General features: G+C 42.5%; 1 protein-coding gene across 1 annotated transcript; it reads left to right on the forward strand.

Moving 5' to 3' along the window:
- Window positions 1-52,745: 52,745 nt before the first annotated feature.
- Window positions 52,746-117,511, forward strand: LOC124553506. The gene is made up of 5 exons (XM_047127359.1): window positions 52,746-53,158; window positions 54,627-54,802; window positions 67,259-67,452; window positions 90,613-90,887; window positions 117,365-117,511. The coding sequence occupies exons 1-5, from the start codon at window positions 53,156-53,158 to the stop codon at window positions 117,509-117,511; spliced, it is 795 nt and encodes a 264-aa protein (XP_046983315.1). The 5' UTR covers window positions 52,746-53,155.
- The last annotated feature ends 26,668 nt before the right edge of the window (window positions 117,512-144,179 follow it).

Below are 144,179 nucleotides of genomic sequence, written 5' to 3' on the forward strand. Positions count from 1 at the left end.
GGTAAGAGTACAGCTTGCAGACACATGGTTGACAACAAACAGGTGTTTGCGGCTGGCCGCGGGTCCCGCTCGGATAGCCTAATGGCAAGGCGGCCACTCGCGACGAGTGGGACGTCCGGGTTCGAGTCCCGGTCCGGCGCAAACTTTCCCTGTCGTCATTCCACTCCACAGCTTATGGTTGTCCATGTTCGCAATTTCGAATATATTTAATACTCAAAGAGCGTTCAAAAAGTTTTGCTCAGTCGTCTCTAATTTTTTTATTTTTTGAAGGAGGAGAGTGAAATTTTTTGTGAACATACTTGGAACATTTAGCTCTACATTGAGCCTACACTATGTAGCTTCCATCAGCTGTGACGCATCTGGCCCAACGTTCTTTCCATGACGTAAATGCACTTTGGTAAAATTCTGGGGATTGACTTTTAACCATCGCGTGACACAGGAAATAAGTCCCACTATCAAATGTTTTACCGCGCAGGCGGGCCTTCTGACGATCAAAGAGGTAAAAATCCGCACTGTAGGGAGGATGAGGAACGATTTTCCAACCCATCGTCCTGATTTTTTTCTGAGGCATAAGAACTGTATGGGGTTTGCCATTGTCACGGTGTAGTCTGAAGAACTGACGCTGAAGCCGTGGTCTGTGGGTCTTGATGGCACGTCGCAGCTTGTCCATTGACAAACAGTAATGGTCCCGATTAACTGTGGAGCTAGGTTCCAAAAAGTCGATGAAAACGACACCACACTGATCCCAGAAGAACGAGGCCATCACCTTTCACCCTGCTGTTGGTGAAAGTCTTTTTTTTCTTCTCCCGAGGGGAACCTGGACGGTGCCGCTCCATGGATTGGACTTTGCTCTCAGGTTCGGACGAAAACAACCATGTTTCATCCTGTGTAATGACGCCGTCAAGACACTGTTTCCACTCTTCAGTGAAGGTCTTCATGAGACCCTAGCATACATTCTTCCTCATCGTTTTCATTTCGCTTGTCAGTAATCTGGGCACCCAACGTGCAGAGACTTTTCTGTACCCTAGTGACTGTACCAGTGATACCACACTACCCAATGACAAACGAGTCATTTCAGCAATCTGTCGTGTCGTCACACATCTGTCATTTTGGATGATTTGGTCAATGGTCTCCTTATTCACGTCACTCACTGCCGTCGATGGTCTACCGCATCGTGGATTGTCCAGTAGAGAGAAATCAACTTCTTTAAACCTCTGCAACCATCGCTGGATACTGCTGCGATTCACACTGTCCTCCCCATTAACAGGGAGCAACTTCCTGTGAATGAATGTGGCAGAGTCATCGCCTCTTTTGAAAGGGGAACTCCATCATCGACCGTAGTCGCCACCTGACATCTACTTCACGGTCCATTAAGGCTCACCTGTAAATGAAAGGAAATACTATTATACACCAACTTATAGCTGAATGTTCCAAGTATGTTCACAAAAAATTTAACTCACCTCCTGCAAAAAATAAAAAAATTAGCGACCACTGTGCAAAACTTTTTGAACGCCCTTTTCCGATCTACAATGAAGCGCGAAAGAAACTGGTATTGGCATGCATATTGAAATACAGAGATATGTAAATAAGCAGAACGCGGCGCTGCGGTCGGCAGCTCCTATGTAAGACAACAAGTGTCTGGCGCAATCATTATATTGGTTATTGCAGCTACAGTGGCAGGTTATCAACATTTAAGTGAGTTTGTACGTGGTGCTATAGTCGGCGCACGAGCGATGGGACACAGCATCTCCGAGGTAGATTATGAAGTGGGGAGTTTTCCCCGTACGATCATATCGCGAGTGTGACGTGAATATCAGGAATCGGGTAAAAGATCAAATCTCTGACATTGCTGCGGCCGGAAAAACATCCTGCAAGAACGGTACCAACGACGGCTGAAGAGAATAGTTTAACGTGACAGAAGTACAGCACTTATGCAAATTGCTGAAGATTTCAATGCTGCACCATCAAAAAGTATCGGCGTGCGAACCATTCAACAAAACATAATCGATATGGTCTTTTGGAACCAAAGGCCTACTCGTCTACCCTTGATGACGGCACAACACAAAGCTTTACGCCTCGTCAGGGTCCGTCAACACCGACGTTGGACTGTTGATGTCTGGAAACATGTTACCTGGTCGGACGAGTGTCGTTTCAAGTTCTAGCGACGGATGGATGTGTACAGGTATGGAGACAACATCATAAATCCCTGCATGTCAGTAGCGAGGGGTCAAGCTGGTGGAGGCTCTGTAAGGATGTGGTGCATGTGTACTTGGAGTGATATGGGACCTCTGATACGTCTATATACGACTCTGACGGGTGACACGTAGGTAAGCACCTTGCCTGATGACCTGCATCCATTCATGTCCACTTTGCATTCGGACGGACTCGGGCAATTCCAGCAGGACAATGCGACGTCCCAAACGTCGAGAATTACTACAGAGTGGCTTCGGAAACACATTTATGGGTTTAAACACCTCCGCTGGCCACCAAACTCCCCAGACATGAACATCACTGAGCACATCTGGTATGTGTTGCAACGTGTTATCCAGAAGATATCTCCACTCCCTCTTGCGGATTTATGGTCTTCATTCCTTCCAGCACTGCTTCAGACATTAGTCGAGTGCATGCCACGTCGTGTTGCGGCGCTTCTGCGTGTTCGCTGGTGCCTTACATGATGTTAGGCAGGTGTACCAGTTTCTTTGGCACTTGAATGTGCATCAATTCTCAATTCATTATTAAAGACTGGCACGTCATGAGATTTTTGTGTCGAAATAGTAAACCAGTACGCCTAGACATCTGCTACAAGTCTCTTAGTGTAACTCGATGTCGTTCTAAGTCCACGTTGCAGGCGTATTTGTGAAACAAATGCTCTTTTGTGACGAATGCGTGTCCGCAGTTGATGACTGGTAAAGTAAAGGGAAAAATGAGCGAGTCACGGGTGGGAGACGTCACGCTCCCTGCGGTTTAATCTTCCTGCGGAAACACTTCCGCTGCACGTAGCGCACACTCAGTCAGTGCTCCCTGCGGTACGCACCGCGTGTGTTCGTTCCCACCTCTGCGTGAGTAGCTGACAATGGACGCAGCGGGCGTAGCTACGTCGCTGCTGGTTTTGCTGGCAGCAAACAACACCTCGATACTCGACTGTGTCTGCAACCACGTCGCCAGCGTCACCGACGAAATAAGCTACGGCGATGGACTGATGTGGGAGACGTACTGCCAAGACCTCGGTGAGTACATCTTCGTACAGCGTCGATTCACTCGACGTTACGCAGTACACAGTTATTATCTGCAAACAGGTTGTTTGACTTACACGTAGTGCTGTCAAACGTTCGCAGCCCACCAGCGAAGGAGTACATCATACGTCTACATCTGTATGATCACTCTGCAATTCACATTGAAGCAGTTCATCGAACTGCATTGTACCTTCAAGTTACGTGGCTAGTGTTCCACTCTCGAACAGCTTCCGGGAGAAATGAACATTTAAATCTTTCCATGAGAACCCTGATTTCAATTCGTCTTCTCTGTGTAGGTGGGCGCCAAAAAAGATATTCCTACACTCTGAGGAGAAAGCTGGTGACTGCAGTTTCGTGAGAAGAACCTGCCTTAACGTGAAACGTCTTTTTTTTTCATGACAACCACCCCAATTCCTGTATTATATCAGTTCAAATGGTTCAAATGGCTCTGAGCACTATGGGACTTAACTTCTGAGGTCATCAGTCCCCTAGAACTTAGAACTACTTAAACCTAACTAACCTAAGGACATCACACACATCCATGCCCGAGGCAGGATTCGAACCTGCGACCGTAGCGGTCGCGCGGTTCCGGACTGTAGCGCCTAGAACCGCTCGGCCACCCCGGCCGGCTATTATATCCGTGGCACACTCTCCCCTATTTCATGGTAATACAGAACGAGTGCCCTTCTTTGGACATTTACGATGTCCGTCAATCCTACCTGGTAAGAATCCCACTCAATACAGCAATATTCCGGAACAGGGCGGACAAGTGTAGTGTAGGCAGTCTCTCTAGTGGACCTGCTCCAGTTTTATAATCTTCTGCCACTAAATCGACGCCTTTGGTTAGCCTTCCCACACACATAACCTATGTGACATTTCCAGTTTAATTTACTCGTAATACTAATCTCTAATTGTTTAACTCAATTAGATTTCTTTAATTTATCGTGTTACTGAAATTTCGCGGATATATTTTACTACTCATGTTAATGACTTCACACTTTCCATTATTTAGAGTCAGTTGCCACTTTTGAAATCATACAAATATCTTGTCTAAATCACTTTGAAATTGTTTTTGATCGCCTGATGACTTTACGACAATAGTAAATTACAGCATCAGCAGCAAGTGGCTTGTAGTGAAATAGCGTGCTGACGGAATATCGTTTCAATTATGCGACTGGATTCGTGATTTCCTGTCAGAGAGGTCGCAATTCGTAGTAACTGACGGAAAGTCATCGAGTAAAATGAAGTGATTTCTAGCGTTCCCCAAGGTAGTGTTATCGGACCTTTGTTGTTCCTCATATACGTAAACTATTTGGGAGACAGTCTGAGCGCCGGCCGGTGTGGCCGTGCGGTTCTAGGCGCTTCAGTCTGGAACTGCGTGACCGCTACGGTCGCAGGTTCGAATCCTGCCTCGTGCATGGATGTGTGTGATGTCCTTAGGTTAGTTAGGTTTAAGTAGTTCTAAGTTCTAGGGGACTGATGACCATAGATGTTAAATCCCGTAGTGCTCAGAGCCACAGTCTGAGCAGCCGCCTTGCAGATGATGTTTATCGACTAATGAGGTTATCAGAGGATCCAAACGAATTGTAAAACGATTTAGAAAAAATATCTGTATAGTAGGAAAATTGGTAATTGTCGCTAAATAATGAAAAGTGTGAGATCATCCACATGAGTGCTAAAAGGAATTCGTTAAACTTCGGTTACACGATAAATCAGTCAAATCTAAGCACCGTTAAGTTTAACATTTTAAATTGGAAGGAACACAGAAAATGTTGTGAGGAAGGCTAACCGAAGACTGCGTTTCATTGGCAAAACCCTTAGAACATGTAACAGGTCTACTCAAAAGACTGCCTACACTACGTTTGTCCGTCGTCTTTTAGGATACTGTTGCACGGTGTGGGATCCTAAGGACCAGGTAGGATTGACAGAGTACATCAAAAAAGTTCAAAGAAGGGCAGCACGTTTTGTATAATTGCGAAATATGGGAGAGAGTGTCACTGAAGTGATACAGGATTTGGGCTGGAAATCATTAAAACAAAGGCGTTTTTCGTTGCTACGGAACCATCTCACGAGATTTCAATCAGCAACTTTCTCCTCCGAATGTGAAAATATTTTGCTTATGCTGATCTACGAAAACCATAATAAAATAACGGTAATCAGAGTTCGCATTGAAAGATATGGGTGTTCGTTTCCTCCGCGCTGTACGAGATTGGAATAATAGAGAATTATTGTGAAAGTGGTTCGATGAACCTTCTGCCAAGCACTTAAATGTGATTTGCAGTACCCGTGTAGATGTGGATTTAGATGAAAAAATCTTTGTGGACTGATCAGATTGTCTCCTAAATGATTCATGTAGATCAGGAACAGCAGAAGTCCCATAAATATTCCTTGGGAATTACTCGATGAGTTTCCGTCGATTACTACGAACTATGACCTTTCCGACATGAAATCACGAATCCACTCGCACAACTGAGACACACGTAATTTGATAACATTCCGCCTGTGAGGAACAGTGTCAAAAGTCTTCTGAAAACATAAAAATATTAAATCATTTTGACATCGCCTTTCGATACCAATTAGTACTTCGTGAGAATAAAGAGCGTGTTGTTTTCTCACGAGAACGATATTTACTGAATACGTGCTGGTGTAAGTAGGCTGTTTATGTTTTCTTTATGTAAGTAGGCTGTTTAGCTTTTTTATTGGTAACGCCACCTCTGTATGAAAATCACTGGCTGTGCTGTGTGGAGTCTGTGTCTGCTTTGCATTGTTGTAATACTCGCCATTGTAGTGTTAGGCAGCTGGCTGTGAACAGCGCGTAACGTTGCGCAGTTGGAGGTGAGCCGCCAGCAGTGGTGGATGTGGGGAGAGAGATGGCGGAGTTTTGTAATTTGTCATGAACTGCTATATTTATATATGATGATATCAAGGTAAATACATTGTTTGTTCTCTATTAATATCTTTCATTTGCTAACTATCCCTATCAGTAGTTAGTGCCTTCCATAGTTTGAATCTTTTATTTAGCTGGCAGTAGTGGCGCTCGCTGTATTGCAGTAGCTTGGGCAGCGAAGATTTTTGTGAGGTAAGTGATTTGTGAAAGGTATAGTTTAATGTTAGTCAGGGCCATTCTTTTGTAGGGAATTTTGAAAGTCAGATTGCGTTGCGCTAAAAATATTGTGTGTCAGTTTAAGCACAGTCATATATAAATTGTTCAAAGGGGACGTTTCACTGGTTATCTCTCGATAGATCCTCTTCTTCCAGGTGATTCATAATGTTCGAACACAGTGCATCTTCAACATCATTCTGCAAATCGTCGTTACTAATGTGGATCTGTAATGCACAGGGTTACTCCTGTTTCCGTTCTTAGTACTGGTGTGACTCGTGCAACTTTCCAGTCTTCGAGTACGGATCTTCGGTGGAGGGAGCGGTTGTATGCGACTTCTAGGTACGGAGCTGTTGCATCAGCGTAGCCTGGAAGGAACCTGACTGGTATACAGCCGGGACTGGAAGAGTTCTCTTTATTAATAGATTTGAGCTGCTTCGCTACAGCGAGGACAACTACTTCTAAGTTACTCATGTTGACAGTTGTTCTTTATTCGAATTCTGGTATATTTACCTCGACTTCTTCGGTGAACGAATGTCGGAAAACGATGTTTAGTAACTCTTATTTACTGGCACTGTCATCAGTAACATCACCATTGTTAACGCGCAGTGAAGGTACTGATTGCGTCTTGCTGCTGCTGTACTTTACATATGATCGGAATCTCTTAGTTTTCTTTCAGATTTTGAGAAAACTATTCAAGACATGTCCCATCGAAGTTCCCCTCTGTAAAACTTTGACGATCTAGTTGTTCTTTCCTTCTTTTAAAAATTTGCGTGATTTTTTTCTGTTGCTTCTGCTACACCGTTCTGATATGTTTCGTGTATCGTGGGGAATCTGTTTGATAAGCATCCCTCAACTGCGGTCGATGCCATTTCCTAGCATTCAAACCCCGTCTTGTCTGTATTTAGATATTGGGATCGAAAAGAGTGGAGACTGCGTGAAGCGGACTTTTATCTGCTTGTTAAAGTAGATGTATTTTGCATGTACACTATGTGCTCAAAAGTATCCGGACATCCCTAAAAACGTACGTGTTTCATATTTGATGCATTGTGCTGCCACCTACTGCCAGGTTCTCCACAACAGCGACCTCAGTAGTCATCAGACATCGAGAGAGAGCAGAATGGGGCGCTCTGCGGAACTCACGGACTTCAAACGCGGTCAGGTGATTGGGTGTCATTTCTGTAATACGTCTGTACGCGACATTTCCACACTCCTAAACGTCCCTAGGTCCACTGTTTCCGATGCGATAGTAAAGTGGAAACGTGAAGGGGCACGCACAGCACACAAGCGTACAGGCCGACCTCCTCTGTTGACTGACAGACACCGCTGACAGTTGAAGAGGGTCGTAACGTGTAATGGGCAGACATCTATCCAACCATCACACAGGAATTCCAAACTGCATCAGGATCCACTGCAGGTACTGTGGCGTTTCGGCGGGAGGTGCGAAAACTTGGAGTTCGTGCTCGAGCGGCAGCTCATAAGACACACATCACGCCGGTAAATACCAAACGACGCGTCGCTTGGTGTAAGGTGCGTAAATATTGGACGATTGAACAGTGGGAAAACGTTGTGTGGAGTAGCGAATCACGGTACACAATGTGGCGATCCTATGGCAGGGTGTGGGTATGGCGAACGCCCGGTGAACGTCATCTGCCAGCGTGTGTAGTGCCAACAGTAAAATTCGGAGGCGTTGGTGTTATGGTCTGGTCGTGTTATTCATGAAGGGGGCTTGAACTCCTTGTTGTTTTGCGTGGCACTGTCGCAGCACAGGCCAACACTGATGTTTTAAGCATCTTCAAAAATGGTTCAAATGGCTCTGAGCACTATGGGACTTAACTACTGAGGTCATCAGTCCCCTAGAACTTAGAACTACTTAAACCTAACTAACCTGAGGACCCGAGGCAGGATTCAAACCTGCGACTGTAGCCGTCGCGCGGTTTCAGACTGTAGCTCCTAGAACCGCTCGGCCACTCCGGCCGGCTCTAAGCATCTTTGTACTTCCCACTGTTGAAGAGAAATTCGGGGATGGCGATTTACGCTTAAAACACGATCGAGCACCTATTCATAATGCACGGCCTGTGGCGGAGTGGCTACACGACAATAACATCCTTGCAATGGACTGGGCTGCACAGAGTCGTGTCCTGAATCCTACAGAATACCTTTGGGATGTTTTGGAACACCGACTTCTTGCCCAGCCTCACCGACTGACATCGATACCTTTTCTTAATGCAGCACCCCGTGAAGAATAGGCTGCCGCTCCCCAAGAAACGTTTCAGCACCTGACTCAACGTACGCTTGCGAGAGTGGAAGCTGTCATGAAGGCTAAGGGTGAATTCCAGCATTACCACGAACTTGTAAGTTATTTTCAGCCAAATGTCCAGATACTTCTGATAACATGGCATACGTTTGGTGGGTTTAGGTGTTACGGTATTCAGTCTCGCTACAACAACCTTGTAGCCACTAATCTGTGTATCAGCCACTGTGCTCTCTATTTGCTCACCATTATTTGTTGCTAAGAGTTAAAATATAGTTTCGCAACCATTAACACTTCGAGTGCGCTCCTGAACTAACAGTTCGAAATAGTTTTCTAAGAAAGCATTCAGTGGTATTTCGAAATAAGTTTCTTGCATGCCACCGACTATAAACATATATTTTTTTCCAACGTATCGAGGGTAGATCGAAGTCACCAAGTCACCATAACCTATAATTGAACGTATGGGGTGCCTGTTTGAAATGAGACTCAAGTTTCCTTTGAAGGACTACGTTTATTAGGACTGAGTTTTTTAGACGAAACCGACACCTCAGTTTCAAGTCTACAGATCTATGGACTTTGCCTAATATGTTTTTCAGGCGAGACGATATCTTGAAGTATAATTGGGAAAGTCTGCAAATTACCCGTGTAGATCAATCAGAACGAAAGAAATTGGAGAAGGTAGTTGAAGATTGCGATCTTTTTGCAGGGGCAAGGCTTCGGAATTCGGTGCATGCGCAGTGATAGCCAAATGTAAATTTCCGTGTCATAAGCGAAAATGGCGAACGGCATTCTGCGTGTTACAATTGATCTGTCTGTCATGACAGTACTGAGCAGGTATCATCAGCGACTCAGTTAAGCGCCTCCTAATGCCGACAGTACGAGCGTTCTCAGGCGGCATCGGCAGACTGAAGGGACAGAACGTTCGTACAAAGAAAGAACAACCGGCCGGCGCGAAGCAGATTATCGCTAATGTGTTCTCCATGAAACCCCCACAGAACACCTGTTGAGCATGAACACCTTTTTGATGTCTTTTACACTGAAAAGCCAAAGAAATGGTACGCCTGCCAAATATCGTGTAGGGCCCCAGCAAGCAAGCACAAATGCCGCAACACGGCGTGGCGTCGACTCGACTAGTATCTGAAGCAGTGCTGCAGGGAACTGACACCGTGAACCCTGCAGGGCTGTCCGTAAATCCGTAAGTGTACTACGGGACGGAGGTCTCTTCCGAACAGCACGTTGCAAGCCATCCCAGATATGCTCAGTAATGTTCATGTCTGAAGAGTTTGGTGGCCAGCGGAAGATTTTAAACTCATAAGAGTGTTCCTGGAGCCGCTCTGTAACAATACTGGACGCGAGGGTGTCACATTGCCCTGCTGGAATTTTCAAGTCCGTCGGAACGCACAATGGACGTGAATGGATGTGGGTGATCACACAGGATCCTTACGTGCGTGTCACTTGTCAGAGTCGTGTCTAGACGCACCAGTGGTCCCATACCATTCCAACTGCACATGGTCCACGTCGTTAGAGGGCCTCCACCAGCTTGAACAGTCCACTGCTGACATACAGGATCCATGGATCCGTGACGTTGTCTCCATACTCGTACACGTCCATCCACTCGATAGAATTTGAAACGGGAGTCGCCCGACCAGAAAACACGTTTCCAGGCATCAACGGCCCAATGTCGGTGTTGTCCACACCACTTTCTTTGGCGCTCAAGTGTATATTCTTTGCAGTTCCTGTCGGTATGTACTGCAGTGCATTGAACAGCTACATCCGTTTCCAGTCGCTATATTAGTTTTCCAGTGCCCTCTGTTATTTCGAGCAGTGGTTTGTAGAGCTACCAGTGTTTTGCAATGGCTGGTGAACGTGCTTAGCTGACATGGTGAGTCAGACTGCGTGGTGCTTACAGCACGCCGTAGTTGTGAGGGGTGGAACGGTACTTGAGAAGACTTCCTGCCTGCATACAGTCATGTAGATCGCGGATCACCCACAGAAGGGACGCCAAACATCTTCATAGTTATAATAATCTACACACACACACATACACACATACACACACACACACACACACACACATATATATATATATATATATATATATATATATATATATATATATATATATATATATATACTCCTGGAAATTGAAATAAGAACACCGTGAATTCATTGTCCCAGGAAGGGGAAACTTTATTGACACATTCCTGGGGTCAGATACATCACATGATCACACTGACAGAACCACAGGCACATAGACACAGGCAACAGAGCATGCACAATGTCGGCACTAGTACAGTGTATATCCACCTTTCGCAGCAATGCAGGCTGCTATTCTCCCATGGAGACGATCGTAGAGATGCTGGATGTAGTCCTGTGGAACGGCTTGCCATGCCATTTCCACCTGGCGCCTCAGTTGGACCGGCGTTCGTGCTGGACGTGCAGACCGCGTGAGACGACGCTTCATCCAGTCCCAAACATGCTCAATGGGGGACAGATCCGGAGATCTTGCTGGCCAGGGTAGTTGACTTACACCTTCTAGAGCACGTTGGGTGGCACGGGATTCATGCGGACGTGCATTGTCCTGTTGGAACAGCAAGTTCCCTTGCCGGTCTAGGAATGGTAGAACGATGGGTTCGATGACGGTTTGGATGTACCGTGCACTATTCAGTGTCCCCTCGACGATCACCAGTGGTGTACGGCCAGTGTAGGAGATCGCTCCCCACACCATGATGGCGGGTGTTGGCCCTGTGTGCCTCGGTCGTATGCAGTCCTGATTGTGGCGCTCACCTGCACGGCGCCAAACACGCATACGACCATCATTGGCACCAAGGCAGAAGCGACTCTCATCGCTGAAGACGACACGTCTCCATTCGTCCCTCCATTCACGCCTGTCGCGACACCACTGGAGGCGGGCTGCACGATGTTGGGGCGTGAGCGGAAGACGGCCTAACGGTGTGCGGGACCGTAGCCCAGCTTCATGGAGACGGTTGCGAATGGTCCTCGCCGATACCCCAGGAGCAACAGTGTCCCTAATTTGCTGGGAAGTGGCGGTGCGGTCCCCTACGGCACTGCGTAGGATCCTACGGTCTTGGCGTGCATCCGTGCGTCGCTGCGGTCCGGTCCCAGGTCGACGGGCACGTGCACCTTCCGCCGACCACTGGCGACAACATCGATGTACTGTGGAGACCTCACGCCCCACGTGTTGAGCAATTCGGCGGTACGTCCACCCGGCCTCCCGCATGCCCACTATACGCCCTCGCTCAAAGTCCGTCAACTGCACATACGGGTCACGTCCACGCTGTCGCGGCATGCTACCAGTGTTAAAGACTGCGATGGAGCTCCGTATGCCACGGCAAACTGGCTGACACTGACGGCGGCGGTGCACAAATGCTGCGCAGCTAGCGCCATTCGACGGCCAACACCGCGGTTCCTGGTGTGTCCGCTGTGCCTTGCGTGTGATCATTGCTTGTACAGCCCTCTCGCAGTGTCCGGAGCAAGTATGGTGGGTCTGACACACCGGTGTCGATGTGTTCTTTTTTCCATTTCCAGGAGTATATATATATATATATATATATATATATATATAGCGTGGATCATAATTAATGGCGTAAACGCATGTAGTTCAAAGTACACGATACTAGAAGCAAAAAAGTCTCAGCAAACATAGCGTCGTAAATGCATACCTTAAGAGCTACGAGCAATTCTTCATCTTCGGTACTGTGAAGCAGATCTCACCTACTGCAGGCTCTTTGCTTTCCACATTTTGGGAAGTATGTCCAGTAACATTTGCTATAAAATGCAAACCTGTAAAGTTATAAGCAATTGTTCATTAGAAGAGTTGTGTTTCCAAGTAGCGAAGATGAGCACGTGCTCATAGCTCTTAAGGTGTGCATTTTAGAGCAAATGTTTACTGGACACTTTTTCTTGTTTTGGTCCATACTACTACTTCCCAAAATGTGGAAAGCAAAGAGCTTGCAGTAGAAGAAGTTTGCTTCATAGTATCGAAGATGAAAAACTGCTCGTAGTTCTTAAGATATCCATTATCGACCCCATGTTTCCTGAGACTTTTTTGCTTCTAGTATCGTGTACTTTCAACTGTATGCGTTTATACAATTAATTATGATACACGGTGTATAGTGTTCGTTTCATTGTAATTCATACAAATCTACTGTATTATTCCGATCTTCATGAAATTTTGCACACTTTACCTTCAAGGGAAGAGGAAGGTCACTGTCTGCATAATATTTCGTAATCTGGATTTAAATACATGTGTATGTGGTATATATAGAGGAAAGGTTTTTGCGAAATAACTCTAAAAGTTCTTCGCCGATTTACTTCAAATTTCTACATGATCCCATAGTGAACCTTTGGGAGGACGTATGCTGCATATACTTTTAGCAAGAGCTGGTATTGTCATTTGGAGAGCGAAACCTGTAGATACATAATACTAACTGCGACCTGTGGCTCTTTTCAGAAACTTGTACACATACCTACACACGAGCAGTGGCGGATACAGAAAAACCTCAAGGAGGGGCGCTAAAGCTATCTTGAGCTACCTTTACTTTTAGCTTAATATTAAATAATCGCCGGCCGGAGTTGCCGAGCGGTTCTAGGCGCTACAGTCTGGAACCGCGCGACCGCTACGGTCGCAGGTTCGAATCCTACCTCGGGCATGGATGTGTGTGATGTGCTTAGGTTGGTTAGGTTTAAGCAGTTGCAAGTTCTAGGGGACTGATGACCTCAGAAGTTAAGTCCCATAGTGTTCTGAGCCATTTGAACAATTAAATAATCAAGTCACACGGAAAGTTTGAGAAAGTATCATTTGAACTGATTTATACGCATATACAACAGCATGCCATCTTACGATATAAAAAAGTTACAAACCTGGTTCTCTTCCTCAAATGAAGAATTGTATGCGCAAATTGATTAATTCGCATAACATACATTACTGGGCAACTGAAAATCCATGTTGGCTGCGGCAAGTTGCACACCAAAAACCGTGGTCGGTGACTGTACGGTGTGGGATTCTGGACAGAATTACAGGCCCCTATTTCATCGAATGAAATCCTAATGTTAGGAAGTACACCATGTTACTGGAAGAAACATTAGGTCTGTTATTGGAAGAAATACCTTTAGGAACAGAATGTAGTATCGACACTTTGCCTGTCCGACACATTTTTCGCTGATGGCCAGAAACGAGTTGCAGAGACAATTCCCAGATGGTTGGATTGGACGCGGAGGAGACGAGTCGTGGGCGGCTCGTTCGCCAGACTCGACACCCTGGAGTTTTTCTTGTGGGGATTCATAAAGGACTACAGCTGAAGATATGCGAGAGAGAATTGTCAGAGCATGTGGTTCGACAAGTGCCGAAGTGAGAAGGAATACCACTCAATCCATGATAAGAAGATTGCAGCACTGACTTGATACCAATGGTCATCAGTTCGAACACCTTCTGTACATGGACGTTCGTGCCGCGTTTTTGACCTTCGTTGATCTTCAAAGACCTTACTGTTACACGTCATTCGATTCGTCTCGATAGCAGCTGTGAGCTAATAAGTGCCAAACTATAGCATCCCATTTAAGAAAACGAAGTTGTCCTTCATATCTCTGACGCGACACCACCTAGCAACAAAACACCAACGTCGTATTATGGCCGCCGTTGTCCCATGCAACATCTGTCTCACAAACTTTTCAGCTACTATCATACTTTCGGAGTTATTCTTGGTGGCAATAGTTGGTGACTCACCCTGTATATTCGTATGCGACTCTCATTTTCGATTCATCTGTATCTGTAATTTAATTAATTACTAAATCAACTTCCTGTATTTTGACTTACATAGCTGTCGATCTGTCTTTTATTGCAACTGCTTTTGTAATACTTTTCTAAAATTTTTCCTCTCATGTGACTGAAGCCCGGCAAATAGTGTCCCCTGACGATCCAACCAAAGCCCATACGTTGGCGGGGGGTGGGGGAGGGGGGGAGGAGGGGGAAGCAACAGTAAGGAAGAAAAAAAGTTGATTGCTGTTTCCCAAGCGGGTTGATTTCGCTGTGGGTATCAACAAGTCACAGGGCCAATCAATTTCTTGACAGATATTAAACATTTTGGGCAACGTCGGGAATTAGTTACTTACAAGTATTAATGATTAATTATGTTGTAAAAAATGTCAGGCAATGTCTTTCAGCCACTGCGACGCTACTCCGATCCAGTAAACTTCCAGCCTTCTCCAAACAGATGACGAGGACACTGATGAGACGAGAGGCCACGCAGTCGTACCAAACTACGCAGTGGGCTGTGCTGCGTGCGAAGTGGATTCGCTGGCTCTTGGACACAATGCAGCCAAGATCTGTCTGTTGATTAGGACCTCGAAGCTTTCTGCATTTACAAGTTTACTAATATCTCATGAACATTACTGTAAAGCTCGCACTGATTATCTGCAAAGTACACACTATGATGGCATCCCGATGTTTCGGCTGTTGATGATAGCTGCCTATCAGAGGCCTCGCTTCATGAGTTTACTTCACGGCAGTGCTACCGACTGCGAGGATCACCACAACGAACAGTAACACGGAGCAGGTACGACACAGCTTAAATGTTCTCTCGCGAGATTATCTCTCAACCGAGATAAGCTTTATCGGATGGCTCCGAGGTCACTTCTCTCGGGCTCAGCGTTGTTTGCTTCCAGAGACACTGAATTTTCTCCTGTATTTCTTAGTCTAGGGCTCTTATTGCTCTTTCTCGGTGCTTTTCCTAAAGGGGACTTGAGTCGCCCTTTTAAAATATTCTCGTATCCTTCGTAACGGAACTAGCGGGGAGAATGTCTTTCGCGTGCTAGATTAATCTGACCATAAATTTTTAGGCAGATGAATATAATTTTTTTAATTTTTTTATTTACTGTGGGTCCCCTTGCTGCCATTCAATCCTCTGCTGCTTCATTTTCGGCGTGTCTCATGTGTCAGCCACACTACTACAAATAAAGGCAGATCTTGTTGGATTATTGTTTTAACCGATCCAAAGAGCTTACTGTCAACCGTGTAAGTGTACGTGGAAAAAATACTGTAACACTCTGACTCTCTTACACGAGCAAAGAAAGAGGAATGGCAGTGCGTCAGGTAAATATACCTGACGAGATATTCAACGTATGCAGCTCAGCGGCGCATCACTGAAATTAAAACCACTACACTAGGGGCGTTCAATAAGTAATGCAACACACTTTTTGTCGGAAAATTTCGATTGAAAAAATACGTAATTTTGTATGGTACATATTGGAATATTCCCGCCTATTGCCTCATGGAGCTCCGATAGTTGGTGGGGGACAATACGTAGCCTTTAAAATGGCGTCTGTAACAGAGGTGCGTTCCAAGCAGTGAGAATTTCTAATTTCTATTGGCGGAACACCAGAGCGTCGCAGACACTGCCAGGCGCGTGCAGAATGTCTACGGTGACGTGGCAGTGTGTAACCTCCCCACAGTAGAATAATATGAATAAGATTCACATTTAGTGTAACCTCTCAACAGTAAAAGTTCCGAAACCTCCCAACAGTAAAAAAACATAACCATAACATTGACATTTAGCGTAACCTACCAACACATAAATTCCGTAACCTACCAATAACAAAAATGTGACTAATCTCTCAATAAAATTGTCGCTCACTTATAACCTTTCAGTAATGACTGTGAATTTAAACTGGTAAATTTTGGACGTCAGCAGTGCTGCGTCATGGCCCTGAAAATTCATTCTGAATAAATTGAAAAGTCTTACCTTAATTATGTCGCCGGATAACGCGTATATATCTGCTTCTATAAGAATTTTTTCTGGCGCAGTCAAGTGCAATGCTGGCCGATACATTTGTCACGTATAAAAAGAAACAAATGATTTTTCTTTTCAATAATCGGGATGACCAAGGATTGGAGAAATTAGTAAATTCTTTAAATTGAAATGAATGATTGTCAAAGTCACTTTTTACGAGAAAGATTATTATTAAGAGATTTCTTTTTAAAACATTTACATGGGACTTGATATAACAATACTACAAATGCGCGAGGCTGCTTTTACCTTATACTACAACGCTCAGGCTCCGCCATCGCTCCACCACGACCGGCCCAGCCAACACGATACACCAGACCAGACTGCTCGCTAGCAACTACTTACTCCTACTGCTACACAGTTCCTACGGCATACAACACTGCTCTTTGGTCTCAGATTCTCTTATAGCTTACATATCGCAGGCAGCGCGAGAAATCCATCGAAATTACATCTGCTCGAGTGCGCCAGCAACAAGTTCCTTAATCATGGACCTCTTACAAGTGAACGAAAGCACGTTGAGTCGTTGGGCGAGGCATCTGACGTCATCGCAACAAGGTCGCGCAAGACCTTCCGATCTGCCGCGTGCCGGCCGTCCACACACAGCTGTGACTCCTGCAGTGTTGAAACGTGCGGACACTCTCATTCCAGATGATGGACGGATCACACTCAATCTCGCTGCAGAACTGGACGTCCGTGTTGTTAGGGCTGACACACTCGTCCACCAGGTGAACTACTCAAAGGTGTCCGCCCGCTGGGTTCCTCGTCGCCTAACAGAAAGAGTGTTCTAGCAGCAGTGGACACCGGAAGATCCTGAAGAAGACCCCAGTAGAGAGGTCGAAACGTCGATTATTTTACAGGAAATATGAAGCGGCCTAATAGCCCAGAAGATTTTAACTTCATGGAAGGACCGTCTGTGCGGAAATGCTTGCACGTTACGTGACTGATAGTTTCAGTTTTTTGTTGGACATCGTCACATGCTATGAAACTTGGATTCATCACTTCGAAACGAAGTAAAAACGGCAATCCATGGAGTCGCGCCACACAACCCCACTTCTGAAGAAAAAACTGAAAACTGTACCGTCAGTTGGTAAAGTAATGGCGTCGGTCTTGTCGGAGTCTGAAGGGGTGAAGGGGTTATTCTGTTCGATCTTCTCCCTCATGGTGCGAAGGTCAAATCTGAAGCGTACTGCACTACATTCAGTGAACTGAAGAAACGACTTCTGCATATTTGCCGTCACAATAATGTAAACTGAATTTTACATCTACACCTACGTTGATACTCTGTAGATCACATTTAAGTGCCTGGCAGAGGATTCATCGAAGCACCTACACAATTCCAATCTCGTGTAGCGCGCCAAAAGAACCAACACCTATATCTTTCCGTATGCGCTCTGATTTCCCTTATTTTGTCGTGGTGACCTTTTCTCCTTATGTAGGTCGGTCTCAATAAAATATTTTCGCATTCGGAAGAGAAAGTTGGTGACTGGAATTTCGTGAGAAGACTCCGTCGGAACGGAAAACGACTTTCTTTTAATGATGTCCAGCCCAAATCCTGTACCATTTCAGTGACACTTTCCCATATTTCGCGATGATAAAAAACGTGCTGTCCTTTTTTCAACTTCTTCGATGTACTCCGCCAATTCTATCTGATAAGGATTCCAGACAGCGCAGCAGTATTCTAAAAGAGGACGGACAAGCGTACTGTAGGCAGTCTCCTTAGTAGATCTGTGTCCTGCCAATGAATCGCTGTCTTTGGTTAGGCTTCCCCCACGACATTTTCTATGTGTTTCTTACAATTCAAGTTCTTCGTAATCGTAATTCCTAGGTATTTAGTTGAATTTACGGCCTGTAGATTTGACTGATTTATCGTGTAACCGAAGTTTAACGGATTCCTTTCAGTACTCATGTGGGTGTCCTCACACTTTTTGTTATTTAGGGTCAACTACTAATTTTCGCACCATTCAGATATCTTTTCTAAATCGTTTTGCAATTTGTTTTGATCTTCTGATGACTTTATTAGTCGATAAACGACAGCGACATCTGCAAATAACCTAAGACGGCTGGTCATATTGTCTCCCAAATCGTTTATGTAGATATAACACTACGTTGCGGAACGCCAGAAATCACTTCTGTTTTACTCGATGACTTTCCGTCAATTACTACGAACTGCGACCTCTCTGACAGGAAATCACAAATCCAGTCACATAACAGAGACTATATTCCACAAGCACCCAATTTCACTTCAATGCGCTTGTGTGGTACAGTGTCAAAAGCCTTCTGGAAATCCGAAAACAAGGAATCAATCTGAAATCCCTTGCCAATGGCACTCAAGACATCGTGCGAGTAAAGAGCTAGTTGTGTTTCAGAAAAACGATTTCTAAATCCATGTTGACTCTGTGTCAATATACCGTTTTCTTCGACGTAATTCATAAATTTCGAACACAATATATGTTCCAAAATCCTGCTGCATATCGACGTCAATGATATGGGCCTGAATTGTAGTGGGTTACTCCTACTACCTTTCTTTAATATTGGTGTGACCTGTGCGACTTTCCAATCTTTGGGTACGGATCTTTCGTCGAGCAAACGGTTGTATGTGATTGTTAAGTTGGCAGCTAATGTGTCAGCATACTCCGAAAGGAACCTAACTGGTATACAGCCTGGACCAGAAGACTTGCTTTTATTAAGTGATTTAAGTTGCTTCACTACTCCGAAATATTTACTTCTACGTTGCCCATGTTGGCAGCTGTTATTGATTCGAATTCCGCGACATTTACTTCGTCTTCTTTTGTGAAGATATTTCGGAAGACTATGTTTAGTAACTCTGCTTTGGGAGCACTGTGTTCGATAGTATCTCCGTTGCTATCACGCAGAGCACACATTGATGGTTTATTGCCATTAACATACTTCACATACGACCAGAATCTCTTTGGATTTTCTGCCAGGTTTCGAGACAAGGTTTCGTTGTGGAAATTATTGCAAGCATCTCGCATTGAAGTCCGCGCTTAATTTGGGGCTTCTGTAAAAGATCGCCAATCTTGGTGATTTTGCGTCTGTTTAAATTTTGCATGTTTGTTTCGTTGTTTCTGCAACAGTGTTCTCACCTGTTTTGTGTACCAAGGAGGATCAGCTCCGTCGTTTGTTAATTTACTTGGTATAAATCTCTCAGTTGCTGCCGATACTATTTCTTTGAATTCAAGCCACATCTGGTGTACACTGATATTATTAATTTGGAATGAGTGGATATTGCCTGTGAGGAAGGCGTCAAATGAATTTTTATCTGCTTTTTTGAATAGGTATATTTTTCCTTTATATTTGGAAGATTTGGACGTTAAAATATTCAGTCTCGCTACGACAACCCTGTGTTCACTAATCCGTGTGTCCATTTTGATGCTCGTTATTAACTCAGGATTATTTGCTACTAAGAGATCAAGTGTGTTTTCACAACCGTTTAGTATTCGTGTGGGCTCACGAACTAACCGCTCGAAATAGTTTTCAGGGAATGCGTTTAGCACAATTGCCGATGATGTTTTATGCGTACCTCCGGAATTAAACATGTATTTTCGCCAACATATCGAGGCTAAATTAAAGTCACCACCAATTATAATCGTATGAGTCGCGTTGGTGTTTGAAATCAAACACAAGTTTTCTTTGACCCTTTCAACAACTGAATCATATGAAAATCATCTGAATTGGGAGGTCGGTTAAAGGATCCAATTATGATTGTATACCGGTTGCCAACAATGACCTCTAGCTCACAGGTAGCATCTACTTCAGTTTGGCGGCAAGTTGAACTACTTGTGACAGCAACAAACACGCCGCCGTCATCCATGATTGTGGAAGGCCTTAGACAAGTCTACACACCCGAGACGAGCTGACAGACCTTCATGGGACTGTTCTTCCTCGTGCATACTACATCACTGAATTCACACATTCCGATTGCCATCTGTTTGGTCCAATGAAGGATAACCACTGCAGGAAGCAGTGCGTGGATGATGGGGAAATTATTGATGCTCCGTCATCACCCAGTAGAGTGGTGCCATGAGGCCCTCCCAATGAGGCGGCGTAAGGGTGTCGCACTGAACCGACGTTGTGTTCAGAAATAGAGTTTAGGAGCCAGAGAACTGGGGAATAGTACGGTGTCTTGGTACCCTGAATAAAACATAACTGTTGGCATAGAAACAGTGTTGCGTTACTTACTGAACACCCGTCGTATGTCCATTATAATGATGAGGATTTTTGGTTTCCTGTGTAAATGTGGGCAGACAGGACATGGTGGGGGATGTAAAGAGGGTGTGATTCCGGGAGGTGAGAGCACGTTGGGAGGCAGGCGGGAAGTCGACGGCAAAGGCTGCAGGTCTGCAGAGCAGGCCGGACTGAAGCTCTGGAGTCGGCAGCACCCACCCCCACTGGCAGCCAGCGTGCAGACGAGCCAAGTCTTGGGGCTCCTGCGAGCGGCAGTTCAGGTGCCACAGGTGCAGTCCAGCGTCTCTCATGAAGCCTTGAACAGACCTCTCGCTCACTGACGTACCGGTATCTCATCTCTATCGTTCTGAAAAGTTTCCCATTGGTAGAGGTCTGCGCGGATGCGGATATTCGCGGATATATCCGCGGATATCCGCGGTATTTGTTACTTGGCGGATAAAATCGCGACCGGCGCGGATATCCGCGGGTCATCTGCGGATAATGAGCAAGGCATCTGCCCAGTACGTATGTTGCAATGTTAGTTGAAAACTTCAAGTCTGTTGACATTCTTGGAATCTTGCTGGGCCCGAGTAGAGCGGATGTCTGTTGTCAGGCCCCGGCTACGACCAATGTAGCTGTACCCAAGAGACGTGCGCCTAATCCGTTTCCTCGACCGTGTCTTTTGTGTGGCCTGTGAAGCGCTCTCTGGGGGGCAAACCTGCCCACTGTCTACCAGACAGGTGCCCGTTGCAATTCTCCGCTGCCTTCAGTTAGCGCTTTGCAGTGACCGAGTGACAACGTGCATCGTAGCAAATATCAGTGAGAGTTCTTTCGTCAAATGAACACCACATCGATGGATACAATTTCGTGTAAGGTGAAAAAAGGTGAATTTACAAATTGAAATCGCCAATTTGGAAAAAATTCGCATACTTATTTGATGGCAACGAAAAGATAAAACATATAGTGGCTTGTTTTGCATGTATAAAAAAGTATATTCCTACACTGGACACAAAAGTGGAACTTGAAATTTGCTAAAAAATTCGTGTGAGGCTCGACAAAGTAGCATAATTACTTATTTAAATACCAAGAGAGGCGTGAAAGTTCCTGAAGTTCCGCCAAATTTGAAGACAGCCGCGACAGAAAAACTTATCAATCTTGTCAGCAAAGACATTTTACCATTCGAAATTGTGCGTGGATCTGGGTTTCTCGAGACGGCACTGTTTCTTATTGATGTGGGGGCCAAGTATGGTGCAGTGAGTGCTAAGGAACTGCTACCTCATCCAACCACTTCTAATTTCTGTAACGACGGATTTTGTTGTCACTCTTCGGAAGACGAGTTATTTCTTCCAGACAACGTCAATTATTGCTGGCAGTTTAACTTTTTCACAGGTGCACCAGAGTTTTGCAGTGTAGGCCTCATGCTGTAAAAATTTTCACCTGGAAATGACGAGGACTGAACGCGTAAGCTATAATATAATCATCAGCTGACATGAATGGCTTAAAAAATTGACACGTCCAAGCAGTGAGTACCAAAAAACTGTCGGTAAACGATGCAATGTGCTAGTAACAGTTTAAAACCATCGTCATTTTCAGCTGCCTTGGCACAAGAGCAGCGAAATATAATTGTTTCTATACACGTATTTTCATCATTGAATACTATTACATTGAATTTTATTTTTTTAAATAGCGTTTCCAATCTCACAAGATCCGAGCCGCTACTGTGTGTGCTCCGGAGCGCCAATGCTTTACTGTTTGGAATGGTCTGCTTTAGAGTAGGTATAGAGCACTTCCTGTGATTCAAGAAGTCGAAACTAGTTAAGTTGTCGCAGAAATGGCACCCTAACAGTAACTATGTCATTACATGCCATAATTCTAAGTACTACTGTCTATTACTATTAATTACTCATTCAAAACTTAAATATCTGCGGATGCGGATAAGGAACTTGCGGATGCGGTGCGGATGCGGATTGCAGTTTTCTTATCCGCGCAGACCTCTACCCATGCGGGCGTGCATACATCTGCCTAGCCACCTCAAATTCTCCACGTTGCCAATCAAATCACTGAGCAACAGCTACGTTTTCGACTTGGAAAACACTCTCTGTGCTCGCGTTACGCATTGCGCTAGTACGAGTTACTTCGGATAAAGCTGCAATTCAAACTGTGTGTAGACTGCCAGTCGAAATATCCCTGTTCCGTGCGATCTGAATCCACTACGTGAGTGGGTATTAAAATTATCTGTTTAACACTGTCCTGTATTTAGTACATACTGTGTCGAAACATCTATCAACATTTAAAGCGTGTTGTCAGCCTGCCTTCATACTCCTGCAGATATTTTTCCAGTAGCACTTCGTCATATACTGATCGGCCAACACATTGTGACCACCGATCTGCTATCGATGTAACCCCGTCCAGGCGACAACAGCGCCACCTGGTGGTCTGACACATGCACAGTGCATGAAGTATCGGTGAGCCTGCTGTCCACGTGTAGAATGGGGAAGGCGTGCGATCTATCTGGGTTTGACTGATGGCAGACTGTGCTGGCCCAGAGGTACAGCACCAGTATTTCGGAAACGGCACGTGTTGTCGGGTGTTAGAGGAGTCCTGTGGTGAGTGTCTTCAGAACGCGGCGAAACCAGAGTGGAACCACGTGCAGACGTTGGGCAGCCACCCCTCATTACGGGTGTCGGACATCGTAGGCTGGGCAGCGAACTGTGGCGGAACTAGCGTCAAACTTCCATGTTGGGTAGAAAACATATAGATACAGCAACAAGGAATATCTCAGTGGGCAGTACAGTTGAAGAGGGATGGACATCCCTAAAAAGGGCGATAACAAAGGTTAGGAAGGAAAGCACAGGTACAAATAAGGTAACTGCGAAGAAACCAAGGGTAACAGAAAAAAATATATCAATTGATCTATGAAAGAAGGAAACAGAAAAATGTTCTGGGAAACTCAGGAATACAGAAATACAAGTCGCTGAGGATCGAAATAAATAAGAAGTGCAGGGAAGCTAAGACGAAATGGCTGCATGAAAAATGTGGAAGGATCAAAGAAGAAATGATTGTTGGCAGGACTGACTCAGCATACAAGAAAGTCAAAACAATCTTCGGTGACGTTAAAAGCAAGGGTGATAACATTAAGAGTGCAACGGGAATTCCACTGTTAAAGGCAGAGGAGAGAGCGGATAGGCGGAAAGAATACAATGAAAGTCTCTGTGAGGAGGAATTGTCTGATATGATAGAAGGAGAAACTGGAGTCGATTTAGAAGAGTTAGCGGACCCTGTATTAGAGTCGGAATTTAAAAGAGCTTTGCAGGACTTAAGATCAAATAAGGCAGAAGGGCTAGATAATATCTCATCAGAATTTTTAAAATCGATGGGGGAAGTAGCAACAAAACGACTATTTACGTTCGTGTGTAGAATGTATCAGTTTGGCGACATACCATCTGACTTTCGGAAAAACATCACCCACACAGTTCCGAAGACGGCAAGAGCTGACAGGAGCGAGATTTATCGCACAATCAGCTTAACAGCTCATGGATCCAACTTGCTCACAAGGATAATATACAGATGAGTGGAAAAGAAAATTGAGAATGCGCTAGATGGCGATCAGTTTGGCTTTAGCAAAGGTGTAGACACGAGAGAGGCAATTCTGAAGTTACGGCTAATAGTGGAAGCAATACTGAAGATAAATCAAGACACGTTCACAGGATTTGTCGACCTGGAGAAAGCGTTCGACAGTGGAAAAGGGTGCAAGATGTTCGAAATTCTGAGAAAAGTAGGGGTAAGCTATAGGGAGACACCGGTCATATACAATATGTACAAAAGCTAAAAAGGAATAAAAGAGTGGACGACCAAAAACGAAGTGCTCGTATTAAAAAGGGTGTAAGACAAGGATGTAGTCTTGCACCCCTACTGTTCAATCTGTACATCGAGGAACCAATGATGGAAATAAGGTTCAGGAGTGGAATTAAAATTCAAGGTGAAAGGATATCAATGATGCGATTCGCTGATGACATTGCTATACTGTGTGAATGTGAAGAAGAATTACACGATCTGCTGAATGGAATGGTGTGATGAGTACAGAGTATGGATTGAGAGTAAATCGAAGAAAGACGGAGGTAATGAGAAGTAGTAGAAATGAGAACAGTGAGAAACTTAACATCAGGATTGATGGTCACGAAGTAGACGCAGTTAAGGAATTCCTCTACCTAGGCAGGAAAATAACGAGTGGCGGATGGAGCAAGGAGAACATCAAAAGCAGACTAGTAATGGCAAAAAGGTTATCCCTGGCCAATAGAAGTCTCCCAATATCAAATATCGGCCTTAATTTGAGGAAGAAATTTCTGAGAATGTAAGACTGGAGTATAGCGCTGTATGGTAGTGAAACATGGACTTTGGGAAAACAGGAACATAAGAGAATTGAAGCATTTGAGATGTGGTGCTACAGACGAATGTTGAAAATTAGGTGGACAGATAAGGTGAGGAATGAGGAACTTCTGTGCTGAATCGGAAAGGAATATGTGGGAAAAAAGTGGTAAGGAGAAGGGACAGGATGGTAGGACATCTGTTAAGGCATGAGCGAGTGACTTCCATTGTACTAGAAGAGCTGTAGAAGGCAAAAACTGTATAGGAAGACAGCAAATAATAGACGACATATGTTGCAAGTGCTACTCTGAGATCAAGAAGTTAGCACAGCACAGGAATTCGTGGCGGGCTGTATCAAACCAGTCAGAAGACTATTAATATTTTCTAATGGGTAATCGACATATAGTTTGTACAGTAAGGCTAAAGATCAATCTGTTTATGAACATAGTGAATTTCTTTACGTCAACCAGCAAAGAATCTGAAATATATGGGACATGCATGAACAGACTAAATCTTTATATATGTGTCAACTCAAAGGCTACGACTCAGGATATCAGGTAGGGTATTTACTTATCTTAAAATAAATTTGAGTAGTCATCAAACCAAAAATTACTAAAAAGAGTACCGTGATGGGGTTCCATTCAGGCTGCAATAACGCAGCTAGGGCTGAGACTAATTCGACAGATGCAGAGGTAATCATAGTGAACTACACTACAAAATAAATACGACGCACCACGAATTATGCGAATGGGACGGAAATTGGTAGATGTGATGTACATCGACCGACAAACATGTAATTGTAGTTTAAGAAAAATTGGATGATTTATTGAAAAAAAAACATAACTTCACAAGTTGAGCAAGTCTGTAACACGTTGATCAACCTCTGGCCTTATGCAAGCAGTTGTTTGGCTTACCTTACCACTGTCTGGGGCGCCTCCAGACACCTCTCCACTGGCCATCGGGGCTCAGTTCGAAGCAGAATTCATCAGTGAATACGATTCTACTCCAGTCACTGAGCTTTCAGACCAAAGACGTGTCTACAGTCGTCCCGCACAATGGCGGGACACCAACCAGAATGTCGCCCGCCGCGTGGAGCGACACCCAGGAGTGGTCTGGGGCGACGTTTCTTTTCTCTTCGTAGCAGGAACTCTTTGGCAGCCATGTGCACCGCCTTTACTGCACAGTAGTACGTCGACGATTTCCTACGCCCACTTTTCTTGCCTTTCATGGCAGACCATCCTGGGCTTATATTTCAGCACGATAATGCTCTCCCGCAGACGGCGAGGATTTCTACTGCTCGTATTCCTGCTTGCCAAACTCTACCTTGGGCAGCAATGTCGCCGGATCTCTCCCCAATAAAGAACGTAAGGAGCATTGTGGAAAGAGCCCTCCCACCGTCTCGCGGCTTTGGCGATCTAATTTGCCAGCTGAGCAGAATTTCACACGATGTCCCTCAGCAGGTCATCCAACAACTCTGTCAGTCAATGCTAAGCCGAATAACTGCCAGCATGAGGACCAGGGGTGTACAGCACGTTACTGACTTGCTCAGTTAGTGAAGCTCTTTCTCTTGAAAAAACTATCTATTTTTTTTTTCTTCGCTTGTCATCACTTGTTTGTTTATATCTGTCCACCACATCTACCGATTCCGATAATTTCTTCGTGGTGCGTCGTTTCTTCTTTGTGTTAGATTGTACTTTGAGAAATTTATGTTCGTATTGAATATTGATTACGCAGTGGAAAATATTGATAATAACCTCACATGACGCAGTTATCTATAATGAAGTGCTACCCGAAAGAACCGGCACAAACATCTAACCATATGTTGAAAATCGATATGATTTCAAACTGGCACAAAGAATGGCAACTTACATTAAATGTTCAGAAGTATAAAATCGCGCACTTCACACATAGGAATCACTCATCTCGTAGAAATGCCTGGGTGTCACAACTTGTAAACATATCGGAATGATCACATGTGCTCAGTCGTACGCCAACGCGGTGGTGGACAACTCAGCTCGCCCTATTTGCCCAAGAAATTCACAGTGCCGTAGACACTGTGCGAGCAGATTGATGCCGTATTCCTGGACTTCAGGAAGGCATTTGATACGGTTCCGCACTTACGTTTAGGGAAAAAAATACGAGCTTACGGAATATCGGACCAGGTTTGTGATTGGATTCAGGATTTCCTAGAAGAAAGAACACAACATGTCATTCTTAACGGTTCAAAATCTGCAGATGTAGAGGTAATTTCGGGAGTACCGCAGGGAAGCGTGATAGGACCTTTATTGTTTACAATATACATAAATGACTTAGTTGACAACATCGGTAGCTCCGTGAGGCTATTTGCAGATGACACGGTTGTCTACAAGAAAGTAGCAACATCAGAAGACTCGTACGTACTCCAGGAGGACCTGCAGAGGATTAATGCATGGTGCGACAGCTGGCAGCTTTCCCTAAACGTAGATAAATGTAATATAATGCGCATACATAGGGGCAGAAATCCATTCCAGTACGATTATGCCATAGGTGGTAAATCATTGGAAGCGGTAACGACCGTAAAATACTTAGGAGTTACTATCCGGAGCGATCTGAAGTGGAATGATCACATAAAACAAATAGTGGGAAAAGCAGGCGCCAGGTTGAGATTCATAGGAAGAATTCTAAGAAAATGTGACTCATCGACGAAAGAAGTAGCTTACAAAACGCTTGTTCGTCCGATTCTTGAGTATTGCTCATCAGTATGGGACCCTTACCAGGTTGGATTAATAGAAGAGATAGACATGATCCAGCGAAAAGCAGCGCGATTCGTCATGGGGACATTTAGTCAGCGCGAGAGCGTTACGGAGATGCTGAACAAGCTCCAGTGGCGGACACTTCAAGAAAGGCGTTACGCAATACGGAGAGGCTTATTATCGAAATTACGAGAGAGCACATTCCGGGAAGAGATGGGCAACATATTACTACCGCCCACATATATCTCGCGTAATGATCACAACGAAAAGATCCGAGAAATTAGAGCAAATACGGAGACTTACAAGCAGTCGTTCTTCCCACGCACAATTCGTGAATGGAACAGGGAAGGGGGGATCAGATAGTGGTACAATAAGTACCCTCCGCCACACACCGTAAGGTGGCTCGCGGATTATAGATGTAGATGTAGATGTAGATGTAACTGGTACAGTACAGGGAACGTACAACCCATAAAAATATTACAAATGTGAAAGTAACTCTGTGTGTTACATTGTCATGAATAAATCGCTGAACTAATTTGGATAAAATCTGGTATGGAGATAGCTTGGACGTCGAAGGAGAACGTGGTCAACTCAGGGAAGAAGAAGAAGGAAAAAATCCTATTAAATTGTGTAGCTGTTCAGCACTTAATGTTTCTTGTTTCCTTGTCTCTCTAACACTATCTTTTTTTCGGCTTCTTTGTAAAACATCTTTTCGATCTTTTTCTTAAGGTGGGTAGTTGTATTATCTTTAGCAGTATTATGCACATTTTTAAACATGGTATACGTGAGTATCACGCAGACGACACCCCAGCAGATGTCGACGACTACAAGTGTTTACAGATTAAACCGTTACAGTGCGAAACCGAGGTCTACTCGTATGTGTGGTTTCTGCAGTTTTAAAAATAACTGCTACACCACCTGGTTAAGCCGTACGATTTTTACGGCGTAATATTGTGGAGACGCAATGATAAAATGCTAAGGTAGGCCCGAGAACCGTGTTTAAAACTATTACTCAGGCTCATATGGTTCAAATGGCTCTGAGCGCTATAGAACTTAACATCTGAGGTCATCAGTCCCCTAGACGTAGAACTACTTAAACCTAACTAACCTAAGGACATCACACACATCCATGCCCGAGGCAGGATTCGAACCCGCGACCGTAGCGGTCGCGAGGTTCCAGACTGAAGCGCCTAGAACCGCTCAGCCACACCGGCCGGCTATTACGCTGGGAAAGCTATAAGAAATATACCACTAGCAGTGGAAAAATCGCTACTATCGGAGCACAAAATATGCTTTCCTTAATACACTCTCACTCAAAAGTGGGTTAGCAGCTACTTTCCTCTGCACCTGTAAAATTTTACTCAAAAATATAGGCATGAGAACATATTCGCTCTTTTTGTTTGACATTCAGACTTCCAAAAGTTCCACTACCTGCAACTCGCTCACATCCAGTAGTCCACCCCTGCAAACGGCTAATACTCATCCACTTCCAGATGCCCTTCGTCACCCACCCATTCAGCCCATCATCGATATTATAACTTTGTGTATCTCTGTCATTCTCTCCTCCCTCACAGCCACACTCCCCTTCATTCTGTCCTACTACTACACCCTTCTCTCACTGCTCCCTCTTGCTCTTTCTTATTGCTAATATACTATTTCTTCCTCCCCACTGCTTGTGTCTCTTCTTCGTTGTCATTGTCATACACTTCATTCACTCTGTCTCTGGCTCTCCACCACTCCCCCCCTCCCCCCCGGCCTCGCCCCACCACCCTGGGACTGTCTCCTTCACTCGTTTCAAAGAACTGTTCTGTCACTCTCAACTATGCTCCACTGGCTCTGAGCTCCTCTGTTCCCCCCACACTGCCACTGTCTCGTTTGAATTTTCTATAGCACAACCACTTTCTACCATCTTTCAGTATTTATTACTTTTCTGTCTCTTCGCCACTGCCACTCTCTTCTTCTCTCGCAGCTTAAAAGAGCGTGAGTATGTATGCATGCCAAAATCTTTAGAGGTGCTGAGGAACGTAGAGTGGGGCAGATAGCATTAAGTTTTCAGTCAAGAGTCTTTTAATTAAACAGGGGCATATTCGCATTTTTTTCTGTCCGATACAAACATTTCTCAGTTGTTTTCTTTCCTTTCCCTGCTGCAGCAGGGCATATAACTTATATGAAAAGGAAGTTATTGGCCAATAAAATATAGATAGTTTACTTACACTAGGTGATCAAAACTATCCAGACAACCCAAAACCATATGTATTTCATATTAGGTGCATTGTGCTGCCATCTACTGGCAGGTACTACATATCAGCGACCTCATTAGTGATTAGACATCGTGAGAGAGAAGAATGGGGCGCTTCGCGGAACTCACGGACTTCGAACGTGATCAGGTGATTGGGTGTTTCTTATGTCATAGATCTGTACGCGAGATTTCCACACTCCTAACATCCCTAGGTCCACTGTTTCCGATGCGACAGTAAAGTGGTAACGTGAAGGGGCACGCACAGCACAAAAGCGTACATGCCGACCTCGTCTGTTGACTGACAGAGACCGCTGATAGTTGAAGAGAGTCGTAATGTGTAATAGGCATACATCTATCCAGACCCTTACATAGGGATTACAAACTGCACCAGGATCCACTGTAAGAACTATGACAGTTAGGCGGGAGGTGAGAAAACTTAGATTTCATGATCGAGCGGCCGCTCATAAGCCACACATCCCGCCAGTAAATGCCAAAGGAGTGTAACATTGGACGATTGAACAGTGGAAAAATGTTGTGTTGAGTGATGCACCACAGTACACAATGTGGCGATCCGATGGCAGGGTGTGGGTGTGGCGAACGTCCGGTGAACGTCATCTGCCAGCGTGTGTAGTGCCAACAGTAAAATTCGGAGGTGGTGGTGCTATGGTGTAGTGTTTTGCATGGAGGGGGCTTGCACCCCTTGTTGTTTTGCGTGGCACTATCACAGCACAGGCCTACACTGATGTAGGCTCGGGGATGGCGATTGCATCTTTCAACACGATCGAGCTTTGTTCATAATTCACGGCCTGTGGCAGAGTGGTTACACGACAATACCATCCCTGTAATGGACTGGTCTGCAGAGAGTCCTGACCTGAATCCCATAGAATACCTTTGGGATGTTTTGGGACGCCGACTTCGTGCCAGACCTCACCGACCGACATTAATACATCTCCTCAGAGCAGCACTCCGTGAAGAATGGGCTGCCATTCCCCAATGCCCCTGATTAAACATATGTGTGCGAGAGTGGGATCTGTCATCAAGGCTAAGGGTGGGCCGATACCATATTGAATTCCAGCATTACCGATTGAGGGCGCGACGAACTTGTAAGTCTTTTTCAACCACGTGTCTGGATACTTTTGATCACATAGTGTATGTGAAACTGAAATAACGCAAAACTGAGTATCGCCTTCAGACCTGATTTTTAGGAGGAAATGGATTTTCATGTGCTTTGGTCTTACAACATGAGGTTCCCAGATGTTAACGGAGACACTTTCAGCATATTACTGCTTGTTCGTCACTTTAAGAATTATGTTTTCGTCGCAAACCGGATTGGAGGTGCGTATTTTGCGTCTACTAGTAGGATGTCTTTTAATCTCTAAGTTTTGGAATATATTAGGTTCGTGTGTTGCCATATGCACACCGATTATCGTTTATTTCATGCTATGCTTCGTAAACGTAAGTCTGATTTAGAGTATTTTTCTAAGATAGCTCTGTCTGCGAAAGTTTCTCGAACTCAACAAGCCTCGGAGCAGTCTCAGAGCCGCCGTACCTTACACGCAGAACGTCACGCGGCAGCAACAGCTGCAGAGACAGACCAGTCACTGACACGCTGCATTTTAGACACTGAGTGTCGCAGGTGTCTTGCAGCTTCCGAGACGCCTGAACACTCTGAGCGATGGCGTCATCTATATGCTGTGCAAGAAACAGAGCATACCCTTACATGCAGAATGTTGGAAGCTTTTAGTGAGGCTGCATTTAATTATGAATCATTTAACTGACTACGTTAATCGTCGATTAGTCATCTCAGGGAGGATAGATCAAAAATGTAAACATCGTAACGAGTTGAAATCGTAGGAAGAAATGGTTGGTCTGTTTTGCTCTGGTGACGAAACCTCACTTACATTCCTAGGAAAGCCAGAGGAACCTCTAAAAACTGCATTTTTGACGGAATGTAATGAATCGTTGTGTTGTTAAAATATAATTGGGAAATACAATGCAGCTTTGAGATGACTTCATTTGCTATGGGTACTGAGGTAAAAATGCCGGGATTTCATCTACTCTTACGATTCAAGGTCAAATTTACCGTAATTGCCTCTTTGCGTGCTCCACATAACCATCAGCATGAGTCCCTACAGAGAGACATAACGGGGAATGGAATCAATGAAGCAGCCTGTAGGGATAAATATATCCAAGGCGTGGAAAAAAGTGAATGTTGCTAATTATAAATTTAAAAACTGCATTGGAGAAAATACTAGGACGAGATTACAAAGAAGTGATTCATCCTGTTCATGCACCGAGGGCCGAACTATTAAGTCCGTATGCTGCTCCGTTACATAACCACTGGTATGGGACTACAGCTGTGTCTAACGAATAATTAGTCTGTTCAAGAGCTTCCTTACAAAATTGTCGTACAGCCCATCCCAGCTTACTGGTCAAATGTATGAGATACATACCGATAAGCTCTAAGTTGCGATACCGAAGGCATGCGAAGAGAGCAAAGGAGGATATTAGACGAACATCAACAAAAGCAAAATGAGCGTAATGGAATGCAGTCGAATTCAATCAGGTGACGCTGAGGAAATTAGATTAGGAAATGAGACACTTAAAGTAGTAGATGAGTTTCGCTAATTGCGAGCAAAATAACTGATGATGGTCGAAGTAGGGAGGATATGAAATGCAGACTGTCAATGGCAAGACAAGCGTTTCTGAAGAAGAGAAATTTGTTAACGTCGAGTATAGATTTAAGTGTCAGGAAGTCCTTTCTGAAAGCATTTGTGTGCAAGAGAAAAATGGCTGGCAAATAGTTTAGACAAGAAAGGAATAGAAGCTTTTGAAAGTGGTGCTACAGAAGAATGCTCAAGATTAGATGGATGGATCATGTAATGTGTGGTGTAAAAACTGTAGAGGGAGACCAACGGATGAATACAGTAAGCAGATGCAGAGGGATGTAGGTTGCAGTAGTTACTCGGAGATGAAGAGGTTTGCACAGGATAGAGTAGCATGGAGAGCTGCATCGAACCAGTCTTTGGACTGAAGAAAACAACAACAACGAAGAGAGCAGTTCCAATGGCCACAGTCTTCTCTGGGTAGCGTAAGAGCATCAGGGGAACGCTGTAAAGGCCAAACTAGTCTCAGCTATTACTCGAAAGCCTATATAGGGTGACGATCCAGTGAAAAAGTTGGGAATCAGAAATTAAATTAGAGCCACATACGTATTTCATTCTTCCCGTGTAGAATACGCAAAGCAGGGAGGAACTCCTCGTGTGTAGTTCAAGGGAAAGTAGCCTGTAACAAGAATTTCATCTACATCTACATAGATACTGGTCAGGCCACCGCATGGCGAATGCAGGAGGGTTCAGGCCGCCACTACTAGCCATTTCCGATCCACTCGTAAATTTTATCAGCAGGTTTTCGCGAACAGAACATCGTCTTCCCTCTAAGAGTTCCTATTTGAGGTCACCAAGCATCTTAGTAGCACTCGCGTGTTTATCGAACCTACCGGTAACAAGTCCAGGAGCGCTCCTCTGATTTGCCTCGACATCTTCCTACAGTTCCACTTGGCGGCCGTACCACACACACGACCAGTACTCAAGAATGGACCGCACAATTCTTCCATACGCGGCCTCCTTTGCAGATGAGCTACACTTCCCTGTAACCGAAGTCGACCATTCGCCTTACTACCTGTTACCGTCCTTGCGAACTCGCTCCATTGCACATCGCTTTGCAGCGCTACTTCTAGGTATTTCACTGATCAGTTCTTTCGTTACTGTTTCAACATGGATACAGGTTCTCTCTCCCAAAATGTTAGCTAACCACACATAAAACAATGTAGATTACAAAAAGACGTTGCGAAAATGAACCTAGAAAACAGTTCCCTATCCACAACAATGCCAACCACAACATCTCATTTCTTTTACACTTAAGAACCAAAGAAACTGGTACACCTGCCTAATATCGTGTAAGGCCCACGCGAGCACAAAGAACTGCCGCAACATGACGTCGTATGGACTCAACTGATGTCTGAAGGTGTGCTGAAGGGAACTGACACCATGAATCCTGCAGGGCTGTCCATAAATCCGAAAGAGTACTACAGCATGAAGATCTCTTCTCAACAGCAGTCGTATCTAGTATCTAGACGTATGAGGGGCCACATATCACTCCAACTGCACACGCCCCACGTTACAGACATTCTCCAACAGCTTGAACAGTCCCCTACTGACAAGCAAAGGTCCGTGGATTCATGAGGTTGTCTCCACACCCTCACACGTCCATCCGCTCGATACAATTTGAGACGAGACTCTTCGGACCAGCCAACATGTTTCCAGTCATCAACAGTCCAGTGTAGGTGTTGACAGGACCAGGCGAGGCGTCAAGTTTTGTATCGTGCAGTCACAAGCGTACACGAATGGGTGCTCTGCTTCGAATGCCCATACCGATGACGTTTCGTTGAATGATTCGCACGCTGTCGATGGCGCAGAATTGAAATCTGCAGCAATTTGCAGAACGGTGGAGCTTCTGTCACGTTGAACTATTCTCTTCAGTCGTCGTTGGTCCCGTTCTTCCAGGATCTTTTTCCGTTCGCAGCGGTGTCGGAGATTTGACTTTTACCAGATTCCAGATATTCACGGTACACTCGTGAAATGGTCGTACGGAAAAATCCCCACTTCATCGCTATCTCGGAGATGCTGTGTCCCATCGCTCGCGCGCCGACAGGAACGCCACATTCAAACTCGTCTTGATTAACTGACATTGTAGCGGCAGTAACCGACCTAACAACTGCGCGAGACACTTTTTGTTTATATAGGCCTTGCCGACAACAGCGCCGTATTCTGCCTGTTTACATATCTCTGCATTTGAATACACATACCTATACCAGTTTCTTTGGCGCTTAAGTGTACAATGCTCCACTAAGCTGAAGCGTTATGTGTCGGAGATAAAAGGTATGGTACTGAAAGTATCATTAGAATCGACGCTGAAGTGTTTTAACGAATGATGACATTTGAGACTGTTCTTGAAAATGCTGCAGTATTGAACAAGATTTTTGTTTAAAAAAGACGAGTAATTCATGTCACACCTCAAAAACTGCAGAAAATTTGCAAAATCAGAAAAACTGGATGAAGCAGGAGTGCTAAGCCCGTAAATTTAGCAGCAAAACTTCTATGAAGTACTGGCGGAGGTAAAGCTGTGAGGAGGGGTCGCGAGTCATGCTTGGGTGGCTCAGCCCGGAGAGCAAAAAGTAAAGTTCCCGAGTTCGAGTCCCGGTCCGGGTCGCAGTATCATTCCTTCAGGAAGTTCCAAGTAGCTGGTTTGCTGTACATCAAAGTCGTCGCTAAATTATGGATGTAGAAGCCCACATTTGGTTACTAGAATCGTAACAGCAGAAGGTACAGAAAATAACTAAATTGTACTTTCTGTGTGTATTCTGAATACGGGCAGATTATATGATTACGTTGTTAGCTGACTGATGACTATACAAGCTGTAGCACACAGAGCCTCCAGTTGTGCCATCAACAGTGGCTGTGATCTGACTGAACACTGAGTCGAACTAAAGCTTAGATGACAGGTATAGTTACATTCTACCCCTCTTCAACTCTGTACCAGAGCTCAATGGCTGGTGAGTTTTGACATGCCTGTTTCTTAGCAACACGAGACAAGGTGCTTTCAACGGGTGAGAGGTCTGCAAGGACGTGCTGGACATAACAGCCCAACACTCTCTGTATTGATGTACGTTGGGACAGCATGGGAACCATAGAATGAGATTTTCACTCTGCAAGTCGAGCGTACTCTGATATGAAACTTCCTGGCAGATTAAAACTGTGTGCCTGACGGAGACTCGAACTCTGGACCTGAAACTTCCTTGCAGATAAAATCGGTGTGCCCGACTGGGACTCGAACTCGGGACCTTTGGCTTTCGTGGGCAACTGCTCTACCAATCGAGGACTTGCCCGCGAATTCAAAGGTCCCGAGTTCGAGTCTCCGTCCGGCACACGATTTTCATCTGCCAGGAACTTAATATTTTGTTGAAGACAGAATGATGGAGATCTCGAAGATAGAGAACACTGACCGGTCTTAACATGTCAGAAATTTAACGATTGTTGTCAAACTTGCCAGCCATTTACTGTGTAGCAAATGGCTCCGCGTACGATGACGCCAGGTGCCAGGCATATATGAGAGCGACCAGTTCAACCTGGCAACCTTCGGTCTCGGTGGAGTCGAATTTTTGTGTTGCAATTTCAATGGCTGCTAGTGACCGTCTACACAGTAGTAGTCAACAAGAACCTGTCTGATCAGTCAGTGTGCCAGCCTAATGGGTACTGAAAATCGTTTCGCAGGAAATTATTATCTGTTCGAAACGTGCGAGAACCTGGAGGGTCCGTCCGCCGCGGTGCCGGCCGCCACACGGCTGATGCCGCGCAGAGGCCACGAGCCGCCGCCCGCGGAGGACGAGGAGTGCGGCCGCGCCCTCGCGGAGGTCCGCCACCTCACGGAGGACAGCTCCAGGGAGCTCACCAGGGGCCTCATCCGCGGCGTCGCTGCCGACTGCATTCGCTCTTGCTCCGTACAAGGGTACGTACGCCACTGAAAGAACCAACCCATAGTCGCACGTGTAATCCTCTTCTCCAGTTCTCATATTTGTTTTCTAAGCTACCTTTACTACCTCTATTTTCCGACACTAATATTAGTCAGTAGACGAGACGAAACTTTGGTCATCTAGGAGACATCAAGGTAACCACCTTGTGACACCGCCTGAGAAATTGATAATGACCTCTGGAGTTCATAAGACTCTTCAGGTTTGTCATATGGAGCTGAACTTCCCTTAAATTTACCAGTTGAGCAGGTGGGAAAGGGGAATGGCAAAGGGAGATGAGAGGAAAAAGAGTAGTGAAGGCATTGATGAAATAGAAGGCTGTGTAGAGCTGGAGTGGGAGCAGGAAGGGGGTGCGAGTGTGGAGCAAAAGGAATAGCAAAGGCTCGGCCAGGGGGCTTATGGGAAGGTAAGATAAACAGCAGGAGAGTTCCCTCCTGCTCAGTTAGGGAAAAGCTGGTGCTGTTAGTAAGGATCCGGATGGCCCAGGCTGTCAAGCAGTCACTGAATTGAGGTCCAATGTATTGGGCAGCGTAATCAGCAACTGGGTGTCCAGCTGCCTCTTGGTCACAGTTTGTCATGCAGACTGACAGCTTGTTTTTTGTCATGTCCCCATCATATTTCTGCGTGTTCCCACAAGCAACACTGCACCCTTCCCCACCGCTTCCTTGCTATACTTCCTCCTTCTCCACCCTCCTCCTTACCACCAGCACTCACGGATTGCTTCTCCCATCACATACAGTGGTAGTCATATGTGTGTAGATTTATTTACAGTTCTATCTTGCAACAATACTTCTGTACTGAGTGGTCCACCGAATGGGACTTAAGTCCACAAAGTCCACATGATTTTGGATCTGCTGGCAGGTAATAACATGACACAAACTGATTTAAGCCTGTCATCATGACCAAGAGGCCACGCACGATGATATAGTCACAACATTCAACCTGTCGACAACTTGGCACCCTAGATCGTCCCACTTACCATTTCGAGTTGGGGTGGTGGTGTATTGCACTGCGTTAGCTTTGCTCATTATGTCTCATCTTTTAAGTCTGTGTAGATTGTCACAAAACAAAATATACTTCACCAATATCAAACAGACTCACTTCCTATGAAACTGTGTTTCATGGCGGTTTGTTAACTGGGAATGAGCAAGAAAAGTTTGTTATGCCATAGAGGTGAAGCACCAATTATTCGCCTGTCCAGTTTCTTCCAACACCAGCCGCGTTCTCACTGAAGAGCTGGTTGCCATCCTCTCTGCTCACATTTTTTGGCAGCAGCGACGTCAGACAGTCCACCGTAGGACAAATAACGCTTTTCATACTATAATGGCCTAATTCGATGGCCCCACTGAAACACTCTCCTGACCATCCATTACATAATTTTTTATACCCCCCAACGCTGACAACGTGGGAGGGACTATTTTTCCTTTCAGTTCTACACTGCCTGTGACTCTTTCACCTGTTAGCACCTCAGGGGGTATCTGTCTCTGCAAACTACACAGTATTTTTTCTCCTGACACGACAAGCCAAACTACTGCCACGATGACTTGGGATTTTTGTGGGCACTGTCTTCCTCCTGCGCTTCAATGATTTCTTGTAGCTGTCATATTCTGAAAATCAGGCAGTTAGAAACAAAATTCTAATCCCTTTTGATTCCAGGTTTGGATCATGATGTAGTTTTCGCTAACCTCTCTTTAATAAAGGTTTACATCCATCTACATACAGTATGTGATCAAATGTATCTGGACACCCCCAAAAACAAACGTTTTTCATGTTAGGTGCATTATGTTGCCACCTACTGCCAGGTACTCCATATCAGCAAACTCAGTAGTAATTAGACAGCGTGAGAGAGCAGAATGGAGCGCTCTGTGGAACTCACGGATTTGGAACTTGGTCAGGTCGTTGGGTATCACTTGTGTCATATGTCTGTACGCGAGATTTCCACACTCCTTTACATCTCTAGGACCACTGTTTACAATTTGATAGTGAAGTGGGAATGTGAAGGGGCACGTACAGCACGAAAGCGTACAGGCCGACCTCTTCTTCTGACTGACAGAGACTGCCGACAGTTGAAGAGGATCGTAGTGTGTAATAGGCAGACATCTATCCAGACCATCACACAGGAATTCCAAACTGCATCAGGATCCACTGCAAGTACTATGACAGTTTGGCAGGAGGTGAGAAAACTTGGATTTCATTGTCGAGAGACTGCTCATAAGCCACACATCACTCCAGTAAATGCCAAACGACGCCTCGCTTCGTGTCAAGAGCGTAAACATTGGACAGTTAAACAGTGGAAGTGACAAACCACGGTACACAATATGGCGATCCGATGGCAGTGTATGGTATGGCGAATGCCCAGTGAACGTCATCTGCCAGCGTGTGTAGTGCGAACAGTAAAATTCGGAGGCGTTGGTGTTTTGCTTGGCACAATCACAACACAGGCGTACACTGATGTTTTAAGCACCTTCCTGCTTCCCACTGTTGAAGAGCAATTCGGTGATGGCTACTGCATCTTTCAACACGATCGAGCATCTGTTCATAGTGCACGGCCTGTGGCGGAGTGGTTAAACGACAATAACATCCCTGTAATGGACTGGTCTGCACAGAATCCTGATCTGAATCCTACAGAACACTTTTCGGATGTTTTGGAACGCCGACTTCGTCCCAGGCCTCACCGACCGACATCGATACCTCTCTGAGAGCAGCACTCCGTGAAGAATGGGCTGCCATTCCCAAAGAAACCTTCCAGCACCTGATTGATCGTATACCTGCGAGAGTGGAAGCTGTCATCAGGGCTAAGGTTGGGGTAACACCATATTGAATTCCAGCATTACTGGTGGAGGGCGCCACGAACTTGTATGTCATTTTCAGCCAGGTGTCCGAATGCTTTTGATCATATAGTATAGGTTTCCTCTGCTACCTACTCTTAACCAATATTTTAATTTGCAAACTTAATCACAGTGAATAGAACGTGTGTAGTGAGATGACATATCACACGTCTCACATTCACTGACAGCAGCAGTTGGTGTAAGGTGTGAGACGACTCATCATTCACTCAGAGTGACAGTCGTTCTCAGTCCTGGCGGTTAGAGTCTGTTTAAGAACAGTACTGTTACGCTGACTTTTGTCGCTATGACTGGCACATCGTTCCCTCCAGACACATGCACAGTGAGCGTTGACAAACCAGTACCTTGGGTAACTTCATTCATGGTCTGTTCATGTGCTTGTCCAAAAGTGATAGATCACTTTTGCCATTCCGTAAGATCTACACGTCGACCCGCCTTAATTTACAGATCTGTCACAAGCGACCTGCACGAGCACACCGCGATTACCACCCCAGCGTTGTGGCGGAAGTCAGTGGCGGGGGGTCACGTGACTGCATGGTACCAGTCCTGCAACATCTGTAGCACTCCAAAGCAACACGTGTGCTCAGTTAAGCTGGTAAACAACATTTTGTCTGGTGGGTTTATGTCATATTTTGCAAATTGTACGAGACTTGCAAACTTTTTAGTACACCTATTTTGGCTAATAGTGAGCATCGTGTTAGAAATCACGTTGTGATTGCCCATGTTGTTTTTAGTTTCACTAAGAAAAGTTATCAACAGGTTAATTTCTTTCTACAAAGACCAAAGTTTATTGTCCACCCAGCAGATCAATGCTCAGTTTGTAGACCTGGTATAGAAGGGGTCTGTGTTCGGTTCCAAGTACTGCGAAGTATTTTACCTCGGAGGACTGGAATGGGGTGCCCCCAGCCTCGTGATGTCATTTCACGAGCTGATTGCGTCCGAAAGACCGGCTCCAGGTCCTGGATGTCGACAGTGTGCTAGAGAGCGGTGTGGCGGCCAGCACACCTGAACCTGGTGGAACACATCTGGGATGTGCTTCAACGTGGCGTCGCAGCTCATGGCCCTCCTCCCCGGAATTTACGGGAATTGGGGATTCCTGTGTGCAGATGTAGTTTCAACTCCGTTCAGCGGCCTCCAACGGCCTCACTGCTTCCATACCATGATAAGAATCCACTATTATCCATGCCAAACGTGAACGTACAGGCTATAAGGTCATAATGTTCCGGCTGATAAATGAATTTCCAGTACTGAGACACATGGGTGGCTTTGTCATTTGCCATCACAAAGTATGCCACTGTGATCGTTTTGCCTGTTTTTGGACATATCGTTAAGTCTTGTGTTGTAGCACATTCACGGGAGTTGTTCTTCTTACATCTCCATTTTCTCAGATTGGTATTGCAGTGTGTGATGGTAGTTCTTAAGTGGTGAAGCACCTGCCATGTCGGAAACAACAGATGATTCGCAGCAGCCAGTGGTTCTTCAGGCTTTATTAGCATCTGATCAGTACAGTTTTGCAATAATTTTTTTCTCCGATTTCAGGAGGCTCGTTTACAGTCTTAGTCCTTCGCATTAAACTCCACTGGAATATCAGCAGCCTGTGCTGTATTTGGTAACCGTATAAATGGTGCCGGTGATTATCGGACTGCAACTTACCTTCTGTTTATGGGTCGAGCTATGTCGAATGTTGGGTAAATTTGCCGAACTAGCGTTGATTTTAGGAGCCAGACACTACGCGCTCTTTCTCATTGTTTGCCACGTCGGCATATGTGGCAACTGCAGAGTGGTACCAGGCATTTGTCGCATTCTCAGCTGCAGAGAAACATAGGACGAGAGCTGATGTTCTCAGAATTTGAGGATTAACTCCCCATTTCGTGCCGCTGAATTTTTGAATCACTTTATTACTCGCACACACTTTTCCCTTAACGTCCAAAATGTCACATTGTTGTCAAGTCGGATATCCAAATATTTCAGCGGTTCATCTTGGTTTAGTTCCTGACCCAGCCTCGCCACTTTAAATTGTGTATGTGCATCTTTATTTCTAAAGTGAAAGACACTCATCAGAGTTCTACTGGGATTTGATGTGCGGAAGTGTTATCCATAGTATGTCTTTGAGAATTCACACCACAAACTATTTTCCTTGTGAGCCCTTGGCGCTACAGTTTGGAACCGGGAGATTGCTACGGTCACAGGTTCGAATCCTGCCTCGGGCATGGATGTGTGTGATGTCCTCAGGTTAGTTAGATTTAAGTTGTTGTAAGTTCTAGGGGACTGATGACCTCAGAAGCTAAGTCCCATAATGCTCAGAGCCATTTGAGCCAATTTTGTGTTTGTGTCATTTTTTCGCCTTCTCCTGTGCCTATTTCTTGTTTGTAGCGTCACATAAAAAGTCTATTTTGAAATAGACGTTCCCCTAATTTTGTCATTCGGAAGTCCTTGTTATAAAACTTAATGAGCAGCCGTTGGTGACTGACAGTATCATAGCCAGCCGACAGATCTGTAAAAGCAAGTCCCATTATCTGTTTCTGTTGGAGGCCGTCCTCTATATGTTGAATGAGACTATTTTACCACAAACACCAGGCATAAATCCTACTGGTTCTGGTATGAATTTGGTCTCTAATGCTACAAAAAGTCTTTCAAAAAGTATTCTTTCAATGGCCCCATAGAGATGACACGAATGTGAGAAAGGCGAGAAGTTTGAGTATCTGTAGGGTTTTTAGCAGGGCTACCACTCTGGCTTTCCTCTAGAGTTTCGGAATGTGCATGCTAGTGATACAGCTATTCATTAACCGTACATTACATTTTAATGTTGTAGTACCAAAATGCTTTATTCCTATATTGCAGATATCATCCAGGCCATCAGGCCTGTGTTCCTCCATTTCTTGGTGTGGCAAAGACGTCTGTTTCATTATTCATATCTCGTTCGATTTTCAGTCTTTTTAATTTTGTGCTTTCCCGTTTAATTGAGGGCGGTAAGATGATCTGTAGGGAGTTGCTCTGGTTTGATCAGGTGCTTGAGTTGTAGGATGTCAGGATGTGGTTCCGCCTTAGCGTCGCCTCGCATTGAAGACACTCCCGCAGCACTCCCGGAACATCCGTCGAGTCGTGCAGTTTCTGAAATGCTCGTGCCGAGCCTCTGGGCCATCACAATCCGCCCTTGGAGGAACTCAGATGGGCTGCGTGCCTTCCCATTCTACACACAGACAGCTCGCCCACTGATACCACATGGTGTGTGTGTGTGTGTGACTAGCACACGTCCCTTGCCAGGTAAAGCTGCTACAGTCTGGACGGTTACGTATCGATAGTAATTTGGTGGTCACAGTGCTTTGGTTGACCAGTGCGCTGACCCTGTCCAAACCCAAATAAAATAAAGATCATAGCGTTACATCTGCACAATAAAGAGGTTCGCAGCAAGTTCCAGATGCTACTAGATTAAATAAAAGTCTCCTTTAACTGCTTCCCGCAACACCTACTGTAGGTGTCTTCTTTTATCTATCTGTGCCATTTGTGCTGCACTCAATGAACCTGACAAAGTTTGGGTCAACAGTAAACCAATTTTCTGGAAACGACTGGGGATTAAATGCAAATATGCTACGCAATGCCACAGCATGAAAATGTAGTGACGACTATGCACAGTGAGGCCTTGAGAACCGTTAATGGCACTGCCAGATCAAGTGCCACTCAATGGTTGCCTGTCCTATCCCACATTGCTCCTGCTTACCTGATATGTAAAGCGACCGAGGTGCAAATTTTTGAAGCCCTGTATGAACTCAGTTCTAAATACCGTATTCCATAAATCCACTGACTGCACACCTGAAGAAAGTCACACACGCCACTTTGTGTTTATTTGCGTATTTATCTTCGATGTCACCGAGATGTAGAAAGAATGTGCGAATGAACATCCACCCAAAAGGCGCATCTTATTCAGAAACCAATGGTGAAGCATGCAGAGTCTGATCTTCGTTGTGGTGAATGGTCATGACTCAGCTGCACCCGAGCGGTGCAAGGGAGATATGGCCACCTCCTGATGAAGTGGTGGCTTTATAGTGAAAGTGTTGCATGTGGCTGTGCTGTGCAGGAACAGACACTTGTAGAGAACTGTCAACAGCATGTTTCGAATCTTAGCCTGAAAGACTTGCGTCAAGTGCTATGATCTGATTATGAAATTTGAACATTCACCAATCAACATAATGTATATGTTTGTATGTTCTATAAGGAGTACGTTAGTAATGATCTATCTGTACTAGAGTTTGTACTTGTTCTATTATAGTATTGGATGAATTTGTGCACAAGTATTCTTGTATTTCAACAAAGACCGCTCACTTTACCATAACGTGTCAACAGACTCGCATACCATTCACAATTCACGCTGGAATAAGTCAGTCTAATATCTTGATTCATACCTAATGGCCTGGATGTCAGTGTCGAAGGGCGACATAAAAACTTGAGAAGTGGCTGCCTGAGTTTGGTTTCATTGCTCTGTTCAAGAAAAGACGGTCTAGTACCAAAATGTCACTTGTTACATCAGGTGACCGCATTTCATTGTTTAAGGTTGGATAACATGGAATGGAACCTGGAGACACTGCAAACGGATCGGCTGAGGGGTGCGACCCTCACCAAGTTACTGCACGCTGTACAGCAGATCACAAGAGCCATAAAGCACAGGAATCGCCTTGTCTTGGATTATAATTGGGAATTTCTTCATAATGACCACAACATCAGCGGAACTGGTGAGTATCTCCTTTGACAGTTTGTTATCTTCTCTATATATTAAGGGCAATGTCCTGGGTGACTCACTCGTCACGACCCAGCCTTAACCACCAAGGATACAAATTCGAAATTTGGAGAGGGCTAAAGAAACAGTGTTTCAGCACTTTTGGGAATTGAACTCCTGTGGGGGGGGGGGGGGGGGGAGAGAAACAGTGTGTGACTGTCTTTTTAAAAAAACAAATCGTTAATAAAGAACTATTGAAGTAATTATTGAAGCTACATCTATGTTAGTTGAATTTTTGCTTAGAAATAAAAAGAAATACGGTTTTCAACGTATTTGGAAATTCAACGCCTAAGGGGGTGAAACAGACGATGTAAATTTTTATGAAAGTATTTCATTAAGTAATCCTTTTTGAAGCTAAGTTTAAGAAAATTTGTATTTGCGTTCTTGGTTGGAAATTAAAAAAAAAATGTGTTTCGGTGTTTCTGGAAATTCAGCCGATAAGGAGGCGAAATTGGGAATAAAAATGGTTCTGGAAATATTTGATTACGAAGGAATTTTTCAAATAAAATGTCTCAAAATTTGTATTTGGCTTCTTGGTTAGACGTAAAGAAATTCATGTTTAAACGTTTTCTGGAAATGCAACCTCTAAGGGGGTGAAATAAGGGACGAAAGTTTTATAAAAAAATTCTTTATATTAAAACATATTTCAAGTTTAATCTATAAAATTGGTATTTGACTTGTAAGGCAATATGCGTTAGGCAATGAAAGTTTTGATGAAAGTAAATGTCACCACAAGAACTCACAATGGTGGATTAACGAGGATCTCTGACTCCAGCTACCAGAATTGATTTCTGGTCGGAAGTGCATTCGGAAAAGACCATACTTCTACGGCCTTAATTAGCGTGAAAACTTTAGAAGATGTAGCGATTTCTGAACGACGTAAGAATTCGATAAAGAAATAATCTGTTTAGACCATACACTCCACACAAGAGAAGCAGTGGGTGCTAAGATAATTGTTAAATGAAGCGGAATGTACCCTTTAAGTTATGTTAGGAAGTAAATCTTGTCTAAGACAGAGAACACATAGATTATGGGGCTGTGTTTACCGCACACTCCTCGAAGAGACACAAATGGCACACTAGTCCCTTGCCTACATGTGGGTGCTTCTATACCCGCGTCAGAGTCATGCTACACTGCAGATATCCTGTAGCAAGAGCTTTCAGATGGAAACTTTTTGATCGTCCCTTATATAACTGAGACATTACTTCTGGTTGTACTTGCCCTTTATTTGTCTCTACCACTTCTTGCCGCACTGCAGTTATCTGCGTTTTCCTGAGTCATTTCCGAGAAAACTTCTCCCTACTGCCCCAAACCTCTTTTTCTCCTCAATATACACGACGTTTTATACTCTTTTTATCCAGTATATCTCCATACTTCATCATTATACTGACCCCTTTCAACGTATAGGGGCGTCTACTTCATGCCACATCTTCAGTTCTTTTAAGTAATACCTAATAACTACACTTAGTGGCATCTTCAGGCTTTTACTAGCGTCATCTTCAATGCAACGAACATAGATCTGATTTAATATAGGTCTCTGCCTCCATACACGTCATATTCTCTACTATCTACATAAGATATAAATGTATATCTGAGGTGCGACAATAAAGTAATGAGACTGATTTTCTTTGCAAGATGTGGCAACCCTGCAGTACCTTTGACTTTGATCTATGTTTCTAGTCCAAGTGGCACATCGATGCAGCTGCTCAGTCGTGAGTTGTGCTGTAATAAGTTAACACGTGTTTGCGTCTCTCGTCACGGAAATGGAACCAGATAATATTGCGCAACGGTATGTCATTTCTTTTTGCATGAAATTGGGTGGGAACGCGTCGACAACTTACGGTAAGCTTCAGAAGGCTTTTAGAGAGGAGGTTATGTCAAGCGCTCAAGTTTTTCGTTGGCAAAAAATGTTGAGTGAAGGCAGAACCAATGTTGAAGATGAAGACTGCAATGGACGACCATCAACCTCAAGGACGTGTGTCAACTTGGCCAAGGTGCGTGAACTCGTACGATCTGATCAAAGATTATCTGTGAAAATGATTGCAGAAGAACTGAACATCAATCGAGAAACGGTTCGTCTAGTAATAACTGAAGATCTTGGTATGAGAAAAATTCCTGCAAAATTGGTCCCCAAAAATCTCACACCACAACACCGAGAAACATGGAAAAATGTGGCAGCCGATCTGTTAGAGCAAACAAAAATGAATCCAGAATTGTTGGGCCGTGTTATCACTGGTGACGAAAGTTGGTTTTTTCAGTACGATCCAGAGACAAAAGGCCAAAGTTCGCAATGGTGCTCAAAGGGATCACTCAGACCAAAAAAGCTCGCATGTCAAAGTCAAAAGTGAAATGCACGCTTGTGTGCTTCTTTGATTCCAAGGGAACTGTTCATAAAGAGTGAGTGCTTCCTGGACAAACAGTTAACCGATATTACTACAAAGAGATTTTAGAAAGACTTTGCAAAAGAGTTGTTCGAGTCCGTGCCAACATTGCTGATAATTGGGTTCTGCATCACGATAATGCGCCATCGCATACTGCTCTGTCGGTGCAGCAGTTTTTTACCTCAAAACAAATTTCAGTACTACCACAGACACCTTATTCACCAGATATCGCTCCGTGCGACTTTTTTCTATTTCCAAGAGTCAAAACGGCGGTCGAGGTACACCATTTTCAAACAAAACAAGACGTCAAAAAGCTGTGACGAGGGTCTTGGAGAATATTACAGAAGATGAGTTCCAGAAATGTTACCATCAATGGCAGAAGCGCTGGAAAAAGTGTGTGCAATCAGATAGGAACTACTTTGAAGGAGACAACACTAAACTTGACTAAAACGGTAAGCAACATTTTTTTCACACCAGTAACATTACTTTATTGTTGCAACATGTATATTTGTTTACGTAGTTCTTAGATGCAAACTCTCTTTTCAGATTTCTGTCTTGATTCAGAGTGGTCAGTATCAGGTAACTGTTTCAGCTGCGCCATTCTAATCAATATAGTCAAAAATGAAGACAAATAACACGTAATTATCAAGAACGAAAGATGAATGGAAGTATGAAACTTGAATTTGAAAATAAGGTTCCATCTATATCAGATCTCACTGGTCGCCAAACTGGTAACTACCATGCAGAAACACCTTCCCAAAAAACTCTTAGTTACAGTTACTTATAATTTTTTCAGGGCTATAATGTTCCTGAGTTTCAATGCCTTCCAAATTTTCTGATATTCGAGAGACATTCATGTGGGGTTTCGTACAGTTCTGAATGGTTGCTGATATACCTGCATATCCATTTTAGTTTGTGCCATTCTGCGTTTTTCATTACTAGTACCAGTTATCCCACTTTGAAACTAGAGGTAGGTGATAGATTTTACATCATATCACCATTTCGCATCTAACACTCTTTCCCCTATATTTACTCTTTCTTGTGCTTGATTGTTGCCTAATGAGATATCGAATAAAACAAGAAAAGTCAGTCAGCTCTGGTTCATGGTTACATATTAATTTGCATTCACATCTACATCTACATCCATACTCCGCAAGCCACCTGACGGTGTGTGGCGGAGGCTACCTTGAGTACCTCTATCGGTTCTCCCTTCTGTTCCAGTCTCGTATTGCTCGTGGAAAGAAGGATTGTCGGTATGCCTCTGTGCGGGCTCTAATCTCTCTGATTTTATCCTCATGGTCTCTTCGCGAGACATACGTAGGAGGGAGCAATATACTGCTTGACTCCTCGGTGAAGGTATGTCCTCGAAACTTCCAAAAAAGCCCGTACCGAGCTACTGAGCGTCTCTCCTGCAGAGTCTTCCACTGGAGTCTATCTATCATCTCCGTAACGCTTTCGCGGTTACTAAATGATCCTGTAACGAAGCGCGCTGCTCTCCGTTGGATCTTCTCTATCTCTTCTATCAACCCTATCTGGTACGGATCCCACACTGCTGAGCAGTGTTCAAGCAGTGGGCGAACAAGCGTACTGTAACCTACTTCCTTTGTTTTCGGATTGCATTTCCTTAGGACTCTTCCAATGAATCTCAGTCTGGCATCTGCTTTACCGACGATCAACTTTATATGATCATTCCTTTTTAAATCACTCGTAATGAGTACTCCCAGATAATTTATGGAATTAACTGCTATATTGTAGCTAAATGATATGGGATCTTTCTTTCTATGTATACGCAGCACATTACACTTATCTAGATTGAGATTCAATTGCCGCCATTCCCTGCACCATGCGTCAATTCGCGTGGTGTAAATACTGTTGCATCATGCTTGTGGTTGTTAAGGATGCCTTCTAAATACCTAATATTATTACGCCATGTGGAATGTTTCCTCTACATCTCCTGCAAAGTCCCCTGTAACCCTACCGCTCATATTTATCCAAAGGAAACCCCTAAGATAATTATGTATCGTGTCCCGACAACATTTCATAAATATTTTAGCATGAAACTGTTTACCATTATTCAACACAATACTCTCAGGCATGCCTAAAACAACAAAATTGTTGTTACCCAGCTTTTCTGTAGGTGTTGTGGCATTAGCTCTTCTGTCTGGAAATAGCTTAATGTATTTACTGAATCCCCTGACGTAGACCAAAACACGCTCCTCTAGAACTACGTGTAGGTCGAAAATGATCTAATGCTAATAATTCCACTGTGTTAAAGGGATTGCATATTCCTTTGCACAATGCTACTTACTAGTCTCTAACTCAAAACGCATATTTTCAAAAGTTACTGTGTCACTGAAGTTTGCAATACACTTCTTAGTCCCTTAATGCTCTTACTGTAAATACACATAGTCTATTAAAAGCGCAGATTTTTGGAGGGGCAGCATAGTAGCCGTTCTGGCAAATCCATGTTCGTTCTCCTGAACCAAATTCCTTGATGGATGTAATATTGTATTACCACGAGATAATTAGGGTCTCGCAAATGACATTTTTTAATCTCCGATGATCACCCTATTCTGTTCTCTTTCAGAGTACTGACATATTTTCTTCAAAGCATTTTCCACCTTGATTTAATTTATAGCTAAAGTGAGTACCGAATCGTTTTCAGTTAATGTAATTTCAGACGCCTTATATAGCTCAACATTTCTAGGCAACCTGTTGGACGCCAAAGTACACTTCCTTCATATGTTTTTAATTTCATGATCGAACTGTTGCAGGAACATTGCTCACCTTGCATGTTTCAACTTACAAGTTTACAAAAATGTTAATGCTTTAAGACCACTGCATATTATTACTTGGTGACTCAACAAAGAATGCTCAAATTTCTGCATTCCAAATACGATGGCCACTGCGTCTAGATCTGATACCCGTTATTATGCTCCACTGATTGTCCTGATTAAGTCGTAAAAACAATCATCTTATGCACTTCAATATCCCCTTCTTTTTTATTTTAAACACCTACACTCTTATACCATATGCATCAGAGCTCACTAAAATAAAAGAAGTCTTCTCAAAATCTGAGTGATTCAGCAGCGGGTTATTTAAGAAACAATTTATGAGCTTTCGAAATGTGGGCTGATATTCTTCAGTCTGAACCCAGGAGCTATCCTCTTTTAACAACTGATGTGTGTAAGGAGCGTAGAATGACTCCTTCCAGAAAACGCCGATCAGACATAAACAGGCCAAACATGGCTTTACGTTGTTGCTTTTTCTTTGACGTTTCAAACAGCTCAGTCACTGAGAACCTGGATGGTTTCGCTAAAATGCGTTCTCTGCTAAACACATGGAGCAAGAAATTCAATTGATTATTAGTGCATGCCATACTTTCTTAATTCAGTTTTGTGCCACCTTTTCCTACTTCATCTCATACGTTGTCCAGAAAACTAAAATACTCTTCCCAAGTAGGACATGCAACTTCATGTTGTCTACGTAAAGTGTCACTTGCCCTAATGCTTCCTGCCCCTGTAACAGCGCCATATCTCTTAAAATGGCAAAGACCGATATATTAAAGACAGACGGAAATACTCCATACCCACGAGAAAATCCATTATATATACGGAACACGTATTTTCTTCAGTCTTTTGCCAATGGAAAATTCGAGTAACCACAAATTATATCGAACCATTCATGTGAAACAAGTAGCTTCTCTGAATTATTGCAATAACTTTGTATATTTTGTTCGCTGACCCTCATTAAATTTTGTTTAAAGTATGAGCATCTAGTACGAGCCTTACAATTCTATAACAATTCAGTGCTACCGCCAGCGGATTTTTAAAAATATGTATTGCGTGTTACAATATCCCCCAATCTAACGTTCGTTGAATCGTTTCTTAATAGGTTCTTGGCAACTGGTCATCATTGGATATGGTTTCTTGAAAAATATTTCCAAAGTCTTACATTTAAAATGCGTTAGTAATATGTTTCCATACATTTGAAAACGCAGTGTTATGCTTGAGTAACACTTGCCTAAGCTTTTCTCTCTGTTTACATGAAACTAGATGTACAGATTGAGTTTTTATGTTCAGTACACAAGGGCTCCTAATATTTTTAATTCTATTATAGGGTGGCTCAACTTATTATGAACTACACTGAAGCGCCAAAGAAACTGGTATAGGCACACGTATTCAAAAATGGTTCAAATGGCTCTGAGCACTATGGGACTTAACTGCTGAGGTCATCAGTCCCCTAGAACTTAGAACTACTTAAACCTAACAAACCTAAGGACATCACACACATCCATGCCCGAGGCAGGATTCGAACCTGCGACCGTACCGGTCGCTCGGCTCCAGACTGTAGCGCCCAGAACCGCACGGCTACTCCGGCCGGCTAGCGCCTAGAACCGCTCGGCCACCCCGGCCGGCACACGTATTCAAATGCAGAGATATGTACACAAGCATATGTAAACAGCAGGTCTGTACTTGAAACTATGAAGTACATTGTGTTTTGTAACGGGTTATTTTCACTTTCTTAAGCTGGTTTTAATAATGAAACTAATACAATATTTAAAAATGTGGTCTCCGCCTCTTTTTGTTATACTCAAGCGACTGAGACGAAATCTTGGATGGACGAATCTTTTATTTGCTTTGAAAAATTTTGAAGTTCGAAATGGTTTCCATGTTTGTTTAGGACGTAATACACTTTAATCATGCACATACCCTCGATAGTGCATATGTTAATATCATATATGTTTTTGTACTAGGTAATAACAAAACAAGTTTTAATCTGGGCTTGAATTCGAAAGCTGTAGAAGTTTAAAAAGCTAATGAATAAGAGTGACGGAAAAAATTGCAACACAAAAACCTATTTAATGTAGAATAACTAATCCAAATGTAAAATGCTGGTACATTAATAAACGTGTAACTGCCGGAATTTAGAATGCAGGCATGCAAAACGAGCATCCATTGTGTTGTAGAGGTGCCAGATTTCAGTTTGGCGGATGGAGTTTCGTGCCTGTTGCACGTGCTCACTGAATGCAGGGATGGTTAAAGCTTGGTAAGGATGACGCTGGAATCGTGGTGTGATGATGTCTCATACGTGCTCGATCGGAAATCTGATGGTCGAACAGCCCAAGGCAACATGTCGACACTATGTAGAGCATGTTGGGGCCACTACAGCGAGCGTTATCCTGTTGGAAAACACTCCTTAGGACGCTGTTCGTGAATGGCAGCTCAATAGGTCGAGTCATCAGACTGACGTACAAATTTGCGTCAGAGGCATGTGATAACCACGAGGGTGTTCCTGCTACTATAGGAAATCGCACCTCCTACCATAACTCCAGATGTAGGCTGAATGTGTGTAGCACACAGACAAGCTGGCTGCAGGCCTCTGGGCTCCTCCTGACTGACACATGGCCGTCACTGGCACCGCGGCAGAACCAACTCTCATCAGAAAACACGACAGATCTCCACCCTGCCCCCAGCGAGCTCTCTCTTGACAGCACTGAAGTCGCAAATGGCGCTGGTTTGGGGTGAGGAGAATGCACACAGTACAGGGAGTTTTGCTCGGAGCTGTCCTTGAAGTAACCAGTTTGTAACAGGTCATTGAGTTTCCGTTGTTCCAACTGCTGCTCACATTCCTTCAGCCATCTGCTGAACACGATGGTTTTCCCTCTCCATAGAGCCATGTGGTCGTCTGGAGCCCAGTCTTCTTGCGACCGTGCATTCTCGTGCCCACCGTGGCCAGCAGTCATGTACAGTGGCTACCTACCTACCTGTCAAGTCTTTCTGCAATATCACAACGGAACATCCAGGTTCCCATAGCCCTATTACAAACGCTGTGAGGTGTTGATAATAGCGTGTCTGTCGCCTTAAAGATATTCTTGACTAACGTCAATGTGCCACATCCAGTATCAAAGGTAACTGACCATCATAACAGTTACAGTGTGTATTTAAATAAATGTAATTTGTATCGTCATACGCGACTGGCGCGAAATTGGAATAGGCGTCATCATTAAGATATAGAAACACTCCTACTTTCGTTTATGTCACACAATTCTTTCTTGGCATTGCGTTTTCTTTCCCCGTCAGTTTATGTGGTCTGAGACCTTACCAATCCTCCAAAAAATGATTTTAGCTTCCAATTTTTTTTTACTTTCTTCAAGGAGATCTCCCATTTAGAGTCTTTTATGATGTAAGCCTACCTATTTGGTCCCCCTCCCCCCCCCCCCCCCCCCCTGGAATTTAGTGCTGGTGACGCCAGTGTTCAAAATGCTAAAAGTAAGCTTACATAGAGATGACATTTCCATCAACATATGGTACAGGCACAGATATGCTACTCGAGTATCGCTTCGGTTCGAAAAAGGTGTCCATACTGTAGTGTGACTGTAGTCTGACAGTGTATACATATTTAGTAAATTCTACCTTCATACCCTCTTTATCCTTGTGAATGCAGAAAGTGAATGTTGTGCTCGCATAGAAATCTGATTCACTGACCTCTTCACCACTTTGTCGTCTGTCGTCTGTCTTCTTGTCCAGAATTCCAGGCCGAGATACCGGTCTTCCTGGAGCACCTCTCTGACTACTGGCGGGACTCGGCGCAGCTGCTCTCACTGGGTGTCAAACATTTCTCTCAGCTGCTCGTCCCCCTCGCTTTCGAGCAAATGGTAAGTGGAGATTCTTTTCGTGTTTTATGTTATATGTACGCGGGATGAGAAAGTGATACACCCAGCCACGAGTACGTGGTCAGACCTCTCAGTCTGTTTACTGGCTTACGTGGCTCACACTGTCGCTGTTTCCGCCGCTCTGACTGCAATGTTAACTCACTGCAAGAGATCTGACCCCCTCTACCTTGTGCGGTTATTAGGCAAAGCAAGCACAGTCAGAACGGTTAAGGATAGGAAAGAAAATCATCCGTACCTTTCTTGTTCGTAGTTTCTCGTAACTTCCTAAACCAGCAGGAAAACTTCCTGTCAGATCCTACAGTACAAGCCTAAGCCTGATGGCCACATATTTCTTAAGTAATGTTCCAGATGTTACTAAACCGTCCTTTATCTCACTATCTGAGAATCTGCTTATTTGGAGTCAATTACTCTGTAGGTAATACGCGGGAGAGAGGGGTCAGGGATTACGGTCTGCTATAAAGATCACCTTGCGTAATAGAATTTGACAGCCTATGTTGATTTTTTAAAGGCTTCATCGTTCAGAAATAACTTGGAGAATGTCTATCCACACATGAAGAATTTAATGGGCGTAAACTTAAGCTTATGCACCGTGGACATCATGACCAACCACTACCTACCTCACACTCCAGTATTCCTGCTCCTTCTGCGAAATTACACTGAGGTGACAACGCACGGGGTAACGATGTGCTCACTCACTGACGGTGGTAATGTCGCGTGCACAAGGCGTGGAAGGGCAGAGCATTGGCGCAGCTGCCAACTGTACTCGGGTGATTCGTGTCTGACGTGGTGATGATCGCACCACGGCAATTAACAGGCTTTGTGCGCGGAATAGTTGTTAGAGCTAGATTCATGGGCAATTCCATTTCGGAAATCGCCAGAGAATTCAGTATCCTGCTGCCTACAGTATAAAGACTGTGCCGAGAATAGCAAATTTCAGGGATTTCCTCTCACCACGGACAATGCAGTGGCTGACACCCTTCACTTGACGATCGAGAGCAGCGGCGTTTTACTACAGCTGTCACTGCTGACAGACAACCAGCACTGCGTGAAATAACGGCAGAAATCAGTGCGCGGCGTATGACGAACGTATCCATTAGATCCATTTATAATCTGTTTAGGGAGAGTTTATCTATAACTACCCATACACATCCATAGCTAGTATGTGTTAACGTCGAATGTAGGTGGTGGTCACATTAATTCGACTCCATTGTGTACAAATAAATGCAACTCTCTGAACTGACTTTGTAGCTTGAGAATCGTGTGTTTGATAAGACATCAATACAACCCACTTTGCATTAATGTTATAATATGTTGCACAAAACTGAATATTTAGTCATAAGCTGGCATTAACTTAAGCATTATGCAATAGTCGCACCTACACGTGTAACTTAAAGTTGGCTGCTAATTGTGAATATTGTAAGTAATTTGAACCACCTTCTGTGTGTCTCAGGGTATCCACTCAAATGATCTGCAACGCCATGAATGGATTAACAGCATGAAACATCTGAGAGACATGCTGCACACGAAATTAAGCGGCTGGGTTCATGATGTGCAATCCGTCAGCGAGCAGATGGCGCACTACAAAGTGGAAGAACACAAGAACAGGCCTGGGACTTATATACTTAGGTAAAAGCGAGTATACTTTGTAACTTTTGTCGAACTCATTACGATTCATGAATTTTTATTCCATTCCTTCCCCTCGTACGTATTTTTTACAGTTACGTAAACAGCTGCGATAATTTAATTCAGGACTGAGCAGAAAATGTGACTAGTGGACAACAGTCAAATACCGTTGCTGCCAGATACTACATAAGTTTACATAATTTATGGAAACAGTGAGAACCTCTGAAAATTTGTAGTACTTGACACATAAACCTAGTATAGAGGTCAAACAGGGCTAAAACAATTTGTCTAATCGAGGAAAGTCATGCTAATAACGTGTATTTCCACGTGTAGCCTAGATGATGGCACCAATTAGGGAAGGAAGAGCGTACAAAAGTTATATTAATCTAAGGGCTAACCAGCGATAACGATTAAACAAATGATGAAGAGGTGTCGATAGGAGGGTGTGGGGTGGTAATTGGTCATAGTTTTCATGTCTTACACTGTGACGTGCGGTTTTAAATCCGCTCATAGCACAGTGCATAAATACTGGAAGATAGAAGTGAGAGGTACAACGTGTATGCCTCTCCACCACTGGGCATGTGGGCCAGCTTGGGATTGTCGAGGATGGTGAGTGTGTCTTGGAGGTGGAGGGCGAAAAGCTTTACTATACTTACGACGACCCCTTTGAGTGCGGGGTGGCAAAAGGCCAATGATGTTTGTGGCATTCGACTGCTCACATATTGTATATCAAGCAACCACAATATTGACTGCCAATGGCAACAGGGGTGGGACTGGAGGTCTCCAGCTGCGAGCACAACATGAGGCTATGGAACATAAGTGAACTGCTTAGTCAACGAGTAACTCGCAATAGTGTTACAATGCTAGTGGTGCTGATATGAATCAGAGCAATGGCAACAATAAAGAAACAAACATTGCAATATATCTACAACAACACTTCACGAAGTTGATGATTCGTCAGAAAGAAACACAGGGATTTTTGCAGAGTGAGAAAGAAGTGGCAGATGAAATATTAAGACTTCTGCAAGATGATTCAGTGGGATGTGTGGCATCGTATATGTTTGACTGTACAGATGGTATAAATAACGAGTGCAATGATGATAATATGTGCTTAACAAGTGAAACTGATACTGAAACGAGTCCCAGCTATGTAGTTCATCACACTTGTAGGGCAGGGAGCCAGAAATCTCGGCTCCATTGAAACGTAGTAAAGGCCAATCGTTGTCCAAGCAGCTGGTATTAAACATAATAACATACATGGAAGATCATCCGCAGGATAGGAATAACGCAACTGTGAATAGATTTCGAATAATTCCACAGCAGTATGACCGTGTTCTGCATAAGAAAAAGGACAAATATTCAGGGTAGAACAAGAAGCACTTTTTACAAAAACTGATCTCCGCGCGTTTCAAGGTTTCTTGATAAGATTTATGGGATGTCCATGATAGTTACCTACTACATAATGCACATCAAATTGTGTGTGACGTAGATTACAGTGATTTCAAGGGAAGTAGTAGACGGTAGCATAACTTGAAACAGTGCTATAGAATTGGAAGACATAAGATAACGACATTTCAAACGAAGTGTCCACTTGATATGCACAGCAAAATACGGAATCGACCCGAAAATTTGTAGATGATTATTCTATCCTTCAGTGAGGAATTTGTTTGAAGAAGAAATGCATTTAAAAGGAATCCAGGAAATTAGAGGTACTAAGAGAGTTGTGTCAAAGTCGAGTAAAATCAATGCCTCAATACATTAGTATACAATTATACCGATTGTTTAACTTGATGGTAAATCGGCTATAAAGTTATTTATTGTGCTGCGACAAGCTGAAGGTGCTCTGCTCCCTACGACTCTTTCTCGTGTGTGTGATCTTGCAAGGGCAGTAGGATATATTTATGTCACAGAAAGCAAGAATGGAATAGCGGCGTAAGAAAACAACAGCTATGGTAAGAGCAGTGGTTTGGGCCAATCGCTGGTCCATTTAACTTGCTTTTGCTTGATTCCTCGTCTCCAGATAAAAATCATGCTCCTTTAGAGCAAACTATTCCTCCCAAAAAATGTGTGACATTGCATTTCACACCACCTGGAACCACTGTGTAAATTCGACCTCTGGATGTCTGCTTTTTGCACGTCTATAAACCATATTATAGCACTTTCTGGAGCTATGTCTTCAAGGATATCAGTTTCACAATAAGCTCTTCGGCGTGTTGTTCTGCATTAGGCTGGATGAATCACATTCCATCTGTTTTCACCACCCTATTACACCAATATGATTCTGTATGCTTTCTTTAAGAGTGAATATGCAGTTGGACGTCCTTTTCGGTTTGTAACCCCAAAGAAGTTCGCCTTGGGTCTTGATGGTTGGCACCTCTTTGACGACTATGACGCACTATTTTTCATTTGGTGTTCATAGTGCAATTTCATGGTTTGCTTTTAACATGTCTTGAATATCGACAGTGTCTGTCTGTGAAGCATAATACATACGTGCCATAGAAGTATGACCTGTGCACCTCCTGGACACTTATTTTCTGTCACCCTCCTGATGCACATGGTGAGTCATTTGCAGCTAATGTTCTTCCTGTCAGAATTGTTAACACAACGCTTTGAAATTAGCTTTACTAAAGACTGAAGTTGTGATCTTGGACTCAAGAGGGTCCTTGTTAGACTGTCAGTCAGGGGTTGATTATTGAGAAAGAGAGGGTAATGTTGAGTGGATCATGGCTGGTAAGTCAATAGAAAGCTTGCCAGTACTTGAGTTTATAGTTGGTATACTCAGAGCTTGTCTGTCGTCAGTTCAGGCGTCTTTTTGTATGAAGTATATTGCTGTGGCATCTCTCTAATTCCTAGTGGCGAGTTAGTGTGTTCAAGACATTGGTGAGAAAGAAGGAACAGTAGTACCAATGAGATTCTTTGAATATTTCAAGAGGTCAAGGAGTAGGGAGAATTTAAATGGGACTGATAGCTGGGATGAGTGTGTGTGTATGTGTGTGTGTGTGTCTGTGTGTGTGTGTGTGTGTGATAGTGACTTTTGTTGAGATTTGCTGCAGGAAGGAATTTGTATCGGATATACCTTCAGGATATGGAGAGTGACAAGGTATTTTCTGATTTGAGTCTGTACAAGCTTCCAGTAAACGTCCTAGATTTTATGGTACTGTTCTAGAATTATTTTACGTGGGTTATTGTGGGGTGGATATGAGATGGAGTGAGAATAAGGGTTGACTTTTGCATGAACTCGTGATCACTTTCAATCAGATGAAGGATATGTGCAGTTATGCGTCTGAGGAGGTAGACAGACGAATCATTTCAGTGATAGGGGAGTTGAGACATGAAAGGAAGTAGATCATTTGTCCTCTGCTACGTTCAACATGGTAACTGCTGTGGATATACAGGTCCACAACGATAATGTAGGTGTAGAAGGGTTAATCAAAGTGAGCAAGGAAATAGTGTACGACAACTCAGAAAGATATGGGTGGTGACTGTTAGGTAAGGTAGATCACATAACTAAAGAGGAGGTACTGAACAGAAGTGGGGAGAAGAGGAGTCTGTGGCACGACTAGAAGAAGGGATCGATTGGCAGGACATGTTCTGAGGCATAAAGGGATCACCAATTTAGTACTGGAAGGAAGCGTGATGGATAAAAATCATAGAGGGAGACTAAGGGATGAATTCAGCAAGCAGATTCAGAGCGGTGTAGGTTGCAGTCGTTACTCGGGCATGAAGAGGCTTGCAAAGGATAGAATAACATGGAGAGATGCATCAAACCAGTCTTCAGACTGAAGACCACAGCAACACCAACATGGGGAATGAGTCCTCCTACCCAATATCCTCTTACTAACTTGGGAGGTGGCGAGGCTTACCTGAACACCTACAAAATGAATTCGTTTTAAACAAGTGCCAGTTGTTTATATTATTGGATATTCTCTCACTTCCTTCCCCTTCACATATCTTATTAATCTGTAGTCCACTGCAAGGTGTTAACGCTATTCAGTGTTCTGTTACTTTCGACTCCTTTATACACTTTAATGATCGGAACTGCCTGCTCCAGCTGGTTTCCTCCCAAGTCCTACTTTTTTGACTTATTAACGCAAATATCTACTATCCTTATAGTGTTATTCACTTATCTGTTCTTTGCCTTTTACCTTCTAATCCTTATTCTTTCACGTTTATTTCTGTATACTCATCAAACTTTAGTGTCAATTACGTCTCCATAGGGGAGTAGTGATTTTTTAGGTGCTGTGTCGTTGATACTACAGGATATATTTTGCGTGTTTCTGAGTACATCTTATCCACCCATGTGACTTTATATTTTCACATATATGCACCTGTCAAAGACTATCGTGTCACTTGATCTATTTTATGTTCATGATTTCTATGACTTCCATTTGTTTAGCATTTTTGTTATTAGGTATAGTTAAAAGAATTTAGGTTTATGCTTTAAAGATTGACACGATATTTGAAGAATGCATTGCCATACAAAAAACCTAAATGGAGAGATTACCAAACATGAACTTGAGCCCTTATGCTCCTTATCCGCATGTTCTGTATAGCTGCACAGCGCAGAGATTTTGTTTAATGCTGAGACTCAATCTATTACTCCATAATTGAGTGTCACACTTACTTCTACTTCAGTCCCCTTAGATCCACGATTAAAGAGTACTCTTGACAGGAGAGTTGGCAGTAGTGCAGAATTGTGATATAAACTAGATAGCACCACCGTAGCTAAGGGCCCTATAATGGCGAATTTCATAGCTGCAGAACAGTTGTGCATCCCCTGAGGTTACTTAGTATAGACTACTGCGATCAGTTTAAATTTTGTACTCTTCACTAGTTTCTAATAAATACTTTTTTTCGTCAAATGTATCCATTTTCTCTTCATCAGGTATCAGATCGATGTAGCTTCGACTTTACTTTTGTTTCTCGTTTGTCATTTCTTTATAATCTGATTTATACTTCTCCCTTCTCTCATAAATATCATTTTCTGAATTGCAAATGTTTAGCGACTTATCTTTCAGTGGATTCATTCTTGGCTTGTTGAAATATACCTCTTTTGCAACACAGTCACATGAGACAATACTAGTGTCCTCCCTGTCTTTAGCAGACTCCTTTATTCAATCCCCATACACGTATTTACGATGTCTATGTTCTCTTCACATGGGTGATTGGTTTCGTTTCCATATGCGTTAAACCATACTATTTTCTTGGGCCGTTTCTGTTTTACTCTCCTTGGTACCTTCAAGAATTTTACTTTGTGCAGTCCCTTTGTCGTTAATGTACATGTTCGGACTTCATAAGAACCTGATACGTTACCCATCACCCTCCTGTCTCCATTTGTATTTCCATGTGGTGTGACGTGTGTAATTTTTGACTGAGTCAGGTAAATTTAATTTCCGGTAATTGTACGTTATTCCATAAGTGCACAATGCTTCGCTTTTCAGGGTGCCTTAGATAGCTACCTAACGATGGCTGGCGAAAATAGCTATCAAATCCATATCTCTATTTCACCGCAATCTTAGATCAAAAGACAGTTCACCTGCAACCTCATTACATTTGATTTTAAATAGATCGCTTATACTAGAAAGAGATTTGCATACACTTTATCCAGTGAATCACTGCTGCTTATGTTAAATGTGACAATTCTCGTTTTTCATTTGTTTTTTAATTAACTGAACGTCATTAACTTCTAAAGCCACCAGTTTTTGGTCATTTCCTATGAAATGCTGATGCAGTGTCTACAAGACAAACTGAAATTTCTAAGTGAACTTCATTCGGTAACGACACCACATTAGATTTAAACAAGCTATTGTAGGCTTGTATGCCTCAAACACACTCTAATCTTACATAATATTTCTGGCATGTCGCACTGTCCTACTGGATTTGTCCAAGTCTGTCAGAATGCACAATGGACATGAATGGACACAGGTGAACAGACAAGCTACTTATGTATGTGTCACCTGTCAGAGTCGTATCTAGACTCATCAGGGATCCCACATCACTCCAACTGCACATGCCCCACACCATTACAGAGCCCCCACCAGCTTGAACAGCCCTTGCTGTCATACAGGGTCCATGGATTCATTAGGTTGTCTCAGTAGTTCCTTTCACGTTACATACATTTTTTTTTAAACGAAATTTTCTGCCTACGTTCAATAGAGTATTCCCTCTTTAATCTACATTCACTTTAATCCATATTTACTAGCAAGAAGAACAACGAGTACTCCAGCAGCGACTCCCACGCCGCCTTGGTGCATGCTAACAGCTACTGCCATGCACCACCGCCACTCCTTCAGTAATGGTTATTCTTCCTACCTTACTGGCCCTGCTAATTCATACCGATAAAACGTATGTCTCAACAGGTGCCCTAATGGGCGCATAAAACCCCTATTCTAAAATTGTTTTGAATGTAAAGGAAAATAAACAGACCTTTGGTGAAGTCACTGGGCATCTCATGATTGACATGACGATCAGCTACTTCGCTCCTCTCCTAAATGGATACTGTTACTGCCGCCTTACCCCAAAATATTCCATGCATTATGGGTATAATTTGAAGGGTGTGTTGATAAGGGTAAATGTTTGCATTGGAATTTGTACTCTGAAGAGACTAAAGTCATGGGATACCTAGTAATATCGTATCAGGTCTCCATTTGCCTGGAGTAGTGCAGCAGCTACATGCGGCATTGATTCATTGGAAATCCCCTGCAGAAATATTGAATCATGCTGCCTCTGTAACCATCCATAATAGCAAAAGTGTTTCCAGTGCACGATTTTGTGCAAAAACTGACCTCACAATTATGTTAAATTAGTGTTCCATGGCACTCATGTCCTTGATTGTCCAGAATGTCCTTTGAACCAGTTGCAAATAATTATTACCTCATGACATGAGTAGTGGGAGAATGGGGGTGTGGGGCCATTTTGTTACTGCAGGTTGCTTCCATCAGGGGCAGGTATGCACTCAGAGGCAATCCTATTGTTCTCCTTTGATTGACACATACTTAACCTATTGTCCCATTAAGTGGTTTTCCAAGTCACTCCAGATAACTTATTGTCCTCCCCCCCCTCCCACTCCAACTCCCCTGCCCCTTTCACTGCTACAGGTACACTTTGAAGTCTGAATTACTGGAATAGAAACTGTCACTACTATTTCACATGATGACACAAGTACAATTAGAGCTATGATGTCACAGACACACGGATTGACCTCCCATCGCAAATCCAAGATGGCTGCCGTGATGGCGCAAGTATCGTTACCCAAAATGGTCGTGGTGGGAAATTCAAAAAGTGCCATACCCCCTCACAGATGGCAAATTCAAATTTTGTCAGTTTTTCGTGAGGGTCATGCTCACCTAGATTTGGAATGAGTTTTTGTGAGTGCCATACCCACCTAGACTTTGAAGGAATTAGTTAAAGCCTCCACCACGATCTTCAACTGACCACCACATCCTTGGTGGTCTAACGTGTTCTAACGTGCACTAACGTGTACTAACGTGCACAGTGCATAGCGTCATCTAAGATGGCGGCTGTGACATCAGTTGATGATGCAAGTGCCACACCCTACTGGCGGGATGTTGAAATTTCGGTGGGAAGATAGGTCAACTGGGCTACCTCCCCTAACATAACCCCCCTCCCCTCACTCCAGGCCGGCCGCGGTGGCCGTGCGATTGTGGCGCTGCAGTCCGGAACTGCGGGACTGCTACGGTCGCAGGTTCGAATCCTGCCTTGGGCATGGATGTGTGTGCTGTCCTTAGGTTAGTTAGGTTTAAGTAGTTCTTAGTCTAGAGGACTGATGACCTTAGATGTTAAGTCGATCTGTCACTAACTCTGTAAACAGCACTCCTGTCGGGCAAATATGTACACTGGGAATGCAGTATCACTAACTTAGTTATGACGCTGAAGTCTATATTTTACACCCAATATGCGGCAGGAGGATGGAGTACATCACATAAATCAAAGTTCGTTTACTGGGATGTGTCACGTCTCATCACACATAAGATGGAAGTCCTCTGATGACAGACAGGTTTACTGTTAACGATCGGAAATGTTATGCTGCTGCTTGAATGTGAAGGTACCATGGCTTATGTTCTGACATACGTTTGTGGGACGTAATCAAACTACTATTCATGTATAAAGAAAAAAGATTGTGTATGTCTAGTCATAACAGAATGATGGATTGAACATGGTGAATTGTGATTTCAATTCATCGGGAAGTATATCTGTACATAGGTGGTGATAGATTCATTTCCTAAGCAGCTGCACAATATAGCAATGCAAGTGTTCATCTGGACCTGCTATAGTGTACAAACAGGACAGTCAATACAGCTGTTACAATACGTCCCCTCATCGGCACCCCGTAAGCGTACCCTAGTATTTTCCTTGTTGTCTGTCAGAAGTGATATTGATTCAGTACGCCAACCCGTGTCTGTGACGCCTTTCTTAGCATTACATCCGCGGATGGTGTATTCATTACCACACAGTGCCAGGCGCCTGCCCTTCATAACACTTGTTTGAAGAATCTCGGCAGGGTGCAGCACCTTCCAGAAGTGATGATTCGACGACTTTGTCGGGTAATTTCCTAGGACTGAGGAGAATCGAGACATATAGCCAGTGGGAGTGTGGGCCTTTTTTTGGATGCTGTGCAGATACAAACGATAACTGCACTGTTTGTGCAAAATGTGTATATACTGCATTGTAAAGTTACTGTGGTTTATGGTGTGGCATGACTAGAGAAGATGACTGTGTGTCCTATCGTGTGGGACGTAAATATTAGGGACATCGATAACCACAAGCGATTTTTTACATGGGAAATTATGTGCACTGTAGATAATGAGATTCGTTCCAGAGGAAACATTAGCTGCACATCTATCGGTGTCAGACTGCAGTTGCAATCCTAATATTTAATTGTAGTTAGACTGTCAAATATTCTTGTGAGTCTTGTATGTATTTGACGATCTGTAGACAATTTTTGCAGGGTTTAACTGTCAGTGCAATGTAGCGATCTGTGCAAAATAATTTTGCCTCTGAAAGTCTTGTCTGCAGGAAACAATGGCAGATGGTGCTCCCAGACGAGCAGTTTGACAGGTAAGTTCACTGGTGGACAGGATCTCTTGCTAGGAATGTGACCTGGGAAGCATTGCAACATCTCTAGGTGGTGGACCGAACTGCAGCTATGTGTCATCACACCAGCATTGGTGCCTAGGTGAACACGTATATCGATAGGAATTTCTCAAGTGTAAAGTATGAAAGAGATGACAGCGTCTCATACTCACAGAGCCCAAACTATTGCGTCATAGCTTCGCTGGGAGTGCCAGTGCAGCGTCAGGTGTCAGGTGGTGGGATGTGTTTTTTATTATTAGCAATCTTTTATTTAAACTATAGTCCATCTAAATATATACTCTGCTAGCCACCAAGCGGTGCGTGGTCGAGGGCACTATTCACACCAAAGTTATATTTCCCTCCTTCTGTTTCACTCTCAGTTTGTGTGTGGGAAAAACGTCTGTCTGATCACCTCAGTATGAGCTCCAATTTCCCTTATCTTTGAATGGTGATCATTGTTCGACATGAAAGTTGGTGGTAATAATATATGCTCTGCATCCTCGGCAAAGATAGGATTTTGAATTTAGTGAGCAGCCCTTCCATTTAGTGCGTAGTCTATCTGCAAGTGTGTTCCACTTCAAATTTTGAATGAGATTTTTAACACTCTCGTGATGGTCAAAGGTACCAGTCACGAATCTTGCTGTTCTTCTCTGAACCTTCTCAATCTCTTGAATCAGAACCAACTGGTAAGAACCCCCATACATACAAACAATACTCAAAGACCAATAGGATGCCACAAATTACAAACAACTACACCATACATGTGAAGAATATCGATTTAATTAATTTGCATAAATTTTTTATGTCAATGTGGTATTAGCGGTACAGTAGTTAAGGGGAGGCAGTGTATGCATGGGTGACATGGAGCAGAGCAGCAGGTTAATTGCAGCACACTAAGTTAATTTGAATACTTTTTATGTGAAACGCAGTTCAATAGTTTAAGGGGATGGGGATGACAATGAAAACCATTTAACAGAACAACAGGTTAAGTGCCGACAAAGGGCCAAACATTAGGTTAAACAACCAGAGTACAGTGCTGAACATTATGTTACACAACATGTTTTCCCCATGTCATTGATTATTACAAGACCTAGATGTTTCTAAACAGCAGAGAATGATGAGCCAGAGAAATCCAACCCCCACAAACTGAATTTTTTATAAATAAACAATATACCTTTTCCATATATTCCATAAATTTTCTTAATTGTTTAAACAATATTCCATACAGAGCAATCAAATACCCTCCAAATGATCGATCAACTGAGTCTTTTTCCTACCAATTCCTAGAAAGAGGTGTTGGTTGGGTGAATTAGGTTAGTGCAGGTGCTCTTTTTTCCTGCCATTTTCTTAGGTATGTTGCATTATCCTGTTGCAATTTGAACTTCCCACCATTTTTTTTGTGGGAAGAGGAGGGGTGTTAGGTTAGCAGAGGTAGCCCAATTGACCTATCTTCCCGTCGAAATTCCAACTTCCCACCAGGTGGTGTGTGGCACATCCGTCATCAACTAGTATCACAGACGCCATCTTAGATGACATCATGCACTGTGTACGTTAGTACATGTTAGTGCACGTTAGTACCTGTTAGCCTGCTAACATGGGTTGGTAAGGGGATGTGGCAGCTGGTTGAGGTTCGTGGTGGAGACTTTAACTATTTCCTTGCAAGTCCAAGTGAGCGTGGCCCTCGCGAAAAAATGACAAAATTTGAGTTTCCCACCTGCAAGGGGGGGATGGCACTTTTTGAATTTCCGCCGCCGCCATCTTCGGTAACGGTACGTGCGCCATCATGGCCCCCATCGTGAATTTGCGATGGGAGCCCCATCAGTATGTCTATGACGTCACAGGTCTAATGGTACTTGTGTCATCATGTGAAATAGTAGTGACAGGGGCTATTCCAATAACTCAGACCTCAAAGTGTACCTGTAGCAGTGAGGGGGCGGGGGAGTTAGTGTGGGTAGGGAGGGGGACAATAGGTTAACTGCAGTGACATGGAAAACCACTTAACAGGACAATAGGTTAAGTACCTGCCAATCAAAGGAGAACAATAGGATTGCCTCTGAATGCATACTGCCCACGATGTAGGTAACCTGCACTAACAAAATGCGTCAGCATCCCCTTCCTGAGGGGGAGGGGAGTGGGAGGGGCTGGAAGGGACAATAAGTTAAGTGCCGCAACATGGTAAAGCATTTAGCAGAATAATACGTTAAGTACCTGTCAAACAAAGGAGAACAATAGGTTTCCCCCTGAGTACATACCTGCCTCTGATGTAGACAACCTGACTACCCCTCTGTCCCGCTACTGACATGGTGCATGGTGCTCTATAAAATTTCCAACTTTGTTTGGGAACATTACTGCATGAACGACTGCAAATGGTCTCCAAGTAGCCGAACGAGACCGTTTCCAGTCATTTATCAGTCCAGATGGACCAGAGGACCCTGTTCATTCCATTACGGAGCCACCATCAGCTTGCACACTGCCTTGTTGGGAACTTGGGTTCACGGCTTTATGGTGTGTGGTCTACACTCAGACCCTACCATCAGCTCCTACACAATGAAATCGGGAAACATCTGAAAAGGCCACAGTTTCCCTTACTCTAGGGCGCAACCAATACGGTCACTAGCACAGGAGCAGTAGCAGCATCTTCTACTATCATTCCCCATTGACAACAAATTGCATTGCACTTTCCTAACGGATACGTTCGTCTTACGTCCAACACTGATTTCTGTAATTGTTTCACACAGAATTGCTTGCCTGTTAGCACTGACAACTCTACGCAAACAGTGCTGCTCTCGGTGGTTGAGACCATCGGCCACTGTGTTGTCCGTAATGAGAAGTAATGCCGGATATTTGGTATTTTTGGCACACTCTCTTGGAACTGTCAATCTCGGAATATTGAATTCTCTAACGATTTCCAAAATGCCTATGCGTCCAGATCCAACTAGCATTCCGTGTTCAGAGTCTGGTGATACCTGTCATGCGATCGTAATCGCGTAGAAACCCTTCTCACGTGAACTGCCTGATTACAAATGACAGCTCCACCAAAGCCCTCCCCTTTTAAACTTCGTGTACGTGATACTGTTGCCGTTTGTGCATGTGCATATCGCTACCCCCAGACTTTTGTCACCTCCATGTATAACACTGTAATTCATCGTAATTCATCACAATAAACGACTTTTATTTGAGGAAAATGTTCTAATGACAGACCGACACACAATTTTAATTTGGCGTGAAGTTTCATACCAGTGCACCCTCCAGTCCTGAAAGTAAATACTTTGCGGATACCTCTACATCACACGTGAGCTGCACATGATCTGGCACGCTGAATTAACTTGTTTTTAACTTTTAACGTCGCAACTTTTTTTGTTACAGACGACCTCTGTTGAATCATGACCTACTGTCCTACCACGAGCGGTTCCTCTCCTTCAGGGACGACTTTACTGCGCTGTGCGTCGCTCGACATCGACGGGCGTCACAAATGTTTGGTCTCGCCGACGCACTGTATTCCTTCTATTATTACAACTGGTTCTTCGACCTACAGTTTGTAGGTGACATCGAGAGTTTAGGTAAGAATAATTTTCTCAGTCAGCCACTTCATTTTTGTGCACTGGTGACTCCCTACTGTATTCCAGGTCCAGGACTGAGCCTCGTAAACAGCTAATGATGTGTGGTTTCACATTTTCCGTAATTTCCCATGTGACCTACGTTAACTACTGGCGTGCTTTTCATTGCTGGTTCCTCGACTGGTTGGCAACTCTCCCCCTAGTTCTATTGCAAGCTGATTACTCCAGTTCGACGTATCTATAGACTCCTGCCCAATAGGATGTAAAAACCTACATATAGCAAATATTACAGTGTTTGGAAGACATAAAAAGAATTACTTTAAATGTAACAGAAACGTCACTGGAGCGTCGGTTCCCCACTAGGCATCCGTGAATTTCGCGACGCTGGTGATATTCACAGACGTTGTTAACACTGCTGCGTGACTAGTATGGTTTTAGAGACGTTGCTGAAAACGTCGCGCTATTACATTTACCCATTGCTGCCATCGCCATAGCAATGCCCAATTCCGTCAAAACAACCAACTGACTCGTGTTCACTAATGCGCCAAAGGAACTGGCATAGGTATGTGTATTCAAATGCAGAGATATGTAAACAGGCAGAATACGGCGCTGCGGTCGGCAACGCCTATATAAGACTACAAGTGTCTGGTGAAGTTGTTAGATCGGTTACTTGTGCTACAATGACAGATTATCAAGATTTAAGTGAGTTTTAAAGTAGTGTTACAGTCGGAGCAATGGACACAGCATCTCCAAGGTAGGGCTCAAGAGAGGATTTTCCGATACGAGCATTTCAGTGTACCGTGAATATTAGGAATCTTGTAAAACATCAAATCTCCGACATAGCTGCGGCCCAAAAAGATCCTGCAAGAACGTACCAACATCGACTGAAGACATTCGTTCAACGTGACGGAAGTGCAACCCTTCCGCAATTTGCTACATATTTCAATGCTGGGCCATCACCAAGTGCCAGCGTGCGTACCATTCAATGAAACCTCATCGATACCGGCTTTCAGAGCTGAGGCCCCAATCATGTACCCTTGATGAATGCACGACACAAAGCTTTATGCCTTGCCTGGGCCTGGCTATACCGACATTTGAGTCTTGATGACTGCAAATATGTCGCCTGGTCAGACGAGCGGGTGGACGTGTACGGGTATGGTGAGAACCTCATGAATCGGTGGACACTGCATGGTCGCAGCGGTCTGTTGAAGCTGGTGTAGGCTCTGTAATTGTGTGGAGCGTGTGCAGTTGGAGTGATGTGGGACCCCTGATACGTCTAGATTCTTTAACCAAATGAAAAATCAACTCTTCTGGAGTGTCTATCGTTGCCCCATACACCGAAGGCTTCATGTCCCTCAGTACGAGATCAGCAGCATCCTGAAAACAATATTCATCACACAGCCATCTCAACATGGTCTCTGAACATAGATTATGTCAAAATTTGATGGACAGCTAGCGGGATAACGGTACATCTGTGAGAGTTCTGTCACATGAGAGAAACTTTTCTTATCATCTTCGCTGAACAGTGTAAAGCTTTGCATACACAGTTCTTTTGAGACCGAACAAAAGGCCGGTTTTAAATATGTTTGTTTTCTGTAGCTCAACAGCTACAGATATAAATTTTTTGCTAAGCACTGAACTGCTGTGGACGAGCTAAATCGTCGTGTTCCGCTGCACCACAGTTACTGAGTGTGGAGTCTTGTACCGCAAGGAAGCAAGGGAGCAGACGTTGTTATGGATGGTTGGTATCCTCTTTCTACACTACAAATGCACACGTGGACTAATATGGTTCTTTATTTACATGAACAGACTTTTACTTAATTTCAATAGAGTTCATGTGTTTTGGTACAAGTTCATCAGTAATAGTCCTCTTGCACGCAATGTCGGTAACCTTGATATTACAAACTTTAGTGTCATTGCTAGTCCCACTATAGTTAACAATCTGGTCACAATGTACTGTCATAGGCTGTGATGTGCTCTGCAAACGTACTGACAGATGCCAAACAGGAGTTTGAGTTTGTGAGTGAGGCCTAGAGGGCGTTGGCGACATCTTGCTTGCGGGTGTGTCTCTGGCCTCTCTCGTGACAGGCGCGCTTGATTCAGCGTGCGGGCGTTCTCAATAAAAATGTGATAATGTGAATGGATGGCCCTCAACTATGTACCCTACGACAGAGTTGCAATACGAAAAGTTTTGGCTGGTTTCGTTGTCTAGGAGCTGGGATGCGTAGTTGTCGCATTACAGGCCAAATACAGCTGAGTCTACAGTATACAATATGGATGTACACATGAATCGAATGGTCGAAGCTTCCTATGACTCAACAACTGCGAATTTAGGACGTAAAAAAAACGTTTATAAATGAAGCATTGCAATTAAATAAATCTGCAGATTATCTTAACGACTTTAAATGATGAGTACGACAGTAGAAGTACTTTTGACAGTGTGGTATATATTTCTGGAGAACACTTATTGGTGTCGATGGTCCAATAATTAAATAAAATATAAGTTGAATAACAGGAAAACAATAGATTCCTACTGCACGTAATTAGTTATGAACGACAACATAGCTCGCGAGATATTCACTTCTACAGGCACACTACGTCTTCACTGTAGAAGCCACGGAAATCTCACAAGTGCAAACGTCGGCATTCCGAAGTATTTCTATCTGTGGCGACCAGGCGCAAACCGCTGCCCACTCTCCAAGTCTCTGCCTCGACTGCCGCGTCAAGCACCTCCCCCGTGTCCTCTGCCGTACCCCTCTCCCACTTCCATCGAGTCTCCCCATTCACGAGCGCTGTGATTGGCTAGAGCGCTCCCGCCATGTCTTCAAGCCAAAGTACGCTCACAAACATCAAACACTCTCGAAATACTGGATTTACATCTAAATAACTTGAAATTAAATAAATATTCCTACGGCTGGACTATAAACAAGCTCTAACATCCATTATTAAATACATCAACAAATTATACAAACATATATCAAAGGAATAGCGAGCCAAAGTAACCCAGTAGCCTAATGTCTCCGTGCTTTCTAAAACACGGTAAATAATTGACCATTTTCTTCACGAATAGCATATATCGGATTTAAACAAAGACATAGATGAATAAATATATTTATAAGCATGCTGTGGAGTACTTATGGCCTGACGCTATCTATAGTAATCGGCTATTTTCACCTCCAATAACTCCTGTACTATTGACGTTAGATGCCTGTAATTCATACCACTTTAGGTTTAATCTAATAGCTTTCCAAAGACACGTCGATCGACGAAATCGAATGAAGTGTTTAAATTTTGGAAATTCCCTGCTGGGTGTTACTTGTACAATTTACCCGCAGATACTAAACTTTAAACTAATAAAGATATTGAAAATCTGATTACAGCATCAGAATCGTCGTGCAAATGATAGTAATTTACATGTTTCTTTTTGAGGTATCATGATTCTTCTGGCTAGTATTAACATCTATACAAACTGCGAAATGTCTGCCACGATGGTTTCACAAAGTCCGCCACCTTTGGCACTCTCGGCGTGCAAGCCTCTTTCACTGACGCAGCCTCGCCGTGGAACTGCCAGCCTCGTGCCCGGGCTGCAGCCCTCTTGCTTCGGCCAACGTCCGGCACCACGTGGTCGGCCTGCCGAGCGGTCCACGCGACCATGACAACTCCGAACTTGGAATACTTTCAGGGCGCCACAATCCGCCTTTCAGAGGCGTCTACTATTGAACTTTGCATATCATCTTTGCCAACTGCTGTGCTGGCGACAGCTTACACCAGCACACTGAGGGCACGTGCAAGTGCGCTCCCAGGGATTTCCTAAAGCACTGTTGACGTATTTATGTGTCCCACTCTGCCGACCTCTCCCTGCTGCATAGCAGCTACTTCATCTCGATTAACAGAAAAGTTTCGATTATTCATCATACAAACAATGTACATCTTTGAGTGCTGTCATTTGCGTAAACCTTGTTTCACTATCTCGAACGGTTTATGAAATATTATGTTGATTACGATCACATTACTATGATGCACAGGGACGGAAATGAACGCATTTCACGGAAGTGTCCAACAGATATAAAAATCAATAACTGGAGGACGGAATGAGATAACGATCTGAACTAAGTTTGAAATAAAATTTCCATATTTTATCTACATTTCCTATAATGCAACGAATGAAGTAAAATTAAACATACACACGGTTAATGCAATGTGTTATTAGTTATGGAAACTCTTCCATATTTCGTGCAATGTTTTACTTAATTTGACATAGTGAAATATGACAAGAAGGAAATGAAATTCTGTACCTTATGGAGATAAGATGTCAGACAGTAGTACGTGCAAAGACGAAACTTCTTCACGCAATACTTTTCCAAAGATCAGATGATAAGTATTTCATGACAGCACAGGTATAATAATTTGGCCAGCAGTATCCACATTACACCCAGCACGTCTGAGACAGTGAAAGTGTTAATATTGTAAATGCTGCAGTTATTTTAACGTTTCGTATATGATCTAAGTATAATATTTCTTATAATTTTCTATTTTTCATTAATGATTAATATTTTTATTTAAAATTGAATAGTTAATTATGTAATAAAAATTGTTAATAATTTTCATATAAATGTTGATTCTGTGAATCCTAATAATACTGAGAAAACTTTGTATGAATGATGTGTATAAACAGTAGTGTTGGTTGAAAAAATCATTTTAAAAGGTCAGTGTTACTGCATTCTGCGCAAGGAAAGTACTGGATTGTACAGTATGATATGTTCATGATGAAAGAGGTGTTATGGTCGTTCTGACCGTTAGAAACTTAGTACCAGACAAGGGTTGCATGTATAACTAACTGATCCCTGGCCTAAGGAGGAAGTGCCGTCGGATGTAGGTATGCCAATTCATACATGACTAGCTGCAAACTTTGCTGTGACATTCTGCTAATGCAGCACCTGCATAGTACCTCTAGGACAGTGATAAACATGAGTAATCATCAATATTAATATTGATATAATATACCTACAAAATATGTATAAGCCAATATTACCACCTAACTAGTGTATACGAAATCATATCAAAAGTTCTATCCTGACAGGGACACAAAATAAGACATAACTATTACTTTCACTTTACTGGAAATGAGATTTCTTGACAGGATCCAACTGTCTATCAAAAGATTCTGGCAGTGTCAATTAAATAAAATGTAAGGACTTACTGGAGACAGACCTGAGTGCCTGCCAAAACGTTGTACCAAGGTTTATCAAATAAAACGTAACCATTGAACTGAATGACTCGGTTTATGAACTATGACAATAAGAGATTTTCGAGTATCATCAGTTATATCCAACAGGCTAGTTGTGGTGGTTCAAATGCAAGTTCACTAGCATTGTAATGGGACACCATTAATGAGATTAATGCTCAATGGATTTAAAAGTGGCAATGGGAAACAATTTACCCACTGACTTCTTGTAGACAAGGGTAATCAACTTGAGTCTCTTTGGTCTCCACTGGCCAATACCAGCTGAAGTAATATTCTTTTCAAACAACGCACAGCAATTAGGATCAGTATTTAAAGTAAAATCTTGATACTGATAGCTGTAGGAGTAGATCTCTAAGGAATTTCACACAAGATTTATTAAACCATAGATGAGTGGGTAACGTTAAACAAAAAAGCATAGATAATTATGTAATTCAGGTTCGTCCTCACATGGAATGAATTAATTAACTGTTCATTAGTACTCAGTGCCTCCACCTATTAGTTATGCTAAATTATTCAGAGCACCACACAGCATCATGGATTTTAGGATAGGCATGTGGTAACCTATGATATTGACGGACAGCAGAACAAGACTCACATGTGTGTACAATCTACAAACACAGCTACAAATGAGTTTCCCTTCCGAAAATCAGCGTTAGAATAACACTACAGTGTTCTTGGCATAGTAGGTGGATTGCATTAGCAGACAGGTGCCAAGCCATGAGAGGTTTCATTAACTGGATAATCAAGGACTTGAACTGAACTGAGTAGTGATTTATTATTTATTATTTACTATTATTTGGTTATTATTTATCTTCACAGATCATGCACTCCCACAATGTGTGTTCTGGTGTGCCTGCACTGTCCTAGGAACAGCTATCATGTATCTATCTTCTAATTTTGTATAGATACTTAGCATAAGGGCCATAACAGTCAGCTAATGAATCAGTCCACTCGACGGGTTAAGAAATCTCGTTTTTACTCCCTCCCACTCGTTTTGCCACAGTTGTAATACGTGATCTTTTATTTATTACTTTTTCGGATTGGCCTCAGTTCCAGGCACCCTTCATACTTTCATTTGATTGCCTTTCTGTAGCCAGTAAAAGACCAGTTTTTTTTATTTTCCAACTATAGTGAGCATATTCCTAGAATTACTGACAAAGCATCATATGGGGCAGTTCAATAGACACCCATTAATTTTGGCAGCACTCCTGACTGAACTCTCCTCACTAATGCAGCTGCCTTAACGAGCTCCAACCTCTGAGCCCGAAGTCTCACACGATATCCTGTAATTGATGCTAATATAGATTGATGGTAAACTCTGATTGTTGTTGCCTGTTAGCTACGGTTATAACTTTATTCATCACATTTATACCTTTTCTGCCAGTTTTCTCTATTTGTAGTTCAAAGTTACGATGTTCGTCCAGAAGCATACTCAGCTATAGGGATAGATTTATTTAGAATAAGGAGTGATTTATTTAACGCTATCATGGGCGCCTCCAATGGACACTTGAATCGATATGGCCAAACTGTGAAAACAATGCTAATTCCATCTACCATATTTAGGAGGACAACGGTTCTATCCCGTGTCCGCCCATCCTGATTTAGGTTTTCCTTGATTTCCCTGAATCGCTTCAGGCAAATGCCGGGATGGTTCCTTTGAAAGGGCACGGCCGACTTCCTTCCTCATCCTTCCCTAATCTGATGACACCGATGACCTTGCGGTTTGGTCTCTTCCCCCAAAATCAACCCAATCCTGTTCGTTCCCCTCAGTCCCTGATCTGACCCCCATATACCATAACTGATTAAAAATTGGCCAAGTTTACAGAGTAGATTCAGGAGGTTGAAACCTATTTCTTTAGCAAGACATTTGCAGCCTACGTTAACTTTGGTGCACATGTGGGAGGGTATGACACTAACAGCCTACACATGTGGTATCTATTTACCAAATTTGGTTTACTATGCACTGTGCCACAATTGAACAAACTGTCCTGTCATGGGAAAAGTCATGTGTAACACTATACTGCACCATTTAGTATATAGATATAATATTTATAGCCAATTTTGGTATGTAGATGCAGTATAATGTGAGAATTTTTGCAAAATTTAACCATGAAATGCGTAGAGCATTTTGCTTATTGGAGCCGGCTACGGTGGTCTAGCGGTTCTAGGCGCTCAGTCCGGAACCGCGGGACTGCTACGGTCGCAGGTTCGAATCCTGCCTCGGGCATGGATGTGTGTGATGTCCTTAGGTTAGTTAAGTTTCAGTAGTTCTAAGTTCTAGGGGACTGATGACCACAGCAGTTAAGTCCCATAGTGCTCAGAGCCATTTGAACCATTTTTTGAATCATTTGAACCATTTTTTGAATCATTTGAACCATTTTTTGCTTATTGGACTTGAAATGAAAGATACATAAAAACACAGAAAGTGTCAGATCCAATTTAGATAAAGTTTTAATTACTCAAACGTACTCAAATGAAATAGAATACGGTCGCCAGACTAATTAGGCATAGAAATGCGAAACATTTCTTTTAAAGAAAAAGTAGCCAGTTTTAGTGGAAAAACTCAGTCTATACTTGTTTCCTACGAAAATTCAGTGAAACCAATCACAAGCAAAAAAGTGGTAAAGTGGATACTAGCAGTTATTGTAAAACATGATTGGCCTCTGAAACACAAAAGACATTGTTACACTCATCAATTTTAAATACTTTGTCAAACCTGAGTAACTTAATCAGCACAACAATTCCAAGCCTACACTAACTGGAGATTGGACACAGGTCTAGTTTCATTTTGTGATATTTTCAACACAGCACGAATTCAATTAGATTTCACTTGCATTAAGATTCACTCTATTCTTTAAAAGCAAAAAAGTAACTGTTTTCATGGATAATGGCATTCATAGTAACCTTACCTTCAGTCAGAATAACATCTACATCTACATCTACATCTATACTCCGCGAGCCACCTTACGGTGTGTGGCGGAGGGTACTTATTGTACCACTATCTGATCCCCCCTTCCCTGTTCCATTCACGAATTATGCGTGGGAAGAACGACTGCTTGTAAGTCTCCGTATTTGCTCTAATTTCTCGGATCTTTTCGTTGTGATCATTACGCGAGATATATGTGGGCGGTAGTAATATGTTGCCCATCTCTTCCCGGAATGTGCTCTCTCGTAATTTCGATAATAAACCTCTCCGTATTGCGTAACGCCTTTCTTGAAGTGTCCGCCACTGGAGCTTGTTCAGCATCTCCGTAACGCTCTCGCGCTGACTAAATGTCCCCATGACGAATCGCGCTGCTTTTCGCTGGATCATGTCTATCTCTTCTATTAATCCAACCTGGTAAGGGTCCCATACTGATGAGCAATACTCAAGAATCGGACGAACAAGCGTTTTGTAAGCTACTTCTTTCGTCGATGAGTCACATTTTCTTAGAATTCTTCCTATGAATCTCAACCTGGCGCCTGCTTTTCCCACTATTTGTTTTATGTGATCATTCCACTTCAGATCGCTCCGGATAGTAACTCCTAAGTATTTTACGGTCGTTACCGCTTCCAATGATTTACCACCTATGGCATAATCGTACTGGAATGGATTTCTGCCCCTATGTATGCGCATTATATTACATTTATCTACGTTTAGGGAAAGCTGCCAGCTGTCGCACCATGCATTAATCCTCTGCAGGTCCTCCTGGAGTACGTACAAGTCTTCTGATGTTGCTACTTTCTTGTAGACAACCGTGTCATCTGCAAATAGCCTCACGGAGCTACCGATGTTGTCAACTAAGTCATTTATGTATATTGTAAACAATAAAGGTCCTATCACGCTTCCCTGCGGTACTCCCGAAATTACCTCTACATCTGCAGATTTTGAACCGTTAAGAATGACATGTTGTGTTCTTTCTTCTAGGAAATCCTGAATCCAATCACAAACCTGGTCCGATACTCCGTAAGCTCGTATTTTTTTCACTAAACGTAAGTGCGGAACCGTATCAAATGCCTTCCTGAAGTCCAGGAATACGGCATCAATCTGCTCGCCAGTGTCTACGGCACTGTGAATTTCTTGGGCAAATAGGGCGAGCTGAGTTTCACATGATCTCTGTTTGCGGAATCCATGTTGGTTATGATGAAGGAGATTTGTATTATCTAAGAACGTCATAATACGAGAACACAAAACATGTTCCATTATTCTACAACAGATTGACGTAAGCGAAATAGGCCTATAATTATTCGCATCTGATTTATGACCCTTCTTGAAAATGGGAACGACCTGCGCTTTCTTCCAGTCGCTAGGTACTTTACGTTCTTCCAGCGATCTACGATAAATTGCTGATAGAAAGGGGGCAAGTTCTTTAGCATAATCACTGTAGAATCTTAAGGGTATCTCGTCTGGTCCGGATGCTTTTCCGCTACTAAGTGATAGCAGTTGTTTTTCAATTCCGATATCGTTTATTTCAATATTTTCCATTTTGGCGTCCGTTCGACGGCTGAAGTCAGGGACCGTGTTACGATTTTCCGCAGTGAAACAGTTTCGGAACACTGAATTCAGTATTTCTGCCTTTCTTCGGTCGTCCTCTGTTTCGGTGCCATCGTGGTCAACGAGTGACTGAATAGGGGATTTAGATCCGCTTACCGATTTTACATATAACCAAAACTTTTTAGGGTTCTTGTTTAGATTGTTTGCCAATGTTTTATGTTCGAATTCGTTGAATGCTTCTCTCATTGCTCTCTTTACGCTCTTTTTCGCTTCGTTCAGCTTTTCCTTATCAGCTATGATTCGACTACTCTTAAACCTATGATGAAGCTTTCTTTGTTTCCGTAGTACCTTTCGTACATGATTGTTATACCACGGTGGATCTTTCCCCTCGCTTTGGACCTTAGTAGGTACGAACTTATCTAAGGCGTACTGGACGATGTTTCTGAATTTTTTCCATTTTTGTTCCACATCCTCTTCCTCAGAAATGAACGTTTGATGGTGGTCACTCAGATATTCTGCGATTTGTGCCCTATCACTCTTGTTAAGCAAATATATTTTCCTTCCTTTCTTGGCATTTCTTATTACACTTGTAGTCATTGATGCAACCACTGACTTATGATCACTGATACCCTCTTCTACATTCACGGAGTCGAAAAGCTCCGGTGTATTTGTTGCTATGAGGTCTAAAACGTTAGCTTCACCAGTTGGTTCTCTAACTATCTGCTCGAAGTAATTCTCGGACAAGGCAGTCAGGATAATGTCACAAGAGTCTCTGTCCCTGGCTCCAGTTCTGATTGTGTGACTATCCCATTCTATACCTGGTAGATTGAAGTCTCCCCCTATTACAATAGTACGATCACGAAACATCTTCACGACGTTCTGCAGGTTCTCTCTGAGGCGCTCAACTACTACGGTTGCTGATGCAGGTGGTCTATAGAAGCATCCGACTATCATATCTGACCCACCTTTGATACTTAACTTAACCCAGATTATTTCACATTCGCATTCGCAAATGGGTGCTCATAAACTGAAATTGGACCTTTTAACACACAATGCGCACAAAACGCAACATAAATTTCAAAAGCCGTTAGAACTTACTACTATCATGTAACTTTGTGCATTTTGTGCAACTTTCAATGGGGAATCCCCTAATCTTTACTACTACAATAAAACAAACTATCCCACTTTCATGAATAATTTAAAGAATGCCAACTTTTGGAATTCTCTTTTTGAAATATTGATTCGCCTTTTATGCATTTTTATAACTGATTTTACAGTGAATATTTTTACTAGGTACTGGTTTTCAAACCATTCATTAAGAACATTAACTTTAAAGTGACCACAAAATGGCTTGTTGTCTGTTATCATCTCAGTTGTCTACATTTGAAACCAGAAGTTAAGCAAGTAATTTAAGAGAACACAAAACTTTAGAGTGAAGAAGTTCAATTACTGGGAGGTTTTCACAAAGCTACACTTACATCCTCTTCAACTTTACCAAAATCTACATTACTTTTAGATAACCTATTTCACTCAATTTTGAACAAATTTAAGCAGTTAATCGTCTTTCTTTTTTTTATAATCATTTCTAACAATCTGGACACTCAGAAATCATTGTTCAAGCAGAGAGGATCCTGAGAGATATTTAGGTGAGGAACAGAATCAAGTTATGTACATAAATTTTGGTATGAGTTAACTTGTATTTGCACATACTAATTGTGCTGATCCATCACTTCATAATTCCTCCTCTCTGTTAATGTGATTGCGCAATATTGGTGGCGAGTATATGATGGCAGAGGGACTTGCCATTCGAATCGAATACTCTGTTATTTCTTCATGGAGGTCATCACGTTATATAATACTTACAGGCCACAGAGCATCATATTAAATCCATTCATCCACCCAAGGCTTTGGCATAACAAATACAAGCACTAAAAGCGTAACTCGACACCTGCACAGTTAACTTCCCAACCACTAGCTGCCAACTGTACAGTAGCTAGCCTCCAACTGACTCTCATGAAAAGATTTCACTCACACAAATCACATTTTGTACGTGCTAAATAACTTCTGTTTAGAGGGGAACCACTCCATATTTTACCATAACATGAACCAAGAGAGCTAAATTTGGATCAGCAATTACAAGTATCAAGTTGTAGTGTACTGTTCTCCTCGGGGTTCTGCCGTGAAAAATATAAAATAGAAAATCTGATTGGGTTTGGAATTTTGGTGGTTTCAGTTACAGATAAGGTGGACTTCGCATTATTGATTGAGATCGTGCTGTAATTTGACCGTGCATGGCAGACCGGGTTGGCAACACTACAAAAAGCGACTGTACGGAAATAGCATCAGAAACTAATTGAAATTTATCTTATAATCTTGTTAGGTACGCAGTATTAATTACAATGTAGTCTTCATGGCTGTCCTCCTAATTTCTCTTGTAGGACGACCCGTCTTTCACTTTTCTCCGTCTGTTGAAAACTTCTTCAAGTTGTCGCTGTCATGATCAATTTACATATTTGATGATAACCACCTCGAGTCACTATTGAAACAACCTCGCTTTGTAATGTAATTTTAATTTCCACCCAAAAGCACATTCAACACATCGCCGAAAAATACACGTCTTTAGTATGAAGACAAGAGATAGAGTCTAATCAATTAGTCGTTAAAAACAAAAACCTACGCAAAAGTAAAAAAAAAACGAACAAAATTATTTATAAAAATCGGTCGCTGGCGCAGCGCTCTTCTGCGTGCGCGATCGTAAATTATATCTTTGTATTGGCGGAGGCGCGGTAGTCAAAGTACCATTACAAAGTAAACATTTTTAAGTAAACATTGCATTTACCCATATTAACAAATCAATACAAAATTACTTAACCAAAATCATCCATTTCCAAATACAACCAAAGCTATTAGTCAATGAAGAGAAAACATAGTACAACATATCAAAAGCACATACTAAAGAAAATACACTTTATGTAAAGCATAATAATCAGAAGAACAACAATACATAAGATCTTACTATGGTGTTACACATGCCCCATGGTTCAGTGAGGTTTCCCAAACATCTATAACACTCAAGTAGTACTGGCTAAAAAAAAAATATTCCATCCAACTTTCGTTGGGTAAGAGAAAACATGTTACATACATACAGTAAATACACTAAGAAGAATCATACATTTCTTCCAAAAGATTGTTCAAAAAGAAGCATATATATCATTTACTTTATGAATAACAGGTTTATCGTAAAACAGGACATCATTACCCATTATCATCTCATACACAGACTGTCCAAATATTTTCTTTACTACAGAGAAAGTCATTTTAACATTATTATAAACAGACAAAAAAATCCATCGTTAAACAGGACATCCTTAATCATCTTCATCTCATACATATATTATCCATTAACAGACAACCAGTTCATAAAACAACCCACACATTTATAAAACAAGTATAGCATTCTGTAGAAAAGCAAATGTACATAAACTAAGACATACATTAACCAAACACAAAAGCATCCTACATTGCACATTTAATTAATAGCAATTCAAAACTTTTGTTCTAGAGAAGCACATAAACACTCTAATATATTTATTTAGAACCTAGCTTTAATTTTCACTGCCCTCATGTTACAACCAGACAGTCCATTTTTGGTTGATTGCACAGACATACCTATAGTTACATCAGATTTAATATTGTTTTTCACTGACTTCTATAGAAATAGTCAGTCCATTTTTGCAACTCATAATTAAAACATACACAACATTAATCCAGAAAATTCAGCTTATTTTGTTGCCTGCAATAGCACTCGGCAAACCATGTCTGTAAACATTTAGGTACACAGAAACACGTACAAATTTTCTTTAAAAAGGAAATATTTTAACTGTATTCTTGCCCTGGTTGGCAAGTCTTTGTTATTGCCTGCTGCAATTGGCAGTCCTCTGTCATTAACTCTATTGTATTCTCTTTACTATTTTGGTTTGTTGCCCGACAACACATTTTTGCCATTTTATTTTATTTTATTTTATACTGCAGAAATTTTATCCTTGCAGTCCCTATTACATCATCTCCAGTAAATATTACACATTTGGTTCAATATATCTTTTTATGTTATACAGAATGTGAAACTTAAACACATATATTAGACACTGGTAACAAGAAACATTTCTTTTCAAATGAGTACATCATAAACCTGTGAATTTAAATGTCATATGCAGGATTAAGTCAAGAATGAGATTTTTTCTATTCATTTGTCATTGCTTTTTCACACGCTTCTAGGTCATTACACATATCAACTCAGGAAATCATCTTATATTTTATTGCAAGTGATTTCCGTCAACTCCTGTGGTTTAGAAAAAGGAACATCTCACTTCTAACTCATACACATATAGTAGATACTTTTCCTTTGTTTTTGACAAACTTTTTCATCACCATTTTTATACAAAAACTTTTAGACATTAATCATACTAGAGTATCCATTGAAACTCTACTTTTACTTATTCTTGAACACCTTTCTTCCAAGAACTTTAGTCATTCATTTGCATTGCGTGATTCTACTTCTTATTACAGTACCCACTTTACTTACAACATGTTTAGTCATTTTCTAGTGCACGTGTATTACTTATTTACTTCTTTATCCACAAACAATTACTGTATTTTGCATTTATTTATCACATCCCTTTGGCATACAGACATCTATTTATTCTGATATCTATTCTAATAGGGAAGAAGGAAAGATGATAGTAGAAGTTCTGAATGCTAGAAGAGGAAGATTGACAACAGGAAAAGAAAAGGAAATAGTATTGTCAATAACTTGAGTACCTGGTGTTTGCCAGACACCTAGCATCGCATAGAGTGCAGTGCCCTCTGAGGGTTTTGATTTCATTCATTATTTGTTTCTGTGGACATACTATTTTAGGTTAACAATGTTTGTAACTCCCAAAGGTTTTCTTGATCTAGGGTATAGAAGAAAATAAGCACTGGCATGTGGAGCTCCTTGCACTTCAAATGGTCCATTGTAAATGTATTTAAATTTAGAAATTTCATCATTAATTTCACTAGATTTTTCATGTGCTTTCACCAGAACGTAGTCACCAAGTTTAAATTTAGTTGTTTTGAGGCACTTATTATGCCTTTTCGATCTAACAGCCACTTTCATTTCATTCTCCTCCTAACTAGTTCTTTTTGCTCATGCAAGTTAATCCCTAAAACAGGTGGAAATTTCAAGATCTCTTCAATAACTCTTTTGCTTTTATGGTTCAACAGAATTTATTTGGGTGTAAACCCCATTGTCTCATGGTAGAGAGTGCTCATGGCGTTTTCAAAATCTGTCGCAAATCTGCCCCAGGCCTTGTGATTATGGTGGCAATATGTTCTACCTAATCTTCGTAATGCCCACACATACCTTTCGACAGGGTTACTTGCAGGGTGGTAGGTAAAAATATATTTCACTTGTATACCATGTTGTCTCATACCTTCTTTCCATATTTTAGAAATAAACTGAGGTCCATTATCAGATAGAACTGCTCTGGGTTTACCAATGGTGTTAAAATATTCATTCATTTTACTAAAGATTGCTTTTGCAGTAGCTTTTCTGATAGGGTAAAACTTAATAAATTTAGAGAAAACTCCTAAAAATACCACAATATAAGACCTACTTCCTTATGTTTTAGGCAGAGGACCATACAAATCTACTGATAACAATTCCAAGATGTCTTTTGGCACTGTGTTTTGCATATACCCTGGTTGGTCTGGTTAGCAACTTGTGCCCTATGACACACATCACAAGATTTAATTCTGTCAGCAATTTGCTCGGTGGCACCCACATTAATCACAATTACATCAGTTAATTTCTCAATACACTTTTTAGACCACAGTGCCCTAAGGCAAAATGGAAATAATCAATAACTTCATTTTCAAACTGCATAGCCCAATAAACTTTCCATTCCTGAGTACTTGCATCTTCCTCCTATACAATATTCCATTAAATATCTTATAAAATTTACTGATTTGTGGGAAGTTGGGGTTAATGAAATTTGTTTTAACAGATTTCCAGGCCGCATACTCTTACAAATCTGTTCAGTTCTTTTTCTACCTGGAACGTCTTTGATACATCTCATGTGAAACTTACCACCTTTATTACATTCTTTCAGTAGGTTATTCATATCCTCTGGCAATGGAGATGAAGCATCAGCCACACGACTTTCACTGCCTTTGATATACAAAATTTCATAATCAAACTGTTGTAAGTAAAGAGCTCATTAACTTAACCTGCCAGTAAACAATCGACAGTCTTTCAAAAAAGTTAAGGCTCTATGGTCAGTATGAATAACAGTTTTGTTCCCCATAAGTAATTTCTAAATTTCTTTAAGCCCCAAATTATGGTTAAAGCTTCTTTCTTTGAAATAGTGTTATTTTTTTCATATTTAGTTAGATCTCTACTAGCAAAAGCTATAGTTCTATGTTTTGCTTCCGCAAATTCTGTGCTTTCTTGAAAGATTTCAATACTAATCCCCTATGCGCTACTGTCTGTCATCATGTGGAATGATTCACTTAAAATAGGATGATGTAAAATAGTTTCTCTTATTAACTCAGTTTTCAAGTCTCTGAAGTCTTTCTGACATTCTGACGTCCAAATATATGCACTGTTTTTCTTTAGCAAACTGTTCAAGTATGGGCTATTAAAAGCTTACCCCTTCGCAAATTTGCGATAAAAACCACAAAGACCAAGAAATGCTTTCAGTTGTGTTCTGTTCTTAGGTGGAGAACACTTTTCAATTGCATTTAGCTTCTCTGGGTCCTTGCCAATCTCAGCTGTAGTTACGATGTGTCCTAAAAACTTAATCTCCTGTTTTACAAATTCACATTTCTTCAATTTCAAAGTCATTCCTCCTGCTTGAAGAGCAACGAGAGTTTTGTTCAATAGTTCACAATGTTCTTCCCGACTTTCAGTAGCAATCAACAAATCATCTATACAAACAGTTAATCTGGCACAAAGTTCTTTTTCTAACACAGTATCTAATGCTCTTATAAAAACTGAAACAGAAGTATTTAAACCAAAAGGTTCAACTTTATACTGATAGCATTTCCCTGCAAACACGAATGCTGTATGTCTCTGGGAATCTTTGTGTAATGATTATTTGCCAATATCCCGCAGTGAGGTCAAGACTAGTTAAGTACATTACATTATGGAATTTTTGCAACAGATCACCCACATTTTCTGGCCTGTCTACCTCTCTCCTGACAATCTTGTTCAGTGTTCATGCATGAACAACAACTTGCATGCCACTGTATTCCTTATTTACTATAATAAGTGGACTATTATATTTACTGTTGCTTCTTTCAATCACTCCCCATTCTAACATTCTGTGAATTTCGGCCTGTACCACTTCTTTCCTAGCTATTGGCACTGGATAGGGTCTTACACAGAATGGTTCATGTTCAGCTGCATCGATATGGTATTCAAAGTTCGTGACAACACCTGGATTATCAGAGAATACTTCCCTGTTGTTATTTAAAACAGCAAATAGTTCATCTCTCTGTTCACACAAGAGTTCTTAGATAGCATCAACAATTTCCTTAAAATTGTCAATTTTTTATTCATTCAGTATTAAATTTTTCACATGGTAGATTTCATATAAGTGGGACAAACCATCATTTTCAGATTCTATCTCTAGCATTATGGATTCTACATTAGCGCCATGTACAGTGTCATCTTCTGTAAATTTAATTTCTAATGTATTAGGCTCCCTATTAATTTTAACAATTCCATTACGACAATCTAAAAACACTTTTTCTTTGTCCAGTCAATCAATACCCGAAATCATCTCAGCACTTAATTCAGGTACCATAAAATGTCATGTTCAAATTTCTGTCCTTGCATTTTAAATTCAATCAGTACATTTTTCCAAATGGGTTTACTGGACTTGCCAGTAGCTCCTACAATCTTCACTCCACTCACAGACATTATTACTAACCCTGGCTTACTTGAAATATGTTCAAAAAATGATTCTGATACAGCACTAATTTGTGATCCTATACCCAAAAATACTTGCAACTCAATATTATAAACATTACTGGGGATAATGGTTTTGTTTAACAGTTCTAGAGTCTTTCACCTCCTGTTCTTCCCACAATAAATTATGTTCAACCATTATGTCCTTCCAGGAAATGTTACCTGCTTATTTCTGTTGTATACTGGGTGGCTTTTTAGGTTTCTTGATCTCTATATCTCTAGCGATCTTTAACAGTTCTCGTCCCTCTATGATTTCATCAGGTAGTTCTTCTGGTTCCTGCAATTCAAATTCTTTCATGAGATTAATTAAAGCATGCCCCAGCATAGTATCACCAGTGGCTCTTTCGGTTTTGCTTCACATTCTGGATTTTGTTTGGAAAGATTGTCACTCATTCTTTTGTATCGTCTTTCGGTAAATATATATTTCACTTTCAATCTTAGATAACTTTCTGCTATTTACTCTTTCAAATTGGCTGCAAGTTCGTGCAGCTGGACGTTTTATGCTCACTTTACTCTTGTAAAACACGTAATACTGCAAAGCTGTAAAATCAACAACGTCCTGTCATGGGGGGCCACATATAACATTAACTGCCTACTCGTGTGCTATCTACTCACTAAATTTGGTTTACTATACCCTATCCATTTGCACACTGAGACTGTCACAGACCTTATGAAAGAGCCCTTCCAATCATTCTTCCTACTTGGAGACTTTAATGTCCTAAATATCTTGTGCAGATCAATCTCTACTTGTCCTCACCGTCGCGTTTCGGAGAGCTTTCTGATGTCTCACACGCTGCATATCCTCAACACAGGCACTCCCACTCCTTTCTGTGCTGCCACTGGGTCACTGTGAGCCAGCGACCTCTCTTTCTGCTCTCCAGGCTTCGCAGACCAGGTTCAGTGGGCAGTCACTGATGATCTTCACTCAGTGACCACGTCACAGTCTGTATTCATCTACTGGATGGAGCATTACCTGCACAGAAGCCACCAAAATTGTTGGTCAGTAGGGCTAACTGGATGCTTTTCGTCCATCTGGCTGTGTCTGAAGACTGCAACAGTGTCAACGAATGGGTGGACCACATCACACGATAGATCCATCACACCACTGACTTATCAATCCCAAGGTCCTGTTGCTTGTTGGACTGGTGTGTGTCGCTCAGCAATCCAGGACAGGCGTACAGTTAGCTCTTCAACTATTTAAGTACAGCCCAGCAACACACAATCTCACAGCCTTTCAGGTCACGAGAGCCAATACTTGACACATCATTAAGGAGAGCAAGAAAACGGCGTACCAAGCGTTTCTGGACTTTGTCAACCATTCCACTTCTTCTACAAAAGTACTGGAACCCATTATGAGGGTTTCTGGCAAACACAGTCGTCTACCAATAACACCAGTGCTGAAACAGAAGTGTCTCCAAACTACACCCAGAAACATCACTCAAACTCTGGCAGATCATTTTGCAGCGACTACTGCTGATGCCAGCCTTCACAAGCTGTGAAGGGAAGACCCTCGAGCGAATAGTTAACCGTCGTTTGGTCTGGCTGTTAGAAACCAGGCAACTGCTTAACCACTCTCAGTGTGGATTCTGGAGGTTTCGATCCACTGTTGTCAACCTGACTCTACTAGAGGTGGCTATTCAGCAGGCCTTACTATGTAGACAGCACTGTCTTGGCATATTCTCTGATATCGGTAAGGTGTACAACGCTATGTTTGTGGGCTTCAGTTTTAACTCCAAATTTTCGTGGTTGCCACACCTGTGAGACCTGAAAGCCAGAAACCAGAAGGCACAGTATTCTCGTGCAACTCCACGAATGGGGCTTTCATGGTCATCTCACCATCTTCATATGGTCCCTCATGTCTAAGCGCTTTTTTAGGTTTTGATTTCGTAACACGCTGTTGGAATGTTTTGAGCAAGGGAATGGTGTTCCTAGAGGAATGTTTTGAGTTTTAACCTCTTTTTTTTTTTTTAGCGATAAACAGTATCACATATACAGAAAGGAGTCCTGTACAGTGCTTCTTAACTGTGGACAATTTTGCTGTTTCATGTTCCTCCTCCAGAAGTGCTACGGCGACCCACCAGTTGCACTTAGAGTGCGGAAGTTAGGGAGGTGGGCTGCAAAGACAGGTTTTCAGTTTTCTGCAGATAAGAATTTTAATTATTCTCATTGTAATTTTAATTTACCTGACTTGCATGTGAGGGATACAAGTCGACATCAATCAAGTTTCTGGGCCTCAGTTTGAACTCCAAATTTTCGTGGTTGCCACACCTGTGATACCTGAAAGCCAGAACCCAGAAGGCACTGAATACTGTAAAGTGCCTTGACCTAAGGTCTAGGGGATGAGACAGGGTGTGTCTGCTCCAGTTTTATAGGGCTCTTGTGTGTTCGTGGCTAGACTATGGATGCACAGTGCACAGGTCAACGAGGTCTTTTTACCTCAAGATTATTGACGCATAAGGATATTAGGATGCGCTTACAGAACCAGCCCCATACCCAGTCTCAGTGCTAAGGTTGGGAAACCGCCATTCACCATCTAGCGACACCTCCTCATGGTGAATCAGGCATGTAAGTTTCTTGTAGCTCCAACTTCACCTGCACACCATACCATTGCTCCTCCACCTCTGGAATGCCATTTCTCCATGAGCAACATGGACATATGGACACTAGGTAGGGCATGTGCTGTAGTCACTTGGTGTGGAACAAGTGCAACCCCAAATGCAGTGTTTTAACAGTCTGCTACCCTGACTACTGTAGAGGTCCAGAGTAACTTTAGATTTAGTGTAGTATAGCAGATGTAGCACTCCAAAGGACTTTTTTAATGGTCACCAAACCATTATAACTGTCTTTATGGATGGGTCGAAACAGGGGGACACTGTTGGTTGCACTATTGTTTTCTCTGTTTGTATACTCAATGTCTGACTGCCTTGCAAGTTTTTTGTCTTTGATGCAGATTGACATGCAACCTTGCAGGCACTGTAGCAGACGAGATGTGCTTAAAGTGCTAAATTCCTTGTCTTGTCTGATTCGCTGAGTGTTCTTCACTCTCTACAACGTTTGTACCCAGTAGCTAAAGTAGTGCACAATATCCAGGACGTCCTCCTCCTACTACAACAGCAGGGGAAGGAGAAGTCAGTCTGCTGAGTGCCAGGGCATGTGGATATTGCTGGAAACGAAAGGGCAGATCTAGCAAGCAGGGAGGCGTGCCGCGCTGCTGAGTTGGCGCGGTGTGCCATCCACCTGCCTGCTGTCTCCTCGCTTTTGGGTCGGTGGGAGGATGAGCGGCTCCCCAGTCGTCTTCACACAGGCCACAGCCCTGTGACACGTGGCTTCTTGCTCCGGTGAGAACTCAGTCCATTGTGTAGTACTTGTGGCATACAGATCATGGTGCGCCAGATTTTATCAGACTATGTTTTATTCTTCGACCAGTGGGCAGCGACTGATTTGCTGATAGATCTGCCCTCCGTTTTAATTAACGTTCAAGCGAATGTGATGAGAGTCTTATGGTTTTGTAATTTGTCCACTATGTTTCCGAAAATTTTAGGGAGATGATTTTAACGTATTAATTGTGTGCCCAGCTAACCCATCTTTTTCGTATGTGGTCAGCCAATCAGATTTCTTAGAGTCCCTTTTTTTAGCTCACCTGTCCTTTTATTTCCGTTTTAATCCCAGATATAGCACCTTTCACCCTTTATCCGTTGTCTTAACTGGTGCGAGACAGAGTGCTTGTGTGGTCAACGCGAGTGAGGTGGGAGAGAGAGGATGAGCGTCACTTTAAAGGTTTCCTCCTCACTGTGTGATACCATTTTCTTAGTTTTATCCACATTTGTTTCTTTTAATGTGAGTAAGGGTGCTGATAATCTCGCTGTTGACCGACTGTAAGCTCCAGACACACACACACACACACACACACACACACACACACACACAAACACACACACACGCACACCTGCAGCAGTTACTGAGATTAGCGTTCACATGTAGACAGGTAAACGTGCCATGGTAATCGCATGGTTTTCACTCAGGCAAGGACTTTAATTTATCAAAGCTCAGGAAGTTTGCACTAAAAATTTACAGATGATATACAAAAACCTATTTCGTGAACCTGTCTCTCTGTTAGTGGAAATTGCGCCAAAATCTCTACAGTAGAGCCTGAGATTAGGCTTCGCTTCAGACTCCAAAATACGGCTAGAGACTATAAAAAATAATACTTGTTGTTAACACTCTTGGGCGAGACACGGCAGGTCGCAACTAGTCGCTCCAAGCAGCAGTCAGATTCTTTATTCATTAACTTCGGCCTAAATCCTTTCATTATCAAATATTTTTTAATGTGGTCATATGTTGGTGACCACAATATTTGAATGTGAGCAACTCTTGCGAAAGGATTTCATTCCAGACTGCTCGGCCGGTTGAGGAAACACACTTTCATTTGTATTTTTTACGTCCAGCACGCTACCAGCCTTCGATACATAACCAGCTTATTGCGCTCAAACAAGCAGAGCTGCTTTACGATTTGCACCATGGCAAATACTCTCATAATGTTTTTCGTTGTTTGCCCTCTCTGTGGACCTTCGTGCATCCATACACGCGCCACTAAACGCTCCTTTACAGTGTAACTGTTTCAACACGAATTCACAACTGAAATGGTGCTGTAGTGAAACAAAAGAGTATAGTAATTACACCAACGCTGTTCGTCAGCTTCAAAGGAGGGATACCAAGCAAACGAATGTATGTCCTCAATGATTGCACAAAGTCACCCACCATGTTAACCGAGAGCACAAATGCGCTGCTTCCTGGACTAGGGTAGGCGCGCCGGCCCCAGATCGAATCCGCCTGGTGGATTACCAACGAGCGTCGGTGTGCCAGCCAGCCTGGATGTGGTTTTTAGGCGGTTTTCCACATCCCACTAGGTGAATACCGGGCGGTCCCCACGTCCCGTCTCCATTACACGACTCACAGACATCTGAACACGTTCACACTATTCCATTGCTTTCACTAGACGCAGACAGCTGGGTCTACACTAATTCCATCTTGGGGGGGGGGGGGGGCGAGGTTATGGGGTGGGGATAGGAAGGGGATCTGGATGCCCTCTACACTAACAATGGCAAATCCATAGTAACAACGCCGACCCTGCGTTGACGTGGGAAAAAGGCGCAAGGAAATGATGAAGAGTTACTGTAGATAGTCAAGAGGGTTTGGGGGACTTCCTGGATACTCTGTAGATGAAAACGAATTGCGTACTCTTCTCTCGATTCAACTCTGGTATATATCTTTCCAAATACAAAAAATTTTGTTGACATTATTTATCATCGATGATGTAGTTAAAATACACCTGGTCTTGTGATCCAGAGGAGCCTCTGGGATCAGATGTGTACATCTGCTTCTGCATACATTTGGTGTGTGAGCACCACTCAACTCGCAGTGAATCTTTTGCAGATGAGGAGTGGCAGAGGGAGGACAGAAGCAACGCCACGGTCTCCGTGGACACTGACTGCGTGCAGCTGTTGGCGAACGCCCTCGACCACCCCACGTGTCCGCTGGAAGACCTGCCACCGGAAACCAAAAACCTGCGCGAGCGGTGCCGCGTGCAGCTGTGGGACGACGTGGTGCAGAGGTCGCCCCACGTACCCGTCACCAGCTACCTGGCCTACACGCAGAGGATAAACGTCAACCTCTGCCTGCTGGCCTGGATGACAGCCAACTCGTTCGGCGTTTGTCAGGACGTCCCGTTTAGTATGCTACAGTCCGTACATGATGCTCGCTGCTATTTCGACAGCCCTGGCGATCAGTCCTGCCTGCAGTCGAACGCTACAGGCGCCATCTGCTCTGTTTCCAGAGCAGTCCTGTTGCTCATGTGTGGCGATTTTTCTTTCCATAAGTCTTTCGATTTATGCGGCGTCAGTTTCTACACAAACGGATCGCACTTCACGACGTACAATTTAACGTGGGAAAGAGAGTTCTACAAAGGGTATGTGAGGCCAACAGAAAGGGCTCTTAAGTACAAAGACAGCTTGAACAGTGCCACCTTGAAATACAAAGATTTCAAAATCGACAGCTTAAAACCTTTAGAAATGTCATTTATAGCCATAAATATTGTTTTCCGCTTTTTGACCACTCTTGTATACATGTACCTGCCCCAGTTACGTAATGTCCCCGGAAAGATATTCTTGTCCATTCAGATCACGGGTATAACGCAGATCTTGTGTTCTGAGGTGAATTATCGTATGACAGGTGTCCCCGACCTATCTACGATGGTCCACATTGACAGTGCCCTCACACTTCTAAGATGTATCTGGCTAAACTTATTCTGCTACCAAATGTACGCTTGTGTCCGTCATCTTAGGCTCCCTGACGACCTGCCACCTGCTGAAGCCAGAAGGGTATTCCGTGGTCAAGCGCTGTACGCACTGATACCGTGGACTGTGGTATGCACAGCAACTATTGCTTTCGAAAAGACGAGCAAATATTACCTGATGCACAGTCGGATAATATTCCTTGCGGGGATTTCTCTATCGATAACTTTCAATTTTGTTTGTCTTGGGTCGGTGGGATACATGTACTTACGTGCTCGGAACTCCATGCGGCAACTCAAAATTTTTAGTAACGATAAATTTGCCTCTAAGAAACAATATGTTTTTATGTCAGTTAAGGGTGTTATTTTGAGCGGGATAGGTATAATTATTAGAATTGGGTTCCACCAGGCACAAGGCATAGCGCACTTTGTGTACTACGTACACATAGCCACGATGGTGCAGGGACCACTGCAGTTCGTTTTCTTCATTTGTAATGGAACGACGCTGCCTCTGCTCAAGAACAGAGTGCTGTCGTGGTGGAATCCGGATATCATCCGCCCAGGACAGGAGCTCTGTTCAACAGCTGAGAGAAATCTGGAAAGGAGGAGAAATGAACGGTCTCTCCTTGCGCAATCCTCGTTGTAAGTTACATGGATATTGTTTCCAAAGGGCTGTCTCGACTGTAGGCAGGACTAAAGCCAGTGACCAGTCATAATGATTGAATCCAGCTGACAACACAAAATTAACTCCTACTGCTAACGCAAAACCAGTGTATTTTTCTCACTTGTTCTAAATTATTCTACATGTCTGTGTTTGTCTAGTTAATTTAATGAATTGACTTTAAGTAACTACTATTAAAATGTAATTTGCTACAAGATAATAAGAATTTCTTGCTCTATTTCTTCCAACCCACCCTGTGATAACATGTTAACTTGGTCTCCGAAATTTTCACAAAAATATTTTGTTACCCATAGCATATGATAAAAACGAAAATACTGCAAGCATTTCTTGCATATGAAAAAAATATTTCAACCACTGGGCAGTGAAGGGAACAGAATATACTCTTGCAATGTCTTTACAGGAATGTTTGCCTTTCCCATTTATTCCTACAAAGCTTCAAAAAGATGTCTACGTTACCCTTCTTATCCTGCAAATAACTGCAGAACTGTGCTTCGTCTTTTGTCTCACACTAGATCGCTCAACCCAAAATTCTGTCTCCGACTAGTACTAGGAATTTTTTAATGACAATTTACATGACTTTCACCTCTGGCAACGCATTGTGTATCTGAAAATTATTCCCTTGTACCATATTTAACTTCAGCTTGATACAGAATTTTTTTGCGAATTTATTTACTTATCTACATTGTTCCATGACAGTATTTATTTTTTGGAAATATGCAAGTCTTAAGAATTGTATGTGTGTATTACGTGTATGTTCAGTACTGTGCCAAGAAAAATTAGTATCAGTGTCAAACCAGAGGAGCAGGAAGATGGAGATAACTCAACTGTGTGGTAGAACATGTAATGGTGTTCGTAGCGCTGATTAGTGTTCTGATTGGTCAGAGGGGCACAAAATGTTATAGTATGAGACAGTAACAAACAAGTGTCGTTGTGACATGTTGTTTGAAGTGAATGCATAGTGTTAAAGGACAATTGCACAGGACACAGGAATAAGAGCAGTTGTTGTACAGGATGTTGACATACTGATTGAGAAATACAGTAAGGTATTAAAGAAAACGTTAAAAATTAATGTATATACGGCGTAGCACTTGTAAAGAAGAAACCATGTTGTTTAAAAGTGTATTTTTACAATTAATGTAGTGGAAGGGAAAAAAATGTGTCAGACGTTAATGTGAAAGAACATATGTCTGGCAAGAGTTACACAGTAAGGGCGTAGTACCTCGAATTTAGTGTGATTTGTGATCAACAGATGATGGCCAATTTGTTCGAATAAAAACAGAGTGAGCGAACAGTGCAAATGAAACCGATCCCTGTGTGAATTTAATATACTCTCCTACTGAGCATCACTGCCATAGACGGTGTTATATAGAGTCATTTTTGCAGAGACTGTCAAGTTACAGCGAACCTTACGGTGAATTTAATGGAGGAAGGATTGCTATTTTGAAACTAGAGATTGCAGCATCCCTCGCCATCTTCGTATGACACGAGGTAGGTGTGACGTGCAGCTCAGCCTACCTACATACCTATTTGATCACATACACACTCACTCACTCTCAAACACACACACACACACACACACACACACACACACACACACACACACACAGGTGCGCGCGCGCGAGCACGCTGCAGAACCGAAACAAAGTGATGAACTCCTTCCGTCGTTTCTTCGGAACCCCTGCAGCGTCGCGAAAACACAATCGCGGTTTGCCCCGCGTCAGCCGGCCAGAGTGGCCGAGCGGTTCTAGGCGCTCCAGTCTAGAACCGCGAGACCGCTACTGTCGCAGGTTCGAATCCTGCCTCGGGAATGGGTGTGCATGATGTCCTTAGGTTAGTTAGGTTTAAGTAGTTCTAAGTTTTAGGGGAGTGATGACCTCAGATATTAAGTCCCCGCGTCAAACACATCACGTGACGCTCTACCCCGCGTGTTTAGTTGCAAGTAGTTTACTGGCGGACCCGGATAAATTCCCTACACTAGCAAAACCGCTCTAAATTTGACGTCGTCATCTTCGCTTTGATCGGCGAGGCATGGTTGAGCTTCACCAATCTAAGTCCAGCACCGGCAATTACCAGCACTGTTCGTACACTGAGGAGCCAAAGAAACCTGTATACCTGCCTAATATCGTGTAGCGCCCCCGCGAGCCCGCAGAAGTGCCGCAACACGACGTGGCATGGACTCGACTAATGTCTGGAGTAGTGCTGGAGGGAACTGACACCGTGAATCATGCAGGGCTGTACATAAATCCGTGAGAGTACGAGGGGTGGAGATCTCTTCTGAACAGCACATTACATCCCAGATCTGCTCAATAACGTTCATATCTGGGGAGTTTGGTGGCCAGCGGAAGTATTTAAACTCAGAAAAGTGTTTTTGGAGCCACTCTGTAGCAATTCTGGACGTGTGGGGTGTCACATTGTCCTGCTGGATTTACCAAAGTCCGTCGAAATGCACAATGGACAAGAATGGATGCAGGTGATCGGCCAGGATAGTTGCATACGTGTCAGCTGTCAGAGTCGTATCTAGATGTATCAGGGGTCCCGTATCACTCTAGCTGCACTCCATTACGGAGCCTCCACCAGCTTGAACAGTCCCCTGTTGACGTGCAGGGTCCATGGGTTCATGAGGATGTCTCGGTACCGATTCACGTTCAACCGCTCGATACAATATGAAACGAGACGCGTCGGACCAGACAAAATGTTTCCAGCCATCAGCAGCCCAATGGCGGTGCTGACGCCCAGGCGAGGCGTAAAGCTCTGTGTCGTGCAGTTATCAGGGGTACAGGGGTGGGCGTTCGGATCAGAGAGCCCATATCGATTATGTTTCGTCGAATGGTTCACACACTGAAACTTGTTGATGGCGCAGCATTGAAATCTGCAGCAATTTGCGGAACGGTTGCACTTCTGTCACGTTGAACGATTCTCTTCAGTCGTCGTTGGTCCTGTTCTTGCAGGATCTTTTTCCGGCCGCTGCGGTGTCGGTGATTTGATGTTTCATCGGATTCCTGATATTCACAGTACACTCGCGAAATCGTCGTACGGGAAAGTCCCCAGTTCATCGTTACCTCGGAAATGCTGTTTTTTTTTTCTTGGCGTTTCAGTGTAGTAACGTTACTACTATCGAGTAAGGTTCCAAAGATGAGACCGCAGGACTGGGGAGATAACCATCTAAGTTGAATAAATGACCTTGAATTGGCTGCATGCAATATAAAATTCAAAGCCAGCAGGAAAACGGTGACTTAGAAAACATCACTCTCAGATCTGCACGGGAAAAGTTCAGTTTATATATGTGAATTCACCCTAGCCACGCCAGTCACTTTCTACCTAACCGCTGGTTCCAGCTTCCTAACATGTCCGAGTTTCCTCTCAGCTCACCGACAATAACGCACCTGTCTACAGGAAACCATACAGGCTTCCAGAACACCTACAGCCAATAACGGAAGAATTCCTCCATCAGCAACTGTCTGAGGGGACTGTTGAACAAGTGTAGATGTTTTAACTGTTCCCAAAAATGTTGTCGGATGGCACATGAATATACAGATTATGCTGTGACTACAGATACCTCAACACAAGGACTGTCACTGGTGCACATCCAACATTGAATGCAAAAGAAATTTTGGACAACTTGGGTCAGTGTAAATACATTTTTACGATGGGCTTAAGAGCGGTCCAGAACATCCACACAGGGAACAACAGGGCCGCGCGGGGTAGCCGCACGGTCTAGCGCTCCTTGTCACAATTCGCGCGGCTCCCCCCGTCAGAGGTTCGAGTCCTCCCCCGGACATGGGAGTGTTAGTTTAAGTTAGATGTCCTTCGGTTAGTTAGGTTTAAGTAGTTCTAAGTTCTAGGGGACTGATGACCTCAAATGTTCAGTTCCATAATGCTCAGAGCCACTTGAGCGCACAGAACAAGTAACCACAGAGTCAACACACAACCAAGGACAACAAACATCAGAAATATCGATAGTGACTATTAATCAGCAGGTGAGGTAGCACTAATTCTGTCCCTCTGGTTTCTGATGAGAGACAGAGCCGGATTCCAAGCAGCTTTTAAACAAAATCCACCATCTCTGTTAATAAGGTTGCTTGATAGTCTGACTTCAACAGCTTCCTTAATAACACTACCCCAATAGCTGGACGTGCAAGCCAGAATCTCCGTGTTGTTGTATTCCATAGGATGGACGGTGTCAAGGCAATGTTCTGCAATAGCGGATTTGCTCGGCTGTTGTAAGCGTGTGTGACGCTTGTGTTCAATACACCGGTCTTCCACAGTCCTGATTGTCTGACCAATATATGACATGCCACAAGTGCAAGGAATGCGATAGACACCAGCCTTACGCAAACCAAGATGATCTTCTACCGACGCCAACAGGACCTTAATCTTAGACGGTGGTCGGAAAACACATTTCACATCATATTTCCGCAAAATACGGCCAATCCTGTTGGAAATGCTTCCTGCATAAGGCAAAAAGGCCGTAGACTTGGGTGCCACTTCGTTGCTATCGTCACTCACCCGTTGCACAGAAGGCTGATAGCGCAACGCAGGTTTGATCTGCCTCTCACTATAACCATTCTGACGAAAGGTGACTTCGAGATGTGACAGCTCAGCTGCCAAACTTTCAGGGTCTAAGATAACGAGGGCCCTGTGAACCAAGGTTATTAAGGAAGCTGTTGAAATCAAACTATCAAGCAACCTTATAAACAGAGATGGTGGATTTTGTTTAAATGCTCCTTGGAATCCGGCTCTGTCTCTCATAAAAAAAAAATATATATAAATAAAATTAAAAAAAAACAGAGTGACAGAATTAGTGCTACCTCACCTGTTGATTAATAGTCACTATCGATATTTCTGATGTTGGTTATCCTTGGTTATGTGTTGACTCTGCGGTTACTTGTTCTGTGTGTGTTATCTTCCTTGTTTCTACTCTGTGAACCAAGGTATTAAATTCCCTTGCAGATTGCTTCCTTCTTGCAGTTGTGCCTTGAGAATGGCAGGGTGTGCTCTTCTCGAAATATCGGCGGTGGTCGACGACGTCACCAGGCAGAAAACCCGTAAGTTATTTGCATGTCCCAGGCATGTTAGATAGGGTTCATTTCTGGATGACACGCTGGCCGCTCTAGTCGAGCGATGACGTGATGCCGGCCGCAGTGGCCGAGCGGTTCTAGGCGCTTCAGTTTGGAACCGCGCGACCGGTACGGTCGCAGGTTCGAATCCTGCCTCGGGCATGGAGGTGTGTGATGTCCTTAGGTTAGTTAGGTTTAAGTAGTTCTAAGTTCTAGGGGACTGATGACCTCAGATGTTAAGTCCCATAGTGCTCAGAGCCATTTGAACCTTTTTTTTTTTATGATGTGATCCTGAAGGAAGTCATTCACAAGATCTGTACGATGGGGTCGCGGATGTAGTCCAGGAAACAGAAAGCCTCGCCAATATGCTGCCAATATGTTTGCACTATCGGTTGGAGGATGACATTCACGTATCGTACAGACGTTACGGCGCCTTCCATGACCACCATCGGCGTACGTCGGCCCCACATAATGCCACCCCAAAACACCTGGGACCCTCCACCTTGATGCACTCTCTGGACAGCGTGTCAAAGGCGTTCAGCCTTACTGGGTTGCCTCCGAACACGTCTCCGACAATTGTCTGGTTGAAGGCATATGCGACACTCGTCAGCGAAGAAAACGTGAAGCCATTCCCGAGCGGTCCATTCGGCGTCTTGTCGGGCCCATCTGTACCGCGCTACATGTTGTCTTGGTTGCAAAGATGTACCTCGACATGGATGTCGACAGTGAAGTTGCGAATCATGCAGCCTATTGCGCACAGCTTGAGTCATAACACGACGTCCTGTGGCTGCACGAAAAACATTATTCAACATGGTGGCACGCCCGTCAGGGTTCCTCCGAACCATAATCCGTTGTTAGCGGTCATCCACTGCGGTAGTAGCTCTTGGGTGGCCTGAGCGAGGCATGTCATCGACAGTTCCTGTCTCACTGCATCTCCTAACAACATCGCTTTGGTTTACTCCGAGACGCCTTGACACTTCCCTTGGTTGAGAGTCCTTCCTGGCACAAAGTAACAATGCGGACGCGTTGGCCCCGCGGTGTTGACTGTCTAGGCACGGTTGAAAGACAACAAGGTGTCCTGGTGGAATGACTGTAACTGATCCGCTGTCGGACCCCCTCCGTCTGATACGCGCTACTCATGCATGGTTGTTTACATCTTTGGGCGGGTTTAGTGATATCTCTGAACAGTCAAAGGGACTGTGTCTGTGATACAATATCCACAGTCAAGGTCTCACTTCAGGAGTTCTGGGAACCGGAGTGAAGCAATACTTTTTTTATGTGTGTATTAAAAACTTTCCTATTATACTGAACAAAACGAAACTATTTTAGGAGCGCTCTGGCAGAGAAAACACTTAACTGCTGTTATACTCTGTGGAAAAAGATTAGTGCACCCATTTAGAGGTTTCCAGTTCACTCACGATTTATTGCTGGCACTGTGCAAATGGAGTACATGAAATTGTTACGTTTACAGATCAGTAGCACCAGCGGTTCTGATGTAGCACGTATCGGCCTCTGCTGAAACACACGTATTAGTATACGGCGTAGCTTCCACAGGTGGTAATGCAGGCACTGACTCTGGTATCCAGTCGATCGCACATATGTAGAATACTGCGATACATTATGCCATCCCTGCTGGACCGGTTCACACAGTTGTGTAAGAGTTGTTGGTTGTCGAGTCGCACAAGTCACTTCTCGTCCCATCGTATCCCACATTTGGTCGGTTGCAGACAACTCCAGGGACATTGCTCGCCAGGTAGTTTGCCGCACATCTTGCAGAGCACGTTGAGTTCCACAGGCAGCGTGTGGGGGAGGATTGTCCTGTTGGAACAACACATTACCTTCCTGTTACAAGAGCGGCATTGAACAGGTGTAACAATATTCTGCACATATCAGGTGCATGTTAAAGTCCCGTCCAGAAGCAGCAAAAATGAAAGGGAGCTGTAGTGGGTGGGACCAGTGTGTCTCGTCTACGAGACAGCGCTTACCAGGTCTGCGACGTACGAGCAAACTACCATCACTTGCGTGGAGGCAGAATCTGCTTTCGTCGCTGAAGACCACGGTACGCCAATCCAAGTGATCCTCTGATGACGCCAGTCGAGTGGTCCACGGCCATGCTGTGGCGTGAGGGGGACACAGGCTACAGCTTCGCCTGCCCACAGCATCACTCCTAATAACAGGTTCGCAAAAGATCGCGTGGACGCGTCTGGGCTCAGAGTCCCTCTCACCTGTGCTGTGCTGGCTGTACAACCTACCAGCGCTGCCCTGACAATACAGAGACATGGGCTGGTGTCTCTGCTACTTGGGCGTCCAGAACCTCGTCTATGCTCTTGAGAATGTTCACGTGACCACTGGTACCAGCGTCATTGCACAAATGACACAGCAGCGCCCTCTTGAGTGGCAGTTGTCCGAAAGGACCATCCCGCCACAGTTTTACCGTGGCATGGTTGCCTGCTTGCTTCAGACCTGAGCCTTCATGGCATATATCGTCGTCGGATCAAAATAGACGTCGTCTTTCCAGATGTAAAAGTTTTGTTTTGATAATGTTCCTATTGGGTCTTTAGCATATATTTCACTCAGAGAAACTTGCTGCCAACTGCATTGTGCGCATCATATGCCGCTCTTGTTATGTGCAAGACTGTGTTGTTCATTGTCAGGACACTACAGATTAGGACAGTGATAGTTAGTGACGGGAAGTGAGGCTCACCGGCTGTTGGCTGCTGAGGTAAGGATGTAACTCAGGGCTGAGGGCACGGGTTCATGAGCAGGGCATGGGAAGTCTAGATTGTCCTGTTCCCAACGCGCAACAACAACGTGCAACACACCAAAATGAGACAACAAACTACACTTGCAACAAAGCCGAGCAAGGCGAGAGGAAACTAACTAGCCAACAAGGCTGACAGAAATACTAAACGTACCCACAAACGTTACACCCGACATTCAAAATGGCCACACGTCTACATCCTGTGAAGCACCTTTAAGGGAACAGCTTTCCACGACTGACGCCTCTGACTCTCGTGATTGAGCAGCTTCTCATGTGGTTACATCCAGACGCAGGTCTCCAGCAAGCAAAGCATCTGACGGCATCCTAACAAAGTTTGAAACAAACTACCATTAATCAACAATAATTACTCTAGAAAATGTAGACAGCAATGAAATCGTCAAAGCACTGCACAATCCACTAAGATAAAGCAATCTACTTCATTTTGTTCTGGACTTAAAATTCCGAAAAAAACAGTGCCGAGGTTAACACACACCACTCAGACAAAAAGATTGATACTACGTACTGACCTGAAGCAACTGCAACACCAAACAAACCGTGTGTCAGACTGCGAGCGGAAGAGGAACTGCGTGGATCCACTCTCATGGTTGACCGTTATATAGTTGTATGACTACTCATGTCAAAACTGTCATATCCCATAACCAAATACTAACAAATTGATGAATCTAGCAAATCTCAGTTAACTAAAAGGTAGAACCGAGAGCACTGCTATGACTAAGGTTACATCAGTGCTAGCCACATCTGATTACTGTATTTGTACAGGGTGTACATCAAGTCTGGGAACATTTTCAATTATTTATTGCACAAGAACCAAACATTGTACAGATCCCATATATACTGCATTTTGAAGAGAAACCCTGAAAGATTTCTCCTGTATACCGCCACAGCGTAGTTTGGTTGTTGTTATGGTCTTCAGTCCTGAGACTGGTTTGGTGCAGCTCTCCATGCTACTCTATCCTGTGCAAGCTTCTTCATCTCCCAGAACCTACTGCAACCTACATCTTTCTGAATCTGCTTAGTGTATTCATCTCTTGGCCTCCCTCTACGATTTTTAGGCTCCATGCTGCCCTCCAATGCTAAATTGGTGATCCCTTGATGCCTCAGAACATGTCCTATCAACCGATCCCTTCTTCTAGTCAAGTTGTGCCACAAACTCCTCTTCTCCCCAATTCTGTTCAATACCTCCTCATTAGTTATGTGATCTACCCATCTAATCTTGAGCATTCTTCTGTAGCACGACATCTCAAAAGCTTCTATTCTCTTCTTGTCCAAACTATTTATCATCCATGTTTCACTTCCATACATGGCTACTCTTCATACAAATACTTCCAGAACCGACTTCCTGACACTTAAATATATACTCGATGTTAACAAATTTCTCTTCTTCAGTAACGCTTTCCTTGCCATTGCCAGTCTACATTTTATATGTACTTCGATCATCATCATTTATTTTGCTCCCCAAACAGCAAAACTCCTTTACTACTTTGTGTGTCTCATTTCCTAATCTAATTCCCTCAGCATCACCCGACTTAATTCGACTACATTCCATTATCCTCGTTTTGTTTTTGTTGATGTTCATCTTATATCCTCCATTCAAGACACTATCCATTCCGTTCAACTACTCTTCCAAGTCCTTTGCTGTCCCTGACAGAATTACAATGTCATCGGCGAACCTCAAAGTTTTTATTTCTTCTCCATGGATTTTAATACCTACTCCGAATTTTTCTTTTGTTTTCTTCACTGCTTGCTCAATATACAGATTGAACAACATCAGGGAGAGGCTACAACCCTGTCTCACTCCCTTCCCAACCACTGCTTCCCTTTCATACCCCTCGACTGTTATAACTGCCATCTGGTTTCTGTACAAATTGTAAATAGCCTTTCGCTCCCTGTATTTTACTCCTGCCACCTTCAAAATTTGAAAGAGAGTGTTCCAGTCAACATTGTCAAATGCTTTCTCTAAGTCTACAAATGCTAGAAACGTAGGTTTGCCTTTCCTTAATCTATCTCCTAAGATAAGTCATACGGTCAGTATTGCCCCACGTGTTCCACTATTTCTACGGAATACAAACTGATCTTCCCCGAGGTTGGTTTCTACTAGTTTTTCCATTCGTCTGTAAAGAATTCGCGTTAATATTTTGCAGCCGTGACTTATTAAACTGATAGTTCGATAATTTTCGCATCTGTCAACACCTGCTTTCTTTGGGATTGGAATTATTATGTTCTTCTTGAAGTCTGAGGGTATTTCGCCTGTCTGATATATCTTGCTCACCAGATAGTAGAGTTTTGTCAGGACTGCCTCTCCCAAGGCTGTCAGTAGTTCTAATGGAATGTTGTCCACGCCTGGGGCCTTGTTTCGACTCAGGTCTTTCAGTACTCTGTCAAACTCTTCACGCAGTATCCTATTTGCCGATAGTCAGCGCTAGTCCCAAATATGGCGAGTTGAGGTGCCACTCCGTGTGAGTTTTTTCTGTGGGGACACAGTAAAGATCTGGTGTGTCTACCGCCTCTACCACGTGATGTAGCAGAGCTCCGGGAGAGAATACGGGAACTGAATGCCACAGTCGGCGATGCCACGCATGCCAGCCATGGGACAGGTATGGCAAGTATTCGATTACCGTATTGACGTCTGTCGGGTCACTCACGGTTCACGTATCAAATGTTTGTAAAAAAAACTTTCAGAGGTTCTCTTCAAAAAGCTGAATCTATGACATGTGTACAATGTTTAGTTCTTGCGCAATAAATAACTGAAATTTTTCCCGGACTTTATGTGCGCCCTGTATATTAAATTCATCTTGTTGGCATCTGTATAATGTACTTGGGGATCTTACTGAATACAAGATAAGAAGAGCCCACCTCAGCAGGGGAGACAGCCAGCATTCACCCAATGAGAGTTACTGTATGTCTTCCGGAAGGCGAACCCTGCTAGGGGAAGAAGGAGAGCAGGTAGAATGTCCGGAACAGTACACTGAATGTCATTTGAACTTCGTAATATGGCTTCATCTATTCTGCGTCCTAAACGATGGTACGCTATTTCATCATGTCTTTGAAGTAGGCATTCGTTGGTGATGAAGAGATTGCATACAGTGTGGGAGATCAGTTTCATAGCGCTCTTGTCTCCGCAAGTATCCAGCTTTCTGGGGAACAACAGATCAGATGCTGTGCGCAGATACGATCTCTAAAGTGGGGCGAGATGGGAAGCTGTAGGGGACTTTTGGTTTAAGCGACGTGGGACCCCCAACCATAAGGTCGGTGCTTTCTTGTTGACTTTTTTGAGAAATAGAACAGCTACGATTGTTTAATATGAATGAAGTGTAAAGTAGGGAAAGAGAAATCGCTTTCTGTACATTGAGAAGAGAGCTTATTGGCTAAAACATTGAATAGGACAGATAGTGGGAGTTAAGAGTTGTCCGTTTCAGATTTCCGGCACCAAAAAGCCACGAAGCTGGTTAATTATCTTTAAATTGAGTATGGAAGGGAGATTGTTGCAACTTTATAATGGACTCATTGGGTACCTCTCAGAAGATTCACTACCATTATTCCGCATATTATCCACAGGGAAATTTTGCTTCTTGCTGGGACTGCTTCGCGGAATTTATTGCGATCCAAGACTCACCAGAGGACACTACAGATGAGAGGGGGACCTGGATTCTGGGCTCTGAGGGAGAACAGCCTCCGGTAGAAGTCAAATCACTTAGAATTTCCAGCCGCCACAGCTAACTTCTCGCAGGCATCAGTAACTCTAAGCATGGTGAGCGACTACAGTATTCACAGACGAAGTGATGGGAAGTACGTGAGCTTAAGTTGAACTTCACAGCAAATTGTAACAAACAGGGTTTTGTAGTGGTTTTTTTTTTTTTTTTTTTTTTTTTTTTGGTCATCAGTCTACTGACTGGTTTCATGCGGCCCGCCACGAATTCCTTTCCTGTGCTAACCTCTTCATCTCAGAGTAGCACTTGCAACCTACGTCATCAATTATTTCCTTGACGTATTCCTATCTCTGTCTTCCTCTACAGTTTTTGCCCTCTACAGCTCCCTCTAGTACCATGGAAGTCATTCCCTCATGTCTTAGCAGATGTCCTATCATCCTGTCCCTTCTCCTTATCAGTGTTTTCCACATATTCCTTTCCTCTCCGATTCTGCGTAGAACCTCCTCATTTCTTACCTTATCAGTCCACCTAATTTTCAACATTCGTCTATAGCACCACATCTCAAATGCTTCGATTCTCTTCTGTTCCGGTTTTCCCACAGTCCATGTTTCACTACCACACAATGCTGTACTCCAGACGTACATCCTCAGAAATTTCTTCCTCAAATTAAGGCCGGTATTTGATATTAGTAGACTTCTCTTGGCCAGAAATGCCTTTTTTGCCATAGCGAGTCTGCTTTCGATGTCCTCCTTGCTCCGTCCGTCATTGGTTATTTTACTGCCTAGGTAGCAGAATTCCTTAACTTCATTGACTTCGTGACCATCAATCCTGATGTTAAGTTTCTCGCTGTTCTCATTTCTACACTTCGCATTACCTTCGTCTTTCTCCGATTTACTCTCAAACCATACTGTGTACTCATTAGACTGTTCATTCCGTTCAGCAGATCATTTAATTCTTCTTCACTTTCACTCAGGATAGCAATGTCATCAGCGAATCGTATCATTGATATCCTTTCACCTTGTATTTTAATTCCACTCCTGAACCTTTCTTTTATTTCCGCCATTGCTTCCTCGATGTACAGATTGAAGAGTAGGGGCGAAAGGCTACAGCCTTGTCTTACACCCTTCTTAATACGAGCACTTCGTTCTTGATCGTCCACTCTTATTATTCCCTCTTGGTTGTTGTACATATTGTGTATGACCCGTCTCTCCCTATAGCTTGCCCCTACTTTTTTCAGAATCTCGAACAGCTTGCACCATTTTATACTGTCGAACGCTTTTTCCAGGTCGACAAATCCTATGAAAGTGTCTTGATTCTTCTTTAGCCTTGCTTCCACTATTAGCCGTAACGTCAGAATTACCTCTCTCGTCCCTTTACTTTTCATAAAGCCAAACTGATCGTCACCTAGCGCATCTCAATTTTCTTTTCCATTCTTCTGTATATCATTCTTGTAAGCAGCTTCGATGTATGAGCTGTTAAGCTGATTGTGCGATATTTCTCGCACTTGTCAGCTCTTGCCGTCTTCGGAATTGTGTGGATGATGCTTTTCCGAAAGTCAGATGGTATATCGCCAGACTCATATATTCTACACACCAACGTGAATAGTCGTTTTGTTGCCACTTCCCCCAATGATTTTAGAAATTCTGATGGAATGTTATCTATCCCTTCTGCCTTATTTGACCGTAAGTCCTCCAAAGCTCTTTTAAATTCCGATTCTAATACTGGATCCCCTATCTCTTCTAAATCGACTCCTGTTTCTTCTTCTATCACATCAGACAAACCTTCACCCTCATAGAGGCTTTCAATGTATTCTTTCCACCTATCTGCTCTCTCCTCTGCATTTAACAGTGGAATTCCCGTTGCACTCTTAATGTTACCACCGTTCCTTTTAATGTCACCAAAGGTTGTTTTGACTTTCCTGTATGCTGAGTCTGTCCTTCCGACAATCATATCTTTTACGATGTCTTAACTTTTTTCCTGCAGAGATTTTGTCTTAGCTTCCTATTTGTTTCATTCCTCAGCGACTTGTATTTCTGTATTCCTGATTTTCCCGGAACATGTTTGTACTTCCTCCTTTCATCAGTCAACTGAAGTATTTCTTCTGTTAGCCATGGTTTCTTCGCAGCTACCTTCTTTGTACCTATGTTTTCCTTCCCAACTTCTGTGATGGCACTTTTTAGAGATGTCCATTCCTCTTCAACTGTACTGCCTTCCTTATTGCTGTATCTATAGCGTTAGAGAACTTAACGTATCTTGTCATTCCTTAGTACTTCCCTATCCCACTTCTTTGCGTATTGATTCTTCATGACTAATGTCTTGAACTTCAGCCTACTCTTCATCACTACTATATTGTGATCTGAGTCTATATCTGCTCCTGGGTACGCCTTACAATCCAGTATCTGATTTCGGAATCTCTGTCTGACCATGATGTAATCTAATTGAAATCTTCCCATATCTCCCGGCCTTTTCCAAGTATACCTCCTCCTCTTGTGATTCTTGAACAGGGTATTCGCTATTACTAGCTGAAACTTGTTACAGAACTCAATTAGTCTTTCTCCTCTTTCATTCCTTGTCCCAAGCCCATATTCTCCTGTAACCTTTTCTTCTACTCCTTCCCCTACAACTACATTCCAGTCTCCCATGACTATTAGATTTTCGTCCCCCTTTACATACTGGATTACCCTTTCAATATCCTCATACACTTTCTCTATCTGTTCATCTTCAGCTTGCGACGTCGGCATGTATACCGAACTATCGTCGTCGGTGTTGGTCTGCTGTCGATTCTGGTTAGAACAACCCGGTCACTGAACTGTTCACAGTAACACACCCTCTGCCCTACCTTCCTATTCCTAACAAATCCTACACCTGTTATACCATTTTCTGCTGCTGTTGATATTACCCGATACTCATCTGACCAGAAATCCTTGTCTTCCTTCCACTTCACTTCACTGACCCCTACTATATCTAGATTGAGCCTTTGCATTTCCCTCTTCAGATTTTCTAGTTTCCCTACCACGTTCAAGCTTCTGACATTCCACACCCCCACTCGTAGAACGTTATCCTTTCGTTGATTATTCAATCTTTTTCTCATGGTAACCTGCCCCTTGGCAGTCCCCTCCCGGAGATCCGAATGGGGGACTATTCCGGAATCTTTTGCCAATGGAGAGATCATGATGACACTTCTTCAATTACAGGCCACATGTCCTGTGGATACACGTTATGTGTCTTTAATGCAGTGGTTTCCATTGCCTTCTGCATCCTCATGTCGTTGATCATTGCTGATTCTTCCGCCTTTAGGGGAAATTTCCCACCCCTAGGACAAGAGAGTGCCCTGAACCTCTATCCGCTCCTCCGCCCTCTTTGACAAGGCCGTTGGCAGAATGAGGCTGACTTCTTATGCCGGAAGTCTTCGGTCGCCAATGCAGATTATTTATCAAAATTTAGGCAGTGGCGGGGATCGAACCCGGGACCGAAGACGTTGTGATTATGAATCAAAGACGCTACCCCTCCCCCCCTTTTTTTTTCTTAATCTCATTTTGTTCGCTTTTGTTCGTTTCGTCTGCTCGGGGCGGACGGCGTGAGACATCCTTCTAAGTTCGTTGATGATCGATTAACTCAGTTTTTTTTATTAGAGAGGGCACGTAACCCTCTGACCGAACACGCTGAGCTACCGCGCCGGCTAAAATTCCTGACCCCGCCGGGAATCGAACCCGGGACCCCGTGCTCGGGAAGCGAGAACGCTACCGCGAGACCACGAGGGGCGGGACCCCTAGACCACAGGTACCCTCTGTGTTTAATAAATTAAATTCATGAAGACATGCAGGGTATCAGAATTACCATACGTCTGAACGTAATATCAAGTCTGAGACGTACATGTAGTGTTAATTAACGTAGTGAACATATGTCAAGGGTCCTGGAGCCATCGCTAGGGTTCTGAGGTCACCAAATGTTGTTTTTAGTAATCATTGTTTTACCATTAGAACTTTACGACCTGCTTTCTCTGTATAATGGGCACTTCACGTCCATACAACCCTTCTTCACCCGGAAATTATTCGAGGGTATCACCTGGTAGCGTAACTACTCTACAAATTTTTCTTTTATCATCAAATATTTTTTTAATTCAAATCAAACGTAGCATTTCTTGGTATACGGTAGGTGTAGCCTATGTAGGCACAAAACTTTGTGCATTTTTATGTAAAGTAGTGTTGGATGAGCGACGATTTTATGTTAACCTTATATTACACTTACTGATTTGTTGTTTACATGTCCCAAAGTATGTAAATGTGTTGGAGTACACAATAAGCTGTCAAAGCTTTGTGATGTGCAAAATTCGTTTTTATATAAATACCACACTTTCCTGTGCCAGAGAACAGAATATAATGACCGGGAAAATTCTCCTCTCAGGGTGCAAAGTAGCGAATATGTCCCTCTTTAAAAGACTCTGACAGAAATCTAGAGAACCAGCTCCCGCAACGCTCAGTCCGCCTTCCTCACCAGAAATTTTGGCGTGAGGACTACTCGCTCTCGCTTCTCCTTAACGAGGATGCAAGAGAGAGAATAACGGTGGAAGAGGGAGACGACAGTGCCAGTGAGAGAGAAAGAGAGAGGAAACATTGGTGGTGGAGAGGTAAAATGGCACGGAAAGAGGAAAAGTGATGGATTAATACAATAGCGGTTGGAGCCAACGAGAGACAAGACATTGATGGTCAATGAGAGACAGTGGTTGTAAAAGAGGAAGGGAGATGGATGGTTATAGGAGCAATGGGATCAGAGAAGAGAGAGGGGGAGGGCAAATAAAAAAGATAAATGCGTGCAGAGCACACATGCTAAGTATTGGGTGTCTGGACACCTGCCTTCCAAACCCCCCCCCCCCCCCCCCACCCCTCTCCCCTCTGAAACCGGCTTTGCCTACTTTTCCCCAGTCCCTATACATGTATGTTAAACTTTCCCAGCCTATAGGTCAAGCTTCCAAGGAAACGATACCCAAGGAGATGTGTAGAGGGAAAACAATAGTGGTTGCACAGACTGACAGCAGACTGTAAGCGAGAAATAAAGAGCCAACGGCAATGGAAGAGAAAAAGAATGGCAATGGGAGTGGTACCGAGAGAAAGTGGCAGAGAAGGAGAGAGTGGCAAGGAAGTGCGAGAGAAAGAGATGAAGACAGCGACAGTGAGAGAGACGGACAGCTGAAATTTCCAATGGGAGCATAGAAGGCAGTGGGAGAGAGATATAGATACTGGGTGTTTATCATTAAACTTCCCCTATTTAACATGTTATAACACAGATACTAGGTACTGTACAAGTACCAAACTTGGTAGCATTAATTTCAAGGACATGTGGAAGAGAAATAATGCAGAATCAGTTAAATTGAAACACTTTCAATGTGCTGCTACAGTATATCATACCATTACATACCGCTACCATTACTGCTACAAAAGGGGCTCTATATGGCGCCCATCAGTGTCCAGATAAATCTGGAAGCGCGAGATTGCATTCTCTACAGCAGAACGAATCATGTCTGTAGGTATACTTGCTACCTTTCTTGATACACTGCCCTTCAGATCAGCACATGTGTGAATGTTTCGCTGGTCCTGGTAAACCCTGTCCTTGAGGTAGCCCCACAACCAGAAACCACAGGGAGTGAGACCAGGTGATCGTTCCGGCCAAGCATTGGGAAACGATCAGCTCATAACTCGATGTAGTGTGGGGCCCCATCTTGCATGAAAACTGCCGAGTTCAATGCGTCTCTCTCGTGTAGAGCGGGTACGGCGTGTTGGTGAAGCATATCACAGTAGCGCTAGCCAGTCACACTGCACGTCTTTGGTCCCATGAGTGACAACCTGTTCAAAAAAGAATGGGCCAATGATGAATATGGATGTAAGCCACACCATACGGTGACACGTTCACCATACAGAGGAGCTTCATGCACAGTGACTGGAGCTGAAAATTCCCACACTCGGCAGTTCTGTGTGTTTACCTGTCAGAAGAAAATGAACTTTTTCTTTCCATAGGATGGTCCAGGGGCAGGCCTCACCAACTTCAGTTCCTGTGGAGAGCGAAGTCAGCACGTGGTTGTGTGTCTAGCGGTACAAGCTGCTGTGTGGTACAGGTCTTTTGCGGATACCATTTGAGAATGGTTCGAAGCACCTTCAGTACAGTGCGCGGGATGTTCAACTGTCGTGACACCGCACGTGCACCCCCTGACGATCGAAAATTGCGCACAGCGTTGTCTGCCATAGCAGCCGCGATTTCACGACCGGTCGTAGGCCTCTTCCCAGAGCGACTCACAGTTCTCCAGTTGATCCAAACTTCTTCATCATGCTCCGCACAGCAGGTGGAGAAAGAGGACCCTTCTGTAATCCTATCAGCCGGCGATATTCTCGAAGTGCAACTGCAGCATTACTGTTGTTTTGATAATAGAGCTTCGCCAATAATTCCTTGCTCCTTTCGTCCAAGCTAATGTTGACACGTCACCAAGTCACTGGGACTGGTCAGGTGTGTGAGACTATGAATCACGGCATCTGGTGGCCACAGCTGGAACTGGATGGTGGCACTGTGATGCTTGGAAATAATGCACCCCGTACTCCTGACATTAATGTTACCAAGTTTGGTACTTGTACAGTAATTAGTTTCTGCGTTATAACTTGTTAAATAGGGAGCATTTAATTATAAACGCCCGCTGAAAGGAAGATGCTGAGTATAAAGATTTTACTACAAAGATTGTCTAGATAAAGCTATTTATAATAATTTGTGTAAAAATAGCGCAAACACGTTTGCATGACAAAATATTTTGTGAGAAAGGTAGAAAGAGGAAGAGGCAGCTGGTTCCCCACTTTTCCGACAGAGAGGAGCATATTCGTCTATTTTTTGCCCCGAAACGAGTCTTTTTCAGATAGTAGAAAACACTTGTGTATTTAGAATCAATAGAATCCAAGACTGAATTTTAGGATGAGAATATATTATGGACCAACGCAGCCTCAAGTTTTGTGCACTAGCAGTGTTAAGTTAGAATCACTGGGCAACCATCTGCTTCGAACAGATTACGCGAGGTGTGTGATGGTGTACATATTTCTGTCATTGCTACCAGGCCCATAGCAGCGCCCTCGTGTGTCAGTTTTTGGCCTAGAGAGGAACACAATCCTGCAACATTTAACATATCGCCGTGATCTGGTCCCAGTCGGCTTCGTGCTCTAGCTCATACTGAGATCTCTACTGGAGAGGGGGGCGGACTGTTCAAGGGAATGCAACGGACAGCGAGCGTGGACATCGTTTCAGTCAAAGGCAGTGGAAACGTGATGGAGGGCCTCTACGTCAGTGCTGTGAATGTGTTTCAATTGACCGAATGTGAGCTGAAAACTGGTACTGCAGTACACGTCTCTAACACCACATTGTGTTTTATTTCGAAGTAACGTCAGAGCTTATTGAACCCGCTGTTTGCATACGTGGCGACAATCAATTAGTGCAAGAGGACGAAACGCATATTCTAGATTTTTGATTCGAAACGATGTACAATAAAACCTTCTATGTCGACGTCAAAATAGATCTAGAAGAATAGGCGCAAGTAACCAGGAATAAGGCACACAATGCCGAAACATCTTCAAGAAAGCTGTAGCGACCTTATGTGCCGCAGGCGTCGAGAAACGCTCAGTAGTTGGTAAAGAGTCAGCTGAGGGCCGCGGTTGACACACAAGTGATAAAAATCTGGCCTGATCGAAAAATAATAAATGGGGACAATTGTGCAAGTAGTTTTTAAATTAGTAATTTAAAAATGTATTCGTAGAATGTTTGACCACTGCACAGAATCAAAAAGGAGGGATATGGATATTAGCTCTGTTGTTAGTGAAAAACAATTGAGACCACCTAAAGTGAGCAATGCACCAGATGCTTACGGAACTGAAGTTAAGTTTTACATTAAATATACCACAAGATGAGGTCCTTCCCCGGTTCGTATTTAGGGAGAATGACTTGTACAACTGACAGTGCCGTACAACAAGAGGGGAGTTCAGCTCCGTCCTGGTTACAGATTCTCGAAGTGTAGAAGCGTTTAACAATCTTCTTTTCGTTTCACCGGTTTTAGGACGCGATGCAAGCCATTCTTTTCCACTTAGGCTTACTCTAAAAACTCCTCAATAACCGATAATTACGGTGTAACTGTAAACAATTGCCAGTGACTAATAAAATGGCTCTGAGCACTATGGGACTTAACTTCTGAGGTCATCAGTCCCCTAGAACTTAGCACAACGTAAACCTAAATAACCTAAGGACGTCACACACATCCATGCCCGAGGCAGGATTTGAACCTGCGACTATAGCGGTCGCGCGGTTCCAGACTGAAGCGCCTAGAACCGCTCGGCCACTCCGGCCGGCAGTCACTAATAAAAATTCACGTTGTCCTAACCAACGTTGTTTTTCGCCTGTGAGCGGCAATTACAACCAATAGTTCTGAAATGGACGGTATATAAAGAACAAAAGTATGGCATAATAAACACTAAAACTATATGCCATTTATTTTCTCCTTATAAAAACAAAAAATTAAAAAATTATCTTGTTGGATGTTTTCCCTTTTTTTTAACATTTGTACCATTTGTTAGGATAATATCTCAATATTTGTGTATGTATATTTCTTTGTCAAAGCAATTCTTGGAAATAATTCTTATTTGTTAGTGTAACAAATGAGTGTCTAGAAACAAAAACATTTTACTTGTACATGGTATTTAGAAAATGTGTTAGGAATAGATTATACTTAATTACTACATTTATTAAAAAAATTTCTAAGAAAATCGATGTGAAAGACTCCTCACTTTCGATAACAAAGTCCTTAAAAAAACATTCACACTTAAATAAAGAAAGAAAAAAATTAAAAATTAATAATAACAATAATAATAGCATAAAATATTCTTCTCTTGTCAATATAAACATATTTTTGAGAATAATGTGGAAGAATATAAAGATATAAATTAGTAATACAAACTAGCATATAACGAGAATAACGTGGCTGAACAGTAGGCAACAAAATTTAGATAAAGGAATAATTTTTGACTGACTTAGACAACGATTCAATCATTGCCTAACTTCAGCGCAAAATTGAAGTTCGAAGGGTGGTGATATGTAAGGTGTCAGGCATGAAAACCCTGACATGATAAGCAAATCCAGCAGTATGTCACATAGCTCCGAATAAATCGTGACATTCAATTAACCAAAGTAATACGAGTAACGAGTGAGCAAATGGAATACCACAGACTAACACAAGAATGCCTAAATGCGTGTCATACCTTCCCACAGTGAGACAGACGCAGTTCCGAGGGGAGAAACGAGAACAGAAGCCGAGGGCAGAACCGTGTTAAGCTAGAAGGCCCGACGATAAGGGACGGACACCCACGTTTCCAGCCAACCGCCAGGACCGCCCCCCAGCCCATGTTGAAAGATAGAGCCCTCCAGAAGAACTGTATAGATCTTACGATAACACTAAAAGGGCCACACCAGCTGCAAGTTTTAACGTGAGACTTTTTCGCGTCTCTGTTACGTTGCAAACTTTAAAAACATTGCCCCACCACGAAAATTATAACGTTTCTCATTGGATAGACAGAATTTTTGTAGGCGGATCTTAAGGTTAACATTGAGACCCTGATTGGTCAGATGAAAACGCAGCCAGATAGTTTTTTTTAAACCAACTTCGGTAAATTGTAGTAAGGAGAAGTTAGGAGAGAGTTGCTTCCAATTAAAGCTGATGGTATTCACATTTGCTACGTAAGCTAAAATCTGAAACGCGATGATTTTTCTGTTATATAGTTATTGAGAAGCCACATCAGCCACTGTAATTAACGACTTGTTACATAAGTAATTAAAGATAATTGAGGGTCACTGTAGACCTTTTTGATAGTTTTCTCTTTTGTGAAACTTAATTTAAACCTAGATTATAGATGTGATATGGCATAGGTCATCCTTCGATCCATTGTAGAACTTGGAAACCCACTCAGGGAATATTCGTTCACATTTTTGTTGAACACAGTTGGTTTTTATCATCCTGTATTAAAATATTTCCTTTTATCAATAGTGTAATTTGTAAACAATGTTTTGTGAGTAGAATAAAATTTCCAGACAGCCTGCACCGCAAAAAACACGTTTCGAAATTCTTGATGAACAAACGGCACCACAAACACATGTGGAACCACAAATGTATGTTTCAAGACAGTCTGGATCGTGCAATGAAGCGGCAAGGTTAGCCAGACAAGATACCGAACCAATACCTGACAATGGAAAGCCAGGTCGCGAAGATTCAAATGTTTCAAAAGGCTCTGAGCACTATGGGACTCAACTTCTGAGGTCATTAGTCCCCTAGAACTTAGTACTAATTAAACCTAACTAACCTAAGGACATCACACACATCCACGCCCGAGGCAGGATTCGAACCTGCGATCGTAGCTGTCTCGCAGTTCCAGACTGCAGCGCCTAGAACCGCACGGCCACTTCGGCCGGCCAGGTCGCGAAGAGTACAGTGCAGTGCATTCAGCTACACGTTCACAACCGATGGAAGAAAATTATTGCGTACCACTCCAACGATGCTACGCAAGGGTAGGCGAAAGTTACAGTGGACAGTATCCAATGGATCTATAACAACCGGAAAGAACGACTGGAGAAATGATCAGAAACAAAAGTGGCGAAGAATCGCGAATTTCATATGGAACTATGACGAAGTACAACAACGATCATTTCCTCGCAGTCATAAAATTACAACACTTTCGAGAAGGAAACTCATTACATCCACGAACTTTTATTGATCAGTTCCGAGTAGGATTACCAGAACACAAATTAGACTTTATATGTGCACACATGTCAGGAACAGTCGCAGAAACCATGCAGAATATTGCAGCGACATGCCGATCGTACGAAGATTTCAGAGAGAAGCTTCTCTCACGATATTGGTCCAGCGAAGCACAGAACAGAGTGAAGTACGAATTATTACAGAACCCATATTTTGAAAATTCAGGAGAGAAGAGTCCCGTGAAACTTTTCGAAGTAATGGCAAAGAAAAATCAATGCTTAGATGTACCATATAGTGACGGAGAGTTGATTAAATTATGCGCGATCAAGTTACCATTAAAATACCAGCAATCATTAGTAGGTCGCGGAGGCAATGACGTCGAAGCATTTAAAGGTATTCTAAGGGAACTAGAGTTCATATTTTCGGAAGATGACGCAAAAAAAGACGAAGCGCACGTGAAAACGAAAGCAAAAAGCAGTGGAATCCACAAGACACAGTACGAAGAAACAATAATTACGAACCACGTGATAACTTCGCACCACGAAACGACAACAGATTTCAACAAAGAAACGGTTATGGATCTAGAAGAGAATATGGCAATAACTATAATTCACCCAGGAACGGCAACAACTATTACAGAGGGAATAACAACAACTGGAACGGGTATTGGAGAACCAATAGACCGACAAATTATCAACAAAGAAACCAATATCAACTAGCTGAACAAGAAAAGAGAATACAGATAGAAGAGGTGGAGGTAAGACCACCAAACCCCGAAAAACGTTCGAATTGACAGCTAAACGCCCATGCCAAAGAAAATGACGCAGGACAATTGCAGCACCTTGAACAGAGAAGTAAATACGTTATCACGAGAAGAGAAGAAGGAAGAAACAAATCCGCAGGGACCAGATGAAAACGAAGACAGGAAAATAATAATATCGTGTTGGGACGAAATTAATTGGGAGAATACTGACGAGGAAGATGAATTACGAGAGGCATGCACAACGAATGTAGGAGGACAGGACGAAGTAATGAGTATTGCAGAGCTATTTGAGATGGAAACCAGGGAAAGCGAATTCAAGGAGGATAATGCGCAGTCGACAGAAGTTGAAAATAAGTTATTAGTGGGCACACTACCCAACGTATATAATTAAGGAAGTTATGAAGCGATAATTAGAGCATTTAGATGCGATTATGTGGAAGTAGTGACGAAGAAGGAGAAGATAGACGAGGATGAGGAAAAAGTAGAGGATGTTGAAGAAAGCGTAAATGAAGGAAGAAATAGAGAAGAGGAAATAAAAGAGAGAGAAGTAGCAGTCGAAGCCTATCCTACAGAAAGTTCGAATTCACAGGGGAAAGTCCTGAAAAGACTCATGTATGATTCAGTGGAGGATTCGTTGATGCAAGAAGAAGAAGAACAGAACCAACCCTTTCAAATTCAACCAATTTTGAAGGCCATGGTAAAGCATATCCCAGTCAATATTGTAATTGATAGCGGAAGTGAACTGACCGCGATCTCAGAAAATTTATTCATGCAGTGTAATGCCAATGAGGAATTGCCAGTTCTGAAAACACGTAAGATTAAAGTAAGAGGTCCTATTAGAAACAATGCTGCGGAAGTTACGAGACTAACAAGGTTAACTCTTTCGTGTCAAGGTCAAAAGATCGAAGCCAACTTCGTGATTATACCTAAACTAACTGTAGATTTGATTATAGATGCAGATTTTTTAAGTGAGAGACGAGCGATGATAGATATGGGGAAAGGTAGCGTAACATTCGGGAATGTCACACTTCTCTTTGAGCAAAAGCTAAAATTAGAATGATGCGAGATAAAGAGGATGAAGAATTAGAATGGTATGCACAAAAGGGGGAATCGCCTCAACTCATGTTAGAAGTCCATAAAGAAATCGACGAAAAATTGCAAAAAGTTCAAGGTATTTCGGGACACAGTAAAAGAGAATTAGAGGGTATTTTACGAGATAAAGCAGAGGTATTTTTACCTAAGACTGGCAGTATTAAACACTTTCAGTACAAGTCTGAAGTAAAACAGCACAAACCATTTAGAGTGCCACCCTATACAATCCCATTAAGCTACAGGAATAAAGTATTCTAGGAGATATCTAGATGATGATATTATTGAACCAGCTACCTCCACATATAACAGCCCACTCCATATTGTACAAAAACGAGATGGGAGCATCAGGTTAGTGCTTGATTCCAAACAGATCAACGCAATCATTATCACTGAGACAGATCGCCCACAAAAATTAGAGGTACTGATACAAAACTTCCACGGTACTAAGATATTTTCATCAATTGATTTACGGAGTAGTTTCTGGCAAATAGAATTGGCCCCAGAATGTAGAAAATTTACAGCGTTTATCGTATTCGGTAGATGTTACCAATTTAAACGATTGCCATTTGGTTTAAACATATCATCAGCAGCGGTTATTAGGGGATTTGATACTATACTCAGTCCTGAAATTTTACAAAAAATTACTTGTTATGTTGATGATGTAATTATAGCAGAACCCTCTTGGGAACATCACAACGACACATTAAATCAGTTTTTACAGATCATGAAAGAGCATGGGGTCACAGTAAATATAACGAAATCCTAATTCGGAAGGCGAGAGGTCAAATTTCTAGGACATCTATTTTCAGAGAAAGGGGTAACGCCCAACCCAGAAAAACTAACAGCAAGCAACGAATTCTGTACTCCATATGATAAGAAAACTCTCAGAGGATTTCTAGGTCTCACTGGATTCTATAAAAAATTTATTTGGATCGACTCTCTCGCAACACCACGGCTATGTGCGTCGACTGGAAAAAACACGCCATGGGTATGGGACCAACAAGCCAATGAAGAATTTTTAAAAGTGAAAAACGCACTAACAGCAGCACCAATTTTAGCACATCCTGATCTAACACAAATTTTTGTATGGCCACTGATGGCGCGAAAACAGGAGGACACGAGGCAACTCGGACCGCCGAGTCGCTCGCAGCTGGTCGCCCCGCCTGCGCAGCCGCAGCAGCCTGACAGCCCGGGGAGTGGTGGGGCGGGCAGCTGGCGGCGGCGGCGGCGGCGGCGGCTGCGAGTGCGGAGGGCCTGAGCTGTTGTTCAGCACTGTGTCGAGCAGAGCGTCGTGTCGCACAGTCTGCGAATTCCCAGATGCCAGAGTTGCAGGAGCGACGCGTCTGCATTACATTTTGCGTGAAGCTCAAGAACACCTTTACGGAGACACGCCGAATGATGCAGGAAGCCTACGGTGATGAGTGCTTGAAGCCGTACTCGGTGTTACGGAGGGTTCACAAGGTTTAAAAATGGCCGGGCGGAAGTTAAAGATGACCACAGTTCAGGATGCCCTTCGACGACGCAAGTGTCAGGAACGCCAGCGAAATTGCACGTGCCAATCGAAGACCGACTGTCCCAGAGAGACTGCAAAAGAATGTAACATTTCAGTCGGATCACGTCACGAAATCCTGACACGGCATCTCGCAATGCATCGTGTCACCGCCAAGTTCGTCCCACTGCTGGTGAGTGAAGACCGGAAAGACCTCTGCCTCACAATCTGCGAAGAGCTTTCGCATCGCGCAGATGAGAACTAGATGCTGCTTAAGAGACTCATAAATGCTGATAAGACGTGGGTCTACAGTTATGATGTTGAGACCAAGGGTCAATCTTGACAGCCGGTCGGGGAAGGTTCTCCAAAAAGGGCTCGTCAGGTCGGATTAAGTGCCAAAGCCGTGCTGAAAGGTTTCTTTGACTTTGATGGTTTAGTTCGTCACGAATTCGTGCCACAAGAACAAACTGTTGATCGGTGGTACTATCGGGACGCATTGCGGCTTCTGTGAGGAAATGCAACATGGAAACGGCCCGAAATGTGGCGAGACAGTTCGTGGCTCTTGCGTCACAATAACGCACCCGTACGTGCATCCCTGTCGGTGCGTGACTGTCGCTCGAAAAACGAAATCACTGCGCTGCCGCATCTTCCGCACTCTCCATACCTGGCCCATAGGGAGTTTTTTTATTCCCAGAGTTGAAAACCGTGTTCAGAGGATGACGAACTGCAACGATAGACGAGATAAAATAAATTTGGCACAGGCGGCTCTTCGCGCGACCCAGCAAGAGGCGTACCGAGTGTGCTCCCGAAAGTGGAAATAGCATTGGGAGCAGTGTATCAGTTGTGGAGGAGAGTATTTGGAAGGATACCACGCACAATAAGTAAAAGAAAAGCTCCGGAATTTGTTGAACAGACATCTCTGTTTTGAACATCGTTTCGATTTAGTTCAGCAGGACAGCTGTTATTGTATAATACGAGTAGAGATTTTGTTTGGACAGTTCAGGGTGTTCCTACTTTCATCCAACCGTCTACCAGACGCACAGCAAATCTTGACAGTATTGTTAGTAAACGTATTCCTTCTAACAGTGAAACGAGATGGAACTCTAACGCCAAAATAATGTCAGCTAATCCCGAAAATCGTCCCAGGCTAATTTAGGTTTTACATGACATAATTCGGAGTCCAGACTCTAGCGCAAGGACTACAAGAGAGGTCTATGGTAAATCCCCTCGCTTCTAAACTGGTACTGTTACTACTCAGCTTAGCCGCGAGTCCGTAGAGGGTGGTATATGTGACGTACAGTATGACTGGTCAGCATTGCCGCCAGGAATCTGCGAGTGTAAGTCGCACCTTCCTCGATCCGCCTCGGTGGGTCGTGTCGTCGGATTTCCTCCTACCTGTGCGCGGTGCAGCTCCCGTAAATGTCGTCCCGTGCAGATTCTTCATTGGCGCATTGGATGTCTCTGTCGGTGGAAGCTAATGATCTGAAATTGCTGTCGATCAACTTTGGGGCATCTACTTACTCGAAACTAACATTCAGAATTACGTAATATCACTTTTATTCCTATTACATCAATAATGAAACACTCGTGTCACAAACTACTCGTAACCGAGAGCACGGCTACCATCGAACAAGACAGGAAGAGCTCTTAACGCCGACTGCCGACTTTGGCGCGCGGCTCTTACTAGGCTCGTCACAGTTCGTGGATTTCCGATCGTGGTCGTACTTACTAAGATAAGCACTTGTTAATGAACGGGTGTGAATTTTAACGAGGCAGAATCATGATAAATAGTTTTAAAATCCAGAGGCTCCTCCTAGTATTCATGTTGTCATAAATGACTTTAATTATTAAATATAAATAAACAAAATCGGTGAGTTTGGCGCCAAGATGGCGGTACTTCCCGTCACGTATATTTCCCAGGCTGACGCCTGTTTCTACGGTCCAGCGCCGAGGCCCACCCCACTACAAGCGACATACGGTCGCGTCGTCACCTAGCCAGCCAGCGGCTACGGACTACAGCACTTCCTAACTATCGTGAATACATCAGTAAGAGACAATAATTTATTAAAACTGGTAAAAATGTCTTCCTCACGTAAGAGGCATCTTACACATTCCCCCTGTTGCTTCTTTCCAAAACTGTGCGTTTTTCGTGAGGCAAAATCGCAATTTTGAAATAACAAAATCGCGGTATTGCAAAATTCTAGGAGTAGCCTTTACATTTTGGTATTTGCTTTCTATTGAGATCTTTAACTTTCCCTTTAACTCAGTATTTCTTTTTTCTTGTAATTGGACGTAAACAATTTTTTTTTAAATTTTCATTACAAAATTACTAATCGTTCTGTCTTATTGCTCTTCTATGTCACCATATTATTAGAATATTAATTCCCATGCTCTGGTTATGAACATCTATACTTTCAGATAAAGCACAACATATAAATGAATAATTGAAATAGTGAAAGAGTATAAACATTTCCCAGATAACACCAATACAAAATGAATAACGAAGATACAAGACAATTTGTTATACAATTCAGTTTACAGAACATTAGATATACATTTTATTTAGATACGTTTTCAATAATTCGTGACGCCTGTCGAAGAATACGTCACCTCATCACTAAACAAGACGCGCGACTTTCGTATCGGCTCTATCGCCGTTTTTCAAAAAGTTACCAAGAGCGTCCTTTCTTTCGTTCAAACAGACCACTACATACATTGATGATGAACTATACCTTCAGCACACTTAGGCCAGGGCCACACGCGCGGAACAGCTGCGGAACGTCGGACGCGCGGCAAATGACCGCACCGCTGTGGCGCATGGGGCAGACGCAGACGCAGCAGTCCACACGGGGCGGAACGTCTGCGGCTGCGGAATTCTGCCGCTTGCCAGCCGCATCGCCCATAGCGAGGCGGAAAACCCGCTGAGGCACTCGCAGCGCTGTGGGTCACGAGAATCAATTAGGCGTTTCACACGGGCGGTGCGACAGGTGTGCGGAGAAGGGCCAGCTGACAGCAGTCAGTGCTGGGAGCGGAGTAGAGGGCCATTTGCAGCAGGCGGTTGCGTGCTCCGTTCCGTGTGACTACAAAGTGACTTCCACGATGTGCCCACTAGACATTGAGAAAATAGATATGGAGATATAATGGAAGTGGAAAAAAGGCCTTGAATTTGGGATGTAAGGACCGAGGAATACAAGGACAGAAATAAGAAGGATGCAGCATGGCATGAAATCTGCTCTGCACTATTCGATGATTTCGCAGATCATTCGAGCACAGAGAAAAAAATCCCTTGCTAAGTTTTTCGTCCACTATTAGAATAATACAATTGGTTAAAAGATCGCTCTGAATTGCGACATAGCGAATTAGTTTTCTGTAACTCGTTAAGTATTTTTCTTCAGAGGTTGCTGAAGAATGATAAGTGTTGAGAAAGTCCTGCATTTCTATTATTGTTGACTTGTTACACATTGATAATGGAACAACAATGCACAAATATAACGATAGAAAAGAACAGTATATTTGGACAATAATATGTAAGAATAGGCAACAATGGTATCGATTCTTTTGCATGGCACGAATTAAGGCACATGATCGCCTTGGGCAATTACAATATTGGATAGAGTGATAAATCACTAAAAATAGAACACTAAACAAACCAGGTTCAGTAAGCACTGCCCTCAAACGAGTTTCTGGATAGTATCTGAAAGAATCAACAATAGCTGATTAGTTACTTTTATTAAGTCTCAGGTGAATTTACAGGTGTAATTACCGATAATAACAAGCTAGAACAATAAAATTAATAAAACTGTAAATATTAAGGAAAATGCATAAAAAAGTTCATTTTCTGCTCTATGTAACACCTCAGATTTTGCTGTTCTACCAAGGCACTTTACCAGCCTCACTTACAAAATAATTTCCCATTACATCTCCGTTTCTTATTGCTGACACACTTGTTCTTCTTTCAACCAAGTTCGTTGCAGTCTCAAATCCATTCACAATAAATGTGTCTTCAATTTGGTGCCCATCTCTCTCGCGCACATAATTATGCAGAACACAACATGCTTTTGTTATGTCAACAGCAAAATCCAATTTCACATTCATGGCTCGCTGGAACACGCGCCATTTGTTCGACAATATGCCGAAGGAACATTCGACGTACCTACGAGCCCGTGACAAACGGTAGTTGAAAATTCTCTTCTCGCACGTCAACATTTTACAATCATATGGTCGTAGTACGTGTTCTGAGAGTCTAAATGCTTCGTCACCAACAAACACATACTGTCCCAGTGGCATTTGGTAAGCCAGAGGGCTCTGGTATACACAATGTATTTCCATTCAGACGTTTCCACAGGGTAGATTTTTTAAAATTTGTGCTGTCTGAATGTTTTCCAAACGAGCCAATGTCAACAAAAACGAATCTATAATCTGAGTCTGCCACTGCTAAAAGAACAATGGAAAAGAAGTCCTTATAATTATAAAACAGTGAACCACTCGTCTTAGGTCTGACCAACCGATTGCCCCTATGCAATTTGGGAAGTTTGCACGGATTTGGAATCCATTGGCAATATTCTTCCACTCCTCCTCTGTCGGCTCAGGCAGACACTTGTCACGCAGGCAGCCCCAAATCGCACAGCACACTTTCCTCACTATGTCACTGGCTGTCGACTTGCCTATTCTGTATGTATAGTGCAGATCAACTAAGTGACAACCAGTAGCCAAATACCTAAAACCAGAGATATAAATGTACAAAAATTACGTTCAATATTTAGTCATTATTTAATGATGTTAAAGATTTTAAAGTTACGTTAAATTTCCGTTTCTTTTTTTCTCCTTTGTAGGCCACAAGGCACAACAAATGTGGCGTAACATTAGGGACTATTATCGGAAATATGTAAGGAAAGTGAAGAAATCTGGTTGAGAAGCAGTAAGAATATTAAAATACGTGTACGCTGACCAGCTGGGGTTCTTGGCACCTGTTTTAGAAACAAGAGATTCAGTTTCAAGTCTACAGGAAGACGAAATTCAGCATTTGGAACATCCTTAGGAATTTTCCCTGGCAGAAGACGACACAGGCAATCCGGTAACTTCAGCTGACGCCTCAACACCTGAGCAGATTTCAGTAGGCTCATCAGTTCCACAAAAGAAAACGAAAGTGAGAAGAGTGACAACAGATCTTGAAGCTAAATTATGCAAATTTCTGGATAGTCCTCCAATTCGTTCTCCGTTCTCCGTCCGCTGAGGACGAAGACAAATCTTTTTTTATTCCTTGTTGCCCACTCTGCGTAAGTTTGATTTAGATCAAAATCTAGAATTCCGTATGGAAATTTTACGCCTACTTCAGCGCATCCGAAACGCATTTCATGGCTGTTATGCAGCGTGTCAGCAACCTATATAACGTTCACCAACGCACGCCGTATGCCCAGGACATTTCCAAACATTACAAGGAAATATGTACAACCAGCGTGCAGCTCCTCAATTAGTGCAGATGCAGTCAACAGTATCGAGCTGAAAGAATTCTGACGTCTAGAGAACAATCGCCTTCTACTTCACCAGAGTTTATTGATTCTGACTCTTAAGTAGAGGGTTTTCGCAGAAAAGTGAATTAAAAGGAGTTACTTTCCTTTTTTGCATGTCCATTCTGTTAATTTCATTTACTGTTAATTGTTGTTTCTTATCCTCAAAAGACAGATTTACATGTAACATTTCATTCAATATCAATAAAGAAAAGAGAATTGAAATTGTTCGTTTATTGACCTAATCATTATCTTTTTTGTTAATTGAAATGAAGGTGTTGTTAAAACTAGTGATAGACATTACTCGATTTCATTAATTTTAGCTGAGATAATTTTTGGCTGAGACAGGATACTTACACATTAGAATTCACTTACCTTAAAGTTATAGCCAGCATTTCCATTGAAGGTATAGCGAGTCTCATGTTATTGTCTTGCTTCTGTAAAGCGTTTCTAAGCGTGTGATGTAATTCATCGAAGCTTGAGAAAGACATTCGGAAATAGTTGAAAATTTTCATTTCATCCTCTCGTAGCTCGTTAAATAAAACGTAAAACGCTCCTTGCAACAACCGACTACTCACCATTGGATGCACCCAGTACTTTCGGTGTATTCTTCTCTTTTTCAGTGTTTTTAACCCTACGTATGCCACTACTGCAGAGTGTCGAGCATCCATCGGGACTACCAGCTTAAAAAAAAATGAAGGAGAGAACAATTCAGTCTATTTGCTTGGCCTCCTCGCGGCTACGAAGCGAACTATCTTCATTCTAAGAACATTTCGCACTGTAATAGAATGAAAAGTGTATTTTTATTCTCGTCTCTATTGTCATTTAATCGCAAGGTAAACAGTTACCGGGTCGATTTTACTTACTTTCTTAAAAATTGTGTTGATAATAGTTATTTAATATTTCGTGAATGAAACAGTGTAGACAAGAAAAAATGACACATACAGCAAATAGATAACTCTGCACCTGAATCTGCAAATGTCTCTTTCTACTTATAAAATGATGAACCTCTTAAAGATGCAACGTTAACATAAAGTGTGACTGTAAATGCCTTCACGGACGACATGCGGAAAATAAACGAGGCACAACTCTGCATTGTGAGCGAGAATAGCCTCGAGCGTGGCGCGCCATAGGGAGCTGCGGCCAAGCGCCTATATATATCACTCGATTACTCGAGACTGGAAAGAAATATGGCTCTCCTTCCAGTGTAAAAAACAATTTCGATATCTTAGCTACAAATCGTACGCAGCATTATACGACCTCTAATGCACCAAACGCAAAGTAGCCAGCGACGACATTTTTTACTGCAAACTTTTCAAAATATGCGCTGCATTTTACTTAATTATGAAGTATCACGATAACCAGGGGCAGCAGCGAAAAGAAAACCAGTTCGTTATCAAGCTGTGATATCAGGCTATAACATGCGTAAAAATAAATGTTTTTCGTCGAATAGTTTCCTCACAATCGAATGAGAGAGATTGCGTAGCGCAGAACACAGACGAATTCAAAAACAGTGGTTTTTAATTTTTTACACGAAAAGTATAAGTTGTAATGAGAAACTAACTACATGGACGGATGTAGCTTTCCTTCGTTTACATGAAACAAATTTTTTCGAGACAAAATAGATGACTAGATATTTGGCTCTCCGCACGAACATTCCGCAGCTAGCCGCATGGCTACAGGGCTCTTGCGTCTAGCCGCAGGCCGTCGACCGTTGCGGAAACAATCCGCTCGTGTGGCCCGGCCTAAAGAGACACAGCAAATTTATCTGCCCTACTTTACAGCACCAGGCCGTCCACTACACCACTGAACACTGATGCCTCAAGACAGTTTTATTTATTTCTTTTTTCGCGCGCCACTGACAACACTTTCTTTCGAACCAGTATCCACTGTAATCCCGAAGTTAGGGTTCTTCGGTTCCCTGGTTCCGCTGGGATCCGGAGGCAACAGCCATTATCAGTTTTCCCCTTTAATTGATATTGCTTTGGATAGGTTTCCCATATTCCTTGGACTGCTTACAAGGGCGTCCACATTACATCTCATCATTCATCAGCTACTTTACAATGGTACATGAAACAGAAAAAGACTACTTTAGACAGAAGAATACGATAATATTTTACAACAGTTCCTGAGAAATCAAATAACAAAGCTCTAAAACAACAATAATACTAAGATTTAGTACCACATTTCATTACAGTTCGTCCTGCTAAACACCACTGTGTCAGTATGTAAGCCTTCGTTTGTTAACAAAGTCGTAGACACACCCTCATGACGTCACTCTCAGACGCTAGGGCACCGACCCGTCAGCTGGGCCGGTCAGAGGAAAGCTCATTAAGACCAACCGGTGCCTCGCGTGACGTAACACCCCGCCCCTCATTCATCGACACTGGGTCATTCACCTACAGACCTACTCATAAACTAAATATTATCATTTCCTCATTCCCCTTATGTTTATTACAGACTCTTTCCATATTATCATGTCTTTCTATATTTAATACACAAAGAAGTTAGTTGCTACGTCGGATTAGAGTGTTTTTTCATTATTTTTTTTTTACGCTAAAGAGATATCTTCCTGGCAGCTACTATTCATGCTCGTCAACATAAGAGGCTTCCCCGTAACTACCACGATATCGTTTTACATCCACTACATTTTAAATTCCTCTGACTACTTTCGACTCAGGGTGAGCCACTTCCACGACATTAGGGTGTGGTACCCTACTAACCACATAAGAACCTTCAAAAATCTCAAAAAAGTTCATCATTTCAGCGTCAATTTTGGACGATTTCCTGTGGACTCTAAACAGTACTACGTCTCCGGCTACACATTCCTTGGGTATAATATTCCTATCATGCCTTGCCTTCCGATAAGACCCTTTTGCTTTCGTCCTGCTTAACACCAATTCCCGTTTTTCTTCTACAGTCACGTCTGATCTCTTTGGGAATTTCACCACATTCTCAATCAAATTTCTAGGCTTTCTGTCCGTTAGCAACTCATATGGAGACACCCCAGTTGTCGAATGTGGCAGTTTGTTCAGTATCTCCTCAAACTCTTTAATATACATTCCCCAAGCAGTGTGATGGTCATGGCAGTAAGCCCTGCAGAGCCGTCCCTGCTCTTTCATCACTCTCTCTACCAGGTTCGAAGCTGGGTCAAACCTTGTTATATATATGGCTTTGGTGTCTAGCTTCTCCAACATCTTCTCCCATACTCTGGATACGAATTGAGACCCATTATAACTGAGCATTTTTTTTTGGTTTATCCACGGTGCGAACGTAATCTTTTTTTTTTTAACTTATTTGTCATTACTTTCCTTGTACATCTCTCTCAAAAATTTCGAAAATACATCCATTATCACAAAAACGTATATAAACCGCCCTCTTGAGGCCGGTAGTGGCCCGAATACATGCGCCGATGCCATCTCTCCTATTTCTTCCGGTATAATACAATACATCCGACCCTTGCTACTAGTTGTAGGTGTCTTCGTTTTCTGGCACTTCTCGCATGGATTTCTCGAAAATCCGACAAATCTTGATTCTCCTGGTTCATCCCCAATGGCAATCTGGACAGCGCGTCCGCTACTACGTTGTCTTTACCATGTCTGCAATGTATCTCATATTGGTATTCCTGAAGAGCTATAGTCCAACGAGTGAGTCTGCCATGTGTTAATCTGCAGCTTTTCATAAAAGATAAAGCCTTGTGGTCCATTAAATAGTATCTGAACTTTTTGAAGGCCCATACTATGGCCATTGCCTCCTTTTCATTAACGTTATAGTTACGCTCGCATTTTGTCAACAATCTACTCGCGAATCCGATAGTACGATGTTCTACCCCCTCTTCCGTCTCTATTTGTAATCGGTGGGCACCAATTCCAAAGTCCGAACTATCTGCTGACAAACAAAATTCTGTGTCCAGTTTAGGGTGGTAGAGTATTCCTCCTTTACATAGAGCTTCTTTTATGTCATCGGACTATTTCTCACACTGCTCTGTCCACATCCAAGGTACATACTTTCCGGTTAAATTATGCAGTCACTTTGCATTTAATACCTGTTTATCAGTGAATTTTCGGTAAAATCTACACAAACCGAAAAACGACTTTATTTGTTTCTTGTTTTTTGGCTGTGGGAATTCTTTGATAGACTCCCATTTCTTAGGATTCGGCTTAATACCCTCTGCTGATATAATATGTCCTAAAAATTGTATTTCGCTCTTTCCGAATTCGGACTTAGTTAAATTCACGGGCCGGCCATTGTGGCCAAGCGGTTCTAGGCGCTTCAGTCCGGAACCGCGGGACTGCTACGGTCGCAGGTTCGAATCCTGCCTCGGGCATGGATGTGTGTGCTATCCTTAGGTTAGTTTGGTTTAATTAGTTCTCAGTTCTAGGGGACTGATGACCTCAGATGTTAAGTCCCATAGTGCTCAGAGCCTTTTTTCTAAATTCACGGTAACATTGCCCTCTTGAAACGCTTTCAACACGTCTTCCAGAATCCTATTGTGCTCTTGCCAATCACTGTCAGCAGTCCGGATGTCGTCCACATAAACGGTCATTCTAGACAAAAATTCTTATCCCAGTATGTTATCCAACACCCTTATGAACGCTGCTACCGATATATTCAATCCGAATGGGAGAACTTTGAAATGATAACATCTGCCTCTATATACAAAAGCTGTGTACTGTTTACATTTTTCAGCCAATTTTATTTGCCAGTACCTGGCAGTCATATCGAGGCTAGATAATTTACTGGCCCCTTCGAAGTTTTGCAATAATTCTTTAAGAGATTCTGGCCTATCATTCTGAGGCTCTATTATCTTATTCAATATCCTAGCATCCAGCATCCAAGGTTACTCTCACTCAACCATCTTTCTTTGTCACATATACTAAGGGATTGCAATATTGACTCGTCCATCTTTCGATAATTTGCAATTTTATCATCCTTTGTAACTCTTTTTCTGCTGCCTCCCTTCTTGCCAAAGGTATCACATGGGGTCTCAGTTTGAATGGTTGGTGCGGTTTGACTTTACACTCATAAGGTTCTCCTTTCATTAACCCAGGTCTATTTGAAAATACTTTCTGATACTTTGCCAGCAACTCTCCTAGTTCTTTTATTGCACCTTGGTCCATATCATCGATATTATTTAATTTAGCTTTGATATCTTCTACTGACCATTCTGCCTCAACTGGCTCTCGTCTCTTTCGAATCTGCTTCTCACTGGAAACACTCACGCATTATTTTCAGGTAGAATTTTCCCTGCGCCTTCTCTTTAGCTTCAATGGCCCTGCCAAACCTAAACTCGTTTCTAGTACCATTTACCGTCAGGATCACACTACCCCTTTCTAAATCTACAACAGCTGCATGGTCTACCAATAAATTCATCCCTAATATAAGCCCTATGCAAAGGTCAGGTAGCACTATAGCATTAACTTCTAATACAATTCCTTGAAATCTCACCTCTTACCTTGCTTTTTCCTCCTACTGCACCCACGACTCTAACTCCTTATAACGGTAACTTAGGTACCTGTTCTTGATCTCTCATTTGGTCAGAAAGCCTCTATGCTATGGCGCACAACTCACTACCTGGATCAATGACTGCTACTGCTTCGATACCATTAATATCCACATCTATAATCGGTTGAAACTCTTCCTTACTCACCATTTAATCTTCCTCTAAAAGAGTTTCTTTTTTCCCTCTTTTTCAAAGCAGGTTTCTGAAGACTGGCTGCTTTCCAATATTCTTCAGAAATTTTTTTTTAAATTGCACGAAATGGTCTACTAATCCGTAACCTGAAGCTTCCGTTAATAGAGATGAAATCATGGACAAATACATTGGAAATCCATTCATTTCAAAATAAAAAGAGGTGTACTTCGAGGTATGGGACAATAACGTAACACAGCCAGATACAAGGTTTTTGCATCGTGATAAACTTCACTCCCTTAATTTAAGGAATGGTGATCAATTCGCCAAATATGCTCAGCACTTCCGTGAACACGATGTGGATTCACTATAGTGAGTCCCTCAATCATTCGGTCTTGTGTGTACAACTGGAGACTGTATTTTCTTCCCAGCATAAAGAAACGTGGCGAGACGTTATCAAACGAATGACTGAGAATGAAACGAACCAAATTCATTCAGAAGTTTTCAAACTATTTTGTCTAAATGCCGCCATTCCTGCTACGCATGTTTCAGTTGAAAGGAGTTTTTTTCTTACACGCATAAAAAAGTATTTGAGAAACAGTATGGTCTAGTATCGCTTATCAGCTCTTCCTTGGATCTCAGTTGAAAAACCACCGCACCGAATACTTGAAGGCCGATACACGGTATAGAAACACAGTATGACTATGTCAACAAAAGATCTAGGGCTTCTATGCAGTCACTTGTTGAGCGGTCTGGTATGGCTGTTGACAACAAAAGGAGAGCCAAAGTTGTAAATATCACGTTCAAGCAATCGTTCAAGCAGGAGAATCGTACAAACATACCGTCGTTTGATCATCCAACATACTCCCATATGGACGACATAGTAGTAAACATCCCTGGCGTAGAGAAAGAACTGAAAGAGTTAAAAGCAAATAAGACACCAGGTGCGAATGGAATCCCAATTCGGTTTCACAAAGAGCGCTCTACAGCACTGGATCCTTGCCTTGCTTTAAGTATCTGGGCGTAGCGTTGCAAAGCGATATGAGGCGGAACGATCATGAGAGAACTGTGGTAGGGAAGGCGAATGGTCGACTTCGGTTTATTGGCGGAATTTCCGGAAAGAGTGGCCCACCCGTGAAGGAGGCCGCTTGTAGAACACTGGTATGACCTATTCTTGAGTACTGCTCTAGTGTTTGGGATCCATACCAGGTCAGACTGAAGGAAGACATGGAAGCACTTCAGAGGTGGGCTGCTATATTTCTTACTGCTAGGTTCGCACAACACGCAAGTGTTGCGGGCATGCTTCGGGAACCAATATGGGAATCACTGGAGGTAAGTCAATTTTATTTTCGAGAAACACTATTAAGAAAACTTAGAAATTCGGCATTTGCAGCTGACCGCAGAACGATCCAACATACATTGCACTCAAGTACGACGAAGATAAGATACGAGAAATTAGGACTCATACGGAGGGGTACAGACAGTCAATTTCCCTCACCCTGTTTGCGTGTGGAGCAGGAAAGGAATGGCTATTAGTGGGACAGGGCACCCTCCGCCACGCGCCGTAAGGTGGATTGCTGAGTACTGTACTACTTTACGGACTACAAGACGCACTTTTTTCTTCGAAAAGCTGCTTTCAAAATTCGGATGTGTCTTATACTGGAAATAAAAATAAAAATGTCCAGTGTTTCATTTAAAATTTCCGCCAGTCTTAAAAATTGCCATACAAAACTATCTCTACCTGGGAACATTCGATTCAGCTGGCAGCAACAGTGCACCGATGCGACGGACGCGAGTTGCGAGGGTTCACAAGCCTGCTAACACAAACCCAGAACACACTGTCTGGCCTATGATGTGTCAATGCAGTCTACGGTGCCAATGAACTTGACTTGAAAGTGATTTGTGTTATCGGTAAAAGTACATTATTCTTGGTAATAGCTAGTTTCGTAATGGAAAAAAATAAAAGGTATTCATATGGTGCGAGCTATAAATAGCATATGCAGAAGAACACGGAAACAGAACACCTGAGCGGCACTTGGGCCCTCCAGCAACAGAAAAAGCCTTTCGCGATGGGCGGGCTAGTAAAAAAGTTGAAATAAATGAAGACTAAATGTGCAAAAGAGGACTGAGTGCAAAATAGCCAAAACTAGAAAATGACGTATTGAAATGGATTCAAGAACACAGTCAAAATGGTATGGGACTTAATGCAAAAATGATTCAAATACACGCTCGTAAGCTAGCGCTACAGTGCAACTTAACAGATGTTATGTTGGTTGGTGCTACAGGTTTATGAAGCGTCATGGACTTAGCATGCGAACCAAACCAAACTACCTCAGAAATTGCCACAACAGTATGAGGAGAAAATATTATCTTTTCACCGTTTTATTATTCAGCAATCAAAGAAAAACAGTATGGAACTAAACTACATAGCGAATATGGACGAAACTCCTCTGGTATTCGATGTGCCGAGTAACAGAACTGTTCACATGAAAGGTGCTAACACCGTGATTATAAAAACAAGTGGACAAGAAAATATGTGCTACACTGGTGTCCTTTCATGTTGTGCTGACGGTACTAAACTTAATCCAATGGTCATTTTCGAGCGCAAAACATTGCCAAAATGTTGTTAAATGCAGCCAGGTGGTGTTGATCAAGTACATGACAAGGGTTGGATGGACGAGAGTGGTATGAAGTTATGGATTTACAGAGTGTGGGAGACAAGGAAAAATGCTTTTTTGAAGAAGAGTTCTCTTCTTGTGCTAGGTCAGTTTACTAGTCATTTGAAAGATTCTGTGGCAGGGTTCAGATGGTTCAAATGGCTCTAAGCACTATGGGACTTAACATCTGAGGTCATCAGTCCACTAGACTGAGAAATCCATTTGAACTGTATATGAGAGAGGAGTGGAACAAATGGATATTGGATAAAATCCAACATGAATTCACGCCCAAGAGAGCTTTAAAGCGACCTACAATCAAACAACTGTGCCAGTGGATAAAACAGGCATGGTCTAGAGTGAGAGAAGACTTATTGTTAAATCTCCCAAGAAGTGCGACATAAGAAACAGTCTCTGGCAGTGAAGGCCGTCTTATATATGAAGAGGACAACGATGACGATGAAGAGGAAGAAGAAGAAGACGAAAAAGAAAGATCAGATGACGATTTTCCGGTATTTTAAAAGTCGGTTCGGTTTTATAAACTAAGAATCTTTCTCAGCACTGCTTTGCAATACAATAACAAAAATGGTAAAAAAATTCTTCATTTAAGAAATTGATTAAAAATTAAGGTACATCTTATAGTCCGTTATATACGGAATCTATGTAGAAGTAGGTGGATGTGAAAGATTCCAGAAGGACCATCGAGGTAACTTGTTTCACAACTACCAACGTTCAGGTGCCCACTCTGTAGCAGTTCGTTTGCATATAAAAGTGCACGTCATTGTTGTTATTATTAGCTCCAGCAATAGCAGCAGTAGTTGCTGTCACCTTAACAAGGGAAGCTCCCGTTCGTAACCCCCCCCCCCCCCCCCCCGGCCCTCAGATTCAGTGGTAAAAAGCCCCAGTGGATGGCCCGTCAGAAACTGCACACAGATCAAGTATGAAAACAGGAACAACTTATACTGGAATATTAAAAAAAGAAGAAGAAGCCAAAAAAAAGCAAAATTGAAACAGTGAACGGTCAAAGAACAAGAACTACGATACAGAGCAGCCAAAACGAAAAATGGCGTCGTGGTTAAGTGGTTACGGTGTTCAAATCTCTCTCGTGCTTTCATTTCTTTCAGTGCTTCGCTTTATTCAAATTTGTGCCTGTGTCGTTGTGTAACGTCCGTTTGCAACAGCGAGTTGTAAGATAGGGACCTATAATGACAGATGATTCTGCACAACCTTACTATTAGCAGCCGAAAGGAAGCGGCTTTCCAATGGGAACCGCAGACCTTTGATGACAAGGCGACATGTCAGCCGAATCCTCCACCGGAAAACATGTCCGCTGTGTCACACACGGCGTTAGTGACAGTACGTGCGTCATATGAGAGGCGTCTCTTACCGACGCACCTAGTTTGTACGACCGGTAACTAAATGACATACGCCTGTTTGCCCTATGTAGGTGTTCCTAAGAATGTGAACGTGATCACTCCCAAGGAAATGATGAAGGCAACAGTTTCATAATCACACAATTTCTCTGTGCTCAGTCGAAACTATTTTTTTAACTTTTTTGAATTTGCGTTTCTTTTTGGAAGCTTTGACTTTTGAATTCCTTTCTTGTAACATAGTTCACTCCCGTTTATATGTTGTTTTCCTTTCTGTGAGACTATAACCCTCCTACCACTCCAGCTAATTATCATTTCCCATATGACCCTGCACCTAAAAACCCTAATATTTGGAGAAAAGGCAATTAATCCGAAGTAAAATCAAAACGGAGTAAAGTAGGTGAAATGATAACCGAATCGCCACTGCTAAGTACTTTACCAATGACAAAGAAACAAAGTTCCCATATTTGAGATTTTCCATTACACATGAACCCATGCTACCAACCGATTCCTTCTTTTATTTAAGTTGCGCCCCACATTCCTCTTCTCCCATACTTGCGTTTATCCCATATTTGCGATTTTCCCATATTTCCGTTTTTCCCATATTTACATTTTTCCCATATTTGCGTTTTTCCCATATTTGCGTTTTTCCCGTACTTACGTTTTTCCCATATTTGCGTTTTTCCCATATTTGCGTTTCTCCCGTATTTGCGTTTTTGCCTTATTTGCGTTTTCACCATATTTGTGTTTTCCCATATTTGCGTTTTTCCCATATTTGCGTTATTCCCATATTGGCTTTTTTCCCATATTTGTGTTTCTCCCATATTTGCGTTTCTCCCATATTTGCATTTCTCCCATATTTGCGTTTCTCCCATATTTGCGTTTTTCGCATATTTGCGTTTTTCCCATATTTGCGTTTTTCCCATATTTGCGTTTTACCCATATTTGCGTTTGTCCCATATTTGCGTTTGTCCCATATTTGCATTTGTCCCATGATTGCGTTTGTCCCATTCTTGCATTTGTCCCATAGTTACGTTGTCCCATATGTGTTTGTCCCATATTTGCTTTTACCCCATATGCGTTTTTCCCATTTGCGTTTTTCCCGTACTTGCGTTTTCCACGTACTTGCGTTTTCCCCGTACTTGCGTTTGCCCCGTAATTGCGTTTTCCGCGTAATTGCGTTTTCCGCGTACTTGCATTTTACCCCTACTTGCATTTTGCCCATACTTGCGTTTTACCCGTACTTGTGTTTTACCCGTACTTGCGCTTTTCCTGTACTTGTGTTTTTCCCGTATTTACGTTTTTCCCGTATTTGAGTTTTTCCCGTATTTGCGTTTTTCCCGTATTTGCGTTTTTCCCATATTTGGGTTTTTCACATTACTCATGAACCCATGCTACCATCCGATTCCTTCTTTTAGTCAAGTTGTGCCCCACATTTCTCTTCTCCCATATTCGCGTTTTTCCCATATTGGCGTTTTTCCCATATTTGCGTTTTTCCCATAATTGCGTTTCCATCATAATTGCGTTTTTCCCCATATTTGCATTTTTCCCATACTTGCGTTGTTCACAAATTTGCGTCGTTTCCCATATTTGCGTTATTCCCATATTTGTGTTATTCCCATATTTGCATTGTTCCCGTATTTGCATTTTTCCCATATTTGCGTTTTTCCCATATTTGCGTTTTTCCCATATTTGCGTTGTTCCCATATTTGTGTGTCTCCCATATTTGCATTTCGCCCATATTTGCGTTTCTCCCATATTTGCGTTTTTCGCATATTTGCGTTTTTCCCATATTTGCGTTTTTGCCATATCTCATGAACCCAACCCACCAACCATTTCCTTCTTCTAGTCAATGTGTGCCACTAAATCCTCTTCTCCCACGTTTGAATTTTTCCATTACTCTTGAACCCATGCTACCAACCGATTCCTTCTTTTATTTAAGCTGTGACCCACATTTCTCTTCTCCCATATTTGCGTTTTTCCCATATTTGCGTTTTTCCCATATTTGGGTTTTTCCCATATTTGCATTTTTGCAATATTTGCGTTTTTCCCATATTTGTGTTTTTCCCATATTTGCGTTTCTCCCATATTTTCAATTCTCCCATATTTGCGTTTCTCCCATATTTGCGTTTTCGCATATTTGCATTTTTTCCGTATTTGCGTTTTTCCCATACTTGCGTTTTACCCATTATTGTGTTTGCCCCCTATTTGCATTTGTCCCATATTTCCATTTGTCCCATGCTTGCATTTGCCCCATAGTTGCGTTTGTTCCATAGTTATGTTGTCCCATATGCGTTTATCCCATATTTGCTTTTACCCCATATGCGTTTTTACCATTTGCGTTTTTCCCATACTTGCGTTTTCCCCGTACTTGCGTTTTCGCCGTACTTGCGTTTTCCCCATAATTTCTTTTTCCCTGTACTTGTATTTTACCCGTACTTGCGTTTTACCCGTACATCCGATTTACCCGTACTTGCGTTTTGCCCATACTTGCGTTTTACCCGTACTTCTGTTTTACTCATACTTGCACTTTACCTGTACTTGCGTTTTTCCTGTATTTACGTCTTTCCCGTATTTGCAATTTTCCCATATTTGCGTCTATCCCGTATTTACGTTTTTCCCGTATTTGCGTTTTTCCCATATTTGCGTTTTTCCCATATTTGCGTTATTCCCATATTTGGGTTTTTCCCATATTTGCGTTTTTCCCATATTTGGGTTTTTCCCATATTTGCGTTTTTCCCATATTTGCGTTCTTCCCATATTTACGTTTTTCCCATTACTAATGATCTCATCCTACCAACCGTCACCTTCTTCTAGTCAAGTTGTGCCCCCAGATTTCTCTTCTCCCATATTAGCGTTTGTCCAATTTTTGTGTTTGTCTCAGATTTGCGTTTCTCTCATATTTGCGTTTTTCCAATATTTGCGTTTTTCCCATATTTGCGTTTTTCCCATATTTGCGTTTTTCACATATTTACGTTTTTCCTGTACTTGCGTTTTTCCCATATTTGCGTTTCTCTCGTACTTGCGTTTTTCCATTACTTGGGTTTTACCCGTACTTAAGATTATCCTGTACTTGTGTTGAATCCGTACTTGCGTTTTACCCATACTTGCGTTTTACCCGTACTTGCGTTTTACCCGTACTTGCGCGCTACACATACTTGCGTTTTTCCCGTACTTGCGTTTTTCCCATACTTGTGTTTTTCCCATGCTTACCTTTTTCACATATTTGCTTACTTCCCATATTTGCGTTTTTCCCCTACTTGCGTTTTTCCAATACTTACGTATTTCACATATCTGCTTTCTTCACAAATTTGCGTTTTTCCCATATTTGCGTTTTTCCCATATCTCATGAACCCATCCTACCAACTGTTACCTTCTTCTAGTGAAGGTTTGCCACAAAATTCTCTTCTCCCATATTTGCGTTTCTCCCATTAGTCATGAACCCATGCTACCAACCGATTCCTTCTTTTAGTCATGTTGTGTCCCAAAATTTATCTTCTCCCATATTTGTGAGTGTCCCATATTTGCGATTGTCCCATATTTGCGTTTGTCTCATACATGTGTTAGTCCGATATTTGCATTTGTCTTATATTTGCGTTTTACCCATATTTGCGTTTTTCCTATATTAGCGTATTTCCCGTACTTGCGTTTTTCCCATATTTGCGTATTTCTCATACTTGCGTTTTTCCCATACTTGCGTTTTACCCGTACTTGCGTTTTGCTTCCACTTGCGTGTTACCTCTACTTCCATTTTAGTCATTTTTGCGCATCATTCGTACTTGTGTTTTACCCGTACTTGCGTTTTACCCATACTTGCATTTTAGTCGTACTTGCGATTTACCCGTACTTAAGTTTTACCCGTACTTGCGTTTTCCCCGTACTTCCGTTTTACCCGAACTTGCGTTTTTCCCGTACTTGCGTTTTTCCCATACTTGCGTTTTTCACGTACTTGCGTTTTTCACGTACTTACGTTTTTCCCATATTTGCGTTAATAACATATTTGCGTTTTTCCCATTACTCATGAACCCATGCTACCAACCGATTCCTTCTTTTAGTCAAGTTGCCCCCACATTTCTCATCTCCCATATTTGCGTTTTTCCCATATTTGCGTTTTTCTCTTTTTTTTGCGCTTTTCCCATATTTACGTTCTTCCCATATTTCCTTTTTTCCCATAATTGCGTTTTTCCAATATTTGCGTTTTTCCCATATTTGCTTTTCTCCCATATTTGCATTTTTCCCATACTTGTGTTCTCCCATATTTGCGTTTGTCGCATATTTGCGTTTGTCCCATACTTGCGTTTTTCCCATATTTGCGTTATCCCATATTTGCGTTTTTCCCACATTTACGTTTTTTAAATATTTGCGTTTTCCCATATTTGCGTTTTTCCCACATTTACGTTTTTTAAATATTTGCGTTTTTGCCATATTTGCGTGTTTCCCATATATGCGTTTTTTCCATACATGCGTTTCTCCCATATATGCGCATTTTCCCATATTTGCGTTATTTCCAAATTTGCGTTTTTCCCATATTTGCGTTTTTCCCATATTTGCGATTTTTCCATATTGGCGTTTTTCCGATATTTGCGTTTTTCCCATATTTGCGATTGTCGCATATTTGCGTTTGTCTCATATTTGCGTTTGTCCCATATTTACGTTTGTCCCATAGTTGTGTTTTTCCCATAATTGCGTTTCTCCCATATTTGCGTTTTTCCCATATGCGTCTTCCCTATTTGCGTTTTTCCCATATTTGCATATCTCCCATATTTGCGTTTGTCCCATAGTTGCGTTTGTCCCATAGTTACATAGTCCCATATGCGTTTGTCCCATATTTGCTTTTACCCCAAATGTGTTTTTCTCATATGCGTTTTTTCCATACTTGCATGTTCCCCGTACTTGCATTTTCCCCGTACTTGCATTTTACCTGTATTTGCGTTTTTCCCGTACTTGCGTTTTTCCCATACTTGTGTTTTTCATGTACTTACGTTTTACACATATTTGCTTTCTTCCCATATTTGAGTTGTACCCGTACTTGCGTTTTTCCCATACTTACGTTTTTCACATATTTGCTTTCTTTACAAATTTACGTTTTTCCCATATTTGCGTTTTTCCCATGTTTGCGTTTATCCCATATTAGCGATTTTCCCATTACTCATGAACCCATGCTACCAACCGATTCCTTCTTTTAGTCAAGTTGTGCCCCGCATGTCTATTCTCCCATATGTGCGTTTTCCCCATATTTGCATTTTTCCTGTATTTGCGTATGTCCGTTATTTGCGTTTGTCCCATATTTGCGTTTGTCCCATATTTGCGTTTCTTGCATATTTGCGTTTGTGCCATTTTCGCGTTCTTCCCATATTTGCGTTTTTCCCATGTTTGCGTTTTTTCCATATTTGCGTTTTCCCATATTTGCGTTTTCCCATATTTCCTTCTTTCCCACACTTGGGTTTTTCCTATATTTGCGTTTTTCCCATATTTGCATTTTTTACAAATCTGCGATTTTCCCATATTTGCGCTTTTCCCATATTTGCGATTTTCCCATATTTGCGTTTTTCCCAAATTTGCGTTTTTCCCATGTTTGCGTTTTCCCATATTTGCGTTTTTCCCATATTTGCGTTTTTCCGATATTTGCGTTTTTGCCATATTTGCGTCTTTCCCATATTTGCGTTTTCCCATATTTGCGTTATTCCTATATTTGCGTTTGTTCCATATTTGCGTTTGTCCCATATTTGCATTTGTCCCATATTTGCGTTTGTCCCATAGTTGCATTTTTCTCATAGTTGCGATTTTCCCACATTTGCGTTTTTCCCATAATCGTTTTTCCCATTTGCATTTTTCCCCGTACTTACGTTTTCCCTGTACTTGCGATTTCCCCGTACTTGCGTTTTCCTCGTACTTGCGTTTTCCCCGTACTTGCGCATTACCCGTACTGGCGTTTTTCCCGTATGTGTGATTTTATTGTATTTGCGTTTTTTCCATATTTGCGTTTTTCCCATATTTGCGTTTCCACCAAAATTTGCGTCCCTCCCATATTTACTTTCTCCCATATTTGCGTTTGTCCCATATTTGCGTTTGTCACATATTTGTGTTTGTAACATATTTGTGTTTCTCCCATATTTGCAATTGCCCCATAGTTGCGTTTGTCCCATAGTTACGTTGTTCCATATGCGTTTGTCTCGTATTTGCTTTTACCCCGTATGTGCTTTTCCCATATGCGTTTTTTGCATACTTGCATTTTCCCCGTATTTGCGTTTTCCCCGTATTTGGATTTTTCCCGTACTTGTGTTTTCCCCGTACTTACATTTTACCTGTACTTGCGTTTTATCCGAACTTCTGGTTTACCGTTACTTGCATTTTCCCCATACTTGCGTTTTCCCCAAACTTGCCTTTTACCCGCACTTCCGTTTTACCCATACTTGCGTTTTACCCATACTTGCGTTTTACCCATATGCGTTTTTCCCATATTAGCGTTTTTCCCAATACTCATGAACCCATCCTACCAACCGTTACCTTCTTCTAGTGAAGGTTTGCACAAAATCCTCTTCTTGCATATTTGCATTTCTCCCATTACTCATGCACCCATGCTACCAACTGATTCCTTCGTATAGTCAAGTTGTGTCCCAAAATTTATCTTCTCCCATATTTGTGATTGTCCCATATTTGCGATTGTCCCATATTTGCGTTTGTCCCATGTCTGCGTTTGTCCCATATCTGCATTTGTCCCATATATACTTTTGTCCCATATTTGCATTTGTCCCATATTTGCATTTGTCCCATATTTGCACTTGTCCCATATTTGCATTTGCATCATATTTGCGGTTGTCCCATATCTGCGTTTGTCCCATATGTTCATTTGTCCGATATTTGCGTTTGTCCCATATCTGCGTTTTTTAAAATTCTGCGTTTTTCCCATATCTGCGTTTTTCCCATATCTGCGTTTTTCTCATATTTGCGTTTTTCCCATATTTTCCTTTTTGTTTGCTTTACTCAAAAACCCGGGCTACCAAATGGTCCTTCTTCTACTCAAGTTGTGCCAAAAAATTCACATCTCCCAAATGTGCGATTTTCCTGTATTTGCGACTTTCCCATATTTCGAGGTTTTTAGAATTTTATAATTTATTGATATTTGCAAATTTCACATATATGTGTTTTTCCAATATATGCGTTTTTGAAATATATGCATTTTTGCACTTTCGCGTTCTCCCATGTATGCGTTCATTCCATATATATGTGATTTCCCCTACATGCGATTTACACCTATCAGCGTTATTCCCATATTTGCGTTTTTCCCATATTTGCGTTTTTCCCATTTTTGCGTTTTTCCCATATTTGCGTTTGTGCCATATTGTCGTTTGTCCCATATTTGCATTTGTCCCATATTTGCGATTGTCCCATATTTGAGTTTGTCCCATATTTGCGTTTTTCCCATATTTTCGTATTTTCCATATTTGCGTTTTTCGCATATATGCGTTTTTCCCATATTTGTGTTTTTCCCATATTTGCGTTTTTCCCATATTTGCGTTTTCCCCCATATTTGCGTTTTTCCCATGTTTGCGTTTGATCCATATTTGCATTTCTCCCATATTTGCGTTTTTCCGATATTTGGGGTTTATCCAGATTTGCGTTTTTCCGATATTTGGGGTTTATCCAGATTTGCGTTTTTCCCATATTTGAGTTTTTCCCATATTGGCATTATCTCATATTTGCGTCTTTCCCATATTTGCGTGTTTCCCATATTTGCGTGTTTGCCATATTTGTGTATTTCCGATTTTTGCGATTTTCCCATATTTGGATATTGCCATATTCGCGTTTTCCCATAATTGCGTTTTTCCCATATTTGGGTTTTATCCAGATTTGCGTTTTTCCCATATTTGCGTTTTTCCCATATTTGCGTTTTTCGCATATTTGCGTATTTTCCATATTTGCGTTTTTCGCATATATGCATTTTTCCCATATTTGTGTTTTTCCCATATTTGCGTTTTTCCCATATTTGCGTTTTCCCATATTTGCGTATTTTCCATATTTGCGTTTTTCGCATATATGCATTTTTCCCACATTTGTGTTTTCCCCATATTTGCGTTTTTCCCACGTTTGCGTTTTATCCATATTTGCATTTCTCCCATATTTGCGTTTTTCCCATATTTGCGTTTTTCCCATATTTGCATTTTTCCCATATTTGGTTTTCCGCATATTTGCGTTTCTCCCATATTTGCGTTTTTCCCATATTTGCGTTCCTCCCATATTTGCGTTTTTCCCATATTTGAGTTTTTCACATATTTGAGTTTTCCCAATATTTGCGTTTTTCCCGTATTTGCGTTTCTTCCATATTTTCATTTTTCCCATTTTTGTGTTCTACCCATATTTGCGTTTTTCCCATATTTGCGTTTTTCCCATTTTTGCGTTTTTCCCATATTTACGTTTTTCCCATATTTGAGTTTTTCCCATATTTGCGTTTTACCCATATTTGCGTTTTTCCCATTGCTCATGTTCTTATGCTACTAACCGTTTCCTTCTTTTAGTCAATTTGTTCCCCTTATTTATCTTCTCACATATTTCCTTTTGTCCCATATTTTCATTTGTCCCATATTTGCGTTTGTCCCATAGTTGCGTTTCTCCCATTGTTGCGTTTGTCTCATATTCGTTTTTGCCATATTTGGGTTTTTACCATATTTGCGCTTTTACCATATTTGCGATTTTCCCATATTTGCGTTTTTCCCATATTTGCCTTTATCCAATATTTGTGATATCCCATATTTGCGTTTTTCCCATATTTGCGTTTTTCCCATATTTGCGTTTTTCCTATATTTGCATTTTTCACATATTTGCATTTTTCCCATATTTGCATTTTCGCATTATCGCATTTTTCACATATTTGCATTTTTCCCATATTTACGTTTTTCCCATATTTGCTTTCGTTCTATATTTGCGTTTTTCCTACATTCGCGTTTTTCCTATATTTGCGTTTTTCCCATATCTGTGTTTTACCCATATTTGCGTTTTTCCCATTACTCATGAACCCATGCTACCAACCGATTCCTTCTTTTAGTCAGGTTGTGCCAAATATTTATCTTCTCTCATATTTGCTTTTGTCCCATATTTGCGATTGCCCCATTGTTTCGTTTCTCTCATTGTTGTGTTTGTCTCATATGCGTTTTTCCCATATTTGCGTTTTTCCCATATTTGCATTTTAGCCATACTTGCGTTTTCCCTGTACATGCGTTATCCCCAAACTTGAGTATTACCCATACTTGCATTTTACGCATACTTGCGTTTTACCTATACTTGCGTTTTACACAGCTGCGTTTTTCCCATATTAGGGTTTTTCCCAATACTCATGAACCTATCCTACCAACCGTTACCTTCTTCTAGTGAAGGTTTGCCATAAAATTCTCTTCTCCCATATTTGCATATCTCCCATTACTCATGAACCCATGCTACCAACTGATTCCTTCTTTTAGTCAAGTTGTGTCCCAAAATTTACCTTCTCCCATATTTGTCAATGTCCCATATTTGCGATTGTCCCAAATTTGCGACTGCCCCATACATGTGTTTGTCCAATATTTGCGTTTGTCCGATATTTGCGTTTGTCCCATATTTGCATTTGTCCCATATTTGGGATTTTCCCATTATTGCGTTTTTCCCATTTTTGCGATTGTCCCATATTTACGTTTGTGCCATATTGGCATATGTCCCATATTTGCATTTGTCCCATATTTGCATTTGTCCCATAGTTGCGTATGTCCCATAGATGCGTTTGTGCCGTATGCGTTTTTCCCATATCTGCATTTTTCGCATATGCTTTCTTCCCATTTGCGCTTATCCCATACTTGCGTTTTCCCTGTACTTGCGTTTTCCCCGTACTTCGTTTTCCCCGTACTTGGGTTTTTCCCGTACTTTCGTTTTTCCCATACTTGTGTTTTTCACGTACTTACGTTTTTCACATATTTGCTTTCTTCCCATATTTGCGTTTTACCCGTACTTGCGTTTTTCCCATACTAAAGGTTTTAAAATTTGCTTTCTTAACAAATTTACGTTTTTCCCATGTTTGCGTTTTTCCATTATTTGCGTTTTTTCCACTTTTGCGTTTTTCACTTTACTAATGAACCCATGCTACCAACCGATTCCTTACTTTATTCAAGTTGTGCCCCACATTTCTCTTCCCCCATATTTTCGTTTTTCTCATATTTGCGTATTTCCCATATTTGTGTTTTTCACATTACTCATGAACCCATGCTACCAACCGATTCCTTACTTTAGTCAAGTTGTGCCCAACATTTCTCTTCTCCCAGATTTGCATTTGTCCCATTTTTACGTTTGTCCCATATTTGCATTTGTCCCATATTTGCGTTTGTGTCATATTGTCGTATGTCCCATATTTGCATAATTCCCATATTTGCGTCTGTCCCATATTTGAATTTGTCCCATATTTGCATTTGTCCCATATTTGCGTTCTTCCCATATTTGCTTTTTTCCCTTATCTGCATTTATATCACAGTTACATTTTTCCGATATTTGCGTTTTGCATTTTTGCGTTTTTCTCATATTTGCATATTTCTCATATTTGCGTTTTTCCCATATTTGCGTCTTTCCCATAGTTGCGTGTTTCCCATATTTGCGTGTTTCGCATATTTGTGTATTTCCGATTTTTGCGTTTTTCCCATATTTGGATACTGCCATACATGCGTTTTTCCCATATCTGCGTTTTTCCTATATTTGGGTTTTATCCATATTTGCGTTTTTCTCATATTTGCGTTTTTCCCATATTTGAATTTTTCCCATATTTGCGCATTTTCCATACTTGCGTTTTTCCCATATATGCGTTTTTCCCATATTTGCACTTTCCCCATATTTTCGTTTTTCCCATATTTGCACTTCCCCATATTTTCGTTTTTCCCATATTTTCGTTTTTCTCATATTTTCATTTCTCCCATTTTTGCGTTTTTCCCATATTTGAATTGATCCCATATTTGCGATTTTCCCATATTTGGTTTTTCCCATATTTGCGTTTCTCCCATATTTACGTTTTTCCCATATTTGCGTTTTTCCCACATTTGCGTTTTTCCCACATTTGCGTTTTTCCCACATTTGCGTTATTCCCATATTTGCGTTATTCCCGTATTTGCGTTTTCCCCATATTTGAGTTTCTGCCTTATTTGCGTTTTTCCAATATATGCGTTTTTTCCATATATGCGTTTTTCCCCTATATGCGTTTTTGCCATATTTGTGTTTTTCCCTTTTTTGCGTTTTTCCCATACGCGTTTACCCCCCTTTTTTTGT

Source organism: Schistocerca americana, chromosome 11, assembly GCF_021461395.2.
Source record: "Schistocerca americana isolate TAMUIC-IGC-003095 chromosome 11, iqSchAmer2.1, whole genome shotgun sequence".
In the NCBI taxonomy this organism is placed as follows: domain Eukaryota; kingdom Metazoa; phylum Arthropoda; class Insecta; order Orthoptera; family Acrididae; genus Schistocerca; species Schistocerca americana.

What these genes read in the sequence shown, in the direction of transcription:
- LOC124553506 (XM_047127359.1), top strand. An exon ending in AGGTGACATCGAGAGTTTAG is followed by an intron (nt 67,453 to 90,612) that starts GTAAGAATAATT and finishes AATCTTTTGCAG; the next exon opens with ATGAGGAGTGGCAGAGGGAG. An exon ending in TGACAGCCAACTCGTTCGGC is followed by an intron (nt 90,888 to 117,364) that starts GTTTGTCAGGAC and finishes GCGCGAAAACAG; the next exon opens with GAGGACACGAGGCAACTCGG.